This window comes from Neomonachus schauinslandi, chromosome 1, assembly GCF_002201575.2.
Source record: "Neomonachus schauinslandi chromosome 1, ASM220157v2, whole genome shotgun sequence".
Classification (NCBI taxonomy): domain Eukaryota; kingdom Metazoa; phylum Chordata; class Mammalia; order Carnivora; family Phocidae; genus Neomonachus; species Neomonachus schauinslandi.
The window spans coordinates 41,371,804-41,508,554 of NC_058403.1; the positions used below are offsets into that span (position 1 = coordinate 41,371,804).

A 136,751-nucleotide genomic window follows, 5' to 3' on the forward strand; every position below is an offset into this window, starting at 1 on the left:
ATATTAAATATTTCAAACTTTGAGGGTCATGCGGTCTCTTTCCCAACTATACAACCCTGACATAGTGCAAAAGCAGCCATAGACAGTATATAAACAAATGAGCATGGCCATGTTCCAATGAGATTTTGTTATGGACACTAAAATTCGATGTGTTATGATATATTGTCTTTTTGATTTTTTTTTGTAATTATTTAAAAATATAAAACACAATCATAGCTTGAGGGCCATATAAAAATAGGTAGTGAGCCAGATTTGGCCTGCAGACTGTGACTCCTCATCTAAACATTCCCTTCCATTTCTTCAGTCTTACATTCAGGGGAGCATAATCTAAGAATCAGACCATCTAATCTGTTGTGTGTACTTAGAACATCCTCTTTCCATTAGGATCTTTCTCTTCTGATTTTCACCTCCATATATCCATCAGTTTCTTTTTCTCATGAAAAAGAACATGTAATCTCATGTTACATCATGAACAGAAAGTTAAAGCTGCTTCAACTTTAAGCTTCCCTCTGGTTCTGTTTTTGTTCTTCATCTTGTTTATTTATTCTTTAGTCTACTCTAGTGACTGATTTCTTACCTTTTTTCTTTTTTAAGGATTCCAGTTATATAGAACTAGATGAAGTTTTCCAATGGAGCTTTTTTATGCCTTTGTATTTGTTTATGCTATTCCCACTTGTCTTACGAGAGAGAATATCTGCTTATCTTTAAAGCAGAGTATCTATATATCTCTAAAGATGGATTTTTGTTATATAGTCTCATTCTTCATGAAGTCTTTTCCACCTCCTGCTACCCTTAGCCATTACCACCACCATCAGTAGATTTGACTATTTCCTCTGCTTTGGCCTATACTTACTTATACCTACTTGTATCACTACTTAAATTACTCCTTCATTCATGTATCTCTTCCACCTTTCCAGACCAGAAATTCCCAAAGAGTAGTTTTACTCATTTTGGTGTCCCAGTTCAGCCATGCCTTAGGTGTAATAGGCAACCTTCTTCCAACATTTCTGCCATGGCTTCCACTCTTCAGCTTATTTCTGGCTTGTCTCTGTTTTTCTTCCCTTCCCTTCTCCTTCTCCTTCTTCTTTTGAGATATATGTGCTGCTTTTCTAACTGCAGGGTCTAAATCCACACCCTCAGTGTCTTTCATCTAGAATGTGATAGCTTCCTATTCAGAGTACTTTCCTTACCTTCACCTTTGCTTCTTTCAATCAACTTCTCTTCTTTATGGCTATCAAAGTGATTGCATTAGTTGGATATAGGTTCAGTTGTCCTAACAGAGACCTAAAATAACAGTGGCTTAACAAAATAAAATTTTATTTCTCATAATAGTGCACACTAAAGTAGTGTAGGCGAAGCATAACAGCCCCATGGTGGTAGAGATTCAAGTTCCTTCTCCTATTTTTTTTTTGCCATTTATAGTGTTCTCCCTTGCCTATCTAGTCCAAGGTGGCTCACTACTGTGCATTTCAGGTGGAAGGAAGAAGTAAAGGGGAAGGGAGGCCATTTTATTTTCTTTTAAGGGCATGAACTAGAAGCTGCTGTATTAGTTCAACTTAGTGACATTGACTAGAACGGGTGGTATTCTGGAGCTGGCTCCTACTTGCTCTCTTGGCTCATATCAGCTATCTAGAGCCAGTTAGGTACATCTCTTCCCAATGGTGTTTTCAGGTACCTCACACTAGTTTGAAATTAGCCATAGTGGGAGTAATTATACCATGGAAAATGGCAAACACTGCATATCAAAGCACCCCCAAAGTGGTTAAACATTTAATGCCACAACACAAGCTCATTATCTAGAGTGTGCTCTAATAGCCATCCCTAGCTGCCACAGAGACTGGGGATTGTAGTCTTTATCCTAAATAGGTATGTGCTCAGCTAAAGAATCCAGGATTTTCTGACTATCCAGTGTGTTTCCTAATAGTTTCTAAGAAATGATTGTTATTTGGGTGGCAGAATTTTTCTTTGTGTAAATTGATCCCTAGCTTTGTTGGATATTAACATATCTTCACTATGTGATAGTTATTTGTATATGTTTCCACTTTTCTGCTCTACGTAAGATTTCTGTAAGATCAGAAGATGGATCTTATTATTGTGATCTAGGACATTGCACAGTGCTTAGCATACAATAGATTCTCAATAAATAGTTATTGATTATATATTTTCACTTTATCTTGGGCTTTCTAGAGATTGTCTTAACACATATACTTTACTGAAATCCTCAGGATTGGGGACCATTTGTCTTTGTACCCCTGGTTCTTGTATGATGCCTGATCTTTCTATAATAGGCCCCAATAAATGGCTACTAGCATGAATGGATGGATAAATATATGGAAGATGGATGTAAGGACAGTAGCTTCAGCTGTCCTGGCAGTCTGGTGTTATAATATTGAGCCACTATATACTTTGTGCAAAGTATTAAGGATACAAAGTAGATCCCAGATACTGGGAAGGGACAGGCTATTGTGAGGACCAGCAAGAAGACAGAATATTATGATAGAGCATGTAGGTGATACTGGCAGTAGAAAGAAATCATCAGAAAGGATTTATAGGGAAGTTGTATCCAGAACATTTAGTCTTCAATCTTGAAACATGAGTAGGACCCAGAGGAAAGGCTAGAGAAGTCAGAGAGGAAAGGCGTTTAATGTCTTGACCTAGATTTGAATCCTTGCTTTGCCTACCATGTAACCTTGAACAAATTACCTAATCTGAATTGGTTTCCTGGGAATGTTGCCATCATTTTATCTGTGCTTACATTGCTCTCCTGCTTGGAATGTTCTTCTCCCTTCTTTATTATAATTATGTAGTTTTTAATCCTTCATTTTTCTTTCATGGCCTTTCTGAAGCCTTTGTATACCATAACTTCTGCCTCCCTTCTCTTTACTGTTTTCCTCTTGAATGCCCTTGGTCTTGGTTTGGGCTGCTGTACCAGTATCTTAATTTAAACAAGTTCTGGAGGCTGGAAGTGTGAAGTCAGGGTGCCAGTATAGTTGGGTTCTTGATGAGGGCCCTCTTCCTGATTTACAGACAACCATCTTCTTGCTGTGTCCTCATGTGGTGCAGAGAGACAGAAAACAAGCTCTCTGTGTCTTCTTATAAGTGTACTAACCCTCATGACCTCACCCAAAGCTAATTACCTCCCAAAGGCTTCACCTCCAAACACCATCTCATTGGAGATTAGGGTTTCAACATACGAGTTTTGCAGGGGGAGGGACACAGGACACAGGACACAGGACACAGGCACAGGCATGCAATCCTCACGCTATCCTCTCCAGACTTTTTTTCATAGAAATATCAGTTCTTGTGTTATTTCCATCAATAGTATCTGTCTATATTGAACTATATGTTATTTGAGGACAGCAACCCTATCTTATTCATCTTTATATCCTAATGCCTAATGAAGTCCTGTACTGAGTAGGTGTCTGTACGTGTTAGTTTCCTTATCCCTACTCCAGCATTGTTGATTTATTTTCACTGATAATTTCCTGGGAGTACCTCTCAAATCATGCTCAAAGATGGCTGCTTATTTTCACTAAGGAAACCAGTTTTGGTCTGGACTAGATCCATATTTTTAAATGTCTAGTATAATCCTGTTTTGGGAGTATCATTCTGCTTATATTGCTTCTAAACTTTTTTCTCCTAGATAATGAAGGTCTTGTAATGTCTCTTTGAACTCTCTAGGGAGCTGTTTAAACTGCACTAAAGTACTTGCTGCCAGGGAGTAGTACCTTGCAAGTCTGTTTCCCAGTCACTCCTAAGCCTAGCAGCAAATGCCTTTCAAACTTACCTCTGTAGTAGCAAATGTTTTGCTGAATGTGGAAATGATAAGACCATCTACACCAGTGTTACTCAGTAGAGCTTTCTGCAATGATAGGAATGTTCTGTATGGGCTAGTAGTAGGATGGGCCACTAGCCAATATGGCTTTGAGCACTTTAAATGTAGATAGTACAGCTGAAGAACTGAAATTTAATTTAATTTTAACTGATTTTAATTTAAAAAGCCTCATGTAGTTTGGGGCCATTGTATTGCCCATGCAGGTGTAAACAAAGTCCATTGGAGTACTGTTTGTTGTGGATTCTGGTGATGAAGAGAGAATGAGACAAACGTGAAGTTTTAACTCTTCTTCATTGCCATCGAGTCACTAGGTTCTGTTAGTCTTTCATGAGTTCTCTCTTTCCATTCTTTCTTCTTTATTTTCATATCTGTCTGAAAAGCAGCCATCACTCTCATTTCTAGCCAGTTCTAGAGACTTTGCAAAGATGTGTCTTAATAAAGCACTACTTTAGTCACTTAATTATATTACTGGTCTACTGAAATACCTTCCGTGGCTCCCAGTTCTCTCTCCAGAACTCTCTTCAGTCTGCATTCACAATCTTAAGGGTTTGCTCCAATTATGACATTCAACTTGTTTGTACTTTCTTGCCTTTGCTATTCTGTTATTTAGATCACTCTTACCTAGCTTTTAGGCCTAAAGTCTCAACTCCCAATTCAAGTCTTTCTTGAACCTTAGTTATCTTTTTAATCTTATTGTTATTACCATTCCTTGGCAGTTATGTACACCCTCTACCTTCTTTGTGTTGTCATATCCTTAAGTACAGAAAATTTCAATTTTAAATTTATGAGAACATCCAAAACATGTTCCTGTAGAAATAATGAAATCTACTCTATATTTGCAAGCTGACTTGAGAAGTTTCTTTATTCCAATTATAGCTTTAATTCAGTAATTAAAAAAGCACAGTCTACTCCTCATAGCTTCTCCCATTTTTTGGTTCTTCTCAACTATTCTCTAAATACTCAGTTTTTCTTTATAACTTCACAGAGGTTGTAATGGTCCCTGGGGATGGCTGTGGTGTTGAAGGGTTAAAATTTTTATTATTTGTAACTTGGCGAGTCAATAGCCTTAAAGGCAAGAGTTCATTCATTTATTCATTCTACAGATATTTATTAAGTACCTGTTATGGGGTAGACATTATTCTAGGAGCTGGGGTTATGTCAATATAAAACAAATAAACAAAAAACAGAAATTTTTATCTGCATGGAGCATAAATTCTAGCTGGATATTTTATAATATCTACCCTTCCCCCAAACCAGTATACTTAGATATAAAGCTTTGTGTGTAAGCAAGTAATAAACATTCCATTTAGTACTAAATTGTGATGAAAAACACTTTATGTCATTTAAGTTGTGAAGTTAGATTAATGTTACTAATTTAAAGCCTAACGTTTTTTTTTTTTTTTTTGTATCATTTGAAACAGAGTATCCTGAAGATGTAGCTCCTACTGTTGGCTTTTCCAAAATTGACCTTAGACAAGGAAAGTTTGAAGTCACCATCTTTGACTTGGGAGGTGGAAAAAGAATTCGGGGAATCTGGAAGAACTACTATGCTGAGTCCTATGGGGTGATATTTGTTGTGGATTCCAGTGATGAAGAGAGAATGGAAGAGACAAAAGAGACAATGTCGGAAGTGCTAAGACATCCTAGGATATCGGGAAAGCCTATACTGGTGTAAGTAACGTTGGTGTCATGGTGAACGCAGAAGCAGTGGCATTAGCCAATAAAGAAATTTACCTAAGTTACAAAATAAGCTAAATAAGCGAATATGCTAAAATTGTCACATCCTAGTATAATAAAACGTGATTAACTGGGGATTGTTAATATAGTGAGGCCTTGTTATGTTCTCCATAGGGATTAAGGATTGAGGCTGTATTATGAAGAAGAGTTATACTCAGATCTTCTGGGTATTCAAATACAAACTCTTTGTTTTATTTGATAATTTACTTTTTATAAGATTCTACATTTTGAAATGGCCTATTAACAAGGTTCTAGAATGTTTTTCAGTTTTTTCCCTCTTTTAATAACTTACGTTTTGCATTTGTCTTGTTTTTCTTGAAGAGTATTCTTATTTGGAAGTTATTTAAAAGGTTTATTCTTCTAATGCCACAGTGATTTCTAAATTTTTATTTCTGTATTTCCAAATTGAATGTGTGATCTGTGTTGTTATCAACTTAGTCATGTGTTCACATCATTTTGTTGGGCTGCCTAAACATTTTTTAAAAAGTGACAAAGGACTTTTACACCACCTGCCCTCACAGCCTTTCTGCATGTAAACACCAGATGGTGCTATAACTATAAGACATAGAAAAGTGAAAGTCCTTTAAATTGCTCTTAAAATCATAGTGAGCTAAATGTGTGCTCTTGCCTTCTTGTCCCTTTTTCCTCATGCTTGTTTCATTACTGAGGATTAAAAAAAAAAAACAACCAGCTTATCATGTGGTTAAATGAGAAATTGTAAGCAGAGTTTCTCAGTGGTCCTCAGTAGTAAAGGAACATTTCTAAATGAGGCAGTTTGGAAGCTCTGATTACAGAACGTAAGACTTTATGGTATCATTTATTAGTACGGGTTATATGGCTTGATTTTTTATTTATTTAACCAATTAGTGAAGTTATTTTATTTGTGTAATCAATTCTCATCTTTACTGAATCTGAAGGAAAGTTTAATAGACATATGTACAAAGAATGAACTATGTTGAACCCCATAGGCTAAGATAGTTTCTAAACATTTAAGCAAAGAACCAGTGACTTCTAAAGTAAAAAGTGTCAATGAGATGACTGATGCTCATGTGTAAAATAATTGTGTGTTCATTTTTTAACCTAATAGTCGTTTATTTAATTTATTCTTTCATTCATTCATTCATGTGTTAATTCAGCAAATATTTATTGTGCATCCACTATGTCCTAGGCATTGTTCTGGATGGGGATACATTTGGAAACAAAAACAATATAAATCCATATATGACCTCAGAAGCGTACATTCTAGGGGGTGACATACACAACTGTAATAATTAAGTTATATTGTACATTAAGTGATAAGTATATTGAAAAATACAGGTAAAATATCTGGGGTCCTATGGTGGTGGTATAACAGGGATATGTTACTCCTATAATTAGGATAATCATAGTAGGTTTTATTGAGGAGATGACACTTGAGGGGAGAGAGGTAGTCATGCAGATGTATGTGGAAAAATCACGATGCAGGAGCGTGCAGTTCCTAAGTGACTACAGTTAGCACTGAGTAATGAAATACGGTCAGCAAGAGACCTGCTGTCCGTTCTCTCACCTCTCTCACCTAGTAGATTTTTGGAATAGAGGGGGAACAAAACTCTGGAAAAAGCACCAACTAGGGGGTTGCTTCACCATTATAATTTCATAGTCACTGAGATCTCACAAAGACATGAGAATTAATAATGGATACTATAATTTGCTTGTGAAGTATAGGATGGCTTGCCATTTGACCAGTTTTTCCCAAGGAATTTTACAACCAAAGGATTTTTTTTAATAAAGGTAAACTGCTTTTTGAAATGAGTGTGCTTCAAAAATACACAAAATGTACATATTCTTAATAAATTTAGTACATGTAGGGAAGAGTGAGTTAAAAAATGTTGATCGACCACGCAATGCCAATCACTGCTAACATTTTGATGAATTTCCTATGCATCTTTTTGCAAAATTTGTAATGTATACAGTTGTGTATAATACATAAAATTTTGTATGCCATCTTTTCTTATTTAAAAAATACACATAATTTATTTATTTGTTTTTAAGTAAACTCTCATGACCCTGAGATCAAGAGTCATATGCTCTTCTGACTGAGCCAGCCAGGGGCCCCTGTACCCCCACTTCTTTTTTATATGTTTCTAAATCCCTCTTAAATACCTATACAAAACCCGTATTTGGAAATTCTCCTGTTTACCTTTTTCTTTCTGACTGACCAGTAATTTCTCTTATTGATGTTACTGTCTTAATATCCTTTGAGTCTCTACTTCTCTGTAATCCCCTCTATAATCCCTCTGCACTTCTCACTTGTGTTTCTGAGAGCAACAGTCTCCTAAGCAGTCTCCCTATAGTCTTGCCCATCCTCCAAGCTCCCTCTACATTGCTAGCAGGAGTCTTTTTCTTAATTTGATGTTTTTCCAAATTACAAAATTTGATGTTTTACCAAAAAACTTGATGTTTTACAAAAACGGTACATGTTTTCACAAGTGAAACAATGCTAGTATATATAAAGAATATGAGAGCTCTTTAAAACACACTTTTGATCATTTTACAGTTCATCTGCTTAGTCATTCAGGTTGCCTTCACTGCTCCATGCAGATAAATTCTGTTTAACTGATACAACCCTAGTCCGTAATAGGTATGACATTGAATACTCCACTAGGTAATAAGTGGGAAGGGCCTCTGGCAGAACCCTGCTAAGCTCAGTGCTAGGACCTGGTGGGTTGTGGAGACAGAGGGGGAGGGTATGTGAATTAGGCAGGCTACAGTGCTCCTTGTTGCACTCAGCTGCTTCCTTCCAGCCCACAAATATCTGGACCTATCATGGGCAGAATTCAATGACAGCCTCTAATTTCTTCTGTTCATCTGTGTCTGAGCCTAAATTAGCTGATTTAGGACCCAAAGAACCTCTCAGAACTCACTGCAATACCTAGATAACTTCCTCTTCCCAGCCTCTAATGATGAAAAACAGCAAACAATATAAAACTTCTGAGAAGATTCAGCCATTCAACAGAAATAAACCTGAAAAATTAGAATATTGTCTATAATCACAGAATTACAAATTGGTGGAGCTGGGATTCATTCATGCTATGGGAAGCAAAGTTAGGTGACCACAGTAGCAGGTCCTGGGGCAGTCTCTGGCTCTGCCTGACTTGCTCTTACACACCAGCCTGACGGCATGTGTCATTGCAAATGAAGCCTCAGCCAAATTTCACTTCATGTCAGACTTGAGGGCTCTCTTGAAAGGTCAGAATCATAGAACATTACTAGTCTTCTGTGTTTTATTAGCTCAGAAAGTCTGTTTTACCATTCTATATAGCATTTACTACTTAATGAGCATTACTACTTAAATATTTTGATTAAAATCTCTAAAATAGTGGTGAAAAGTTGAAAAACCATGGGTTTAAAGAGAAGATGGAGAGTCTGGAACCTGGATTCTAAGAGCTGATGTCAATTTGTTTATTACCCTGACAAGTCACTCTACTTCTTTGGACTTAGTGGTTAAATGCCTCTTCTATATTAAAAGTAGCTGTAAAATATTGTAATTCTGTTTTTGTATTCAGCTATATATAATCATGAGAACCATACTATAGGGTATTCTAAGAACCCATTTCAGTAAAAAAGTAAAAGTGATTAAAGAGAGTTAAAATAGATGCTATTCAAAGTTCCTGCTCTGTAATCATGTTAACCTGTTTATTTACCTAGAAAGTGTTCCTTTTACTCTCTTAGCTACAATAGAGATTAACCTATACTCTGATTAAGGTATGAATTATATTATCTGCCCTTATGTAACCCCTCCATACTCTTGCTTTAACAATTTATAACCTAATTTTTAAAAAACTAAAATTACTCTGGACAGATACTTTTCCAATAGAAAAAGTAAACAACTTTTGCAGTTGTATCAATAGCACTGGAATCAACATAATCCCCAATTTCTTTTTTAGTTGAAATATAGTTAACATATAATATTAGTTTCAGGTGTACAACATAGTGATTCAACAATTATATATACATTACAAAATGCTCACCATGGTAGGTGTAGTTACCATCTGTCACTGTATAGTTACTACAATATTATTGACTCCATTACTATGCTGTACTTTTCTTTCCCATGACTTATTTTATAGCTGGAATTTTTAACCTCTTAATCCCCTGTACCTCTTTCACAATCCTCCCACCCCCTTTCCAGCAGTAAGCCCAAATTTCAAGCTCAACACCCACCATTTTTCATAAATAATATAAGGCACTATTTGTTGATTACTTCTGGAAAAGATTGAGCTGAAGCTTTCCTTTTTTATGGTTGAATCTCCTAATACTTAAAACTGGGATAACTCTGGAGATCCAAGGCTAAAATTTCCTCCCAGGATAATAACAATTCTCCTTGTGTTAGCACATTTGTACTCTTGGAATGATGCCACTTTCTCATTACATACTGTTTCTCTGTGGAGTTATATGATCTAACTTTGGGCCAAACATTGCGAATTAGATGATTTGCAACAAAAGTAATATAGAGGAGTTACACTCAGGGAAGAAAACATAATATCTCTGATATGATCTTACTAGGTGTTATGAACATTTCAATAAAAAAGAATTTTTTGACCCAGAGGTCTTTGCACCTATGATGGCCTCCCAGGACCCTCTGAAATCACAGACACAATCCTGAGTGCATGTGCATTTTTCCTTGGGAGCAGATCCTAACTCTCATCAAATTCCTAAAGGGTTTCATGACCAAAAAGGTTAAAAACCATGGCAGTGAGTTTCCATATTAGGAGAAACAATAACCAGGGTTTTATTATTACTTTTCCAATAGATTTTTGTCTCCAACCTTTTTATGCCTACTTGAGTCACCTTTTTTCTAGACAGTATTATAGGAAAACGTTAGTTTGCAAATTTCTTTGAGTCATATTCTTTACTATAAGTGCTTAGAAGTTAACTAAGTTTACGAATTATCCTAATACAGTCATTAGAATTTGAGGAAAATGCACTTATACCAAGTAAGACCTTTAAAAAATAAATAGGAGAACCTGGGCCCTTTTTAGATTGTTAGAAACTCGTAAGTATGCAGTTATGGACTCCCTATGTCATTTAATTCCTTCGTCCTTAGATATAGTGGTATGTCCTTTAACTTACTATTTTTACCATCTGAAAACCCTACTCACTGTATGCATAGGGCACATTGGCTTAAGATTTCTCTTGGCAGTGGAACCTTACCAAGCTGTCATCTTCATCAACCTTATTTAGTTATGTTGTTGATTCACCTCAGAACTAGTCTTTTGTCTCTACTGGCATCAACTTCACTCTTAGCAGCTGTATTTCATAGTGAAGCTTCTCAGCTAGTTGACCTCCTAGGTAATTTATGCATAAGGAACCTTCAGAAGTTGCCATCCTTCCCTTCCCCACCCAAACACACTTTATATAAAAACAATACAACAGAGAGAAACCTGTTGGTAGCGTTATTAGCAAGATGTTTTCTGGGGACCATCTGCATATCAGCATCAGCCCAGACCTTTTAAATTTTTGAGGGTGGGGCCAGGAAATGCTTCTGGCTTTTTTCCACAGGTTCTCCATTCTGATGCATAGCAAAAGTTGAGAACGACTGGCATAGGGGAAAGCATGGGCTTTGGAGTCAAGACAGGCCTTGGGCAGTTTACTTGCTCTTTCTGAGCTTCCATGTCTGCACTTGTAAATAAGGATTTTAGTATCTGTGTTGTCATGTGAATTTCAAATGATGCATTTAAAGCAGCTAGTGCAGTGCTTTATTAGTGTTCTGTAAATGTAAAGATGGATATGAGTAGGTATTGTTGATGATACGCTGTGCCTGGATGGAGATGGTTTAGGAGAGCAAGTTTTAAAGTGTCTCATCATATGAATTCAGGCTATGTGAAGCTTTTGACTACAGAAAATGACATAATTTAGTAGGTGAGAATATGAGCCCAAGTGCTCATAGTAATTTTACCAGTAGATTTCCTAATATTATACCTCTAATGCTTAGTAATTTTTTCTCTTTAAGGTAGTGATTTTAACGAAAAAAAAAATTACTGTTAGTGCCTATTGAGTGTGTAAATAAAATATATACAAAATGTTCAACTAATTAAGAATCCTGTTGTTTTTGTTGCTTAGGTTAGGGTTATTTTTTTTTTTTTTAAGATGTTATTTATTTGAAGTAGAGAAGGAGAGTGAGCATGAGCAGGGGGAGGGACAGAGGGAGAAACAGACTCATTGCTGAGCAGAGAGCCTGACACGGGGCTCAATCGCAGGACCCTGAGATCATGCCCTGAGCTGAAGGCAGACCCTTTAACCGACTGAGCCACCCAGGCACCCCTCTTTTTTTTTTTTAAGATTTGATTTTTAGGGGTGCCTGGGTGGCTCAGTCATTAAGCGTCTGCCTTCGGCTCAGGTCATGATCCCAGGGTCCTGGGATCGAGCCCCGCATCGGGCTCCCTGCTCGGCGGGAAGCCTGCTTCTCCCTCTTCCATTCCCCCCTGCTTGTGTTCCCTCTCTCGCTGTCTCTCTCTCTGTGTCAAAATAAATAAATAAAATCTTTAAAAAAAAAAAAAGATTTGATTTTTAAGTAATCTCTACACCCAACATAAGGCTTGAACTCACAACCCCAAGATTAAGAGTCGCATGCTCCGTAGACTGAGCCAGCCAACTGGGTGCCCCAGAGTGATTCTAGTTGGTTTTAAAATATAACAATGAAAATTTTATGTGATACATGTGATGTACTGCTTTGCTAGAATCTTTCTGTGCTTAAGTCTTGCTTTAAAAGCACTATGTGCAGATATAAATACTAATAGAAAATTACTATTTTACAAATCCATCTGGACATAATTATGCTAGTGAGTAGTAAATAATACTTAAATTTTCTCAGTTTCCATGATAAACAGTTTAGGAACAATTATAAACAAGTGTCAGTAAGGTACTAGATTAAAGGTTATAGTGCAACTTGAGAAGAAACAGAAGAAATCACCACCTGATTAGGTGGAGAGTTTATCATTGGTTTTAAATTTATCTTTTTTATAAAGTTCTTTAAACATTTGGAGCTGATATGTGAAACATCTTTTTCTCTAGTAATACTTGAGAATTGACAGAGTAGAAAACTCTTCATTTCTTTATATTTTATAATTTAAAATTTATTTTATAGTGTTAGGACGTATGTATATGTATATTCCAGTTCTCCCTTAATCCCATTGTGCTTTCAGTTAATAATTTTGCCTCAGTTCTTTAGGAAGTAGAAACTACCACGAAAGAATTCTCTCATTTAGGACCACCAAATTTGCTCAGCTCTCTCTATCTGCTTTTATTCCTGAATGTTGCCTTCTCTCTGATTACTTGGAAAAAGTGCTTCAGCTCCTGTCCAAGGCCAGGTTCTCCATTTGTACTACAGATTCCACCCCTTTCTAGTTTTGCATATAATCCCTTCCCTTTCTTATATCAAGAGTTTGGCTCTCTGGATCATTCCCATTAGCAGGATGTGCTCTTGTGTTTCTTAACTTTAAGTATTATGGAATCCTTTGACTCTGCATTCCTCTTCAGCAGTTAATTCTTTTTTATAATCCTCTATTCACACAGCTGGAAGGAATAGAAGAATAGTCTATAGTGGCTGCTGTACTTCTTCATATCGCATTCTTTCTTCAGCATTTCCACTTGTGCTTCTGTCCCTACAGTTCCTTGAAACTGCTCATGTTGGAGTCAACAAATTATCTCCACATTGCCAAATCCACTGGCAGTGTGCTGTTCTTATTTACCTCAAGTTGACTTTTTCCTCAACTTTGTTCTTTTAACACTACATTGTAGCACACTTTTTTGGTTTTCCTTCTGCTTCATTGATGGTTTCTTCTCAATCTCCTTTATTAACTCTTCTACCCCAGGTTCTTTTCTGGGCATCTGGTTTTTTTACATCCACAAACTTTTCAGGTGATTTCATTCTAAATACTTACCTTAAATCCTGTTTACTCAAATGACCCAAATCTATACTTCTAGCCCTTCCCTCTTCCAAGAGCTCCTGGTGATATAGCTAATATCTAGGAAACTTCTACTTAGGCATTTTATAGTAATCTCAGCTTCTGTTGGCCAAAAGAGAATTCTAGATTTCCTTTTCACCCCCAATTCTGAAACCCTTATCTCTGTCTTTTCCCTGATGACATCATCGTCCAATCAGTATCCTGTAGATTCTAGCTCTTAAATCTATCACAAGTTAGTCTAATTTTTTTTTTTCATCACTATGTATATAGTAAATAGTAGTTAAGAACTGGTTTTGGAATCTGACTGCCTTGGTTCAAATTCTGATTCTCACAGTTTCTGTGACCTGGGGCAGGTTACTTAACCTTGCTGTACCTCAGTGTTTTGTTGGTAAAAATATAAAATTATTAGAACAATGGTGAGACCTAGTACATGGTAGACAGAATGGTTTTTCTCAAATATAAATTATATAACATTATTTTCAGGCCAAAATAGTCTTGAGGGCTTTGCATTGATTACATTTGCTGTAAACTTCAGACTTACATGGCTTACAAAGCCTTAAAGCTAGCCCCTGCTGACCTTTCTTTTTTTTTTTTTTAAGATTTTATTTATTTATTCATGAGAGACAGAGAGAGAGACAGAGGCAGAGGGAGAAGCAGGCTCCCCGCGGAGCAGGGAGCCCGATGCGGGACTCGATCCCAGGACCCTGGGATCATGACCTGAGCCGAAGGCAGACGCTTAACCGACTGAGCCACCCAGGCATCCCCCTGCTGACCTTTCTTAACTTTATTTCTTACCTCATTACTTTTTTCCTACTATGATACAGGTGTATTGCTTGTTTTTCTTTAAACAGAGTAAGTTATATCATCCTCGGAGTCTTTGTAACTCTTTGTTTTCTATGCCTGGGGTATACCCTCCCTTGTCCTCATCATTCATATCTTCATTTAATATTACTTTTCAGAGAGGCCTTCACTGACCACCCAACCAAAAGAAGCCACTCCAATCATCTGTGTCTCAACACCTTATTTTAAGTTTCTGCCAAGAACTTAACATTACCTAATATTTATATTTGTATGTTACCTGCTTTCTCCACTAAAATGTGAATTCCAAATCTCTATACCTATGTGAGTTCACACTGTATCCCTAGCCCATAGTGTAGTGCTCAGCTTCGTGGTAAAGCGATGGAGAAACTTTCAAGAATGCAATTGCCTTTATTTTTTATTTTATTTGTCAAACTTCCTGATCTGTAATACAGTGTCCTGAATGGAGCCAAGTTCAGGAAAATAGTGCCTTACTTTCTTAGGCCTTAAACTAGATTCAGCTCCCAGTTACCAGCTAGACTCTTCATCGAGTACATAGTTGGATTTTTCCAGGATATGTTGACCACTGAGTTAACTGACCTATCTGAGCATAAAAGATTTGATTTTGCTTTAATATAGCACTCCTTGAGGGCACCTGGGTGGCTCAGTCGTTAAGTGCCTGCCTTCAGCTCAGGTCATGATCCCGGGGTCCTGGGATGGAGCCCCGCATCGGGCTCCCTGCTCGTCGGGAAGCCTACTTCTCCCTCCCCCACTCCCCCTGCTTGTGTTCCCTCTCTCGCTGTGTCTCTCTGTGTCAAATAAATAAATAAAATCTTTAAAAATATATATATATAGCACTCTTTGAGTTCTTGTTATATACACTTTTTAACTACTGAAATGCTCTCAAATGAGCCGAAAGGATTGTTTAAGCAGTTGTCACTTACTAACACTCATCTTGTTAAGGCATTGAAAGTTAACAAAAATATATAATAGAACTTGATACCTGAACAGAAATGTAAAATCACTGATCTCATTTCCAGTAGTTAACCTGTGAGTTTAAAGTTAACTAACTATACTGTTTTTAGTTTAATAAGTGAAGACTTGTTTTGTCTGTGACTTTAGAAGTTTCTGTTGTTCTAGTAGGTAAAAGCTAAAGAGGAAAATCATGACTTAATAGTGATGAAAGGTATGTGAGTGGATCTATAAAATGAAAAAAGACGCTGAAACATGGGCCATCTTCATTCTAAAACTGGAAAAAACGTCTCCAGTACCTTCTTTATTTTGAGCTACAGCATGGACAACACCAACAACACAGTACTTTACAAGGATTTCTTTTTTTGTATTTTACAGCTAGTCCAAATTTCTCCTTAGTAGTGTTAACATATTCTTTTGTACTGTTCACTATCATTTCAATATTGTTGATGCTTTCTCCTTGTTCCTCTACTAAAAGAGATATCTGAATGAAAAGGTCCCTTAAATCCTTTATTTGGTTCTCCAAATTAACAAGTTCCTTGTGTCTCTGTTCTATCTCTGAGAGTTGTGCTTTAGTGATAGTGATTTCTGTAAGTAAGCTTTCATTAAAAACTTCCCATTTTCCTTGATAAAGCATATCATTTACTTCTTCTTCAGGCATTTCTTTCCCAGCAACTTCAAGCTGACGGAAAATAAATGTCTTGCACTTCTCTTGCTTTGCTGCTATTGTGTCATTGTAGGTAAACATAGTTTGCTGAAATTGGCGGAACATCGCAGCATGCTGAGATTTAAGTATCCTTGTCACCACTGATGATGGACCATTTTCAGCCTCTGACTTTCTGACTTCTTTTACTAAATCATCCAAACCTCTATTAATGTGTTCTGCTTGGATTTTTATCTCCTTTGTAATGTTAGACTCTCTCTTAAGTAGACTAAACCTTCTCATTGAAGCCACCAAACTTCTCTGTTGTTGCCCAAATTTTTGAACATCATCTGTCACATTGTTAATACTCTCCTGTAGTTTTTGGATCTCCTGTAGGTGTCTCTCAGCTACAGGCTCTTTTTCATAAATAACAGCTTGCTGCAAAAACACCCCTTGTTCTTCTGCTTCTGTAGTCGACACATGCCTGTCTCTAGAAAGTTCGATTTCCTTTGTTCGTTGCTTTAATTCTTGAAGTCGGTCTTTCATCTTCCCTTTCCTCTTAAGAAGCAAAAATGATTGTGTTGAACAAATAAAAGTTTGGCATTTTCTCTCAGTAGCAACTGGTTTCACAGAGCTATGTGTGTCTTATAGGAAAAATCCTCCTAGTTTTCTGAAACGAGGTTGAAAAATTAGAAAAATCATTAAGAATTTCCTCATAAACATAAACTGAACAGGAAAAGTAATATAAAATAATTTATAAGTTACTGTGAATCTTGTGGGCCTATTATGAGTCCTGTTCAGTTGAGTGAAGTAGCTGAGAGAGCAGTGATAAAGATACAGTTACCCCCCAGATAAATACTTCAGTGTCATGATACTGTCACATAATAGATTTTTGTGCATATGGAGGATATATCTTAAAATGGAAGATTTGGCCATATCTTCAAGTTTTAGAAGTAAAAGGGCACTCTGAAAATGCCCTTACTACTAAAGATACTGTTCCCAGTTAATTTGACCTATGTCATGTTAAACTCATTTTGCTAAATATGCATAATTCAGTTAAAATCAGGATAGTGACAGGGCAGATTCCATTTGAGCAGTTGAAATAATATAGATAATACTGAATTTATTTTAAAAATTCTGAGGCTTCTAGATGGATTAACACATTATTTGACATAGTTTTGTGTTTTTTTATCCATTACATACATATGAAAACATATTCCTGGTTTGATTATGCTGGTTTCTCATTCTTAACATTCCTTTGCAAAGATATCCAGACCTAGAATAAAATTTATATCCATTCATATTAAGTGCTACTTTTTTCAAACATGAGGATATATGAAGTCTTGTTTGGGGGTGCTGATAATATTGACATCATATCATGTGTTGGTCATTATCCACAGGATTAAATTTGGTGTACATAATTTATAAATAGTGATTTGAGTAAGTGGGAAAGCAAACTGGTGCAGCCACTTTGGAAAACAGTATGGAGGTTCCTCAAAAAGTTAAAAGTAGAGCTACCCTACGACCCAGCAATTGCACTACTAGGTATTTACCCAAAGAACACAAAAGTACTATTTCAAAGGGATAGATGGACCGCAGTGTTTATAGCAGCAGTGTCTACTTCCAAATTATGGAAACAGCCCAAGTGTCCATGGACTGATGAATGGATAAGGAAGAGGTGGTATGTATATACAATGGAATGTTACTCAGCTATAAAAAAGAATGAAATCTTGCCATTTGCAATGACATGGATGGAGGTAGAGTGTATTATAGAGTGTATTATACTAAGCAAAATAAATTGGACAGAGAAAGACAAGTACCGTATGATTTCACTCATGTGGAATTTAAGAAACAAAACAAATGAGTAAAGGGGGGAAAAAGAGAGAGAGAGAGAGAGAGGGAGAGGCAAACCAAGCAACGGACTCTTAACTATAGAGAAGAAACTGATGGTGACTAGAGGGGAGGTGGGTGGGGGATGGGTTAAATAGGTGGTGGGGATGAAGGAGTGCACTTGCTGTGAGAACTGGATGTTGTATGGAAGTGTTGAATCACTATATTGTACACCTGAAACTAACTTAACTGCATGTTAACTAACAGGAATTTAAATGAAAACTTAAAAAATATATTGAAAAAGGCAATCTATGTTCATAAAATATTTTCACAGTACATCTTGATTTTAGAAAAGCACTTAACGATACCTTTCATGATATTTTTGCAGGTAAGAAGGTGTTGGGGAGTTACAAATAGTGCATTGAACCACACATAATATCAGTATAAGCCAGAGAAAAATCAACCAGTATTACTAATGTTATGTTGTTATGCTATGGGATTTAGTGTTTGATATGCTTATGCAAATATTTTGTTGGTGATTTGGATGTTGTCACAGAAGGCATACTTATCAAATACATTGATGGCACAGAATTTGGAGAGATCTTCAGAATGTTGAGGTATTACAGGTAGTTGTTTAGAAAACACCTTTACATCTATAAAATGGAAGATCCTGTGTTCATAGCAGTGCTTATGAAAATTATTGGAGATTTCTATCAGAATAATCATGCTTTCTATCAGAATAATCATGCTTTCATGAATAATAGTGTCATGTCTAGACTGACTAAGCAAATGACTCTAGGCTAGATGACTCTAGGCTAGTCAAAGCAAATGGAAGAAGGACTGTGTTAAATTGTGATGTTTTGAGATAAAAATTCATAAATTGGGAATTTCTCAACTGTCATGGAAGGATGAGATTGGAAGACCATAGTACAGAGAGAATCACTGAAAGGAATGGAAATACTTGTCCTGCAAAAGAGATGTAGGCGATATCTACAACTGTTTTCTGAAATGTGTAGGTCTGTATATATAAGCGGGATTAGACTTATTTGGCATTAATCCAAAAGATTAATCCCTATAAGTTAACTAATCAATTTCTGCATTTTTCTTATGGGGAAATTGAAAATCAGAAAAGTTAAATGTCTTACCCAGAGCTTGTTAGTGGTAGTACCGGTTAAATAATGCCAGATTTCCTGACTGCTACCAGTGCTTTTCCCAGTGTAAGATATATAACATAAATTTCCTGGAATATATGTATTACCTAAAGCTGGGATCATCTATATGCTCTTTTGTATTCGGTATTTTATTAAATATCTTATGATTATGGGGCGCCTGGGTGGCTCAGTCGTTAAGTGTCTGCCTTCAGCTTGGGTCATGATCCCAGGGTCCTGGAATCGAGTCCCACGTCGGGCTTCCTGCTCCATGCGGAGCCTGCTTTTCCCTCTCCCTCTGCATCTCTGTCCCCCTGTTTCTCATGAATAAATAAATAAATAAATAAAAATTTAAAAAATCTTTTGATTATGTTGGTATCGATATTTAAAAACACTCAAAAACATTGGGAAGTGACTGTAGAAACTTTTTCTTAGGTGGCAACTTTGTAAAAGCAGAATTACCAACCGTAATTTACTATATACCTCTGATAAAAACTAACCATCTTTCCAGTGTAGAGGGAGGTTGATGCCAAAGTCAGTTAGCTTAATGATTTATCTTGAATAGCTCCCTACGCTTTGTTTGGCTTAGTATTATATATTACTTCCTTATCTATATGCTCTCTCTGGCATTACCTTATTGATGCTGAAAATAAATTCCTCCCCAAAGTGTTTAAGATGTCATGTTGTTTTTGATATAGCCATAAACTTTTTCCTTTTTTTAAATTGGCTTTTTAAATGATTTTTATTTTACTCAAATTAACCCATATAGGCAGTTTAAGAAGTCAAATCACTTCAAGGTTTGTAAAGATAAAACTGCGGATATCTGCCTGCCCCAACACACCTCATTTCCAGTTCCCCATTCCCAAACGCAGTAATTTTCAACTCCTTAGCTGTATGTTGCTCTTAAACTCTGTTTCTAAGTAATTTGCCTATGTAGGTGTTTCTGCTTTTTCAGTTTTAAATATTATATTGAAGCTCTGCTATGAAAGACGTGGATTTAACTTTCTCTTAAACCCTGAGCCTTCCCTCAATTTTTCCCTCTCAATATAGTTATATCATAATTTTTGGTTAGTCACTATTCTGTGTTTATATTATTATAACTACACATTTTCCTAGTTCAAATATTATGTATGCCAGAGTCACATAAGGGGTACTGTGGTCATGTTTCCTTTCTCAGATAATTTTTTTCATTATTTCTAGGCCTTTTCAGTGGATAGAGCTAGGAAATGTGTATTTTCACTTTAAGAAATCTTTTCATTGAAATATTTGCACATATACAGAAAATGCCCCAAATAAAAATGTATGGTTTGATGATTTTTCACACGTCCATCTAACCACCACACAGATCAAGAACATGTAACTTTTAAAATTTCTCTTTTTTTTTTAAAGATTTTATTTATTCATAAGAGATAGAAATAGAGAGAGAGAGAGAGGCAGAAGGAGAAGCAGGCTCCCGCCAAGCAGAGAGCCCAATGTGGGGCTCGATACCAGGATCCTGGGTTCATGACCTGAGCCGAAGGCAGAAGCTCAACCATCTGAGCCACCCAGGCGCCCTAAAATTTCTCTTGAAGATACTAATTACCTAAGTTTTTCAATTGCCTCATTTTGTGCATGTGCATTACTAATTCAATCTAAAACTCTTCAATTGAACTGAAAGTATCCTCTCAATATATTTAAATATAGTAGGTATTCTTTTTCTTTTATTTCCTTTTATTATTATCTTTTGAGGCTTCTTTCCTGGAACCCTCTAATATGACCTGATTTACCACACAGCAGTTGTGTTTAGATATTTTTCTCCTCTCTTGTGTATTATCTCTTCCTGATTTCTAGTTCCTCATCTCTTTTCTTGGTTTATCCCCTTGATTTTGGGGCATACCCATAGTTTTTTTTTTTTTTTTTTTTCCAGAACATAAATGTAGTGATAACTTGTATTTCTGAAGGTGTTTTTATTCTATCCTTAACACCTGAATGATATATTTTCTGCAGATATAATTCTTATTTGGAAATTATAGTCCCATAGAATTTTGAAAACCTTGCTGCATTTTTATCTAACATCCTTTGTTGCCCTTAAGAAATCTGCTATCAAATTCCTGGTATTTTATATAGGGTCTTTTATTTTCTTTCTTCCTTTCATGAAAGCCTTGGCCTTTTCTTTTTATTCCTGGTGTTCAGAAATTTCATAATAACATGACCTGGGGTACATCTTTTTGCATTAATTTGCTGGAAATTTAGTGGCTCTTTTCAAGCTAGAAATTCATGTATTTAGGATTTTGGGGGGAGGGTCCTAATTTTTTAAAAACATCATCTCTTCCATTTTCTTTGTATTCTTTTCTTTGGAATTCCTCTTATATGGATGTTGACTTTCTTAGCTATTCCTCTTTCTTAGTGTCTGAAAGGTAAAGTGACTTGCCAGAGGCCACACTACTAAAAAGTAGCAGAGCCTACAGTCAGATATAAGCTTACCTGATTGCAGATCTGTTCTTTTTTCCCCATTCTATAGTGAATAGAGGTAGATTATCCTAGTGAAATCTACTACAAATGAAGTTGATCTGTATCAAATATTGTGTTATTTGTATAAATACTATTAAATTAGTATAAATTACTATAAATACTAAAAAATGTTCTTGCAGGAAGTAATATAGCATATTGGTGCTAAAATAATTATGTTGTTTGCAGCTTTATTATAACCTTTAATATAATTAGACCAAATTAAGCACTTTACAGTTAGAAGAGGAAAAAGAATTGGTTCTGATCTCATACACCTATGTTACAGAAAGACTCTAAGAAATTTTGAATCCTATCCTTGGTACCATGTAGAGATGAGGATTCTTATATTTTGTTTTGGCTTGTAGTAATAGGCTGAAATAAGATAGATAGAAGTGAGCTATACATCATTTCTATATATGTACACTGATTTCTGTTTTCTACTAACCTGTTAGTATTAATTCTTACAGCTACAGTGTCTATACTATGCAAGACATAGCTATGCTGTTTTTGCACTTAAAAAAAAAAACAAAACTGACTTGTGTTCTTGATAATATGTGGGAAAAAAAGCAGTGACAGTATTAGAGGCTCAGATGAGAAATGGAAGGGGGAACCAAAACAAAACCAATTCTGATTTTTTTTATTCATGATAATTAAGTCCTATTTAATGCTTCTATATGGCTAAGTAGCTTTTGGTAATGTTTAAATTTCACAGTTCTCAACTACAATGTCCCCAACTTTGTCCTTGGTTGCATGGTTTAGAAGAAATCCTGAAAACAACCTCCTCTAACATTTTTATGGCTGGATAGATCTTTTTTTTTTTAACTAGAAATAAATGATCAATGCCATCAAAAGCCTTTTTCTCAAGCATCATAGTTTGAAAAAATTGTTAAGGAATAGGACATTTCAAATTGATATTGTAACACAGTGTGCCTTTGCAAAGTGCTTTTGGGAAGGTAAATTTTACTGTCACTGATTTTGGAAACCAACATATTTGACTCTCGCCCTTGTAAAGGTTGTCTTTCTTACTTCAAATATAATGATGCAGTTTTAAATTTTGTCTTTTTTTCTTAAGATTATATCAAACACTTCTGTATGTTTGTATAAGAGGGAGGAATATCTGTATATCTTGACTGAAAGTCATAGGTGATTATCTTTACAGAGTTAACTAATTCAGAATGTTCCTTAAATCCTTGTTAGTCTCTCCAAAAACTGACTTGATGTAGGTACTCAGGTGCACTTACATGTTATATATAAATTGCATTTTCTAGTAGTTGCATGCTCGTAACTACATGCGTAACTATTTCCAATTTAACCGCTTAATCTTATAGCTTCATAAAATAGAATATTAGGCAAAGTGAGATATCTAAGCATATTAGAATTTGAAAGTTGAAGAGACAGAGTTCCTGAAGCCATAAAGTATAATAGCTTAGCTGCATGAAATTGATGAGACCACCATTGTATGTAATCTTTTCTGTACCTTAAATTTTTTTTTCTTAGTGTTGGAAAAGTTCTATCCACATATGAATCATCTTTCAGCCTTTTTAGCTTACTGTATTGCTATACAGTTTTGAATTATACTATTAATAACTGACTTATCTTTGAGCTTAAACATGGTATTTGCAAAAAGAAAGAAGACTAATTTATAAATACGGTAATCAACTTTGACAATTTGTTCTAGGAAATAGAAAAGTAAACCTTGTATGACTCAAAAGTTTCTCCACCCTATTACAAACAGGGAACATCCCAGAAACAGAAATATGAATAAAAATTACCTAATGCTTTAAGAAATATGCCCTGGGATAGATACTGACAGATTTATAGTTTTGTTTTTTTTTTTTAAGTAAGATACTTCTTTCTATAGTTCCTGTTAAGTACAATCTTTTAATAAATGTAACCAGTTTTTATACAACATAAAATGGAGTATTCTTTTGCTTTTATGACTGAAGACAACTTGCAATATTTTCCTAGTTCAAGGTGAAAGCAGCTGTTACTGAAAAATTCACCTCCTTGGCTACTTAAATATGGAAAACTATATATATATATATATATATATAGTTATATATATATATATAGGCAAATTGCATATATTCTCTCAAAGCTTAAATTATCTGATACTTTTTGTAATGCAGTCTTTCAGTGCTTTTTTCATTCTACTTATTTGTTGTAAATAAGTTGTTTAATTAACTTGCTTAATGTAACAAGACCATTTTTGTTTAAATATTTAAGAACTGTATAATTTTGAACTCTCACTTATCTGATTAAGCTGTATGTACATGAAATGATTTTTATATTAAATTTAAAACTACATAGCCATGGAGATAATATGTTGTAGGTATATCATAGCCAACTTTCAGGTCCACCTTTAGTACATTTTTAAAAGTCATTATTATTTTGATTGAAAATGAGTTACTTATTAAGTTCTAACATTGTAGGAATTATAAAGTAACTTTGAAGAAATACCAAAAAATAAAATAAGTTTTGGTTAAGCTTCTTTATATTGGTTAATTTTTGAAAGTATTAGACCTCCCTATATTATATGTTGCATTTAAATAATGCTGACTTGGGGTGCCTGGGTGGCTCAGTCATTAAGCGTCTGCCTCTGGCTCAGGTCATGATCCCAGGGTCCTGGGATCGAGCCCCACATCGGGCCCCGCACTGGGCTCCCTGCTCAGCGGGAAGCCTTCTTCTCCCTCTCCCACTCCCCGTGCTTGTATACCCTCTCTTGCTGTGTCTCTCTCTGTCAAATAAATAAAATCTTTAAAAATAAATAAATAATGCTGACTTAATTTTTTAAGTATCAAATCAAATATATTTATATTGAATTTTATAATTTAAGTACTTTTAATATACTGAAACATTAAAACTAAGTATTTTGATATTTTTATTGTAGTCCTTTTATAACAAAATTATTTTCTAATTTCTTCCTGTTTAAAAGATTTTCAGAAACAACAATGAAGAAATCAAGACCTTATAGAAAATTACCTTAACTTTAAAAAAAAATTATACATGTGTGTCAAATTTAGGCATAAGCTTCTTTTCACAGTTAAATGTAAAAGTGTTCTCTAAAGCAAGCACAGTATGACTAATTTATAGTCTGTCTACAAAAGAAAGAATTTTAAGTTTATTTTTAGAGGATCTGACTTTCACCTGTTTCCAAAATAAGAAGTTATATTTTAAAGAAATTAAAAGAAAAAAGTTGATTTTTATTACAGTGGCTTATTTCTAAGAGCTCTAAACCCAAATCTTATTCAGTATATTAGCAGTGTAAATCTGCTATATTTATATAGCCTGGTCCAAATCTGAGCGAACCAGTATAACTTTATTTATTGAGTTACTTTTAAATGTGACACATTTCAGTTTATGGGTGCCTTGCATTGAAAGGTAGAAAAAAAAAAAGAGTACTGTATTTACCTTTGTCTTGTTCTTTTTGTTGCTTTCCACCTTCGGTGTTGGAGTCCTGCCCTTAAGAGAAAAACAGTATCATCTGTAACATTTCAATCAAATTATTTAAGCCTGTGTCTTACGGTTCACAGGCTAATTTCTGTATGGGTTTCATATAGTTAATGTAATTGAAAGTCGAATAATGAAGTCAAATAAGTTAGACATAAAGTTGTCCTTTTGCTGTTAGTATCAAATGAGAAGAACAAATTGCTTACTTCACACCTGGAGAATCCGGTTTTGCCTGTTAGCCGCCCATTCTTTAGATTAAAGGAAGATCATTTTCATTGGAGCTTGCTGGTAACAGGAAGTCCTTGTTAAACTGCCTACATCGAGTATTTGGCACAGTCTCTGTAATTCCAGTTCTGTATTATATATAAAATACATTACTCACAAAAAAGGTGATTTGTATTTAAACAGAGGTTACTTTGTTTTCTTTAGGTATCAAAACTTGCTAAATACACAGAATTTAGAATAAATAGGAATGGAAACAAGCTTGGTGTAAAGGCTTTTTAGTCCATTTACTTTAAAATGAATTCTCTTTTATTTTAGGAAGTCCCAAAGGCTTACCTCGTGAAATCATCGAATTTCAGAACTACAACAGCCAGAAAAGAGCTTGTATTTGAACCTTACACCCTTTTCTTTTTTACTTATATCTGTCTGCTATTTTCATTTTAAAATAAGTTACTTAACATAGTTTCAGTGTAGAAAAACTAAAGTTGTGGAGCAATCTGTGATACTGTTTATAATATCAGTATAACAATTCAAAATTAATTTTTACCAGAGTGAAATATTTATAAGAAGTATTAGAAATGAAATTTCTCTCAAACTACTAAATATCCTTACCTTTCCTTTTTTGCTGCCTGAGTTGTTATGATTTGAGGGTAAGAGGAGGGACATTACTATAATATCTATCAAAATAACATTTGCATTTATTCTTTGATTTAGTAGTCCTAGTTCCTGGAATCTGTTCCCAAAATAAGAAATAACTCCTTCACACACTTACTCTTCACAGCACTCTTTGTGAAAACAAATCACTGGAAACAACCCAAAAGTCCTTCAGTGTACGCTTGACTGAATAAATAAAACATCCATATAATGATCATTTTGCTTATTAATAAAGAATATAGTAATAAAAAAGATTTCTTTATACTGCTCCAGGGTAATTTTAGGATTTACTATTTTTTAAAAAAGCGTGGTGGTGCACAAGAGTGTATATAGTATACTAACTAGCTCTAGAGGAAGAAATGGAGGGTAGAGATAAACACACACAAATACCCTTCCCCATCACCAGTTAATAGCAATGAATTTCCATAGTCCCCAATTGTGTGCTTTAAAATACCATTTCCCCCATAAACATGTTTGTATTTTCAAAAAGGAACAGTGGGAGGATGAACTAAAAACTAATGAAAATAGTTACCTATAGGAGAATGGAAGGAATAGAGAAGAAAAGGGACAGAGATGGAAAATAGTTCTGATTGTACCTTGTTTTTATAGTTTTGAATTTGGAACCATATAAATGTTTTAAAAATTAAATCTTAAAAGAATAAAACTACCTCTAAAAGGCAAAAGAAGCCTGAAACAAATGAACCCGGGTACATATCTAGGTGGTGGGATAGCCACACAGAGAAGGATTATTCCAAGTAATTTAAAAACTGAGTATTTTGACCCGTGCATCTTTTGTGGGATGTATATTAGAGACAAAAATATTCACAAAGAGATCTTTTGACCTGCATTTAGTAGGATTTTTAGTAATAATATTGGTATTATTATGTTGAAACTCATATATGTTGTAGGATAAAGAAATACTTAATATATTAGGAACTGTAGTTTTCAAGCATAAGAAAAAAAGATACAAATTAAGCTAAGTAAAATGTAAGTAATATTTGATTTAAAATGGAAAAATCAATACGAGCTCATGATTTTTTTTTTCTTTCTTACAAAACGACATTTTTCCTAGCTTTATTCACTGAGAGGGTCTAGAAGCAATGGCATTAACAGCAATAAATGCCCATAGTCCCCAGGTTGTGATCTTTAAAGTACCATTTCCTTCCTTACTGAAAGGAATCAGGGCTCCTTAGAGAAATTGATGATTCCAGGTCTGGGACATTGTTTTTTTGTTCTTGCTGTTGTTTTTTTTTTAAATGAGAAATCAAAGAAGCTGTCAAAGCCTATTTGAGTTGTACCAAAAGAACACAGGAGCTAGTTCAACGGGGATTCCCACTGACCAAAAATGGGTAACTTTGAGCCTCAAAAATAACAATGACTATAATAAATTGAAACACAACAAACACATTTTTAAAATCCATGAGTTCATAATGATATCACCCCACAAACCAAAGAAAGCAATTTGGAGGTTGATAGGGCACCAATTCATTCTTATGAAAACTAAGAAATGAAGGCAAAAATCAAACATTTATGTTGACTTTCATCTGAATTTTATTTAAGTAAGTTACCAAGTAGTTGATGAAAGCTTACTTTTTTTTTTAAAGCAAAATCCATCTAGTAAATTCAGAAATTCAGAGTAAATTCTAGTTCTAATTCATAGAACTAGAAAAATCATGATTTTATAAGCTCTTATAAAATAATGAAATTAAGCAAAGGTCATTAATGGCTGTTAAAATCATTCAATGAGGGCGCCTGGGTGGCTCAGTTGGTTAAGTGACTGCCTTCAGCTCAGGTCATGATCCCAGGATCCTGGGATCGAGTCCCGCATCGGGCTCCCTGCTCTGCGGGGAGCCTGCTTCTCCCTCTCCCACTCCCCCTGCTTGTGTTCCCTCTCTCGCTGTGTCTCTCTCTGTCAAATAAATAAATAAAATCTTAAAAAAAAAAAATCATTCAATGAAAGAAAGGTTAGTGGGGAACTTTATTTTGGATGAATGAAGCTGACTCCAGCCAAATCCACTGATCCATTTTAAAATCACTAAATGGGGGCGGCTGGGTGGCTCAGTTGGTTGGGCGACTGCCTTCGGCTCAGGTCATGATCCTGGAGTCCGGGGATCGAGTCCCGCATCGGGCTCCCTGCTCGGCAGGGAGTCTGCTTCGTCCTCTGACCCTCCCCCCTCTCATGTGCTCTCTCTCATTCTCTCTCTCTCAAATAAATAAATAAAATCTTTAAAAAAAAATAAAAATAAAATCACTAAATGTTCTATAACTAGATATTCTATGCCTTCTCAGTATCAGTGCCATCTGTGAAATACGCTTGTCAAGATTTCAACTTGAAACTCATCCCGCCTGTACAATCTAACTGCAGATGTCACATCTACAGATGTGCATCTAACTATAGGTATAGGAAATACTGGGTATGCATGTTAAAATGACCTTATAAGGAAGATAGTCGAATCCTAAACACAGGAAATTCTATAAAATTCTATAGAAATTCTATAGAAATGGGACTTATTTTGTTTTCAAATAAATATCACTGAAGGAAACGAGGTGGTGGTGGTGGTATTGCAGGGGTGTAAGTGTTGGGACTAGGGACAGTAGCAAAAAGATTTAAATGAATACATTGTAATGTGTATCTTGTTTGGATCTGAATTTGGACATAACAAAAAAGATTGAGGAATGTTAGTTTTTTTAGGTGTGATAGTGGTCTTATGGTAATTTTTTTTTAGTTTTTTAATTTTTGGCTGAAGTAACATAACTGGGCAGGGAAAGTAGAGGATATGTAGATGAGCAAGAATGACATAATGTTGATAATTTTTAAAGGTAGGTGATAAGGTTTCATTAGATTTATTATTCCACATATTTAATAAATAATATATATTTGCCTCTGAAATGTCTGGCAAACCCTGGCCAAGACAGTGTTTTATTAAACTTTTGATCTCTGCCATCTGATAGGCAAACAGTAACTTGTAGTAATTTTTGTAGTAATTCCTATTTTTTATTTTTTATTTTTTTAAAAGATTTTATTTATTTATTTGACAGAGAGAGATAACGAGAGCAGGAACACAAGCAGGGGGAGTGGAAGAGGGAGAAGCGGGCTTCCTGCCGAGCAGGGAGCCTGATGCGGGGCTCGATCCCAGGACCCTGGGATCATGACCTGAGCCGAAGGCAGACGCTTAACGACTGAGCCACCCAGGCGCCCCAATTCCTATTTTTTTAATAACTTATTTTGTTTTTTCATTTTGTTTTTCCCCAGTTTGTTTCTAAATGATCAGCATGGTTTTTATGCCCAATGCTATGCCAAGTAAATTAAAAGTGACCCTGCCTTTCCAGTAAGTTGCACATTTATGTGGACACATTCACACACTGAAAATACAGATGAGCTCAAATATTACAGGCTCAGTATGACCATCTGGGTGTTTAAAACATGATACAGTTTGTATTTTTTTTTTAAAGATTTTATTTATTTATTTGAGAGAGAGCATGAGAGACAGAGAGCATGAGAGGGAAGAGGGCAGAGGGGGAAGCAGACCCCCCGCCGAGCAGGGAGCCCGATGTGGGACTCGATCCCCGGACTCCAGGATCATGACCTGAGCCGAAGGCAGTTGCCTAACCAACTGAGCCACCCAGGCGCCCGATATAGTTTGTATTTTAAGAAGATAAGGACATAATGTGAAAGTTGGAATTGATGGCTGAGGGCAGTGGAAGTCCGTTTCTTTTTTTCTTTGTAACATTTTTTGTTGTTGGCCTATTGCCCTATTGCTTGTTTTCTTGACTCTTCTGTTCAGTTGATTTTTGCTTTTTATAGGCCAATTCTCACAAACTTATTTTAGCAGTAATAAATCAAGAAAAAATGATAAAATAGATACTACAGTTCTTTTTTAAAAAAAGATCTTATTTATTTGAGAGAGAGAGCATGAGCGGGGAAAGGGGCAGAGGAAGAGGGAGAAGCAGACTCTCCGCTGAGTAGGGAGCCTGACTCAGGGCTCAATCCCAGGAATCCCGGATCATGACCTGAGCTGAAGACAGACACTTAACTGACTGAGCCATCCAGGCACCCCAATAGTACAATACTCTTTTGAACTAGTGTGTTCTGTAATCAGTATGCTTAATTAAATCTTTGGAATAAGAACATGATCAAAATATTTTTGAGTGGCTTTATGATTATGTATTTGCTATAAAACTACTTCATTTATATCTCTCTAGGTTGGCAAATAAACAAGACAAGGAAGGGGCTTTAGGAGAAGCTGATGTGATCGAATGCCTGTCTCTGGAAAAATTGGTCAATGAGCACAAGTGCCTATGTCAAATAGTAGGTTTTTGGTGTTTTTTTGCCCTATGAGATATGTTCAGCATCACTTAGTTTTTATAGAGGTGATAGGCAATTAAGTGGTAGACACCTAACAAAATAATTTATTAGTGTCTAAATAATTTTTTTTACCCAAGAATTCACATTCTCACTCTTCTATTGATATTATTTAATACTGTAACATATGTTTTCTGGTTAGTTGTTACTTCCATAAACTTTCATGATTTCAAAGGCTTTAGATTTGCTTTCGTTTAAGATATTGCTGTTAGGACCTGTAAGTTATACAAACATGTCATACTATAAATTTTGTAGAATGGTAAAGTATACATACAAAATTTAGTGATAGGGGAGGTTATAATGAGTTTTGAAAAATTGTATCAGGAGAGTTATCCTACAATCTTAAGAAAGGTGGACAAACAATTTAGTAGTTCATTCTGGTTTCAGAAGATAACCATTAGGCTGTCAATCTTAAAAGATGTTTACTGCTATAAATTCCCTGGTATATAAGGAGTTAAAACTTTCTGCTGTTTTTAATAACTAGGGGTATTTTTCTTCTGGCAATATAATTTTGTCTTCCATTGGGTTTGTTTAAAATTATACTTGGCACTGTCGACTTATGTCATAATGTGTCTCATAGCTTACAGATATAATCCATAAAATATTTCGACTTATATGTACTAATGTTAGTTTAGTGATCATTGCAAAGTTGTCTTTTGTAAGTTAAATAAGCAGATGCTTCATATCTCATATCATATAATGAGTTAGTTTTGATTTGCCAGTAATTATACTTAATGGTTTATGTACAGATCTTTGTGGAGAACTTTTAATTTTAATCTTTAAGTCAAATAAATTGCTGTTTTCAGGAACCTTGTTCAGCAGTCTTGGGATATGGAAAGAAAATTGACAAGTCCATTAAAAAAGGCCTTTATTGGCTGCTACATATCATTGCAAAAGACTTTGATGCCTTAAATGAACGCATCCAAAGGGACACAACAGAACAGCGTGCTCTTGAAGAACAAGAGAAACGAGAAAGGGCTGAACGAGTGAGAAAATTACGAGAAGAGAGGCAAGTAGATATATTTGTACCACAGCACTTGCAAAGTCAAGAACACCACAGCTTTATGAATAACTTTATAGTTTTGTCTATTCAGTTTCCTCTTGCTGTATGAAGACGGTAGGTAAGGTTTTTATTTCTCTGGATTTTTCTATATACAAGTTTGGGTGATAGGGTTCTAATTTTCCTAGTGGTGTTATAACAATTAAATTTATTCCTTAGTTATTTATTATTTCCCAGAATTTGAAGATTTTTATCTCGTCTTATGGGTAACATTGGGATAGTGGTTCTCAATCCATGGGGTGATTTTGCTTCTCAGGACATTTGGCAATGTTTAGAGATATTTTTACTTGTCACATGGGGGTAGCTGGAGAGCTACTGGCATCTAGTGGGTAGAGGCCAGGGATGCTGCTCAATATCTTGTGATACACAGGACTGTCTCCCACACAAAGAATTATTGGGCTCAATATTTCAATAGATTGAGAACCCCTTCTTTTTAGTCTAAGCAAAGATAGAAGGTAAGCTGTTAGTGGATCTGTCAAGTGATGCAAACTCTGATCTTTGTCAGAAAGTAGATTAAATTTCAGTATCTCAGTGTTTTAAAATATGTTTTTAAATTTATTTTAAAAATATGGTGTTTGAAAGCAAACATTTAAATGGAATTTAGCAAACTGAATTAAAAAAAGGGATTATAAAAATTCTACCACAGAATCATAATAATCTTAATGTGCAAGAAAGTACACAGATTTGATTAGAAGTTGAGTTTAGTACTTAATACCATGATTCAGCTTTCTTTCTCCACTGAATTGTTATGTGGTAGGGGAGGGGAGAAATGAAAAGATTTATTTATTTATATAATATATATAAAAATATATATATGTGTGTGTGTATATATATATATATATATATATATTTTTTTTTTTTTTTAGAGGTGGGGGTAAGGAGGGGCAGAGGGCAGGGGGAGAGAGAATCTTAAGCACACTCCACACCCAGCAAAGAACCCAATGTGGGGCTGGATCTCACAACCCTGAGATTATGACCTGAGCTGAAATCAAGAGTCAGACACTTAACTGACTGGGCTACCCAGGCCCCTAAAATGAAAAGATTTTTAAGTGAGTTCCTGTAAGATACAAAGTTGTCTTCTGTGTATCTAAGTAATATTGGCCTCCAATGTGCTTTTAACATAGTTGTAGTTTGGTAGGCAAGAACCCACTAATTACCCTTGGTGATGCCTTTGTGAGATGCTTCCTTACACTGTTGAGGAAATCCTCTGATTACTGGTATCTTTCATTTAATTCAGAGATAGGACTTAAAGAAATATTTCTAGAGATAACTCTCCATCCCCCAGTGCTCAGTAATATGAGCAGATTATTCATCTAGGTCTTTCTTGATACCAGTGTGAGATTTTAGTAAATGTGAGTCTTTGGTTTTCTCTATCCTAGTGTATCATATTTCCATGTTATAAAGCTCAGTACAACCAGTAATTCATGGGAGTATACCTTTTATTTTCTGAAGACTCTTTTGCTTTTCTTCCACTAAGAAAGCAAACAAAAATAACGAGAAAAATTGAGTTGGATAAAAGAAGTCTAATGTTAGTCATTTTTTTTTTTCAAGTTTTTACCTTTTCCATAAAGATATTCTAGATCATGTTATGGCAGGCTTTTCTATTATCCATTCCCCTTTCCTCCTTTCTCCTAGCCATGTCACTTGTGGTCTGAGCCCTCTCCTGTTGAGCAAAGAGACTCTGTAATTAAAAGTGAATTGACATTTAGAGACAAGTTATTAAAAAAAGAAAAAAAAACTAATTAAATCCAATTGAGTAGGTTCAGATATTTTTGAAAAACAGTAAAACATGGTGTTGTTGATAACCTGAAAATATTATGTCAGTACTAGATTACCTGAAATTGCTTAGTGATAAATGAATAACATTAAGAGCAATTACTGTCTTGTAGGTATGTTCATTGACACAGTGTTTTTACATACAGAGTGCTTTGTCTACACAACCCTATGAGGTAGATATTTTTATCCCCATTTATGGGAAAGCTGAAGCTTAAATATCCAGGCAGAAGTCCAAGGTCACAGAGGTAATAAATCTAACTCTTGGCTTCCTGTGTTCAGAATGAATGGATATATCTTTCCATAATAGAACATAATAAATGTCATAGTAATGAGCATTCATATTACCATACTTACAGCGTAGTTGCAGATCTACAATACTTTTTTGTCTTCGGCTACTTGTTTTAAAAAGTAACTTATTATTCTTCATGCCTGGGGCAATGTAAGCTATAAATAACAGTGATAGTAAGTGTTTCAGTAGTAACTAATGTGGAAATATTTATTTAATCTGAATGATATTGGGCAACTTAGTTTTATAATTTCTCTACTTTTACACAGCAATGATTGTTATCCAGCTCATTTGTGACATACAGCTTGACACAGCCCTGAAGAAGGGTGCTAACTAGAGGACTTACTTATTTGTTAACTTCAATGAGGAGGACGGCATTTGTTTGGGAGGGTAATTAAGAAATTGATGAATATAAACCTTTGGGACATAGAAAATTAATTAACAAGCACCACTGACATTAAGAAGTCAGTCATAGGGAATGCTATTTTTGTTAGCATTTCTTTTTTTTATTTTTTTATTTTTTTAAAGATTTTATTTATTTTTTGACAGAGAGAAACAGCAAGAGAGGGAACACAAGCATGGGGAGTGGGAGAGGGCGAAGCAGACCTCCTACTGAGCAAGGAGCCCGATGTGGGGCTCGATCCCAGGACCCTGGGCCTGAAGCCGAAGGCAGACACTTAATGACTGAGCCACCCAGGCGCCCCTCTTTTTTTTTAATTCAAATGATCAACTATGGAATATTACTCAGCCATAAAACATAATGAGAGCTTGCATTTGCAACAGCATGAATGGACCTAGAGGGTGTTACGCTAAGTGAAATAAGTCAGACTGAGAAAGACAAATACCATATGATTTCAGTTATATGTGTAATTTAAAAAAGAACAAATGAAAAACAAAGCAGAAACAGACCCATAAGCATGAGAACAAACTGATGGTTGCAGGGGGAAGGAGAGGTGGACAGGCAAAATGGGTGAAGGGAAGTGGGAGGAATATACTTCCAGTTATGGAATGAATAAGTCATGGGATGAAAAGTATAGCCCAGAGAATATTGTGATAGTGTTGTATGGTGACAGTGGCTACACTCGTGAGCATAGCATAATGTATAGACTTGTCAGATCACTATGTTGTACTCCTGAAACTAATGTAATATTGTGTTTCAACTATACTTCAAATAAAAAGTTCAAATGATTAATCTTTACATGGGGCTTAGAGGCCTATTATCTGCATTAGGATTTCTGAAAGTCTCTGCATAATTCAAAGCCATGTTCAGATGTTTAACTTACTTACTTTAATAGCCTTGAACCTATTACAAGTGTTCTTAAACATGGGTCAGCATATTTTCTCATAAGGAATTCCAAATTTTTCTCTCAAACAATAGAGAACAAGGAGAACGAACGCAGGCGGAACTGAATGGAACCAGCAGCCTAGCTGAGTTGGACCCTGAACCAATTATTGTTAATCCTTTCCAGCCAATAGCATCTGTCATCCTTGAGGTATGGATGGTGGCAAATGTAATTTTTATAACTTAAGTTATAAAGTTGGAAGTTGAGAAAGGAGGTAGGAAGAAGTGTTCACCAGAGATTATTTATAAAAGAAATTAAATGGGAGAAATGGATTAAAGGCTTGCTGCTTTTTCTTCTTCTTAATGTTTGCTTTTTGATCTAATATAAAAAGGAAAGCTGACTTCTGAATTAACTGAGAATGAAAATGAAGATTGAATGTAGCAACTGTCATAGTTACTATCCTGATAAATCTTTTTTTGTCATATGATAGTAATGTATTTACTCATATGATAGTATTTCATATGATAGTAATGTATTTACTCTTACATTGTCTTTCTCCCTGTGTTGCTGTTACTATCCCTTTAAAGTAATATTAAATGCTTATGATGCATTTTAGAGTATGTAAATGATTTCCTAATTATTTTCCCAGGATACTTCAGAATGTTTGAAACTATAGTAAGTTCTTCTATATATGAATATAATTTATTTTAATTTTAATTGTCAGAAGTTTTACCAAAATTAATTTTTAGACTTTAATCACGAAGAAGTTAAGGGACTATGTGTGTGTGTGTGTGTCTGTATATCTCTATCTTCGTTTTCATTTTCTACTGGTGTCCAGAGTTCTCACTGGCCTTTGCTTTAATTACCCTCAGCAGCCATGCCTCCTTAGAGGCAGAGCTTCCTAAATCTCCATTCACTTAGAGCTTAATGTGGCAGCTGGCTTGGTGGCCCCATCTGTATATTCTCCATTCCTCTTCCCCTGTCACTGCCTCCTTCCACACAGGTGCTCATCTGGAAAGGTGGATGATTGTTTCTTCCTTGGGGCTGCTGCTGAGGAGGGAGGCAGCTCCACAGGTAAGAAGATGATTGGATAGTTTTGGTATTGCTTTATTTTGCAGAGTAATTGGTAATATGAGATAGTTTGTCTTAAGTTGCTTAGATAACAGAAGGTTAATTGTATTTAATCTTTTTATTAACCCTACTACATTTACCTTAAGTATATGCTTTTCTAAGTATATTAAAGCTGTCTTAATAACTTGAGCTATTGATTTATCTCTATCCTATTAAATACTGTGGTTGCCAAGTTTTGTTGTATGTTCTTTAAAAAATGCTGATAGGAAGGAAATCAGGTTTGACTTTTCACTTTGAAACATGCATTTTCTCTATATTTGTAATAAAGCTCATCTTGTAAATGATGACTGATTATTTTATAGTACCATGGTCATAAGTTACTTAGAAGGCCTTAGTGCTTCTACCAACATTGTATTTTTCATGATATAAAGATATGAACAATAATGGTGTATAGCATAGTATATCTCATATTCAAAGTCCCTGAACTAATTAGTGGCATACAGAAAGTATAGTTATTGTGCTTTTAAACTATGTTAATTTTAAGAATATGATACATAAAGAAATGAAATAAATGAAAACAAATTACCTAAAGTCCCTTTTACCAAGCAAATTTTCCTTTCTTCACATAAAACTTCTCTTTTAAAATGTTTGCATTTTAGAGAAACACCCTACATTCCTTTGATTTTACCACAGTTAAAAAAAATGATGAGGTATTGTTTCCAGAATAGACAGACCAATCAATGGAACAGATAGTAACAAACTTAATTATGCATGAGGATTTAGTATAAGATGAAGGTGACATTTCTTTTTTTTTTTTTTTAAAGATTTATTTATTTATTTGACAGAGAGAGGGAACATAAGCAGGGGGAGTGGGAGAGGGAGAAGCAGGCTTCCCGCAGAGCAGGGAGCCCGATGTGGGGCTCGATCCCAGAACCCTGGGATCATGATCTGAGCCGAAGGCAGACGCTTAACGACTGAGCCACCCAGGCGCCCCGGATAAAGGTGATATTTCAAATCTGAGAGAAAAAGGAGTTAGAATAATGGACAATTATTTGGAAAAAAGTAAAATTAATGAACAGTGTCTACCAGATTCAACTCTAGAAGACTTAATGTGTAAAAAAAGAAGACTTAAAAGTACTAGTACATAATATAGTTGAACATTTGTATATACTTGGAGGAGAACTTTCAAAGCAGGACAGTCAAGCCACAAATCATGAAGTGAAAAACAGATGAATCTTACTATATTCAATTTTTAAACATCTGTTTTACAAAGTTAAAGGCAAAGAACAAACCCTAATGAAAAATATTTGAGACACATAAAAAAAGAACCCTTAAAAATTCCTATGAAAATAATGAGAATCTAATAGAAAAAAAAGGTTTTGAGTTACCATGGATAGTTCCCTAAAGAAAAAAATAAAAGTGGTAATAAGGTTACTTAATAGTTCATCTTCACTAGCAATAAAAAAATTAAATTGAATTAAACTAACACTGAGGTAAAAATATGTATTTATTAATTTGGCAGACATGTAAAAGACTGACGATGATATACAGGCATTGAAAAAGATATGGGGAAATGTCACTCTCCTAACCCTTTGCCTGGAGTGTAAATTGACTTTAGCTTTTCTGAAGAGTGGTGTGTAGTTAACTGTTGATCCAGTAGTTCTAGGAATTTATTCTAAAAATCTAATTCAATAGTTGTATTTCTTAGAATGAAAAATTGAAAATAATTTGTCTCTTCATTAGGAGTTGGTAAATTAAGTTATGCTATAACCATTCAAAATGATAATATAATTGATGAAAGTAGTAATGGCTAATGCTTATAGCATTATATAACACACATAGCTAACACTTTACTATGGGTCAGGTACTCTTCTAAGCACTTCATATATTCATTGACAAGGAAAGAAATATATTCTTAAGGAAAAACTTTAATTCTTTTTTGTTTAAAAAACAAAGGCATAAATATGTATATAAAGAAAGACATTCAATCACATTTATGTATGTTTTTGGGTGGTGTTATGTCTGTATGTGTGCGGGTAGGAAAAGAAAGACACCTCTTAGTGATTATGTGCCACACAGATCATTTCTTGATTGTGGAATTACTGGTAATATTTGTTTTCTTTCTTTGTACTATCTGTGTTTTCTGAAAGTTTACCAAACAGTATGCTTTAGTGATATATTCAACAAATAATTTTTTAATAGAAATATCACAGTGCCCTGAAGTTACAGAATGCTTTTGGATTATTTGATTTCTTCCTTAAAACTATCTTAGACAACTATTATATTAAAAATAATATATTTCATTTTTGTTAGAATGAAAGAAAACTTGAAAAAGAGAAAAAGAGACAAAATATGGAGAAAGACAGTGATGGCGGCCCCCTGAAACATAAATTGGAGGATGAGCAAATAGAGACACAGAGCCAGATCAGTGACAGTAGCCAAAAAAACAATGAGCTTGGAATAGTAGAAAATTATAAGGAGGCATTAACACAGCAGTTGGAGAATGAAGATGATACAGACCAGCGATCATCAGAATCAGGTGATAAATCTAGTTATTAAAAAAAATATATTTATACATATATATATATATGTATACATATATATATAGACACAAAACTTAACAGTACGTGTCTCATTTGTCATGATTATTTTCACAAAAAATGTACTGTAATATTTTTTGTCTCCAAATGCAGTATTTCGTCATGGTTTTCTCATGGTTTTGAATTTCTCATTAGTGAATTTGCTAACTTTTGTTTTTATTCATGATGCCTTAAAATATAGTCCTTTGTAATTTAAATGAATTTCAGCAGAAAGTTCTGTTTTCAATTTTATTTCATAAATTTGGAATATAGCATAGTCCCAGGAATCCTTAGACTGTGTTTAACCTTTAAGGCTTTTTTATGGGGTTTTGTTTTAAACTTCATAATACTACAGTAAGCATCATTTCTTTTATTGACTTGCTATTTCTACAGAATGCAGACATGCTCAGTTGAACATTTTTAAAGTCAATAGCCATTTTCCTCTTATTTTAATATCATATAAAATCTTCAATTCATAATTGCTTTTCTTTCTTTAAGTGGCTGTGTGATTTAACAGGAAGTTCATGTCTTTGGTGTCATAGAATCAGACAACTTCGGATAGAATCTAGATATTTATTACATTACATTGTATTGTTTTTCAGTCTTAGTTTCCTCATCTCTAAAATGGAGATAAGCATCATTTTTTTTCCCACAGGGCTTTAAGGTTACTTACAATAAAAATAACCCTGCAGTGTTCCTAGTGCAGGGCCTGACACATGACCCAATAATCATTACTTCCTTGTAACTTCTAGTTAGCAGTATGGTTTCATTATATATAAGAATTTTTGTACAGTATCAGGAAGGTTATGAAAATAAGAATGTAATCCCTGAGGTTTAGATTAGCTAACATGGATATTTTGCTGTATAAAAAAACTAGATTTGAAAGTTATAAGTTGGGAAGGTAGGGCAGCATATTCATACCCATGTAGTTCTGTTAACAGAGTTAAACAGAACATGGATTTAAAGTGGCTTCTCAATATATTGAAAGAACTTTTGAACATTAATACTCTTTGTTAAAGAGCAAAAGATTTGTCAGATTGTTTGAAAATATGTTTGGAGAATGAAGATGAAGATCTAAGATAGTCAGTCATATAAATATAATAATAATTAACATATCTTATACCACAGAACATGGTTTCAGATATATTATTTAATGCAGGATTATGTTATTTAACATAACAATCCTAGGGTATATTATTCCCATTATTTTGAATAGGAAATCAGGGACTTGGAGAGATTCAGTTACTTGGTTAAGATCATATATCTCATCGGTGGCTGGGCTGAGAGCCCCCTTCATATCATCTGCCCGTTATCCTGTGTTCTTTTATGACCCTGAGCTATTCCCATCCTGAAATACCATACTGTTCTGGACTTTCTCTTTCTTTTCTCTCAGCTGTAAAGCTTAGGTTTTAATTGTAAAATGTCTTTGTTTTTATCTGGAGTAAAATGTCTCAAATGACACAAGTAATTTATTTAGAAAGATAATGTGTTTCTAAACATGTTTATATTTCTCATTGCTTTGCAGATTTCGTAGATGTTGGCTATTTCTCATATAACATAATTCCCATTTTATAAAATGTATTACATATATGTAAATTAAGTAGCTGGGATTGTCAATTAAAATATTTCAGTAACTTTGGTGTTTGGTTATTTAACTATTATGCTATACTGGTTTTCATTGTTAAAGTTTACATGTTAATGACATAGATGTCCTTAAATTGTTTATAAGTACTTAAGTGAGAATCTGTAGTTATTTTTTTTTAGAAAGAACAAAAATTAATTCTGCAGTCTCTAATAATGTGATTTTGGTTACATGTGTTTCTATTAGGCATACATTGTCCAGGGTTATTTCAGTGGGTAATGTGTTTAGATTTGATTGGGGTCTTTTTTCACATTTCAAAGAATTATTTTTGGACTGTTTATACCTAGAATCCATTCTATAAATTCTACTGAGACAAATCAACATCTCTCCCCTTTCCCTCGGCCATTCTGAGTTTCATGAAAATCCCTGCAATTAGGCCATTATATTTACTTAATATGACATTCGGAAAAAATGTTAATTACTTTTGGAAAGGTGAACTTTTTTTTGTATTCTGAATAACCTGTCATAAAAGTTAAAATACAGGCTTTTTGCTGTTTGTATCATATTCACTAATTATTTATTCAATAAGCAATCATTTAAAAAATTTACTCTTAGTAAAGGCAGATTCACATTTCATTACTGGTAACAATTTCCGAAGTTGAAGATGTAGTTTTATGGTAACGATCATATGAATATCTAGTTCCATTCTTTTTTATTATAGAAGTTTACATTTTCCCAGAGGCATATGGTTCCATGTTTATATTCTTTTAGATAACAGTAAAAAGAAAACTAAGAAACTAAGAATAAAAAGGAGTCACCGTGTAGAACCTGTTAATACAGATGACTCTGCTCCTAAGAGTCCAACACCACCCCCACCTCCTCCTCCTGGTGAGTAAATTGATATTGATACTGAATTTAGAAATACTGCTTTAAACAGTAAGGAAAAAGAAATTTTGTAATTTTATTCCATATGTTTATTATTTTGTGAATTTATGGAAAGGCAGTTTTCTCTACTTTGTTCAAAATTTATCATTATGTATTTCCTTTTTTTAATAAAAAAAAATGTTTTCTAAAAGTAAAAACTAGTCTGTAAAATTAATAAGAACACTTTACCCAAGCACTTCCTAGAATGGATTCAAGTCCTACTTGAAATATCAGTACCCAGATTGCTAAAAGGAATTTAAATGTAATGAATGGATGGCTAATGTAAGTTTTTAAAAAGTTGGATCTTTCATCCTGAAATTTACCATTTGAAAGCAAGATGTGTGAATTTTTCCAATATATTTCCAACATACATACTGACCTTCTAAGTTGTCATGAGGATTAAAAGGAATATTGCATGTAAAACACTGGGATGTGCTAATCACTCAGTAATTGTGAGAAATTTCTCAGCACTAGGCACAGTACCTCACATACCATAGGTGCTCAATAAATATCTAAATGTATATGTTTATAGTGTCCTTTTAGCCTTGTTAGAAGGCTTTAGGTGGTAACATTTTCCTTTGAGGATTATTTTAAGACTCATTTCTAGTATATAATTTATTAGTAAACATTTATTTTAGCCTTTGCTAGGGGTTGGAATAGTAGCCTAAGGTAATTTTTGATGGTGGTAAATGAAAATGCTTATATTTTTTACTAAAGATAAGTAAAAACTTAAAGCAGATGTTACCAGCCTATAATTACATTTTTAAATAAAAACTATTTCAAATGGCTTTGTGGCTATTCAGTACTGTGTCATTCAATATACATATATGACTTGACATCAAATATATACATTCTTGTCAAGGGAGGGATCCTCTCAACAGGCCTAAAGAGACATTGTTTAACAGTGTTTTAAAATGTTTTTCTTTTTCCTTAGTTGGCTGGGGAACCCCCAAAGTCACTAGACTTCCAAAACTTGAGCCTCTTGGTGAAACACGTCATAATGGTAATGCAAAAGGATCAGTTTTCAAATATACATATTACATCCACTTTTCTTTACCTCATTACTTCAACCAACTTTTATGTTTGGAAGCCTTTCGAATCCACAACCATCCTTTTTCATTATACTTCACTCTTTTCATTTATTTTTTTTTTATTCTTTAGTGCCTTTTGCCTCCATATAATTTGTTTACCTTGGACTACAGATGTAAAAATAATCATAGTTCATGTTTATCCATTATATATTTACGTAAATTGTTATGAAGAGTGAACAGGTATAAAGCAATTTAAATTAAATATGAGACATTACAATTATGCTTAGTGTTAAAAATAGCATTGTCCTATATGTGCTCAGTATACTCGGTGAAAATGCCACATAATTGTTCTTTGTTTCTAATAAGACCCAGCTGCTGAATATTAAAGTCAAGTAAAGATCAACACAGTTTATAAAATCAGAGACTAAATCAGCAAACCAAATAAAGTTCAGCTAAATAGAAAGTTACTAAAGGCTTACTGACTCAAGAAAACAGTTTTCTTTGGACGAAATTAACATAAGGTGTAGTCCAGCCAATATATGACATTAGAACTCCACAGCTGGAAAACTAGAGAAAGGACAGTTGTGTATAAAGAACTGCCTGATACAAAAGGCGGAAGTTCTGATTTCAGACCATCAGCCCAGGCTCTTTCAATAAAATGTTTCTAGGGTGCCTGGGTGGCTCAGTCGTTAAGCGTCTGCCTTCGGCTCAGGTCATGATCCCAGGGTCCTGGGATCGAGTCCCGCATCGGGCTCCCTGCTCTGCGGGAAGCCTGCTTCTCCCTCTCCCACTCCCCCTGCTTGTGTTCCTGCTCTCACTATGTTTCTCTCTGTCAAAAAAATAAATAAAATCTTAAAAAAAAAAAATAAAATGTTTCTAGAAGGCAAGAGGGTAATTATGTATATTGTAGCTCAATGAAGTTCTCCATCAAGAATATCCAATTCCCTTTTTGATGGCTCTGTTTACCTAATTTAGAACTTGGATTCCTAAGGAGACCCATTTACCACCAGGAAAGAAAGTCAGAAGTTTAACGTTTACAAAAGCATTATCATGTAACTTGAAATTATGTCAAACTTTATAAAATATTTTTATTCAAAAAGTACATTAATATAAATGACTCATTTGTTTTTCAGAAGAATGTAATGCAATACATCTTTCATAATCATTAGTGAAAATTAAAGGATTTTTTTCATTTCTAAATAGAGAAGAGTTTGTTCTTAGACCATATGGGAATTACAGTGAAGTAACATCTCTGGTTGACTGCCTTTACATCAGGATGTTTTTATTGACTGTAATATGTTAGTTTGTGTTTAATGATACTCAAATTGTGTATGTTAGAATACATTATCAGTTTAAATATTTACTGTGTTGTTAAAAAATTAGCAAAGTTAATATACATGTGTATGTATGTATATATTTATGCACACATATATAGAAAAATACTCATTTCTCATAGGACAGACATTTTTTCTCTTGCTGAATTTTAGGCATCCAAAAAGCAAAGTTTTTATATTTGACACCACCTAAAACATTGGTGATACCAAGATGAATAAGACATAAATTCTGCCTTTCTGCAGATCCTGGTCTAATAGAAAAGAGAATATTTGAGTTTACTGTAGTGTATGTGACAATTCACAATATACAGTAATAAGTTCTGTGGTGTGGAATTGGAGTACTGTGCACAAACTGCATGGATAGTTAGTGAAAGTGGTGTTACAACTGGGTCTTCGAAGAAGGAGAAGTCAGTAAGCAAAAGAAACAGACTATTCAAAGGTAGAGGAGTGGGAAAGGGTGTTGCTTATTTGGAAAATAAAGTTCCTTGTGATTGAGGCTTAGGTTCATGTAGGTAGGGTGGATAAGAAGGAGGACATTTGAAGTTATCGAGTTTTGAGACTGGAATTATGGCTTAGGGTCAGATTGTGAAGGGCCTCATATATATACATTAAGATGTCTGGACTTGCTGTAATTTTCCAAGAGACACTATACATTTTTGAGCAGGGAAGTAATGTTACTAGATGTGTTGGTTAGGAAAATAATTTTTGTCACAGTGAAAAGTACAGACTTGCTGGTGGCCACACTTGAGGTAAGGATCCCATCTAAGAGGCTGTTCTAGTAGTCACAGTGAGAAGTGAGGAATGGAAATTGGAATGGAGAGTAAAAAATGTATGCTGGAAATATCTTAGTGACTATAAAAAGTAATATTTGATGAATGAATGTATGGGCCGAGGGGAAGAGGAATAGAGGATTATTTACTCAAGTAGCTGGAAGGTTGGTGCTATCTCTGAGATTGAAAATACTTGAGGAAGGAAACCTGCTTTGGAGGTGTCTGTAGGCTTATCTATTTGGAAATGTCTCTTGGCCAATACAAGTAAGATTCAAGAGCTCAGGAGAAAAGAAGGGATTCAAGTGAATGGAGGGTGTGCAGATCTTTTTTTTTTTTAGTCGCCATCTCATGATAGGAATTCTTTGCCCATAATAAATGTGCTGTAATTTTACTGAATTAATGCAGGAGGGGATGATAGTTTCTTGTTTCTGAAGGAAATTTTGTAGAACGAGGAGAAAAGTAATGGTAGTATTCAGGGGGAACACAGTTAAGGACAGGTGGAAAAAGGTCGAAAATAGGTTGAGAAGGTCATTTTGTTTTGTTTGTGCTCACTTTCCTCTTTGTTTTTAAATTAGAACTTCTGAGAAAGAATTGTGATAAATTAGTTAAGTTCAAGACCACCATATCCCAATATTTTAGTCAGTTTTCAGTATTAATCAATAAATGTAGCTTCCCAGAGCAGAGAAGAAAACACTATAACTTCACAAGTTTTAAAATATTTTTATCATTTTCTTCCCATAAATTTTAAGTCTAAATATACCTAACCTGGGTTAAAAAAAAAAAAAAGTACAATCAACTCTTTTCATTAATGCGGAAGAAAGCAGGTATAATTAAAATTTTGAATAAAAAACCTTAAGTTTGTTTTTAGAGTTTATCATGAGATCTTCATCGGAGATGCTGATAGCTGCCAATTTTATAATTGCATCCTCCTCTTTTCTCTAATTTTGTACATACTGCTTTGCATTTGGTGAATGGCAAGTAAACAACAGATACATTATGAACTAGAGTAGTAATTAAAAGTTAACTGCAAGTGGCTTGGCACTTAAAATTTACTGGGATGAAAAACAATTTTTTATAGTCACACTGGGAATTTTTAAGGCAGATTCTTTCTTGTTCTTTGATAATTGACATTTGCTTTGATAGCAATTTGATTTTACTTTTCTAATACTATCTGTAATGCTTGCTCAGTTTAAGAGGTAAGGCATGCATTGAGAAAAGAGATGTAAAAAGAATACCTTTACTATATAAACACTCTCAACCCATACTTCATTAACATGTTATGTGTTATACATTATGAGAAATATATCAAGGATTCTGTTAGCTAGAAATACCAAATGCACTAAAGAATATTTCTAATCTTAAAATGTGAATGAAGATTAAAATTTTGTATGCAGTTTTTACTACACTTCAATTTGATTTTTGAAAAGTTTGAAACTCTTTATAAAAATGTGTGTTAGCAATTAAGTTGGTTTATTATCAGTTAGTGCCCAATTATCAGTTGGGTACTAACATCGGCTTATATGCCCCACAGTTAAGACAATACGAAACCTACTTTGTATAGAATGATTTTATTTTCTGGCAAAGAAATAATACAAAATCTTTACTGCAAAAATAAAATAATTTCCTGGGAGGGAAAAAGATAATTCTTGCTATGTGTATCTGATTTCTCTTTTTAGGAAGATACTTTTAAATTCTAGAAGTATAACACATTAGGAAGTATATTCATTCTGGTTTAATTTTGAGTTCTGTTATGTATTAAAATTCTCATTAATTCTGAATTTAAGAAATTAGAGAAGTCATACTTAAAATTTGTCAAAAATAATTGTTTTAATTTAAATTATAACAATAATATAGCAATAATATTAACTGTATATTCTGTGTTCCTGGCATATTGTTAAGCACTTCAAGTACTTTATGTCATTTTAATTCTCCTAAAAACCTTGTAAGATGGGCAGAGATACCCCATTTTGTGCAGGAGGAACTTATACTCCAAGGTCACATAGCTACTAAGTAGCAGTATCAGGATTTGAACTTAGGTCTGTCCAGCTTTGAAATCTGTACTTTTAATTCATTATGTTACACTGTTACATCAAGATTTATTGCAGCTATTACTAGTTGCTTGGAATTTATAGTTGTTTGTAAAACCATTTTCTCCTAATACCTCTCTATATTTACAGTGGTTTTCTTGTAGACAGCCTATAGTTGGATCATATTTTTTGATCCACTCTGACAATCTCTATCTTTTAATTGTTGCAGTTGTACCATTCACATTCAAAATGATTTTTGGTATGGTTGAATTAATATCTACCATATCCATTACTGTTTTCTATTTGTTGCCCTCATTCTTTTTTTTTTTTTTTTAATATTTATTTGAGAGAGAGAGAGAGAGAGAGAGCACAAGCAGGGGGAGGGGCAGGGGAAGAGGGAGAAGCAGGCTCCCCACAGAGCAGGTAGCCTGATGTAGGGCTCCATCCCAGGACCCCCGGATCATGACCTGAGCAAAAGGCAGATCCTTAAGGGACTGAGCCACCCAGGCGCCCTTGTTGCCCACATTCTGTGTTCCTATTTTTGTCTTCCACTCTTTTTCTGCCTTTTGTGTATGTATGCGTTTTTTTTTTTTAAGATTTGTTTATTTTAGAGAGGGAGAAAAAAAGAAAGGGAACGGGGTGGGGGGAGGGGCAGAGGGAGAGAGAAAATCTCAAGCAGACTCCCTGCTGATGGCAGAGCCTGTTCCAGGGCTCCATCCCACAACCCTGAGATCATGACCTGAGCCGAAACCAAGAGTCGGGGACACTTAACCGACTGTGCCATCCGGGTGCCCCTGCCTTTTGTGGGTTTAATTGAGAATTTTATATGATTCCATTTTCTCTCCTTTCTTAGCATATCAGTTATCCTAATTTTTTTTTTTTTTTTTTTACTTTTTTTAGTGGCTGCCCTAGAGTTTGCAGTATACATTTTCATTAATCCAAGTCCACTTTCAAACAACAGTATAAATTTAATGGGTAGTGCAAGTACCTAAAATAATGAAATAATCCTAATTCCTTTCTCTGTGTTCTTTGTCATTACTGTCATTCATTTGACTCATATATAAGCATGTATAAATGTATATATGTATATATACATATTCATGAGATATATACCTTCATATATGTAATCAAACACATTGTTGCTATTAGTATTTTTGAACGAACTTATCTTTTTGATCAATTAAGAAGAAAAATATGTTTTCATTTGACTTATTTCTTCTTTGATACTTTTTCTTTCTTTATGTAGATCTGAGTTTCTGACCTATATTATTTTCCTTCTCTCTAAAGAACTTCTTTTAACATTCCTTGCAAGGCAAGTCTGCTCGCAATAAATTCCCTCAATTTTTGTTTGTTTGAAAAAAGTCTTTATTTTTCCTTTACTTTTGAAGGACAATTTTGCAGGGTACAGAATTCTAGGTTGGTGTTTTTGTTTGTCTGTTTGTTTTTTCTTCTCTGAGCACTTTAAATATTTCACTTTACTTTCTCCTTGTTTGCATGGTGTCTGAGGAAAAGTTGGATGTAATTCTTATCTTTGAGCCTCTGTTGGAAAGGTGTTTTTTTCCCCTCTGGTTTCTTTCAGGATTTTTCCTTTTCTTTGATTTCCTGTAGTTTGAAAATGATGTGCCTAGATAGAATTTGGCATTTATCCTGCTCAGTGTTCTCTGGATTCCTTGATCTGTGCTTTGATGTTTGACATTAATTTGGGGGAAATTCTTAGTCATTATCGCTTCAAATATTGTTTCTGTTCTTTTTTCTCTCTCTTCTTCTGGTATTCACATTACAAATAAGGTATGCTTTTGTACTTGTCCCAAAGCCCTTGGATATTCTTTTCTGTTTTTTTTTTCCCCCAGTCTTTGTTCTCTTTGCTTTTCAGTTCCTGAGGATTTTATTGATCTGTTCTCAAGCTCAGAGGTTCTTTCCTCAGTCGTGTCCAGTCTACTAGTAAGCCCATCAAAGACATTCTTCATTTCTGTAGCAGTGTTTTTTTTTATCTCTAGCATTTTTTTTTTTTTTGGTTCTTTCTTAGGATTTCCATCTCTCTGCTTACATTGCCATCTGTTCTTACATGCTGTCTACTTTATCCACTAAAGCTCTTAGCTTATTAATCATAGTTGTTTTAAATTCCTGGCCTGATAATTCCGACATTCTTGCCATATCTTCTGATGCTTGATCTGTCTCTTTGGATCTTGGGTTTTTTGCCCTTTTTGGAATGCCTTGTTTTTGTTTTGTTTTATAGTCTGACATGGTGTACCAGGTGAAAGGAACTGCTGTAAATTGGCCATTAGTAATATGGTGGTGATGGGTGATGGAAGGAGAAGTGTTCCATATTTCTCTGATTAGATCTCAGTCTTTTACTGAGTCTCTGCCTCTGGACTCTGAACTTCACAAGGGTTTCTTAGTTTTTTTTCGTCCCCGTTAGGTGGACAAAATGGATAGTGCCAGCTGGAATTGGCGATTTCCTTCCCCCAGTTAGGGTTTGATGATACCATGGTAGGTTAGGCTCTAGTTAATTAGTTTCCCCTGAGGGCAGGCCTTGTTCCCCAGAACAGAGTGCTCTGGGGTATTTCAAAATGGTTTCTTTTTTTCCTCCCCTGCCAGAAGTGGGAGGGGGATTTTTCTTCAATATTTATTGTGGGAATTTGTTCACATTCCTGGAGATAAATTTCACAATATCACAGGGATTCTCTTATGACTTAGTCTCCTTGGAATTTTTAACTCTCCGATTTGTTCCTACTAAGCCTCCAGCAGTTCATGAAAGTTCAGGTTTTCCTACCAGGCAGTTTTCCTTCCTTTGGCAGTTTCCGTTTATGAATATATGCTCTGGTAAATTGAAACTCCCTATATTTGCCTGTGTCCAGTATTGGGGCAGTGGTGTGTCTTGTGACCTCCCCTCTTATGGAAATGAGATGAGTTGTTGATTTTGTAGTCTGTTCAGCTTTTTACTTCTTGTTAGGGTGGAGTGGTGACCTCCAATCTCCTTAAATGTGTTATGACTTTGTTAAATTATTATTTGTTAAGTAGGACCTCTGGATGCTAGATGGTAAGTCGTGGTTCAAAAAAAAACACAGTAGAAATTGAAATAGGAAAAGTTTATTACTCACAGGTCCTGGAGGAAGTATATGTCCTACCTTGAGGGTTCCACAGGGGGAGATCAAGGCAGGGTGCAGGCAGAGAGAGCTGTAGAAACTGGGCCATATGCTAAGGCCAGACTGGTGAATTCAAAACAAAAAGAATGTAGTTTTGTAAGCTCCACCAGGGTCTTATCTGACAGAAGACCGTGGCAGGTGAGGGAGACTATTGATCACAAAGGGCATTGGGTAAGTTATATCAGGAACTTAGATTTACTTGTGACTTTGCAGGCTGTTTTCTAGGGCATGTGCTTATTTGCATGAAGGGCTAGTTAGCTCAACTCTCAAGATATGTGAAACTGGAACAGGCCTCTAATACATTTTCAATATATTTATTTCAAGTGATCCTAAAAATCTGTGCTTCTAGAATAATTTTAAGGTAATAGGCTAGAAAATAATTACTTACTGAAGGTTTACATATGTTATTAAATTTAAGCCAATTTATAATAATTAAGGGACAGGAACTTATTATGAAATGTAAAATAAGACTTTCTTTGTTTCATATATGCCTTAAATCACTGAATTATAGTGAAGCATCATTGTAAATGATTACTACTTACCAGAAAACTAAGATAATTAATTAATTATTTTCTCAAAATACCTACAAGTAATAACCATTGGATGAGAACATGGATGGTACAAATACTGACTTATCAGGGCCTTGGCAACAGGATCCATAGATTTTTGAATATTTGTTATTTGTTTTATTCTAATGTGAACATGTAATTGAAAATAAAAATAATATATATATTAGATACAGCTTTTTATTAAATCAAGTAGAAATTAATTTATAATCTAGAGTTAGGAATTTATCCTAGTGGTTATGTTTTGAATTTATTCAAGTTTTCTTGGATTTTGATTTTTTTGTCTATTTTCTTCATCCATTATTTTACCCATCAAGTGAGAGTACCTTTCTTTTTTAAAGATGTTGGTTGGAAAATAATGAATTGTATCAAAAATTCTGATTTACCATGACTTTTTTTTGGTGTTCCTTCTTTATGTAGATTTCTACGGAAAGCCACTGCCTCCCCTGGCTGTGCGACAGAGACCTAACAGTGACTCTCATGATGCGGTTTCGTAACCGAGTCACGTGCGTGCACTCTTTTAATGCAGGCAAGATCAACTAGAGGACCTTTTCTCAGAGAGGAAAAACCCTAAACATTGATGACTGGGGCAAGATAACTATAGCAATTTCAGTAAGGAGATGAATAGCCAAAGACCTGACTGATCTGACAATTATCCATGTTATTAACTTTAAAAAAAAAAAAAAAAAAAAGGAAGCAAAATGACCAGTAGATGGGATGAGCATTTGAATCAAGTTAGCAGGAGTTACTGTTGACTCTGGATTTTACAGTTCCACTCATGGGCATATTCCTCAAGGAAAACCTCTTCAGAAAAAGAGTCAATGGACTCTGCACACTTTCTTTACTATTTGTTTAATAGTCTTTGTTACTGTATCTTACACATTTTTTGTAAGATACACGTGCATGGAAGGGGAACTCTTGGAAATTAATAACCTAAGTTTTTAACTTTTTATATTTTTCTAAAACTTATAAGAATTTTAATTACTATGATATTGACTGCACTTTTCTATAGATGCTTTGTTTAAATTGTGTCTGGAAATGGAGTTGACAAACATGAACTATACAAACAGGACAAATTTATATGGTTTCAGGTATGTTTTATGATAGTATTGTTCTTGAAGTGTACATCCTAATTGTACCTAATTTTAAAATAATACCTTTTTAAAATAGATTCTTAGATCTTTATTCTTCCAAATTATGTTATCTGAAAACACTACCCAAGGAGGGTTCATTTTGTTGTTGTTTGCTTTCTTTTGGTGATGATCACAATAAATGAAAGAGGCTTGAAATACTTTCTTGATCTAAATGCTTTTTAAATTAATAAAAATGCTATGTGAGATATTATTAAAATTTTCAATGAACACCTCTTTTATGGGATAGACCTTTTCAGATCAAGGTGCTTGTTGTCACTCCCTCATTCTCTCAGAAGCTGAAGTGACTCTTTTGGGTTATTCTAATTCTTTTGTGTCTTGAAAATAAAGGCAAAAAGACTGAAAAAGCCACAGTGGGTACAGAGACTTGGTTTTATAACCAGGAAATGCTTGGGTACTAAATCAATAAGAATAAAAATGTTGGTTTAACATTACTTTTATAAAGAAAGACTTCCTTTCTCAATTTAAAATAACAGCACTTCCCTTGCACTGAAGAATGGCATCCATATGGATTCTCTATTTAGGTAAACTCTTAGAAATATATTTTGAGTATTAGATTCATAATGTTGCATTTAATTGAAAGTATATATATTTATAGCAAGGTGAAATGCTATAAACAACATGAATCCTTATTACCTTGATAAAATTGGTAAGTTTGGTAACTTGTACTGACAACAAACATATACTTGTATCTGATAATAACAAGATTAAGTATGTCTAAGGCAGTTTAATATGATTATTTTACTTTGGAGCATCACATTTAGTCACATTTTTTAAGTCCCTGGACTTTCATTAATTGGGTCACTTATTACTGTAGTCAGTATCATAATGCAGTCTTTTGAAGTTTTGTGCATAGGACACCAGGCACACTGAGTAAAAAGCATTCTACTTCAGATATAAAATTCATAACAGCCTAAATTTGATAGGTGGCTGAAATATAAGGAAAAGCAACACAAGGAGACAGAATGTAAATTTTGAACTGGATTGTAGAGAAAAACTTATTTGTACATCTTTTTGGTTCCTGTTTGTAACATTTACATTTATTCATTTTTTTATACACTAAACTTATACTTTTGTCATCCTTTTAATTTTCATCTAGTTTGAGAATAAATAAAAGTTTAAAAATTTTGTTTCCTGTAAGTAATTACTGTAGTGTATAATAATACTGAGTTCATTTATTAAAAATGAATAAAAATTTTGAAATTAAATATATGATAAAGTGAAATAAATGTTTTATATATCTCTCAAAAAATTGATTTGTATTCTTAAAGCATCCTAAAGATATTTTAAAAGAAGTTTTGTAAATCCAGGTTGCTTTTAACAAGTAAATGCCTATTTTGTTATATGCTGCATTTTTATTCTTAATTTTCACGAATTATGACATTTTCACACAATAAAAATAATTTATATCAGTATGCGGTTTTGCTTTTCATTTGATAAATTTAAATGATTTCTTTTTGGTAAGAAAATAGAAAAGGAATTTTCAAATATGACTGTTGGAAGAAATCTTAAGTTGATAGATAAAAATAATGACTTTTTATTTTACATGAAACCTTTTTTCTCTGCACAAGTTTTCATATATGTGGAAAAGAATATTGTCATTTTAAAGGCAGCTAAAAATATCATATCACCTTATGATCCTAGATGATCCAACGTCTATCTTTTGTTACATTAAAATTACTGACCCAAAGATATATTTTTACTTATTTAAAAGATAATTCTATATGCCTCTAACACAAAAGGCATATATGACATACATACAATATTCCTTGCAACACTAGAAATGTTATAAAATGTTAATAATGAATTTTTTAGAGTTACTGGTTGTGTGTTTTCCTCAATTTTTCAAACTAGTTTTTAAAATTTTATTTATTTACTTTTTAAAGATTTTATTTATTTGACACAGAGAGAGAGAGAGCACAAGCAAGGGGAACAGCAGGCAAAGGGAGAAACAGGCTCCCCGCTAAGCAGGGAGCCGGATGCGGGGCTTGATCCCAGGACCCTCGGATCATGACCTGAGCCAAAGGCAGAGGCTTAACCAACTGAGCTACCCAGGTGCCCCCAAATTTTGCTTATTTTATAATGGGAGAGTCAAACATATAATTTGGTAAAAATTAAGTGCCATGCTTTCTGCAAGCTTAAAATTAAATGGTCTTTTAAGTGTCCAATGAAGGACTTAACATGTAAAACTTATTTTTTTTTAAAGATTTTATTTATTTGAAAGAGAAAGAGCGTGCACATGAGCAGGGTTGGGGGGCAGAGGAAGGGTGAGAAGGAGTAAATAGACTCCTGCTGAGTGCGGAACCCTTCACTGGTCTGGATCCCAGGCGTCATGAGATTATGACCTGAGCCAAAACCAATAGACACTCAACCGACTGAGCCACCTAGGCGCCCCTGTAAAATGTATTTTGAATAGCCCAGAAACATTTATCTGTAGAAGATGCCATTTTATTTGCAGCTGATCTCTAAGTATTCTTTTACTGTGATAATATTTTATTTTATTTGATACTCGGTTCTATATGGTATGCTATTCATGTTATGCAGTTTCTCCCATTCTGCACTGAAGAAATATAATACTTTTTGGTGTCAAAAGCTTATCAAAAGTGAAACTGCTTATACAAATAAAGCTGTAGCTTATGAACTTTATTACCCTTTGTTTAATACTTAAGTTTTTCTCTTAAGTGGAGTAGACTTTGCAACTGAGATTCTGCTAATACTATTTAATTTATCAAGAAATATATTCCAGCTGATCCAAAGAACAAATTCATATATTCGAAGACCTACATTAAAGTATGATTATAGGGCCACCTGGGTGGCTCAGTCAGTTAAAGCATCTGCCTTCGGCTCAGGTCATGATCTCAGAGTCCTGGGATCAAGCCTTGCATCAGGACTCCGCTCAGTCAATGGTGAGTCTGCTTCCCCTCTGTGATCTCTCTTGCTTTCTCTCTCTCAAATAAATAAATAAATTCTTAAAAAAAGTATGATTATAAATTATCAAAATAACACTAATCCATTAGCTTTGTGGAAACAATAATGGAAACCTGTTTTTGGGGGGAAAGAAATAAGAAATCAGAAATGCATTACCTTTAATGAAGGGGATCAGCTTATAATTGAAGGAAAAATAGGAAGAAAATTATTTGCTTGTTTAGAGCCTGAGCTGTAAATTCTTTCTGTGTGCTAATGAGTAAACAGAATTTATGACCTAGGTAAATGAGTCAGTGATCTCCAGATTTTTATAATACATCTTTTCCAGTAAATGTTTAAGTTATTGTATTAGTTTGGTAGATCTGCCATAACATACTACCAAAGACTGGGTGGATCAAACAACAGAAATTAATTTTCTCACAGTTCTGAAGTCTGTAAGTCCAAGATCAATCTGGAACCTTGTTGGCAGGATTGGTTTTTTCTGTCACCCCTCTCCTTGCCTTATAAATGGCCTGCTTCTCCATGTTTCCTCACATGGTCTTTCCACTGTGTGTGTTTATCCCCAGTGTCTCAGGGTTTAAATTTCCTCATTTTATAAGGATACTAGTCAGATTAGATTAGGGCCCACCCTAAAGGCCTCTTTTTAATTTAATCACCTCTGGAAAGACTTTCTAAATACAGCCACATTCTCATGTATTAGGGCTTCAGCATGTGAAGTTTGAGGGGATAAGTTTCAGCCCGTAAGTTACATATATTTTCTATTGCACTTTGTATATATACCTCCCCCCAAATTTTTTTTAAAAGATTTGATAAAATTAAATAAAAATACAAGTTATATTTACTTCCCAGTCCCAGTGGATTGTCTGATAGAGTTTGTACACACCACTTTGGAGGCCTAAAATAATAAAATGAGAACCTCAGCTAATTAGCTATTCTGAAATGATAGTTCAAGTTTGCCTGTAACTAAGCTTTGTTCTCTTGCTTTGATGGTGGATTTCTCTGTTGTGTTTTTCTGCCATTCATTTTAAGGAACTAATAGTCTCTTGACGTTGGATTGTTTTACTACAAAGTCCGTCTTTACCTTTTTGACACATAAACCTCCACATGAATGTGAAGGGTTTTGAGAAATGTTTTATGTAAATATGAAAATTCATAAAATGCACAGAAGTCTATAAAGTATACTCATCCTGAAACACTTCTTATATCTAATGGCTTCAGAATAAAATTGCTTAGGTATGTAAAAATTCTTTTCCTTTGTACATATTAAGCTGCTTTATTCTTTAATATAACAGTAATAATAAAATATAATTTCTGGTATTTGTGTCAGCTCAATTTCTTATATCTGCAGTGGTTTAAAACAAGTCTGGTAACAGTTTCTATTTTTAAAATAAAGCATGGAACTTTGTTTATTCTTCAGTAGGTATTTGGTATAAGGTAGGGGAAATCCACTAACATTCTCATGATACATTAATATTGATTCTAGATAGGTTAATGGGTTCAATATTAATGATCAAACTGTAAGAAAAAAAAGGGAGAAAGAAACAGAAATAATTGCTTGCATCTGTGGGAAGAAATTTCCAAGCCGAAAGCAATGGAATCAATTACAAAATCAAAGAACTGATTGCATAAAATTTTTAAATATTTTTACATTTAAAGGGTTATAAGAAAAAATGGGAAAGTACTTGAAAATGTGATATGGTTAACATCTCTAATATAAATGTAAATAAAAATAGCACTAAGACATAGATAAGTGGACATGAGGTGGTAATTTACAAAAGAACATAATTAGTACGATTTGAAACCTATTCAAACTAAGAACATGAAAAAATTATAAGGTTATCAGACATGCAAAGAACGATGAACAAGCATGTTTATCAACAGTAAGAAGGTAAGTTAGTATAGTGACCTCCATACCTTGGAACACTATGCAAATTTTAGAAATGATGTATATGAAGAATTTTTAATAAGAAAATGCTTATAATAATAGGATACATTATATGTACTATTTGATCAAACTTGAAAATGCTTAAAATTAGAGGAATACATCAAAATGTCAATATTGATGATTTCTAGTGGCATTATGTTCAATTTTCATTCTCATAGGCTTTTGTTTTTACATTTTCTTCAGTAAGCATTAGCTTATTTAAAATCATAAAGTAGAAACATGCTAAAAAAAGGCAAAAATAATATAATAGAACCAATATGACCTCTTTCCAAGCATTACACATCCCCTTTCCCTAATAGAAATATAGTGTATATGATTTCTACTATCTCCTTAAAAGTCTTTTAAATGTCTATTTTGCAATTATACTACCATATTAATTAAATAAATACAACATAATGAGCACAGAAAAAAATGTATAAAATCTCTTATGTACAGAGGCTGAAAGATAGACTAATGACTTTTCTCTAAACAACTAACAAACTGCATGCATTTAATCACTTCACTCCTTAATACTTTATTTTCCACCAAAGCTAAATTCATTTTTAGATTACTGGGGAACTTGTTTAAGTAAATATATTAAGCTTCAAATCACATTAGTGGCGATATTTTTCTTTTTACATGATTCTAAGATTTGTACCTATGGTATATGCCTATATTGATATTTTGAACATCAAAGGTCTCAAAATGATGCTCATTAAATATCGGGGACCATGTGAAGTACTGATTTCCTGATGAATTGCTGATTGCTGTTACAAGGGAGCAACTAAAAAGTAACACTAAAAGAGCAAATAAACTGCCGTTCATATCAGAATGGGTGTAGAACTTTCCTCAGAACATGTAACACTGCCCCTAGTAAAGGGTGGGAGGCTAGTGCGTAGGGTCATTCTGGTCTTCAGGTATTTGGTATCAGAAAGTGATGATAATTTTGAAGATCATGATAGTGAAAATAAGACAGCAGCAGCTAACATTTGGGCGTTTACTGTTTCCTACCTTTGGTGCTAAGTGCTATACTGTGTATTTCAATTAATCATTTAACTCTCTCAGTTAAAAGAGAGAGATTATCCCCATTGTTCATCTCTAGGAAATAACATGCCTAATTTCTTCATCATATCCATCCCTTTTACCCTTTGTTCTAAATATCTGAGCTAAAGGGAACTTATCAAATTTGGTAGATTCAGTAATTAGCTTAGCCTCTGAGAACATTTTACAATGATCATCATACGAAACCTAATAGTGGCAAAGTTACAATTCTTTTTACTGAACAACCAGCACGCAGCAACCACTATTCAAGGCAAGACTTCACTTGAAGCTCCAGCCACTCAAGCTCCGCCCAAGGGTCTAGCTACGCCCTCAGGAGTAAGCACCGCCTCCACCAGGGGCCGGCGGAAGTAACTTTGCGCGCGCGTGCCTCTCGCGGGACCTACACCTCTTTGGCGAGATTTGGACGACAAGGGCAAAGCAGTATCTCGCGGGAAGTTGAACCGGAAAAGCGAGGGGTAGCAGAGAATGCGGGTAAACCTCGGATATGAAGCTGTGCTTTTGATTTCCTGGAGGTTTTAGATGCTTGGTGGCGTAGACCTTTTGTTTGGCATCTCGCGGAGGGATCATGTTGACCCGGGTGAGGGCTGGCACTCGACTGGGAGCCTCTGACTGAATCAGACACTTTAACGGGCCGAGGTGGCGAGGGAGGGGGTCGGGATGGGGGAACTTCGGGAGCTGTTGGTTTCTTTGGCTTCACAGTCCAAAGTCCTAGAGTAATGCTGAATGCTCGAACGCCTTCTCGTGAGCGTTCTCTGTCGGTTTCTCCCAAGACTCACCTGCGCCCCCCGTAACTTGTCTGTAATCCAAACTGCAGACCTGAATACCTGTTCCCTTAAGCTTTGAGCCGAATACAAGCTCCACAGGGCCTGAGACTGTCCGCTGCTCCATTGCGGGAGCTTAGAACAATGTTACATAGTAATACCTCGTTAAACTTTGGATGAGTAAATGAAATAGAATTGCAAGGAAGTTTCCACAGGAAACGAGTGACTTTTTTTTTGAAATAACCTTTTTAGAATAACTTTACATTTACAAAAAAAGTTGCAAAGATAATACTAACTTCCATAGGCTTTTCACTCAGTTTCCCCAAATGTTAACACCTAGAGTGGCTTATTTAATTTTGTTCCTTTGACGCAGCTTCTGTTAAGTCCACTTTTTTTTTTTTAACGCCACAAATCCTTTAACCTTTGCTTTACATTTGAGCAATAATTATTTGAAGAAACTCTCTTTTTTCATAAATACAATTTTGTTACATTTGAGGTAATGCTCCCTTGCAAGAACTAGTAATAATCGTAAAACATGTTAAGAAAAAACCCTGCTTATTTGAAGTTTAATAAATTTGTAGTGTCAGATTGTGTCAACAGCGTTTTCTTGTCATCATAGCTGAAAGCAAAATCAGAGAGGAAGCTTGCAAAACAGATTTGCAAAGTTGTATTGGATCATTTTGAAAAACAGTATTCCAAAGAACTTGGAGATACCTGGAATACAGTAAGGTTAGTATAACTCATCTCTTGATGCTTTATGATAGAACACGAAATAAACCCTTTTTGGGGGAGGGGTGCTGTGAGTTTAAAAGATAAAGGAATCTAAATCTGGCTACCCTTTTCCTACAGAGGCTACAGAAGAGAAGAACTGTGAAGAAATAGATGGAAAATCATAGGAAAATGAAAAGGGGAGAAAGAAATCTTTGTAGTAATAGTAAGGAAAAAATTGTTAGGGCCTTGCCTTGAGCAATTGTTTTGATCTTTGAAACAGGAATGCCCACCAGTTTGACAAAATTAATTATACTGTAACAGAAAAATCTTAAAATTTTTGAGGGTATTTGACTAGTTTCTGAAATTCAGAAGATAATAAATCTTTAAAGCTGGCACAGCTCTGTCTTAGCTAGAGTCACTTTATTTGGTTATCATATTTCTTCCCTGTGTTTTTGGCAGACTATGTTTTGAACACGTGTACACACACACAAATTCTTTGAATGTATTATTGAAAATAAATGTTTCATGCATAGAAGTAAGTGAGATAAGTTTGATTTGTATGTTTAGTGATTTTTGCCTTTGGTCAGAATGTTATTCCATGGGTTCTCTACATTGAGTTCTTTTTTTCAATTTTTGTTTAAATTCTAGTTAGTTAACATATAGTGTAATATTGGTTTCAGGAGTATAATTTAGTGATTCATCGCCTACATATAACACCCAGTTCTCAGCACAGATGCCCATCACCATCTAGCCCATCTCCCACCAACCGCCCCTCCAGCAACCCTCAGTTTGTTCTCTATAGTTAAGAGTCTCTTATGGTTTGCTTCCCTCTCTCTCTCTCTCTCTCTTTTTTTTTTTCCCTTCCCCTGTGTTCATCTGTTTTGTTTCCTAAATTCCACGTACGAGTGAAATCATACTTATTTGTACGTAATCATACGTATTTGTCTGTCTCTGGCTGAACTATTTTGCTTAGCATAATACATTCTGGCTATGTCCACGTCATTGCAAATGGCAAGATTTCATTCTTTTTGATGGCTGAGTAATATTCCTGTGTGTGTGTGTGTGTGTACACATCTTTATCCATTCATCAATCGATGGACATTTGGCCTCTTTCCATTATTTGGCTGTTGTTGATACTGCTGCTATAAACATGGGGTGTATGTGTCCCTTCGAATCAGTATGTTTGTATCCTTTGGGTAAATTCCTAATAGTGTAATTGCTGGATCATAGGGTAGTTCTATTTTTAACTTTTTGAGGAACCTCCACACTGCTTTCCAGAGTATGGCCGCACCAGTTTGCATTCCCACCAACAGTGCAAAAGGGTTCCCCTTTCTCTGCCTCCTCACCAACAACTGTTGTTTCCTGACTTGTTAATTTTAGCCATTCTAACTGGTGGAAGATGGTATCTCATTGTGGTTTTGATTTATATTTCCCTGATGATGAGTGATGTTCAGCATCTTTTCATGTGCCTGTTGGCCATCTGTATGTCTTCTTTGGAAAAATGACTATTCATGTCTTCTGCCCATTCCTTAACCGAATTAATTGTTTTTTTGGGTGTGGAGTTTTATAAGTTCTTTATATATTTTGGATACTAACCCTTTATCATTTACATCATTTGCAAATATCTTCTCCCATTCTATAGGCTGCCTTTTAGTTTCATTGATTATTTCCTTGGCTGTGCAGAAGTTTTTTGTCTTGATTAAGTCCTCATAGTTCATTTTTTCTTTTGTTTCCCTTGCCTACATTGAGTTCTTACATAGTACATTCCATTCCCCGTAGAATACAGAGAGCAAGACAGTCCCCATATCCAGTTTGCCTGCAGTCTGGTGTTCCTGGGGGATAGGCGGCTGGTTAAAACTGTATAAACTATTAATTCCATAAATATCCTGATAGAAATAGGCAGGAGAACCTTGTCTTATTTAACAAAGCCTGAGGGTGCCAGCAAAGACCTGAGGAGAAGCCAGGCCTTGGTGACTTAACAGGAGTTACCTTAGCAAAAAGAACCAGGTAACTTAGGCTGAAAGAAGAGGGTCCTTCTGAAGCTAGGGTGCAAAAGCCCAATACTGTTTGCTCAGTAAAAAAAGGTTATGTAGCTGTAGACAATGGAATTCAGTCACATTGTTGTCTTATTAAATCTCCTCTTAGACCAACTCAATAACACGTTCTCATTTACAAAGGACAGCTTTAAGCACTTTTTTAAAAACAGATTAAGTATTGGCTGATAATAAAGTCTGAGGTGGTTCTGAGATAATTTTAGGACAAATAACACTGTCTTAGAAACTTGTAAATACGGTAATATGAAAAAGTAGTTTATGGTTGTGGTTTCTATTTCAAAACTAGATTTTAAAATGGATGTCTTCTGTCACAGAGAAGAAAGAAGGATGATAGTGAAGTGTAATAAATTCATTATGTTTTTGTATGTAAAGTTACTCATGTAGAATAGCCAAACAACCACACACCTACCCGTGCTTATTATGTGCCAGATCGTATTGGCCTTATGTGATCCTCAGAACAAAGCTCTGAGGTCTGTTTCCCATTTTTCATGTGATGAAACTATAGAGTTGGGCGCCTGGGTGGCTCACTCGTTAAGCGTCTGCCTTTGGCTCAGGTCATGATCCCAGGGTCCTGGGATCGAGCCCCGCGTCGGGCTCCCTGCTCAGCGGGAGGCCTGCTTCTCCTTCTCCCACTCCTCCTGCTTGTGTTCCCTCTCTCACTGTGTCTCTCTCTGTCAAATAAATAAATAAAATCTTAAAAAAAAAAAACAAAAAACTATAGAGTTTAAGTAATTTCCCAAGTTTACTTAGCTAGTAAGTGTCGGAGCAGGGATTTGTGTCTAGGCTTTCTGGTTCAAGAATTTCCACTGCTGGGGTGCCTGGGTGGCTCAGTCGGTTAAGCGTCTGCCTTCAGCTCAGGTCATGATCCCAGGGTCCTGGGATCGAGCCCCGCATCAGGCTCCCTGCTCAGTGGGAAGCCTGCTTCTCCCTCTCCTGCTCCCCCTGCTTGTGTTCCCTCTCTCGCTGTGTCTCTCTCTGTCAAATAAATAAATAAAATCTTTAAAAAAAAAAAAAAAAAGAATTTCCACTGCTAACCCCTAATCTCACACCTGTGGTGTAATTAGACATTCATGGATAACTTTAAAAAAAAAAAAAAGAGGTTTTAAAAGGTATATTGTCTTCAGATTTTATAGTAGTCTGGCTACCCATACCCTGTAATGAGTTATTTTTCTATTTAATGTGCTCAGACAGATTTGTAAATTATTGTTTGACCCTAAACAAAATGAGCAGTGAACCTCAAATCCATTTAATTAGCTGTGCCTTCCGCTTCATCTACCTTTTTGTTGGGTTTTCATGGTAATTTAAGTTTTGCATAAATGTGCTAAATTTGCCATGGGCAAAATAAAGGCTGAGATTAGAAAGTAGTCTGAGCATGGAAGATGGCATGGGGAAGTAAGAACATATATATATATATATATTTAACTTTTATTTGGAAGACATAATGTCATGCTTGTGGAGTCTGTTTACTTCCAGGGAAAGGTGAGTGCATTGTTGTCTTCTACCTAGAAAGGGATTTACTTATTTTTAGTTTCCTGTCTTATCTAAGAGATTTAGATAGTGGGGAAGATTTAGTATTTATTTAAATTTTATTGTTTTGTAATAACCTTTTTTAAAAGTTACCCTCTGAGCAGACCTTTAAAGTTGTTTACAGTGGATTCAGGTTTTGCACTGCTCATTACCTACATTATCTTTCAGGTAAGCCCATTCATGGCATGACTTTGAACTTCCCTCACTATGCTGCCATCTCAAGCTGTGCAGTCCCCTCTAAGCTTTGTTACATTCTTCTCAGTATTTTCTGGTAACTTCACTTAGTTTGGTACTAGGCATCTCAGAAGCATGCTATTTTTCCCTTCTAAACCTGTGTTATCATTTGCCACTTGCATGTTTTTTCTCACTTGTTAAAGATATCACCATCAGTATGTTTCCTCTTTTCTCCTCCACACCTTCAAGGTAAAGAATGAAACTTAATAAAAAATAAGTCTGACATTTACCCTCAGCTCCTGGGAGGTTATCTCTCAGCCCTTGGAATGTCCTGCCTAAGAGTGACTTTGTTTACCTGGGGCATTGGGCCACACTGGAAAGTCTTAACAGTGTGATTTGTGGTCAGGGCTGTGGGTCATGGTATTAGCTTGGCTTCCCACCTCTGACCTCTAAAGGAGCTGGAGAATTAAGATTAGCCAGTTGATCATGTTTGTGTGACGGGGCCCTAATAAAATCTAGATGCCAAGCTTTTGTTGAGCCTTCCTACTCGTCAGTATTCCTATGCATATGGTCACACATTGTTGCAGGGAAAAGTTGTCCTTGCCCATGATTCCACTGGGCAGGACACCTGGAAGCTTCATGCTTTGAATTTTCCTGTGCTCTGCACCATGTACCTCTTACCTTGACTGACCTTGACAGTTTGGGGGCTCCAAAACTATGGACTGCCATACACCACTACTCTGCCTCCATCAAAATCTAAATGCCCACCAAATGCTTTTCCTTCTTCCTGAGAAATTTCTTAATTTGGATTTCATTTGTATCCCCTTTATTAGTGTTTCTCAGAGTCCATAGTCTCTCATGGTTCGTCTCCCCCTCCGATTCCCCCCCTTCATTTTTCCCTATTATTACTGTTTTTAACCAACTCTCCCATCAAGCTGTCCCATATACCCTTGACAAAATTAGTTCTGCCTTTGTGTTTTCATTGCATTTTGTTGATAACAGCTACTGTAATTCTTTCACGATTGTGTTGTCATAATTTATTGTTATTTTTTCTGACAAGGGAGGGTCTTGAAGAACCAATACCCTAAGACTTGAGCAAGTCATCTACTTATTCACAAGTTAGTGTTTATAAACCAGGCACTGTTCTAACCACTGGGGATACAAAGATGGATTATATATATTCTGCCCTCAAATATATATGAGGGGAGGATTAATTGGAAATCTTTATATGAACTTTGGAAATTTTGTGTGCACTTTGTAGAAAGCAAAGCAAACAAAAGAGCCTCAGTTAAGTCTGGCCTGTCTGTGAATATTTTTTTATTTAGACACTCTTCTCCAGAGTTCACATAGTTGACTATGAGGGGAAAAAATAAAGCAGATTGCATTAGCAGAATCTGTGAATGGGATGGAGTGGGGTGGTTGGAGAAAGCAGAAATGAACTAGTATCTCTATTTCAGTTTTGTCCCTTATGTTAGCTTTACACAAATATTCAACCTTAATTTGTGCAAATCCCTGTGAATTAGTAACTTTTAGCCCCTTTAAAAGTCAGAAGTTAAAAAGTACCAGTTTTAATGGCCAATCCAGGCCTGTGATTGAATGAAAATAATGTCAAATAACGTTGTCCAAATAATACATTAATACAATTTTTTCAAGGGATATGTGTGCACAGGCAAGTTACAGCAATCAACTTCCAGATTTTCAGATTTTCAGTTTTCAGGTCTTCTCTTTCACAAAACTACTCTGATCCTTATGTGCCTAAGGGAGTACTTATTCTCCTTTCCCAACCTGCTTTTCTGTTGTCTTTCTCCCACTTTACAAAAAAAAGGACACACTTTCACCATCCTGACTCTTCCACATTGCATTTCTCCAGGGTGACAACACCTCTACCTGTCAGAGACTACTGGAATGTCATTTTAAGGGTTGAGAAAGTAAATGACTAATGACTAACAAATTCTTTGACAGTTCAGGTGGTTTCCAAGTTTTGCTTTTAACAAAAAGTAAAGGAGCTCCAGTTGAGTTGTCAACTAACAGGTCATTTAAAATATTTTTGAAGATAGATCATTAAGTGATTTGGAATATAACTCAGAAAGAAATAGAAGTCAAAAAGAGAGACATTGCCGTAACAAAATATATTTAATTCTTACCCACTTATTTAAGTGAAGGTTTTTCTCAGCCCTTGTAAGAATACAAAACAGGAATATAGTTGATTTGGACCCTGACTCGGTACAGCCCTAGGTAATATTCATCTCTGGATATATGGGGACCAGGGTCAGGGGCAAGCTCATTTCATTGAGATCCATTTCCTGACACTTTTCCTTTTTATGTTTAATAATTATGAAATCTATGGTAAATATTTTGATCAACTTTATACTAATAATTTTACTGATAACTGAATCCAGAAGTTACCATTTTAACACTTAGAGATTTAGGCTATAGTGAAAACAAATTTAGTATGTATATGTGTGTGTGTGTGTGTTTATGGCAGAGAAGTACGATAGGGTAATAAAAGATTTCAAACACAAAAATGTGTTAAGATAAAGTTATATGGGGAAATAGAATGTGAACAGAAAAAGGAACTGTAAAATTTTCACCTGTTCAGGAAGAGACAGTTTTTAAATGGATAATGATGGGTTTCAAAATCACTCTGGTATTTAGGTTCCACTGGATACATTTTAAAAAGTGGTATAATTTATATTTTAAAATGTCAATTTTTATAGTATGCTGGAAATTACGTTCTTAATCTGTGGTTAAGATTTTGATGTCAACTTAAAACGTGCCAGAGGGTACATAGTTTTTTTCAAAATGGTCAGTGGAGGTACTAGCAAACATCTTCAGGTCACTTGTGGGTCCCAATTCTGCTGGTTGCTGATGTACTTGAAACTTCTGTCATTGAAGACCAGTAAGTGGAACAGCTTCAGACCCTTCATGAATCTTCAGAGGAGTCCTGGAGTGTAGGTGCCTGGTGAGTGTCTTCTTAAGCCCTCTAATGTACGCTCCCAGTATTGTCTGCTGGGCTACTTGTCCATCCAGTCAGAGCTTTGGACTTGAGTAGCCATTGGCCTGCCAGCCCCAGGGGCATCATCCTGCCAGTGCACTGGAGTGTTAGTGTGTGTGTGTCTGTGTGCGCATGTGCTAAGGAGAGGGGAAATCACTGGTAGTTGGGTGGGGCAGGATGGGTGGGGTGCTGAGACCTACATTAATAGACAGTTTTGCTTTCTCAGGGGTAGGAAGCACCAGCCTGAGCAATCTGAGCAGTCCCTTCATCAAGTGGTCCCATTGCAGGTGCTCAGGGCAGCGTGTATCAGGCTATTCCCACTGTTAGGAGCAGTGGGAGGCCAGGGCACTGACACTAGGCGAGGGTTGGAGTGAAAATTCTCTGCCTCTCCCCTGTGGTATGCCGCTAGTGCTACAGTACCAAGGGCTCACACTTCGTTAGACTTTAAAGTCAGCCAGGTTTGGGGGCACCTGGGTGACTCAGTTGTTAAGCGTCTGCCTTCGGCTCAGGTCATGGTCCCGGGGTCCTGGGATCGAGCCCCGCATCGGGCTCCCTGCTCAGCGGGAAGCCTGCTTCTCCCTCTCCCACTCCCCCTGCTTGTGTTCCCTCTCTCGCTGTGTCTCTCTCTGTCAAATAAGTAAATAAAATCTTTAAAAAAAAAAAAAAATCAGCCAGATTTTGAATCAGGTATTTCTGCTTAATAGTGATAGAACCTTGGGTGAGTTGCCAGATTTCTGAAAGCTTCAGTTACCTAACTTCTAAAATGGGGGTAATAGCTGTCTTTCACAGTAGTGATTGTTAAATGAGCTAAGCAGGCAAAATGCATATTGTAAACATATGATCAGTAATTTTTATTATTAATATCAGGGTGAGGTGGAGCAGGTGGATTGGCTTGTAGGTAGAAAGGTTTCCCTGAGGAGATAAAGCCTAAACCGGCCCCTCAGCAGAGAGTAGGGGAGTCAGCCAGGCCATTGTAGGTCAGAAGAAAGGTCATTTTGGGCAGAGGGAGCAGTTTATCCTGAGACTGGTAAAGGCTAAAGAAAACTTGTTCCAGGAAGTTCAAGGACTTCAGTAAGGCTGCATATAGGTTAGGAGGAGTCAGAAAATTTGTTTAAGCAAGTTCTTATTTTATCTAGTTGTTAAAGAATGAGAATAATTTCTGAAGATTGCTGACTCACTCTGCCATAAGTATATGTTTTGTTTTGTTTTTTTTCCCAAGATGTATTTATTTGAGAGAGTGTGAGTGCGGGGGGGCAGTTGGAGAGGGAGAGAGAAGCTTTAGCAAACTCCTTGCTGACCTCCCCATGTGGGGCTTGATCTTAAAACCCTGAGATCATGACCTGAACTGAAACCAACAGTCAGATGCTTAACCGACTGTGCCACCCAGGGGCCCCAATAAGTATATGTTTTTAAATGCAATGAGGTTCTCTCCCCTAGAGTCCTTTAGTGAACTTTATCATATTATATTTGACCCATATAATCTGCCATGAGTCGCACCAGACTACTTTTAATTACCCAAATGCACTGTCCTTCTTCATACGTTTGTGCCTGGGCTATTGCCTTTGTCCTTGAATTTCCCCTCTCATTTTGTCCTATGGTATTCCTCCTCATCCTTCAAGATTTAACATATTGTATAATACACAAAAATACTGTTCCTAAACTAACATACAATAAGGTTAAAAGGAAATATGCAAGATTAATAACCTTTACTAAGGGATCTGAAAGAAAATGTGACTAAATGGAGAAACGATGTAGTCAGGGTTGGAAAGACTAAATACAATAAGGATGTTAATTCTCCCCAGATTTACTGCATTTAACATAATTCTAGTCAAGGTTTCTGCTATCTACACAAATATTTTATAAATTATTTTTTAACTGACCCAACTGATTCTAAAGTTCATCTGAAAGAATAAACATTCTAAAATAGCTTTGGAAATTCTGAAGGAAAAAAAAAGAAAAGAGATTTCCTCTGTCAGATATTAACCAATTGAAAGTGTCCTACTTTTGTTAGCTAAAGAAACAAGCCACTCCAATCTGTATTAATTAAATTATGTTTCTGACTATTATTTCTCTGTTAAATGAGTCAAAACCCTGGGTAGATTTTCATCCAGTTTGGAAGGGTAAGATTAGGATAGACTGAAATAAAAGTTATAGCAGTGACATTTGCAGATCTCCCCTTTGGGTCTGTTTTAATGCAGTGGTTCCCAAAGTGTGGTCCTGAGGATTAGCAGCATCATTATCACTGGAGAACTTGCTAGAAATGCTAATGCTCAGGCCGTGCTTCTGACCTACTGTATCAGAAAATCTTGGGGTAGGGCTTAGCAGTCTTTTATAGACACTTGATGCCTGCTAAAGTTTGCAGAGTACAAAGAGGTTGTCATCCTCCAAAATTCCTGAAACAGACACACTGGGCTCCTCTGATGGTGGACCATCATAGTAAGAGGCAGTGAAGGAGAAAGCAGTTTCACATATTAGCCCCCAGTTGAAATTCACCTGGCACAGTTCCAGTCGCAGGTGTTACATTTCAATCCAGCCATTTCTCACCTAGGCAACTCCAGGGTGAGTAGCAGCTGGGATTTATTTAATTGACCATGGTTAATGAGGCTCCCAAATAACTCAGCTAGAAAGGTGAGCTTGTAAATAAATTAATATTTCCTGCTATATCATCTGTCAGTTGATGTGAGCTTCTGACTGTTAAGAGATCTAACTGTTGGACTGAATAAAAAATTAGGAAAGAGAATCTTCTGGTGAAGGCGGGAGGGTGGGGGGTGGGCGGTGCTGTCAATCCATAAGTGATTTTTAAACCATCCTTGGTTTTGTATCATCTGAACTACTGATCGCCTCATTAACTCTGTTACTGTAGGGTTCACTATAGTTTTCCATACTTTTATTTCATGAGAGGAAGACTTTAACACTCACTCCTTTAAATACCCTTTAATGATAGTACTTTTCCCTCCAATATTAATAGTCTCAGGTTTTAAATTTTGTCTTTTGAAAAACACTTGTGCAAAGTGATAGGCTGACATCTCTTTTGATGTATTCAGAGGTATATAAAGACAGGCCATGTGTTTTTGGCAAGCTGTTCTGCAGGAAGGGACTAGGCTGAATGGCAGGTGAGGCATTCCTCTCTGGTGCAGAATTTAAGGGGCCCCTAAAACTCAATAATCAAATAATACTTTAATGGGCACAATTCATACAAAAGAAAGAAAACCCATGATGAATAAAATACTGAAGTTTTAAATAAAGGCAGGGTCGTAACAGTGGTAGGTTGAGCCATATTGGAGCCTATGGCAAAAGGGCAAAGTCAGTGATACTAATCCTGACTCTGAAAAAAATCACAGGTAAGTGTGAAACTAGGACCCCATTCACTTGATTAGTAATATAAAATTGTGTTTGTATATATAATATTAATATTCTTTTGTTTTTCTTTTTCTATTTCTAGGGATATACTAATATCTCCATCATGCTGGCAATATGCTATCCTTCTTAATAGATTCAATTATTCCTTTGAACTGGAAAAAGATTTACATTTAAAGGGCTATCACACACTCTTTCAAGGATCTTTACCCTACTATCCTAAATCAATGAAGTGTTACCTTAGCAGAACTCCAGATAGAATGCCTTCAGAAAGACACCAAATTGGAATTCTAAAAAAATACTATCTCCTGAATGCTGCCTCTCTTCTCCCAGTATTGGCTCTGGAATTAAGGGATGGGGAGAAGGTTCTGGATCTGTGTTCTGCTCCTGGAGGCAAATCAATAGCTCTGCTGCAGTGTGCTTATCCAGGTAGTGTGCTTTTCTTTCAGCAATTGACAGCTTTTAAATATCCATATATTACAAAATACTTTTAAAGTATATGAGAAGAAGTGTAAGATTGAGTTTGCGGACTTTGAAAATCTGAAAAACCAGGACAGTATGTCGAATGGAAGTTTTAGCTAAGAAATCAGTGTAATTTTTTTTTTTCAGCTACATACTAGCAGATAATTTTGAACAAAACTACCACATTTTGTAAAACTAAATCTGTCAGGTAATATGAATCCTGATAAGCCAATAACAAAGATTTTTTATTTTATCATTGACTTTTATACTTGAGAGTCTTGTATTGACATCTCATTATACTTCTGGGCAACAAAATACACACATTTAAAGTCATTTTTTGTATCATTAGACCATAAGTTATAAGGCAGTTCTGTCCAATAGATATATAATGTGAAGTGCATATAAAATTTAAAATTTTTAAGTACTCATTAAAAAAAGCAGGAACAGTTGAGATTAATTTTAGTAATACATTGTAACCCAGTATATCCAAAATATTATTTCAACATGTAATCAAAAGTTATTAAAGAGATATTTTGCATTCTTATTTTCTTACAAAGTCTTCAAAATGGGCATGTATTGTACAGCACATTTCAGTTTGGACTAGCTACCTTTTAAGTGCTCATAGCCACATGTGGCAAATGGGTATGATATTAGACAATGCAATTCCTTTTTTTTTTTTTTAATTTTATGTAGTTGACAGAGAAAGAGAGAGAGAGCACAAGCAGGGGGAGCAGCAGGCAAAGGGAGAAACAGGCTCTCCACTGAGCAGGGAGCCCAGTGTGGGGCTTGATTCCAGGATCCTGGGATCATGACCTGAGCCGAAGGCAGATGCTTAACCAACTGAGCCACCCAGGCTCCCCTAGATAATGCAATTCTAAAAGACTTTTTAAAAAGTTTTTTGGAAGTAACTTATCATTACCATTATTAGTATAAAAATGATGAAATTTATGTAAATGTACATTTTTATAAATATTTGTTAAAAGTAATGAGTCAACCAACATCATAAATTATTTTCCTAATTAGATAGTAAGACTTTTTAAAAAATTATTTCAGATTTCTGTGGGTAAATATTACTTATAGCTTGGTAAGACAGGGTTCAGCATCAGTTCTGTCTAGTTTTTATTTGATGGTTTTTATAAATGGAGATGCTGTTGTTTATTTTAGATAAGATGATGGATATGGTAGGAGTTGTGTTATAATTGTGCCTTCATATCACTTCTAATATATGGACAATATCATTATTCCAATTTTTACATTGAGGGGGCATATAATCCCTCAGATAATCATAATTATAATCATAATCATAATTATGGCATTAGTGATAGTCACACTGTGTTCCTTAGATAATTACTCCAAGGAGTAATTAACAGAACTGAAAATAGGCAGAATTGAGTTTTTTCCAAGTTAGTTGCACCAAAATAAATAAATGAATGAAACTAGTAGCCCAATTTCTTTCCATAGACCAAAGGCTGCCTTACACAGATGTAAAGCCTCAATGACTTTTTCATATATTTTTTAAATTCACTCTCTTTCCTGCTTAGATGAAGAAATACCAAGATTTGGTTTATTTTTGACGATTTAAACATGAAGTTAATTCTTTTTCAATGTAGTAAGTCTTAGTATATATATGAAACTTGGGTTGTGATCTCTTATATTACATATTTTAAAAAATTTAACCAGTCTAAGACAGTTTCAAATAAAATCTACATCTAGGCCAAACAACAATATAACATAAAGCTGTATTTTAATGAAGTTATTTTAAAATGCTGAATTAAGAATCTTGACTAAAGCTGTAATTTAATGAAAAGCTGACCTGATTTTCAGTTTTAACAGTTTAAATATTCTTTATTATAATGCCATGTTTCAAATCAACTCAGCCACATTAGTGAGCATGTACTACGTGTGCAAGGCTTTGGATGGTAGGTGTGGAACTGTGAAAGATGCAGAAATAACTAAGATTTTGGTTCCTTGTAGAATGACAAAGTAGGTCTCCTAGCCAACCCTCCTGCTGAAAACAACTAAAAAATGTAGGATATAATATTAAAAACAGAATCTTTAAATGCATTGGTGATCTCCAAATATTCAGTAACCAAAATCTAAGAGATAATGGGAACCTAGATCAGTTGAGCATCAAAGCTAGCTTTTCACTTGTGAGCATTTGCTTAACCTGAAAAACTTGCATGTTGATTTTCATTGCTTCATGAAAATGTGGGAATAAAAGACAAAGCCAGAGCTTGCCCAAGAGATAATCTACTAGGAGGTTAACATACAGAAAGCTGAGATTCCAAAATGGTATACCCTCCATGTAAGGTAAACTAAGAAGAAATTGTCCTATCCCAAGGAACTGAAAGGAAAACTGTCTATTTTCAACTTTGATGATGGAGGAGGAATGGAAATACCCTCTGAAATTGTGTGAGCACAGCTAAGCCAGTGTAGACCATTATAGTGAAGTTGCAGAACATTGAAAATAAAGAGAAGATCTTAATAGCAGCCAGAGAGGACAGATAGTTTACCTCCAAAAGACAATAGAATGAGGATTGACCTTTGAGGGTAACAATGGAAACTAGCATTCAGAGGAATGATGTTTTCAGTGTCCTAAGAAAAGATGACTATAAATCCAGAAGTAGATTCACCAAGATATCCCTGAAGAATGAAAGTGAAATGGACGTGTTTTTTTTTAGACAAAAAGAGAGAATATAGGTTTGTCACCAATGATTCTGAAAGATGTGTTTCAGGAAAAAGGAAAGCCATTGTAGATGGATGATAAAAGATAACAAGAAGAAATGAAGAACAAAGAAGATGGGAAATATATGGGTAAATCTAAAAGTCATTGACTATAGAAGACAATGATGATAATGTTTTGTGCAGTTAAAAAATGTAAGCCCAAATATACAGTAACAGCATCTAGTTTGGGAGGGAGAATTAAAAGATTCTTGTATCTTTTAGGGAAAATGGTAAGGTTGACTAACCTTATATTTTTTTTACATATGCATGTTAAAAATTTTAAGTTTACATATGCATGTTAAAAATAATAGAAATGGAATATAAAATATTTAAACCAGAAAAAGGAAGAAGTGGAATGAAAAATAATTAAGACACGGGTCTTTCCTTCGAGTCTCTTAGTGTCTGATGGGGACAAGGTGTGACTTTGGGGAGCTTTCTTGGCCCTAGTTTATGCTCCACCACATATGTCTTTGGCTTCACCTTTACTCCCATTCCTTAAAGGCTTGAGACCCTTGAATTGTTTCCAGATTGGAGAAACCCTAGAAAAGATTCATGCTGTTCCTGCAGTTATCTGCTGCTGATGTTACTACTGCCGCAAATTGAGGAGCCTCCAGATAGCTTCCAGCTTACAAGCAAAAATCACCACACTTGAATGGTTGCTGTTACTGGCCTTGGGACTCTGGCTTGCCTGTAGGGGCCAGATAGCACAAACCTGAACTGAGTGGAAGTTATCAACTCTTGGAATGGACTTTAACCAATGAGAGGCAGGAGACAGGAAGATGACAGCAGATTACTTGTTCTTCCTCCTTACTCCACTAAAGCCCATAGTTTCTTCCAAGGCTTAGCAATTTCAGACTGTGGACATATCCTGAGAGACTGCCAGTGCTGTAGCCACCTTGATTACAAACCCTTTTATATTTGTGCTCCATCTTTGTATGATTTACTTCCTTTTTTCTTTCACTCTAGTTTCCCTGTGGTTGCATCTCCTCCATAACATTAACTTTTGCCTTAGGTCATTTTCTAGTGATTTCAGGTTTTTAGATAACTGTCCGTAAGCTGCATTAGCAAATCCTCTAAAAGCCCCTGAAGTAAACACATAAACTAAATTAAAAAAGAGTATACTACCTGTGTAAATGTAGCTTTAAAGTGATTTCTTATTCCTTTAACCCCCTAACAAAATTGATGCCATCTCCTAAGTGCCTTCCATATAGAAATTGTGGTGCGCTGGTAGTAGAAAGGGTAAGCAGTGCACATGAACATCTCTCTTGTGGTAAAATGTGGTTAAGTACTATAGAAGTGGTTCGAAGTATGTATGAGAAGTGGACAAGTCCGTCAGATTTGGTGGAGCACGGAGTATGTTGGTAAAACAGTGGGAGGTTAAAATTGAAAGGTTGTCTTGAGGTCTCATTATCACAGACCTTGAAATAAATCAATAGTTTGAACTTTACTGTATGATAGGAAATCACTAAATGTTTTTAATCATGGATTGACAATCAGAGAAAACAACTATGTATAGATATATATATAGAGAGAGAGAGATATGTAGATGTATATATATTTATACATATATATTTGAGCAAAGGGTTTACAAAAATATTTCCCCCTCTACATTACAATTTCACCTTCATGTAGTTCTCTAGCTTTGTTTCCCTGGTAACCTGACAGATTGTCACTACGTTTCCAGGCAACATTACTCATGATAAAAAAGACCCTGATGGGTAAAAATGCATGTGCACTGGGAGAAAGATGAAATAAGCCCCAGAGACCCACTAGGGATGCCCTGATTGGGTCTTCCTGAGTGCATTGATTCTTGTTACTGGGCAGTCCTCTTGTAACTTGGGCATCCCTCATGGAGATCCTGAAAGCTGTGCCTATGAAGTTGTTAGAAGAGATGTTGTCTTCTGTGGGACATGAAGCTTTTAAGCCAGGACAACTCCTACACCTGCCCAATGTGAATGTGGAAGATCCACAAGAGTGGCCAATCGTTAAGTGCTTGTATACTAGGTTGAACATAGAGTGCCAGTTGTGGAAAATCACTAAAATATGTGGGGGAGAAGACAGGGAGAATTTTTTTTTAAAGATTTTATTTATTTATTTATTTGAGAAAGTAAAACAGAGTGAGCAAGGTGAGGAGCAGAGGGAGAAGCAGGTTCCCTGCTGAGCAGGGAGCCCGACGCGGGGGCTCCATCCCCGGACTCTGGGATCATGACCTGAGCCGATGGCAGCCGCTTAACTGACTGAGCCACCCAGGCGCCCCAGGAAGAATTTTTAATAAGGTCTGTTTGTACAGATTTCTCTTGGCCCTGACTCCCCATCTCTGGTGATAAGAATATTTCTTTCCTTCTGGTGTAGGGAGAGTATTTTTCATACGGGATTTCATCTCCTTTTAGGAAAAAAAAAGGAAGGTAAAAATGCCCTTCCTGCATCTGCTATTATTCAAGTGCCTTTTACTCAAAATAATGTCAACATGCCAAAGTGGCATATTTTGGAGAGGCATGTTCTGAATCCTTTTACTAGGTACAATCCCCATTTTACACATAAGGAAACGGAGACTTTTTTTTTATGAAGTCATGAACATTTTTTATTAACATATAGTGTATTATTAGTTTCAGAGGTGGAGTTCAGTGATTGATTAGTTGTATATAACACCCAGTATTCATTATATCACGTGCCCTCCTTGTTACTACCTTGTTACCCCATCCCCCCACCCCCCTCCCCTCCAGCAACCCTCAATTTGGGAAACAGACTCTTGAGAGCTAAGTAACTTCCCAGTTATGGGAATTATGACATTTCATACTTTGAGCGATGTCTTACTAATACCATGAGGTATTGGTTGTATAGCATATCTTTAGGAATCCATAATTAAATTTGAATGAATAAATGGTCAGAGCTTCTGACAGGCTATGTAGGCAAGACTGTTGTGAATGTTTTGTGTGTGTGTGTGTGTGTATTGCTGTTTTTAAAACCTAAGATCATTATATTTACCTCTGTGCCCTATTTCTGCATAATTATGATGAATTGATTTCTTTCTGAAATTTATTTGATCAAAAGTGGAAATTTAACAATTCCATTGCATTCATTTTAAAACTTTTTAATCCTTTATGTTTAGGTTATCTTCACTGTAATGAACATGATAGTCTGAGATTGAGGTGGCTGAGGCAGACATTAGAATCTTTCATCCCACAGCCTTTGGTAAACGTAATTAAAGTGTCTGAATTGGATGGCAGAGAAATGGGAGATGCCCAGCCTGAAATGTTTGACAAGGTATAGTTATTGCATTGTGACAAACTGATGGGTTCCCAGTGATACCACTGTTATGTTGCTTTGTTGTTGTCTTCCATCTGCTTCCAGACATAGCCTGATACAATTTCTCAGTACTCTGGGAAATTTTGATAAAGTGAACAGGAAGCAGTTTTCATTTGATGGTCAGCATGGTTCAAAGGAAGCGGTAGTAACATTGGGATTGGGGATGATTGAATTTTTTTTTTAAGATATTATGTATTTATTTGACAGAGGGAATGACCGCAAGAGAGGGAACACAAGCAGGGGGAGTGGGAGAGGGAGAAGCAGGCTTCCCGCGGAGCAGGGAGCCTGATGCAGGGCTGGATCCCAGGACCCTGGGACCATGACCTGAGCCGAAGGCAGACGCTCAACGACTGAGCCACTCAGGCGCCCCATTGAATGTTTTTTATTTCCAGGTGCTTCAGAGATACTCAGGAAAAGATCAGATGTTACTTGGGTCAATGAACAAACATGTACACTATATAATTGCTTTAATTCAGTAACATTTCATATCAGAGTATGACAGTTGAAGAAAAAGAACATTTCAGCAAACCAAAATTGAAATATTAGTTCTCAAAAATAAATGCTGAGAATCCAGAAATATAGAATGTCTGTTTAAAACAAGTAACTTTTGTAAAAGCTTTTGCTATAGTCATCAAGAATATGAAATATGAGTAGACATTAGTAGACTTTTAGTCCTCCTGTTCCCTCTCTCTGCCAAAAACCGAACACTGAAAGTGCACAGGAAATTTTCCTGTAAAGTATTAGTGAAGAAATGTCATGAAGAATTTACCATAGTATATTTTTGGTTTTAAAAGAAATGTCTTTACTTACTAGCTACTTATTGTCATGTTTTACATAGATTCTCCATGTATTTTGCATCTGAGACTATATTTTCAGTGCATGTTTGCATTATATATCCTTTTTTTCTCTAGGTGTTAGTTGATGCTCCGTGTTCAAATGATCGAAGTTGGTTGTTCTCTTCTGATTCTCAGAAGGCAGCCTGTAGGATAAGCCAAAGGAGGAATTTGCCTGTTCTGCAGGTAGAACTCTTAAGGTGAGGGCTCTTAATAGAAAAGTTATTCTGGTTTCTAATGTAATTTAAATAGGCATGACAAATCATGACACAGGATTCCCCAAATGGAGGGTTTTCTGTGTAGGTGTTGATAATTATTCCTCCAAAGGCTGTATCCAGAAAATTCTTAACCTCTTTCCTTTCAGCTCTCATGCTGTAAGACCCCACTGCCCCCTCCCCCACCCCCTCAATGAAATGTAGTATTGCTGTGCATTGTCTTTTAAAGGATACATATGATTTTACTGTGGTTTAAAGTTGTTTGCCTCTCAGGACCGTCTCAAACCTAGTGTTCAGCACCCTATTCTTTCACCAGAACCTGAACAGTCCCCCATAATAGTAGCTTTGGACCAAGATGTATGTTTTTGGTAATGGATACATTGTTTTGGATGGGTCAGCCTCCTAGGAAACTGTAGTTCATTGTTAGCACTTACCTCCCCTTGAAGAATTCTCCAGAAGCATGTGACCACCAAGAAATACTTGGTTTTCTTATGAACAGAGGCATTTTGGGACATTCTGTCCTGGCTTCAAAAGAGATTTCTACTTATACTCTACTCCCAAGTAATTCCTGTTGTTCAATGCAGAACAAAAATTCTCTGGAATATTTTAAAATATAACTTAATGATGTATTATCACTTGTTACCTCTTACATGTGGAATGATAATGATTAACATTTTTTATGCACTTCTGACAACGTGGTTTACTTCCAATTTCTGATTGATACACAACAATGAATACATGCCATTACCTAAGTAGTACAACCAACTAATATGTAGTCTTGTTCTTGTACCAGATTATGAAATCAGCTCATATGGCTGTTCTAGGTAGTACCTACCAGAGGGTTCTTCTAAACGTCACTCATCTGGCAGTTAAACTATTTATATGCTTCCAGTGTCAGCCTTTCATCTACTAAACCCTAAGATATTTTGAGAATTTTATACCACCTTTCCCCTTCTACCTTTTGGATTATTAGCTTTGGCATGTTGCATAGATCCTGCTATAAGACTTCTTTCTCACCTAAATTTTCTCGATCTGGCTTCTTAGTTAATTATTCCAGCTACTCTGGGCCTTGCCATTGTTAACCTTACACCTTGTAACAGACAATAAGTTTTATGATGGGTTATTAGCTTTGTGACCTCTATTTTTTTTTTTAAACTGTGATTAGATAACCAGGCTTTCTGAGAATATCATTTTTCTTTCTCTCTCATGAAAAATCCTCCCTTCACTTCTTTTTCTTCCTGTTCATTACCAAGCTTTCTGTGTTTTATATTCTGTTGTTTTTCCTCCCATTTTGTCTCAGTTCATTGTAATCTATTTTCTTTTCCCTTTATTCTTCCAAATTTATGCTTGTTAAGGTTACTAAAGATCTATTAAATTGGCAAATATTTTTCAGTTTTAATTTTACTTGATCTCTTGATAGCATTTTAAAAATCTATTTTATTATATAACTATTACAAGGGAACATTTTCATTGTAAAAAGCTCAAATAATAAAAATGAAGCAAAAGGCCCTCTTGGCCATGGACCCAACCAAATACCAGCTTTCTTTACTGAGTTATCTGTTGGACTTGTTTAGTGGACTTGTGTGGACTTACCAAATCAAAAAAATTTCCAAACTTTTTCTCTAGCGATTTTTACAATTATGTGTGCATAGACAAATTCATTTAAAAATAATTGCTATCACTGTGTATATATTGTTCTGAAACTTGCTTTTTTTGTACTTAATTTTTCTTAGTTTTTTCCTTATAGATTTACTTTGTTCTCTTCAACTTTTGTGAAATATTAAATAGAATCAATCTATCATATTCTATTTAATCCTCTATTTTTTGAATATTTATATTATTTCCTTTTTTTTTTTTTTTTACTTTTACAAACCATCCTTTAATTTGTCTCATTGGACATGATACTAACATTTTTCTTGATTAAATATCAAGAAGTGGAATTGAGGATCAAACATTTTAGATACATTGTTTTCTAAAATAGCTATACCAGTTTATACTTTCTATTGCATTTGACTTTATTGACTGCATGTTTCCTCTTTTTTTTTTTTTTAAGATTTATTTATTTGTGGGGGGGGGCAGAGGGAGAGAGAGGGTCTTAAGCAGACTTCATGCTGAGCACAGAGTCGCACACAGGGCTCGATCTCACAACCCTGAGATCACGACTTGAGCTGAAACCAAGAGTCGGAGACTTAACCAACTGTGCCACTCAGGCGCCCCTGCTTGTTCTCTCTCATAGTATTCTCTTCCCTTGATTTTTGTGATCATATGCTTTCCTGGTTTTCTTCCTACTTATTTTCTTAATTTACCCTTAACCAGCTCATCCCATAATTTCTGGGTTTCCTTAGGCTGCTCATGTTGGCTCTCTTCTCTGTTTATCTGATGGCTTCAACTGATACAAGACACTACCTCCCAAGTATGTATCTAAGCTCAGATCTTTCTCCCTAGCCTCAGACCTATATATTCAGTTATCTATGACATATCTCCATTTGGAAGCCCCTTGGACACATAAAACTCAGTTTGTCAAGAGAAGAACTCATAATTTCAAATGCTATTCTGTCCCCCTCAAAATCAACACAACAAAAAATCAAATAGAAACCCCACTAATCTACCTCTTTTTTTCTCTCTTTTGTATCTCAGTAATTTCCATACCATCATACATTTGCCTAAGTCAGAAATCCATCTCCAATCCCCCTTTCTCTTGTACTCAGTCAATTGCTAAGATGTTTCAGTTGTACCTGTTCCGTATTTTTCAGGTTCATCCAGTTCTATCCATCCTGAATAGCCTAACCTGAGCCACCAGCATCTGTCATCTGAATCCTTGTAACTGGCTCCTAACTGCCCTGCATGTCTCCAGGTGTGAGCTTCACTTCGCTCTTCACAGTAAAGCAAATCTGATCTGAAATGTAAATCTGATTATGTCATTCTCCTTTTTAAAATTCTTCAGTGGTTCCCATTACCATTAAGATTTCAAATTCCTTAGTATGATATTCAAGCCGTCTTTGGATATGGTTCCTTCTTACTTCATTTGCCTCATTATCTCAGGACTTCTCTTGCTTTGTGTTCCACTGGAGCAGTTCTTCAAACTCACCTTACAATGTCATTTCTGAGGCCAGGACATTTCCTGTTCCTTTTGATTGAGGGTTCTTCTTATTCATTCTCCCCTTTCTGTTGGCTAACTCTGGATTCTTTAGAAATTAGCTCTGACTAGGGAGTGTAGCGTAAGGCTTCAATAAGAAGAGGTCAGGGATTGATATTCCCTTCATGTCCTTACTTTCATTTAAAAATATATTGTCGGGCGCCTGGGTGGCTCAGATGGTTAAGCGTCTGCCTTCGGCTCAGGTCATGATCCCAGGGTCCTGGGATCGAGTCCCACATCGGGCTCCCGGCTCAGCGGGGAGCCTGCTTCTCCCTCTGACCCTCTCCCCTCTCATGCTGTTTCTCTCTCGTTCGCTCTCTAAAAAATAAATTAAAAAATCTTAAAAAAAAAAATAAATAAAATAAAAATATATTGTCAGTTTCTTTGCTTAACATTTGCCTAGTACTTATCTCTCTCTTCAACAAGACTGTTATAAGCCCCATGGGAACAGGGATAGTCTTACTGTTTTTACTGCTAATACATAATTTGGTGTCTGGTATGTAGAAGGAGGTCAGCAAATAATTGTTTTAAAACACTAAATTAGAAGGGCTGAGTATTTAGAATTTAAATCTGTAATTAAATTTATAGCAAAGTTACTCTCATTGAATGCTGGGCTAGATCACCAGACAGCTGTTTTCTTCTCAAGCCGAGCCAGGCCCACACAGAAGCAACCATGTCTAAGGGACTGGCAGTTGGCATTGATCTTGGCACCACCTACTCTTGCGTGGGTGTCTTCCAGCACGGGAAAGTGGAAATAATTGCCAATGATCAGGGAAACTGAACCACCCCAAGTTATGTCGCCTTCACTGACACCGAATGATTGGTCGGTGATGCTGCAAAGAATCAAGTTGCGATGAACCCCACCAACACAGTTTTTGATGCCAAATGCCTGATTGGACGTAGATTTGATGATGCTGTTGTCCAGTCTGATATGAAGCATTGGCCTTTTATGGTGGTGAATGATGCTGGCAGGCCCAAGGTCCAAGTAGAATACAAGGGAGAGACAAAAAGTTTCTATCCAGAGGAGGTGTCCTCTATGGTTTTGATGAAGATGAAGGAAATTGCAGAGGCCTACCTTGGGAAGACTGTTAGCAATGCAGTTGTCACGGTACCTGCATACTTCAATGACTCTCAGCGTCAGGCTACCAAAGATGCTGGAACTATTGCTGGTCTCAATGTACTTCGAATCATCAACGAGCCAACTGCTGCTGCTATTGCTTATGGCTTAGACAAGAAGGTTGGTGCTGAAAGGAATGTGCTGATCTTTGACTTAGGAGGTGGCACTTTTGATGTGTCAATCCTTACTATTGAAGATGGGATCTTTGAGGTTAAATCCACAGCTGGAGACACCCACTTAGGTGGAGAAGACTTCGACAACAGGATGGTCAACCATTTTATTGCAGAGTTCAAGCGCAAACATAAGAAGGACATCAGTGAAAACAAGAGGGCAGTTCGTCGCTCCGTACTGCTTGTGAATGTGCTAAGCGTGTACTTTCTTCCAGCACACAGGCCAGTATTGAGATTGATTCTCTATATGAAGGAATCGACTTCTATACCTCTATTACTCGTGCCTGGTTTGAAGAATTAAATGCTGATCTGTTCTGTGGCACCCTGGACCCTGTAGAGAAAGCCCTTCGGGATGCCAAGCTAGACAAATCTCAGATCCATGATAATGTCCTGGTGGGTGGTTCTACCCGTATCCCCAAGATTCAGAAACTTCTACAGGATTTCTTCAATGGGAAAGAACTGAATAAGAGCATCAACCCTGATGAGGCTGTTGCTTACGGTGCAGCTGTCCAGGCAGCCACCCTTTCTGGAGACAAATATGAAAATGTTCAAGATTTGCTGCTCTTGGATGTCACTCCACTTTCTCTTGGCACTGAAACTGCTGGAGGAGTCATGACTGTTCTCATCAAGCATAATACTACCATTCCTACCAAACAGACACAAACCTTCACTACCTACTCTGACAACCAGCCTGGTGTGCTTATTCAGGTGTATGAAGGTGAGTGTGTCATGACCAAGGATAACAACCTACTTGGCAAGTTCGAACTCACAGACATATCTCTTGCCCCTCTTGGCGTTCCTCAGATTGAAGTCACTTTTGATATTGATGCTAATGGTATCCTCAATGTCTCTGCTGTGGATAAGAGCACAAGAAAAGAGAACAAGATTACCATCACTAATGACAAGGGCCTCTTGAGCAAGGAAGACATTGAGCGCATGGTCCAGGAAGCAGAGAAGTACAAAGCTGAAGATGAGAAACAGTGGGACAAGCTGTCTTCCAAGAATTCACTTGAGTGTTATGCATTCAACGGTTGAAGCAACTGTTGAAGATGAAAAACTTCAGGGCAAGATCAATGATGAGGACAATCAGAAGATTCTTGACAAGTGCAATGAAATCATCAATTGGCTTGATAAGAACCAGACTGCAGAGAAGGAAGAATTTGAACACCAGCAGAAAGAGCTGGAGAAAGTCTGCAATCCTATCATTACCAAACTGTACCAGAGTGCAGGGGGCATGCCAGGAGGAATGCCTGGAGGCTTCCCTGGTGGTGGAGCTGCTCCCTCTGGTGGTGCCTCCTCTGGACCCACCATCGAAGAGGTTGATTAAGTCAACTTGAGAATAGGTCCAGCATTGTTCCACACCAAATATTCAAAGGACCCAAATTTGTAGCAAATCCCATGGCAGTTTTAATGTTGAGCTGCTATAGTAAATAAACTGGGCATTCTTGGGCTCCTGGGTGGCTCAGTCGTTAAGCGTCTGCCTTCAGCTTGGGTCATGGTCCCAGGGTCCTGGGATCGAGCCCCACATCAGGCTCCCTGCTCAGCGGGAAGCCTGCTTCTCCCTCTTGCTCTGCCCCTGCTTGTGTTCCCTCTCTCACGTTCTCTCTCTGTGTCAAATAAATAAAATAAAATCTTTAAAGAAAATAAAAATAAAAAAAATAATAAACTGGGCTTTCTTGATACTTGAATATGGAATACGTGCACAGGGAAAGGAAATAAGCATTGCATTTATAAACACTGTATTGTTAAGTGGAAAATGCAATGTCTTAAATAAAACTGTATTTAATTGGCACCAAAAAAAATTATAGCAAAGTTAATCTGCCAAAGATGATATGATCACTGTTGTGCTGTGTAGTAATTAGACATAAACATAAAGCATTTCTGTAATTTATTTTGATTTGTATTGCTTTTATATAACCAAAGCGTGGTTTTAGTTTCAGTTTAGTGTTTTTCCTCCAATTGATACATTTCTCTTAACTTCATTTAGCATTTCAATCATTGTCGTAAAGGTCACACATTTATATAAACCTCACATAGGCACCTACTTATGCCCTAACAACTATGGCTCTTCCTTAGTGGCCACTTCACTCTCCCATCATCTTATTTTCCAAAAGGAATGGCTTTAGCATTACATCATTTTAGTAGCATATTAACAAGGCGCAAAACTGACATCTCACTCACTACAGGTGTAGATTTTTATGTAATGAGACGGGGAAGACCATCACCCCAGCCATCTCCTATTCTTTTCCTTGAGCAGCTACTCTCCATTTCCTGTCTCTGATGCTTGGTCTGTGTGAGAGATTTGGGAGCCACCTAAATAAAGTAGTTGAAACTTTGGGTCCCTTGGTTGTGTGGTTATGATGATAATGGGGAAAGAGTAGGAAACCCAAGCAATAGGCACAGAGAATAGTTCTAATTCCCTGACATCTACAAGTCTGGGAGTTGAAAAGATGAAGGAAAAAATGATAATGCCAGCCACAATTTCTCTTTTACCTCCTGTCCTTGACCCTAGAAAATGAAATATATAGTAATAGTAATTGTCTCATCAGGGATAGCTCTATCACTCTCTGTGCCACATACAAAGAAATTTCTTACTTTCTTTGGAATCTTTCTCACCTAGTTATTATCTTACCTTCCTTTAACAAAAGGTAATCCTTTTATTCCACAATAAGAAATGAAAGGTTTCAAATGCAAACATAGGCAAGAAAGTAAATATATTGATGTGTGAGTTTTACTCAAAAGTATAAAGGATTGATAGTAGATCCTTATTTTCATTTGCAAAGAGCAATTAGAAAGCAAGAAAGCAAATATTGCCTAGCTTGATATTGTGGACAGAAGATGGCACTCAGAAGGGAGAAAAGGAGTGGAATGGATAATTGAGAGGCAAATGAGGAAAACTTTTTGTACTGTTTTGTAGTATTTGCATTTGTCAGCTGACAGATACGGTATTCAAAGATACTTTATGCCCTCTGTGGCTGTATATTCATTTACCTCACCAGAAATTTTTCATATTTATATTAATTAGGCAGTCTGCATAGTGTTCACAGTTTTAGCTTTTGAAAACACAGTACTGTACAACCAAATATTACTCTTAACACGTTTTTATGAATGTGATACTTAAAATTGATACTTTATTATTATTATTAAAGATTTTATTTATTTATTTAAGAGAAAGAGAATGCACACAGAGCAGGGGAAGGGCAGAGGGAAAAGAGAAGCAGACTCCCTACTGAGCAAGGAACCTGATGTGGGGCTCAATCCCTGGACCCTGAGATCATGACCTGAGCCAAAGGCAGACGCTTAACCGATTGAGCCACCCAGGCATCTCAATACTTTAACATAATAGAAGTTTCTTGATGTTACATATTTTTAAAAAAGAGTAATGTTAGTAGATATGTAAGTCTTTTAAAATTATTTTAAAAATTATTGTATGTTTATAATCATGAAAAGAGTAATCTAACCTGATTTTTCTTTTTACCATGGAAAGCTTATTGGAAGACACAATGATGACAGGAGAGAGATTCCAAAGCATATGAGTTCATTGTACACTTATTGAGGACTCTTTGATTTATCCATACAGAAGTGGAAAAATTAGAATCTTCTGTTTAACTTATAAAACATGAAGATAAAATTATATACAACTCTCTCACATATCTTCCCAAAAACCATTTCAGAAGATAAGAATGTGGGACAACATTATAAGGAATAATTGAACATAAGCCAGTTCTATTAATGGAGTACCATTTGAAAGTATACCTTTACTTTATTTCTCAAAATAATTTCTGAGACCAGTCATTTCTGTTACATACTATGTATGTACATACTACATAATCAGATTCTCTGCTTCATTTTAATTTAAATGTATTAGGAAAAACAGAGTGGGAAAATATGTTGAAAATAACACACATGTAGTCTCTTTAGAAAGTGGCCATGGTGTTTGTGCAAAAGAAGTTTACATGATTTTTAGGTGGGAAAGGACGAACTGAAGAGTATGATTTATAACAAAAATATTGGTATGTTATTGCAGTAATGTATCATGTCATCCATTTCCTCAGAGAAAATCAATCACATTTAAAATACTGACCCCTTCTGGTTTTCTTTTCTCACTAGTTGACAAGTAAAATCCAATTTGTGAACCCATTGAAAAAGGAAGCTTAGATGATTCAGTTACATTTTGAAAATTTGTATAAATCATCCAGATAACTATCCTTAAAAGGTGGTACTCTGACAGCAAGAACTGTGTTTTAAAAGAAACATTAAAAAAAAAAAAAAATCCCCAACAACTCCTCTGTCATGCTCTTGAGCTGAGATAAGGGATACCTAGTGATTATGGAGCGTGAGTCTTCATCATTCATCATCATAGTGACCAAAATATTGATGTGTTCATGTTGGAAAAATAATATTTGGACATAACAGTTCTATTAGAATGGAAGATTTCACCACTGTTTTGGCTATGTATATAATTTCTTTTTAAAGGTCAATTAATTCACTTAGCTTTGCATACTATCATTATATGCTTAGTCATATGTTTGGAATCCAGAAAACAAAAGCAAACCACTATTAATACTACTACTCTTGCTGCTACTACTACTAATACTTTTCTTCCTCCTCTTTCTTCTTTTTTTCTTTAAGTTAAATGGCAGGAGTCAGAGGTTCTCAGATTAAAAATTTGTAATTTGGGCAAAGTCACACACTTCTTTTTAATGAGAGTGTGCAGATCCAAATATTCCACATTAAATGAAATTGTAAAAGGTTGAGGAGACATCCATAGTTTGTAGCTATTGTATTTTCAACATTAAAAGTATCTCAAGTATAGATTGAGAGTATGAAATAAAATCTTGAAAATGAGATTTTATCAGCATTTATGAATTTATCCAACATTTATTAAGTATTTTGCGTCAGAACTTTGCTAGGCACTGCAGATACTAAAATATATACGAAATGCTTTTTGTTCTCAGGGCAATTGTCATAACGTGGGGCAAGAACGTGTGGTAACAGAATAGAATACAGAGGTAGCAAGAGTGGGGACGCTAGGCTTTGGTCAGGTTAAGGATGGGGTGTGGGTTTACAAGTTATATTTTAACAAAATAAGCAACAGATAAATATTTAAGCTAAAGATATTTATTCTAATAATTTTTCCTAACATGGAAATAATGTAGTCTCATATAGCATTTGAAATATAAAAAGAAATATAAAGAAGAAAATAAGCCATCCGTTGAAAGAAATTTATATTGACTTACTTCCTTTGATTGCATATAGTAATTACAATAATAGAAATCATAGTGATATATAATTTGATATCTTTTTCTATTTAATTTATTATGAACATGTTAATAAGTAGTATTTGAAAATATACTTTTGAAATGGCTACATCATATTAAATCACTCCATTCATTCACATGTATTCTTCAGGTAGCTAGGAGTATCAAAGACTTTCTACTGATAGGATCTCATTAATGCAAGAAATAGGTACAAAAACCTCCTAGTGGAGATTAAAATATCAGCCTTTTCAATGATCCAGGCAAGAGTTTGATAATTCTTTGGGGAAGGAGTTAGCAGCTGGCCTGTGATCCATTTCTCTCTTGATTTCTAGGGAGGCAGTCCCATGGAAAGAAAGAAGGCGGGTGACCCAGTTAAACATGATGATAACTGACCTCCTTGGTAAATAGACTAATGAATTTTGTTGAGAGGAGAACTCTTACTTATGGCATGCTTTGAGCAGAATATCCCTGGTTAGGATTGCCATGGTAAACACAACCTAGAATCTAGATTTATGAGGCCCAGCTTCCTGGAGAGTGTCATACAAGTATTCAACTCCCTAAGATATATTGGAGATGCTCCCCATTGTGTGAGGTGACCTGTGAAATTTGCTTAGAGAACTCATCTATTATCTGAGCTAGAAAACATTCTGAGCTATAAGCAAGACTGAGATAGCCACATTGGATGTCCCTGCCTCTTTTATGCCGCTTGATTGCTTGTATATTTGAAATTATTAGTAAAGCTTGATAATGGCTAAGATATCTGGCTCATGAGAATCTGATTTGACAATCCAGTCCTTTGTGTTAGCTCACCCCTAAACCCCACCCAGGGGCCTCTGATGAAACCTTATTCCAGTCCCACATCTAAATCTTGAAATTTAATCAGCTAATCCAGACAGCTCTAGACAGTAAGTAAGAGCCCTCCCCCTTTATATCCTGTGCATGGAAACATGATTAAAAAAGTGAATGGGTAGGACCTGTTGTGCCAGAGCTCAGGCAGTTCCAGGAGAATAGAGAGTTTGTGATGTTCCACGAATAGTGATTTTTCCATTTTGGTTCCACTCATTAGTAAAAATAATAACAATGGATGCTGTTCATTGACTACATTAGCTACTTCTCTCCTTGTTTGCAGAGGCTCAAGTAAATAGGTGGAGAGGGTCTTGAATTGTTTACTCCAGCAACATGCCTATCCCTGCCTTGTAGGTGGAGGAGGAAGAATCTCCTCCTCCTTCATAGAAACAGGATGCAAGGATAGTGACATCTCCCCCCCCAACTGTATTCTTTCTGTTTATTGTATTCTCAGTATTTATTGAGTGCCTTTTATATTCTGAGCACCAGTGGTGAAACAGGGCAGATTGAAATTTTGTTTGACGTGGCTGCCATTATTTTGTAAGTAAGTAACCGTCCATCATTACTGATGTAGGAGTTTCATGACTTCTGTCAACATCCCTGAAACTGGCATGCTACCTTTTTAGCTTACAAGCAAGATAAATATCTTCACAGTTTTTGACTTTGTGGTACAATATCTTCTCCATATTGTGGCTTGGTAGCTTACCTTTTACTCTTTTTAGTGTTCTGGTTTTTTTGTTTTTGTTTTTATAAAGAAAGGTTATTGCTTTTTAAATATATCTATATCTTCCCTTAGGATGAATGCTTCTTTGTGTCCTGTTTAAGAAATATTTCCATAACTTAGATAATCTCTTGTGTTATTTTCTGGAAGCTTCATTTTTTAACTTTTACATTTAGGTCTATAATACACCTCAGCTAATTTTTGTTTAGTAGTGTAAGGTAGGAATCTATTTTCTTTTCTTCCTTCCCGTTTTCCTTCCTTTTTTTAGCCTTGCACATGAATACCTAATTGTCCCAACAGCTTTTATTTTATTTTTTTAAAGATGTATTTATTTATTTTTAGAAAGAGAGAGAAAGCACATGGGAATGGGGGAAGAGGCAGAGGGAGAGAGAGAATCTCTAGTAGACTCCCAGCTGAGCACGGAGACCCACATAGGGCTCCATCTCACGACCCTGAGATCATGACCTGAGCCGAAATCAAGAGTCACACGCTTAACCAACTGAACCACCCAGGTGCCCCCCAACAGCATTTATTGAAAAGTCTGTCCATTTACCAGTACTCTGTAGTGCTACTTCTGTCATAAATCAGATGTCCACATTAACATCAGTCTGATTTCTGTTTATTCAATTGCTTTGTTTACAGATCCTCCAACTAGTGCTACACTAACTTACCATAGCATTAATGTCATAATATGTAGGTGCAAATATTCCCTTTTGTTTGTTTGTTTCATTTTGTTTTGTTAAGAGTATGTTGGCTATTTTCGATTCCTTTGCATCTTTACATTTTAGAATCAGCTTTTCAAGTTTCATAAAAAACTTGTAGGGATTTTGATTGGAATTACATTAAACCTATCAGTTTAGAGAGTTTTGACATTTTCCTGCTATTTCACAATATTGATAAATTTGTTAAGTTTAAAATTTATAGATTCTTTTGGCTTTTTAACAAAACCCCTCATAATTCTGTGATATGTAGAAATATATAGGTAATTTTTTCTGGATTCTGTTTGATATTTTGCCTAGGATTTTTTCCTGTGTGTTCATGAGTGAAACTGGCCTGTAATTTTTCATTTTTGAAATAGTCTTATTAGAGTTTGTAATTAAGGTTATGCTGGCTTCATAAAATGAACTGAGGAGTGGGTTCTCATTTATGTTCTCTGGAACAGTGTATGGAAAATTGCCATTATTTTTTTCCCTTGACTATTTGACAGAAACTGCAGTTGAAGCCATAATGGACCTGGAGTTCTTTGGGGAAATTTTTGACCGTTGATTTAGTTGTTTCTTTAACAGTTACAGGACTCTTTTTTAAAAGATTTTATTTATTTATTTGACACAGAGAGAGAGAGCGCGCATGCACAAGCAGGGGGAGTGGCAGGCAGAGGCAGAGGGAGAAGCAGGAAGCAGGTTCCCCACTGATAAAGCTGAGCCACCCAGGCACCCCACAGTTACAGGACTCTTAACAGTTCTCTCTCTCTCTCTTTTTTTTTTGAACCAGTTTAAGAGGGTTTTGTTTTTTGAGTAATTTTCCCATTTTATCCAAGTCTACAAACTTACTGACATAAAGTTGTATATAGTATCTCCTTATTATCTTTTTAGCGTCTGCAGGATTTATAATGATATCCTCTGTTTTATTTTTGTTAATCAGTCTTGCCTGAGGCTTGTCAAATTTTTATGACTTTTCAGGATCCAGTATTTAACTTTGTTCATCTTTTTTATTGTAAGTTTGCTTCCTGTTTCCAAACATATGGAGATTTTTTTGGTTATCTTATTAGTCTTTAATTTTTATGTGGTCAGAGAACATATGCTATATCAGCCTGTTGTTTACTTCTAAAGAATTATTTAGGATAGTGGTTTTTAAACTTTGCTCTGTAAAGACATAGGGATTTTGTAGGATTGTTATAGGAGCCATCTTGAGGGAAGGGAGAGGGATGACCAGGAGAGCCTTTTAGTTCATCACAGCAGATCCAGCTAGGGGTGTGATATCTTCATCTCATTAAACCTGTGGGATGTCATTTGAAGAAAATTTCTTGTTACTTAAAAAAAAAAAATAATAAGTTTGAAAAAACTTTAAAAAATCATTTAAATCAGTAACAAGCAATCTCTTTTCATTCATAAGCACATTTGCCACGGGCAAAATTAAGTAATTCTGGTGGTTTTCTTGAAAGCTTTTTAGTTCTTTTTCTTTATGAGTGAAGAGACAATATTTGATAGTAGATTAAAGACCCTGTGAAAAGGCAGGCCTAATGTAATCTGTTGTCACTCTTCCTAACTTAAGCAACACAAATCTGTATTTCTTATATTCAGTCTTAGCAGAGAGCTTTTAATCCCTAAGCCATCCTCCTATACCATTCTTAATGAGGTATTAACTGTTGATGGGAAAGTATACTAAACATAAGATTTCCAAGTAGAATTGGAAACAAATATGTTAAAACTTGTCATTTATAATCTATTTCAGGAGTAGCTAACATCATTTATCACTCTGCTCTACCATATATAAAAATACCATATAAAAAATATTCCTTCTTCAAGGTAAAAACTTACTGCCAGTGGAGAGAAGATAATTATCAGCATTGTTTTTGTTTCTTAGGCTGACAAAGGAATAGCTGCTGGGTATGGCATCTCTGAAAATAGCACGGTCCGTCATGTTTCTTTATCTTGAGTTTACAGAACTTCTTTGATAATAAACAGTTTGATATCTAGAAATTTGATTACTTACTGTGAGCATAGTGAAGGGTACCCTCAAGGCTTGTAAAATAATACTTTTAAAACCGATGATAGCACTGGGTAACTATCAACTTAGAAATATCTGTGTTTTAGATTCTTATGGTACCTGAAATTTAATTTTGAATATGCATTTATTTGATAGATTGTACATGAGCTTCAACTTTTCACCTTCATGTTTTCTTTGGTCATAGTACATAATAGTGGTATTTGCTTTCTTGCCCAGACTGCTGTTTACCAGCAGAAATAGTAAACTGATAAAAACAGAGTGAAGTGATAAAGAACAGGCCATGGAAAAATGAAAGAAATAGGAACTGTTGAAAAGGAGCAAAAGTAGAAAAATTTGAAATGAATACTAGAAGCCAACATTGTAACATGGAAAAAAAATATGGAATGGTAAGGAAAAATAAATCAAACAGAAACCCCTGCAATACTTAGTGGAAAAAAAAGACAAAATGTAGAGGAATTAAACATTTAGGATTGGGGGTGGGGGGACAAAAAAGGAACAATTTAGACACATAAGCTTTGTGAACTCATAACAATTGGCTAAAGTTGTCATTTTATTATTTGTTAAATAATTTTGTAGTAATTAAAATATTTCTATTGGTACATCAAATTAGGTTAATTTTTTTTTTTTTTTTAAGACTGGATTTATTTTCTTTCTTTTAAATCAGATTGCCTGCCTTCCACACTAACTTTCTCTTTTAGATTTCCCTTATGTTACCAGAAAAACAGTGTCAGGAAAACCTTCATTTTTAAATATGTCTTAATGGCATTTTTGGTGCCTAAAAGGGTTCTGGTACCAATTCCAATGTGGTGGTGGGGGTGGTTCCCCCACCATCACCAAGTAGTTCTCTGTGATACCAGTTGGGTGTCCTACAGTTTAACTCAGTTCTTGACAATCTCTACCCGGAGTATCAAGAGTTCAGTCCTGCAAGACTGCTGTCACCACACTTCAGAAGCCAATTAAAAGTCCATGTTTGTCACCTGCTTCTAACCAATGGGCTATAAATCAGAGGTTCCCATGACTCACTAGTAGGTTTTGATTTGCTAGAGCATCTCACAGAACTCAGAGAAACATTTACTTGCATTTACCAATTCTATTAAAGAATATGATAAAGGATACAGATGAATATCCAGATGGAAAAGATGCGAGGTATATGGGAAAGGGCATAGAGCCTCCATGCACTCTGTGGGCATGTTACTCTCTCCCAGCTTCTCCACGTGTTCACCAACCCACAAGCTCTCTGACCTATCCTTCTGGGTTTTTATGGAGGCTTTATTATATAGGCATGCCTGATTAAATTGTTGGCTATTGGCAGTTGTTAAATCTTCAGCCCCTCATGCCTCCCTAGAGGTTTGGAGGGTGAGACTGAAAGTTCTAACCTGGTCACATGTTGGTTCCTCTGGAAACCAGTGCCCACCCATAGTTGGTGTTCAAAAGTTCACCTCATTTGTGCAACAAAAGATACCTTTGTTACTCTCATCTCTTAGGAAATTTCAAAGCTTTTGGAGCCCTGTGCCAGAAAAAGGAATGAAGACCATATATATATATATATATATATATATAATTATAAATCACAAGATCACAGTACCACATATCTCAGTTTTAAAGTGGTGACCATGGTTTTCCCTATGGAAAGTCAAGTTCCCTGCTAAAAGTTACCAAACTATTCCACTCAATCAGAATTGAGACCACAATTGCTATGTAGTAACCTTCATTAACAGATTATTTTACTTTCTTTTAGGAGTTTATCCACAACCCGTTTAGCAAGGGAAAAAATCTTCTTTCTCGTATTTATAAATTACTTGTTGGCAAAAACTTTATTATTTTTTTTTTCCAAATAAAGCCTCTGGCCGCTAACATTTCCATCTGTTCTATAACGTGCGAGTTGTAGGTTGCTTGAGCTGTTCGCTATTCAGGATTTTTTTTTTTTTAAATTTTATTTATTTATTTTAGAGAGAGAAAGCATGAATGGGGGGGAGGAGGAGAGGGAGAGAGAGAATCTCAGGTGGACTACCCACTGAGCAGGGAGCCCAGTGCGAGGCTTGGTCCCATGACCCTGAGATCATGACCTGAGCCGAAACCAAGAGTCGGGTGCTTAACCGACTGAACCACCCCACTATTCAGAATTTTTGAGTGTTAGTTGCAATGAAATATGTTCCTTTTGTTTTACACTGAGAAGTTCTCTGCTTGACCTACCTTTTAATTAAGGTAGCATTCATTCATTCACTATTTAATAAATATATTTTGAGAACATACTTTCCAGTTGTGCTATATATAAACAAGGCAAAATGAATGTAATATAAACCATGTTTTCAAGGAGCTGAAAATTTGTTGTTTGGGAAAAACAAGAGGAAGGAATTCCATGGGAAGTCAGTGAAAGTTTTAGAGATTATATGAACTTTGAAGTAAGTCTAGAAGGATGAATGACAGTTTGATCAAAAAGAAACTGGAAAATAATTATGTAAGCATTGGAACTTGCTAAACATCTAGAAAGATGAAGCAAAGAATGAATTTTAACTCCTTGACTTGAGAATTAATTACACACATTGTCTCATTCTATAAGGAGCAGAGGTATTACAGACTGACAGGGTTTGGTCAGAGAAGAATCTAAGTGATGTAAGGGATCTTACAGGAATTAGATCTTGCTGAATCATGGGAGCTGGTTAAACAATCTGTAGAAGTTCTATATAATTGTGCCCCTACTTCTGGTGTGGGACCTGAAGTTAGCCAGGGCTAGTAGCCAGCACACAAAGTGGGGGAGAACAGACAGACTATAACCCAGAAGGACAGAGGAACCATGTCTTTCTATCACCAGAACCTTTATAGGTCTCCTGTCACCTCTGAGCATCTGATTTTAATGATGTGGGTGGTCTGCAGAATAGCTGGTGCATTTCGTTATGGAGCTGCATAGGAATGTGGCCTAGAATTCAGAGAAGCTGAAGGAAGATCCTATGATTGCTGGAGGAGCTTACCCCCACCTCATCTACAAGTTGAGCCACTGGATCTGTAACGACATGTGTGTGTACTAGGCCATATGTGCGTTTTAGGGAATTTTGACAGTTACAAAGGCATGTGTAACCCACAACCCTATCAAAATAGAGAACATTTCTATCACCCCAGACAGATTCCTGGTGCTTCCTTAGAATCCATTTGCTTCTCTCACCAAAGGCAACCACTGTTCTGACTTCTCTTACTAATAGATTAGCTTTGCCTATTCTCAAACTATGAAAATGTAATCAGACAACATGTATTCTTTTTTATCTGGAATTTTTCTCTCAGCATAACATTTTTGAAATTTATTCATATTGTGTATATCAGAGGTTTGTTCCATTTTATTGAGTGAGAAACATCTTTATTTTGGGACTAAATCCCACTATCTGGATAAGAACATTTACTCAGAAGTGCTTGAGCAAGGCTTGAGGCCACAGTCTTATCTGTAACAGCTACCTATTCAGGGATACCTTTTTATCACTGCTTTACTTTGGAGCACAGAATCTCTTGACTTTTTCAACCCTAACAAGGCCCAAATTATTGAATTCTTTGTCAATTTAGAATATAATCTACAGGCAGAGCGCCTTCCTTAGCTGAGCTGTATTCCTTCCATCTCTTCTTCCAAATCCTAGGATCTTTTCTGAGCCTTCTCTCATTAATATGCACTAACATTTTGAGATTTTTTTTCTAGTCATCTTAGAGTTATATAAGCTTAGTTTAGCATGTGGTCCATCTTCCAAGATATCATAAACAATGAATTTATTAAATGTTATCCCATGGCATAATAAGGGTTATTGGCTGTATTAATCTGGGTTCTGCGGAGAAACATAGGATGTATGTATATATACAGAAAGGGATTTTTTAAAGGAATTGGCTCACACAGTTACAGAGGCTGGCAAATTCAAACTCTGTAGGATGAGTCAGCACACTGGAGATCCAGAGAAGATTTGATGTTGTGGTTCAAGTCTGAATAATCCTAGCTGGTAGAATTCCTGTTCAAAGGAGGTCAATCTTCTGTTCTATTCAGGCCTTCAAATGTGACTGGCTGGATGAGATCCGATCACATTATGGAGTGCATTCTGCTTTGCTCAAAGTTCACTGATTTAAATTTAATTTTATCCAAAAATACCACCACAGAAACATCCATAATACTGTTTAACCAAATATCTAGGCACAATGGCCCAGTCAAGTTGACACATAAAATTAATAGTCACTGGCTTTCTAGCCAGTAGTTATTTGTTTGAATATTCTCTCTATTGCCTGCTTACTAAGCCAGTTCTACATTTTAGATGCTGCTAATGCAGGTCCACATTTGGTTCCAAATTCAGTGTAAGTGAAGATAATTTTTCCTCTAATATAACAGAAAGAAATAGACTCAAAGTAATAGTGACTTAAATAAGTAAAAGCCTGACTAGGTTTCTCAGGGTTCTGGCAATCATTTGATTGCCAGACTCCACAATCATCAGGGATCCAGGCCCCAACTTTCTTCCACTTCGTGGTCTAGGATGGCTTATTTCAGCTCTTGCGGCCTAATCTGCATTGCAACTAGTAGGAAGGAACAAAAGAACATACCTCACATTACTTCTGCTCACATCTCATGGGTTAGACTTAGTCATAAGACTATCTTTAGTAAAAGGCAGTTTTGGAAATTAGCCTTAGCTATACCCAATTAAAAACCGCATTACTACAGAAGGAAGGGAAAACTGGTATTGAGGAACAGTTAGAAGTGTTTGTCACAAATTGGAAATCCCTTGGAGGGATTTCATTGGAGGTTGCAAAGAAGATTTACAAGAAAATCCTTTAGCAAGAAGACCAATTTGAAAAATTTTACAACAGTCAAGAATTAGATGACAAAGGCCCTAATGAAGTAAATGATAGGGAAATAGGGACATGTGGTTAGATTTGCAAGATAATTTCAATGGAGAATTAATAGAACTTGGTGATTGATTGGCTCTGGAGTGGGAAGGAAAAAGTGTCAAGGATAACACCTTGATTAACAGCATGAGCTATAGAGCTCTACTGTCTGGATTTGATTCTTGCTTTGGATATTTACTGAGTGGCCTTGTAGCAGTTGCTTAACTCTCTTGCCTTGGTTTTCTCATCTGCAAAGTGGGAATAATAACTAATGTCTAAAAACTTAATTGAAAGATTGAATGAGATAACATGTAAAACACCCAACTTTGGGAAAAAAAATAAACCAAGGAGGGGCACCTGGCTGGTTCAGTCGGTAGAGCATATGACTCTTGATCTCAGAGTTGTAGGTTTGAGCTCCACGTTGGGTGGAGAGATTACTTAAAAATAAAATCTTAAAAAAAATAACCTAAGGACAAAATTCTCGGGAAGACTGATATTTAATGGATAGAAAGAAGAGGAAAGGTGGTTAAGGAGGTTAAAAGGGAACTTCAGAGAAGGAGGTGTGAGCAAAGGAAGAGTCGTGTCCAGGAAGCTGCAGTGGGAGAACGTTTCTTGAGGTTGAGGATGAATGACAGAATCAAATAATATAGTTAGATGAAGGCTGAAAATGAACATTTTAAGCTGGTTTTGTACTCATTTTATCAACAAGCTTCTGAGGAAAACGTATTTTTTATTTAAAGTTATGGAAACAAAATTTGGTTAAACGAATTGCCAGATGATTTGGAATTTGGAATAATTACTGAATTACCCCAAATTATTTGGAATTTTAATGGAGGTTCTCACTTAGAGGTTCTAACAGTCGAGTGTAGTTTGTTAAAATTCTTCAAAACTAGATGTCATTCTGTGATGAAGAGGTTCAAATTATGTCTCAACATGAGGTATTTGCTTTGATTTACCTCATCATAAATTCTGTGCTGTATCACCTGAAAAGGTGAAGGTTTTATGTTCTATAAAAGGAGCAGGTAGCCAAGATTCTCAGGTCATAGGGTCAGACCTATTAATTCTTAGTTTCTTTATGTTAAAAATGCCTGGAAGTATATAGTTACCCCTTACCTTCAGTGAGTATTTGGGACAGTTGGGATGATAAAATGTGGCATCCTCTGTTTTATTGCCCTAGATTCCATACTTATTTTAGCAGTGGTAACATTTGCTTCAGGGTATGTAGCAGTGGTAAAGCTTGCAGTCCTTTTCCTGGTATTAGGTTAGGGTGGCAGTCTTTGTGCTGCATTATTTAGCTGTGTAACTTTGAGTAAGTCACTGAGTCTTTGTGACCCTCCATTTGATAAATTGGGTCAGACTATTTACCCAGTGCACCTCATAAGGTTTTTTTTTGTTTTTTTTTTAAAGATTTTATTTATTTGAGAGAGAGAGCACGAACACAAGCCAGGGGGAGGCAGAGGGAGAGGGAGAAGCAGGCTCCCCACTGAGCAGGGAGCCCGATGTGGGGCTCGATCCTAGGACCCCGGGGTCATGACCTGAGCCGAAGGCAGCCGCTCAACCAGCTGAGCCACCCAGGCGCCCCCTCATAAGGTTTTATTAAGACTCCATGTGTGAGGTGCTCTTTAAGTACAAAATAAACATAAGGTAACATGACTAATCAGACTGATTGCTTGTCCTTCACTTGGCTAATATAGGGAATCATATAGGAATCACATCTCATTTGATTCCTGGACCAAATCCATATTCCTGTTGATACAGGAATCTTCTTTTTTATTCGAAAGAAAAAGGAAAAATTTCTTCCTGGAGGAACATGTGCTGTGTGTGCAATGTCCTCTGGAAGCATTTAACCTTTTCAGTTTGGGATTTAGTTTGTCATTTGAGTAGTAAGATACAGAGACTGCCAGTAGTTTTCATACATCTTTCATATTAATTATATAAATGTTTTTCTTTTCTATGTAAGTTGAAAGTAACCTTATAAAGTAGCCTTATATAGAACCTCTGAAATGCTAATTGAATATTAAATGGTTACAAGGGACCAATTGCAGGATTGATGCTCCTATGCCCCTTTAAAATTTTTAAAGTTACTACAGTCTTACTTGGTTTTTTTAAAAAAAAAAGTTTAATACTAGCGTTTCTAAGATGAAGGCAACAAGATTGAGAATATTGTGGCAATAAAGGAATCTTTAAGTCTATTTCACTTGATTGCTTCCCCATATTTACATCTGAAGAAAAGGTAGCTATTGCCTTAATGCTTTAATGTTGATAGAAGGGACTTGAGGAAAGATGAAGAATAAATACATTAATCATTAATAATGTTTAGCTGTAATCTTAATTTTTCAAAAGTACAGACATCTGTGATTGCTTTACTTCTACACCAGAAATTGTTGTAGGAGGGATGATGACTGTAACTTCAAACATGTTACAAGGAAGACATAAAAAGATGTTGTTTATCTCCTGATAGTAAATCATGGGGAATTAAAGGGGAAAAGAATCACTTTCTGTTTTGGTCAAAAGATGGCACTATTGCTGTACTGATTGTTTTCTTCTGCAGTTTGCTTCAGTCTTTTTAAATGCAGAAAACAGTTAAATTTAGTGATCTAATTAACACTGACCCAACAGAATGCCAGATTTCTAATCAAGGAACAGAAGAATAGCCCAGGAAAATGGAATTTATATTTTAAAAATGTCTTAGGTTGTTTTAGTAGCTATTTAAATAACATTTTCTGAGATTCAGAGATTTTACCTTAGGAACAACAGGACACCCTGCATCATGTTTTCAATTTTGGTTAAGTTTGAAATACCTTTACTTTGGAACCTTGATAGCTGCCAGGGTTCCAAGATGTTTTAGTTTGTTTTTTGTTTTGGGGTCTTTTTTTCTTTTTCTTTTTTTAGTTTTTTAAGGTCATTGAACTTGTTTTCATGAAGGTAGTAATACTTTTTTCTTCAAAGTATTAAGGTCAGGTAATCATTTTTTTTTCCCCTCAACCATTATACTTTACTTCTTGAGAGTTGGAAAACTATGTGGACCAAGCTGGAAATGTAAAGGTGGTCTCCCTTCTTGTGCTGGGAATGCCAGCATCTTCTCATCGTATTTCTAAGCCAGTACCTTAAATGGCTCTTAGGGCTTAATTCTGTGTTTTTCTTTGAGCAGATCTTTCAGGGGTGGAGGAATTCAAGGAAAAGCACTGAACAAAATGACAAAATAAACTCCTGAAAAAAAGGGCTTTCTTATTGATTGTACAAAGTGTTCTTTAAAAAATACAAAATAAATAAACAAAATATACATACAAATCAAAACACTTTTTGGGGGGAAGGAGGAATCCTTGGTGTATTGAGAGAACACAAAACAATCCAGTTTTTTTGCTTACTCTGTATTAGAATAGGAAAACACTGACGGACTCCTGCATATAGATTGCAGATTTACCTATCTGGTGCTTTTTAAAGTTAAGATTTAAATGGTTTACTTTTAAAAGTAATTAAATTTAGCTCTCATCAGTTAACTGTATGGCTAGTTTACCATGTAGATAATAAGACAGACTATATTTTATGTAGCTTTGCATTGTAACTCATTTGCATCTAAAATACCATCCAAAATCTTACTCAAAATGTTTGAGGCCAGATATGTTTCAGAATTCTGATTTGTTTGGATTTTAAAAAGTAATCTAGTAGATATTTGGTAGAAGACGTTACTCACTTCCCCCAGTAGGGTCCAAGGCAGCACCCTGTCATCAAACATTAATATGTTTTCAACAAAACCTCTGAATAGTTATATCACATGGGCTAAGTCTTGACCATAAATAGCCTCACATGAGTTTAGGTCAGATTTTGAGGCCAAATGAGTCTGCCATAAACTTAAGAAAAAAAACTGTAGGTTGCAGAGCTTTTGGATTTCACAAAGGAATATAAGAGGTGGTAGAGAGGCGCCTGGGTGGCTCAGTCGTTAAGCGTCTGCCTTCGGCTCAGGTCATGATCCGAGGGTCCTGGGATCGAGCCCCACATTGGGCTCCCTGCTCCGCGGGAAGCCTGCTTCTCCCTCTCCCACTCCCCCTGCTTGTGTTCCCTCTCTCGCTGTGTCTCTCTCTGTCAAATAAATAAAATCTTTAAAAAAAAAAAAAAAAGGTAGTAGACCTCTCGTTCAGATCTCAGTTAGGTCAGTAGACCTATCATTCAGAGCTACTCTGAATTGCCAGAAATCAATTAAGGTTTTCTGTTTGTAAACAGGAAAATTTAATTTAACATTTTATTCTATTTAATGGTTTCTTTTTTTAAGAATATGTTTTATTTTGTTTTTAGCTGCTTCATTAAGAGGTGGTTCAAGCACAAAATGCATCTGATCCTATTCCATAATACGCTGAAAGACAACCAAAGATTTGGAAAAATTTGTATAGCCAATATCTGCCATAAAGCAACAGGCTATCTAGCATAAGTTCTGTGGCAAAGAAAGTCATCATTCTTTTTCTGTTAGGAATACTTGAGGTAAAAGCATTTCCCATTTTATTTTATGCTGTACTATTAATCAACACCAGCTTTATTTCAAACTACAGCAGTGTTGTGAGATAGAATCTTATTTCAGATTTAAAGTAGGGTTAAGCCTGATCACGACTTAGGTAGGGGGTTTCTGAGGAGAATGTATGTTTCAGTTAATGATAGAGGGATTGTATTATGTGGCAAATTGCTTCCTTTTGAAGTACTTCCCCTGGTTCTGCATTATAGTTAGGCATTGTGTATTCAATAATGTATAAAACAAGATAATGTCTACTAGTTTCTATTTCAATTTAAAGTATTAGGTTAGCCTTCCACCTAATCTGATCAAAATAATACTTTTGCTCCATCTATTGTAGTTAGTCATGACATCTTTTTCTGCCTGCTGCTGGCAAGTATGATTAGAAAGCTCTGCTGACCATCTCTCTAGCATCTGTTATAATTCAGTGGTAAATAATGCCATTAATACAGCTTGGTTTGTTGTAATTTCATGTAGTGTAGTTAGTGATATGGCATAGGTGAAAAATATCCTATTATTCAGGTTCTTGTTAAACGATGAAATTTGTAGTCATTGAGAAGCCAAGGGGCCACAGCTCATTTGGAGAAAGTTAGCAGAGGATACCATTATGCCAAAATGGATGTTGCCTAGTTGTTTAGTTTTCTTTCCTATTATTTAAAAAAAAAAAAAAAAGGAAAAAAAAAAAAAGTTTGCATGGTACAGAAATTTACGTAAGTGTAGAGAGAACCTTTTTTGCCTTCTACCAGACCTCAGATCCAACATGTCTTATTTTTCTTCTCTAATCCTGACTTATATTTTTATATGGTCATGACCACAACTTTGCCACTTTACTTGTATTATTCAAGTTTCTCTGACTTCTAAATGTTTTTTTTCCCCTTTCCAGAATTTTAAGTTTCTTACTGGGCTTGTTAGACCTACTAAGCAATATCTTTCTTCTATTCTGATTGTAATTATTTCTGTCCTGAAGCATCACACCCTTCTCACACCCTCCTGTCTAACTATTCTAAATATATATATATATAGTCTTTTTATGATGTGGATGAAATAATAATTACTTGGTTCTTACGGGATGTTTCAAAGTATGCTGAATTATGGAAGCAGATGATTTATTCTAGACACCACTGTAGTAGGCAAAGTAGTGCATGTTTACGTACTTATATTTTAGAAAGTGTTAATTATCACTTAGTATATTGTAAAACACTAAATTATCTTTTAATTTATTGGAATGCCAATACCAGAAGTATTGGTTTTTAAATCATTGACCAATCTATAGAGTTGTTAAATACTCTGTAGCCTTAACTAAAATTAAGTACCTATTGCCACTTATGTATCAAAAGTGAAGAAACCCTTACATGTATTGATAAATGCTAATTATAAAGATATCTTTATACTTTCTAATAATTCTCAGCTGTTTGAAGCCTGGGAGTGAGTTTTCTTCACATGCCTGTTTTCCTTGATCTGTGAATACAAAATTACAGTATTTTTGAAATCTATAACTACTATAAGCAAAAGGACAAAAAATGGTGTTTAAACAACAATCATCAGCAGCAAAACAACAACCATTCGACAGAAATCCCTAACATTTTGCACTAGGGTGTTGAGATTAACCCAGTTTGTAAAAAAGCCTTTGTGTTGCCACACACAATTTTCTTGTTTAGAAATTAATGTGACCAGTTAAGTTATACCAATCTAATTTTAGAAACATAAATTATGAATGTTGGAATGAAAACAAACCAGGAGAATTAGCCAACATTGTAGAAATTAATTTAAATTTCCATCAAGCCAGGAACATATTGTTTGTAAATGATAAGGCTTCTGTGTACTTTTGTATAACTGTAATAAGAAAGAATCATACTTATTTGATTAGGTATTGGCTTTGCTAATTGTGGAAGTAGGAGCAAAATAAGTCCTTTTAGCGGAGGTTTAAAAAAACTGTATTCAAACTGTGTACATCCCCTCCTTAGTAATCTAAGTTTTTTAAAGGAAATCTTAAACCCATTGCTATAGTCAGAAAATAATCCAAAATGAGTGTAGTTGTAACTTACACAATTTCAGCAAAATCTTCTGATGCCTTAGTATGTTAGCTGTATAGAAAACAAAAAAGCCATCAGCAGGTGTGTATTAAGTGGCTTAAAGTAGCACAGGTTTATTATCTTACACTTCTGGAGGTTCTAAGTTCAAAATCAAGGTCCTGCAGAGCTGCAATTCCTTCCAGATGCTCTAGGTGGGTGCTATAGACTGAATGTTTGTATCCTCCCAAAATTTATATGTTAAAATCCTAATCGCAAAGGCGATGGTTTTAGGTGGTAGGGCTTAGGGGGTGATTAGGTTATGAGGGTGGAGCCCTCCTGAATGGGATTAGTGCCCTTATGAAAGAGACCCCAGAGACCTCTCCGACTCCTTCTGCCCTGTGGGGACACAAGGGCCATCAGTGAACCAGGAAGCAGGTCCTCACCAGACACCAAACCTGCTGGTACCTTGATCTTGGACTTTCCAGCCTTCAGAACTGTGAGAAATAAATGTTTATTGTTTAAGCCACCCAATCTATGGTATTTTTGTTATAGCAGCCCAGAGGGACTAAGATGGAGAATTGCCTTACCTTCACCGGTTTCCAGAAGCAGCTCACATTCCTTGGCTTTAGTATTTGGCCAGCAATCGTGTCACTCCTGCCTTAGCTTCAGTCATCACCTCTTTCTCTGACTCTCCTGCCTCCCTTTTCGATTTGTAAGGATCTTTGGGATTACATTGGGCATACTCAGACAATCCAATTTAGTGTTCCTATCTCAAGTTCCTTAATTTAATCACATCTTCAGATACCCTTCTGTCATGTAATGTGACATGTTAAAAGTACTGGGGATCAGGATATGGCCAATTTGGGGGGCCATTCTTCTTCCTACCACAGGCTATTCACAAATGTGAACCTATGAATGGTTCACATATCTGGTGTCTAGATAGGAGCCTTTTTTTGTTTTTGTGGGGGAATATTTAGAGGACAGTGAAAAGTAAGATACATATAAAAATTTTTTTAGAGACTGCCAACAAACACTAAAGGTTAAGTCGGCCTTCAGTGGTAGGCACTTCCCCAAATATTTTTTACAATAAATGAATGCATGAGAAGGCTAGAAATTCTGAATACCATAAAATTTTAGTTATCTGGAACCTCAGGGAATAAGTTTTCTAGAGAGTTAATCCCTTAAGAGTAAAAAAAAAACAAAAACAAAAATTAACTGACATCTGTGGGAACATTTTTCATATTTATCCTACTGCCAGAGCCCCCCTTTAATTTGTGTTACCACAGAAATACATCATATGGGTAAAAATTGAAAATAAAAACACTTTTACTTAAAAGAGATTTACTTCTACCGCTCCCCACTCTTTCCCTAGTCCTGTTCCTCATAGGCAACCACTTCTAATGACTTCTGTTCTTTACCTATTCTGCATGTTGCTCCCAGACTTCCAACTAGTATGTTTATCTTTCATTTTTTAATTTATCAACTTTAGACATTGACTGCTGACTTCTTGCCAGGGTTTCTCTCACCTGTGCCACCCTTACCTCCTCACCCCACTCTGCACCCTGAGTTCTTACCCTGTTCTCAGTTTCTCACTCATTCAGTTCGGAAAGAGCACTACACGCTTAGATTTACACTTCTTATTCTGTTAGTAGTGGAATGGGTCTCTGAACACACTTCCAGCTTTATTCTTTTTTGAAATAATGAGGCCACTGTCTCTTGGTTTCTCTTTTTGTGATCTAAGAATATTTGCAGTCCCACCCTGTCTTCCATTTCTCCCTCCCCACTTCCGGGGGCTTACAACTGCACCTTTACTGTCCAGTCCACAGTATTCTCTCTGAGATGTACAGATCTGTTCTGAAGCATTACTAAGATCAGTCTATGGAACGATTCTGAACATTGAAGACCAATAATCAGTATATATTTAATTCTGTAAATATTGTTCACGGCAGATACCTTAGAATTGCATTTCCTTTTCTTTTGGTTCAGTGTTATGATAGAGTGCTGAAAGGAAAATGTTCCTACAGTCAAATTTGATGGGAAAAGCTCTCTCTCTCCTCTTTTTCTCCCTTCCCCCAACCCCAGCCCAGTTACATATACCAAATCTTCAAGATTTTCTCACTTTTCAGTCATTTCATCTATTCTATCCCTTCTCACTTCCTTCTAAAGATCTCCCTCTCATTCTCATCTGGACTAGTTACCCTCTGGGGCTTCTGAGTAATTATCATTCTGAGATTTCACTCCCTCCACTGCTTTCCTATGTTACATTTACTACATTCAGTATCACGTTTCTCCCCTTTCTTGATTTACCTCCTCATTTTGCTAGAGGTAACATTTCTGAGTCATCAGATATCTGAACGTTTCTGTATTTCTCCTATATATTTATTTGACAGTTTGGCAGTAAATAGCATCCACTTTAAATTGCTTTTTTCCAGGATTTCAAGTGAGCTATGCCATTGATGCCAGTCTGTTTCCTGGAGCCTTATTGGTGACCCATTTTTCTTTCTGAAGGCTTTTAGCATCTTTTGTTCTTGAAGTTGTAAAGTTTAATAATCATCTAAGTATGGATGTTATTCATTCATTATAAGATTGAAGTGCTTACAGTGTTAATATAAGACCTTCTACACCCCCTCCTCTTAACTCTCTGATCTCATCCCATTCTGCCACCCCCTTGCTCACCTTGCTCCAGCCACACTGGCTCCTCTTTCCTTGAACATGCCTCAGGGTCGTTGCATTGGCCATTCCTTTTGGTGGAATGCTCTTCCCTCAGATATCTGCATGGCCGCTTCCTTACCTCCTCAGGTCTTTGTTCAAATGCCGCTTCCTGAAATGTCATCCTTTTCTAACTACCCCATGTAAAATTGTAATCCGCCTCCCTGCCCCCACCATCTAAGCTCTTCTAATCCTGTTACTGTGATTTAATTTTCTTCATAAACCTATTACTAAGTAAAAAATATATATATATGCAAACTGTGATGTTGTAAAGATATATTTGGTCTTTGTTACTGCATCCAGGCCAGAGCTCCTTAAACCCTTGTAATTTCTTAAACGATAAGAGAGATAGGACCATCTTTTGTTAAAATATTTGCTTTTTGTTAATATGAAAGGAGCCACGTTTGTTATTTCTCGGCCACACCTTAGTATATTTTAATGAGGTGGCTTTTGGAAAGCCTCTAAGGATGTCAGGGGAACCAACCTTGTGATTACAGTGTTGGAGCTTTCAGCACCCCTCCCCTGTGCCTCCCCCTTCAGAGAGATTGAGTTAAATTACCAATGGCTAATGTTTTAATCAGTTATGCCTACTTAATGAAGCCTCCATAAAAAACCCTAACTGAAGGGATTTGGAGGGCTTCCAGGTTGGTGAGGAGGTGCTGGGAGGGTGGCATGCCTGGAAAGGGCACAGCAGGTCTGCACCCCTTTTCCCATACTTTGTTTTATGCATTCCATCTGGCTATTCCTGAATTGTATCTTTTTATAATAAATCAGTAATCTAATAAGTAAATTCTTTTCCTGAGTTCTCAGAGCCATTCTAGCAAATTGTTGAACCCAAGGACGGGGGTTGTGGGAACCCTTAATTTATGGCAGGTCAGTCAGAAGTACCAGAGGCGTAGATTTCCAATTGGCATCTGAAGGGCAGCCTTGTAGGACTTAGCCCTTAACCTGTGGGATCTGACACTAACTCCAGGTGAATAGTGTCAGAATTGAGTTAAATTGTTGGACATGCAGTCAGTGTTTTCAGAGAATTGGAGGGAGGATTGTCTGGTGAGGAAAAAATACAGAAACATACATATGTGTGTGTGTGTATTTATGTGTGTATATGTGTGTGTTTACATACACATACGTTGTCCTTTGATGTGTATATACTTAGTATTAGCTTTCTAGGACTACCATAAATTACCACAGACTGAGTGGCTTAAATCACAGAAGTTTATTTTCTCACAGTTCTGGAGGTTAGAAGTCTGAGACCAAGGTCCCCAGGGTTGTTTTCTTCAGGCCTCTCTGGTTGGCTGGTAGATATCTATTATTTCCCTGTGTCTTCATGTGGTCTTCCCTCTGTAACTCTGGGTCCAAATTTCCTTTTCTTATAAAGACACCAGTTATATTAGAGTAGGGCCTACCTCATTTTAACTTAATTACCTCTTTAAAGATCCTATTTTCCAAATACCATTAGATTCTGGAATACTGGGGGTTAGGACTTCAGCAAATGAGTTTGTGGGAGAGGGGGACACAATTTAGCTCATGACAAACTTACTGTCAATATTATTATTATTTTTTATATTCTGTCTCCCCCAGCCAGAATGTTAGCTTCATGAAGGCAAGGAGTTTGTTGTTGTTGTTCTATTTTAGTATATGCCTAACATTTAGAACAATGCCCAGCAACATAATAGATGCTCAATAAATAATAAATAGTGTTCTAGCCTCTTCATGAGTTCTTTCATCTTGAACACTCCTTTTATCCCTGGAAAATTCTCTTATTATTTCACTGATTTAGTGTCCCCCCACTTCCAGTTCTCTATATTACCTTTCCAGTATTCCTGTTAATTGAAATTTGGACCTACTTGACTGATCTTACTTGTCTCATTTTTAGTCAGTATGTTGTTCTACTTTTTTGGATGATTTCTTCAACCTTAACTTCTAAACTTCTACAGAATATTATTTATTTTGTTAAACATATATTTAACTCCTATGAGCCCTTTTTTTGGTCCTGTTTCATGGCATTCTGTTATTGTTTTATGGGTGCTATATCTTTGCTGATCTTTTTGCATTTAATTATGTCTCTTGTTTTCTGAATTTTCTGTTTTCTTCCTAGGCCATTTTTTTGTTTATTTTGTTCTTACTCTTACACATTGCTTAAGCATTTCTCGCCCAAAATTATCTGGTAATCCTTGGTTGTACATTTTTATTTAATGGGACAATAAAAAATAGGTTTATTTTAGGGGTGGGATTTTTTGCCTAGTGATGTCACTTTATGATGAGCTGGTAATTACTCTGGAGGCTCCCTTCAAGGTAGAATGTGGAGGTCATTGGTTTTGGGGGGCAAATACTGACAGTGGCTGACCTAGGTCTCCCCAAATAATTTATTCAACTTTCTTAGATAAAAACCTTCCAAACTTTTTACCTGGCTGCCTGACTTGCCATATATGGGAGTATGGAATCCATGGTTTCTTATATATGCTCTGAATTAATATCCTTGTTTTCACTTTTTACTCCCATCACATTATATCTGGCATTTCCAGTTCCCAAACTTCTCTGTATTTCCCCAAATTATGCCCTCTGTGGCTGTTGTCCTCACCATGGGAGGCTCTCTCCACTCTCTTGATCTGCTGCTACTCCTCTGTCTGAATATCATCTTTCAGAAATGTGTTGAAATCTGTTATTAGTTAATAATTCTATCCTATTTACTTTATTGTTTTCAGTTTTAGTACTTGAAAATATATGTATGTATTTTTCACCTTATGTTTCAGGGTGTCTAAGGATGTTTGAGGAAAGAAAACTTTGTTATCAGTTTGTTGTCTTGAATTAGGATTCTTTAATCCTTTAATAATTGGATTTAGGGAATAGAATTTGAACTTACTTTGATGATGTGTATCTTCATTATAAATCTCCGTTATTGGCATATAGTCTAGGTTGTTAAAATACAGATGTGAGACATGGGGCTCTCTGTATACTTAAATCCGGTAGAGGTTTTAGAACATGGATTCTTAACAACAACAACAACAGAAAAAACCTCGAGTAGTAATTGCTCAGGGGTTATCACCACAGCAGCAGGACTAAAACTTCTCTATTTTCTCTCTCATTGATTACCTTATCTCCCACTCCACTATTATTATCAAGGCTTTCTTCTATCATGAACTTCTATTTATCTTAAAACATCCTGGTTCCCTGTTCACGCTCCCATGTTGTTTCAGATGAAGTGCTGGGACCCCATCTTTTCTGAAGCTAACTCCTCCATTAGCTGTCTGAAGCCCTAGGTCTGTTCTTCTGCTGGATCTGCATTTATACATATGTTCAAGTCTTCCCCTAAAAAAAACAAAAAACCAAGCCAAAACAGACAAAAAACACCTTTCTTTCCATCTTTTCCCAAAGCTGCACTTTCATCGGGTGAAGCCTTTGTTATTTCCTTTCTGAGTTTTGTCTCCCTTTAAATAAAGGTATTCTCTTAGTGTCTGTCTTTAGTCCACTTATTTTCTTGCTCTTTTCTGGGGAAATCCTATTTACTCCCATGACTTGAGCTGTCACTGAACCTTAACTCCTTTCCTGAAGTTCAGATGTTTTTTTCCCACCAACTCAGTACCACTCAGTATATTCAAAGACAAACCCATTAATCATGTTCTACCCCCATCCTCCTGTCCTTAAAAAACAAAACAAAGAACCAGCCAAACATATTCTCTGTTTTTCCCATGTTGATTGATCTGATTATCATTTTTTGAGTCATCCAGGGACACATTAGAAAGAAATAGTTGTAAGGCTAGAAAACATCCAGAGTTATTGCAGCCTAAGTCACAGTAAGTTAGTTTCAAGTATAAGTTTCCTTGCCCTCTGCCCTCATAGTTTCCTTTTCCTGCATCTAACCAAACTTCTCCATTTTCCTGATTACACACAGGTCTGCAATTAAGGCCTTACGCCCTGGAGGGTTACTTGTGTACTCTACATGCACACTTTCCAAGGCAGAAAATCAAGATGTCATCAGTGAAATTTTAAACTCCTACACAAACATCATGCCTGTGGACATTAAGGAAATGGCAAGGACTTGCTCCCAAGACTTCACATTTGCTCCCACTGGCCAGGAATGTGGACTTTTGGTAATTCCAGATAAGGGCAAAGCCTGGGGCCCAATGTATGTAGCCAAATTGAAGAAATCATGGACTATGTGAAATTGGTGATACACATTTTGTAAGCCACGTCAGTGTATTATTATATTTATTTTCCTGGGCTCTCTAGGTGTTAACATTTAAATAATTATGGAGTCATTTTCCTTGGGTCTGTTTGGAATCCTATTTTACTTAATACTTGGCATCTCAGAATCTAGGCTTGAGAATTTTCCAGGTGTATTTTTTTCCTAGAAATATATCTATAGCACTGGTTTCAGGTATTGCAGATGGTGTTTGTTCTGTATAATAAATCTGCTGTCTTTTAGTTGGCATTTTGTAGTTAAATTAATCAGAATATATGGTTTTATGCATAATATGTTTAGGAATGCATTCTATCCATGATGTTGGTGTTTTGAACCTTTAAAAATGCACATGTGGCTGGCCCTTTTATAATTTTTTTCCTTATCAAATATACATATTCTTTCAGAGTCCCACCCCCCACCTTTTTCCATAAGAACTGATTAGTATTCTGAGACTAACTTCTTAAGCGGCACTATTTCTAGTTCTAGAAAATAGGTTTCTTATTTGCCACATTGTTTTCCACTAAGGACTATCTTCTGTTTACTGCAAAGGTCAGTGACTCTATTGACACTAGCTTTATTTCTCCACTTTTTTTTGTATTCACAAATACAAACTGAAAGGGTAAATTATGTTGAAATGCTGTTAGAACAGCAGATTCACATGCACAGTTTGACTTTCGACATTCGGCTTGCGAATAAGGGAGTCTATCCAGCAGGCTATAAAACAAGTACTTGAAACAAAACCAGAATGATTAATAACTGCAATAACAACTATATTTGGAGAGTTTTGTTACATAATTGCAGTTATAATGAGCACTACAGAATCTGATTATCTTACAGTTGCAATCTGGAGGAGCTTCTTATTTCACTCCGTTATGAAATGTTATATGAGAGTATGATGTCATGTATTAATGCACAAGAGGGAGATGCCTAATGAGAGTGGATTATACTATTACCAAAACCCAATACCATTTACTATGTGGCTCTCCCTGTTTACATATATCCTGGGAATATTGGGTACATTACTGTATATGTACTTAGGGTTTTAGCTTCAGGTTTGGATCATGTAAAGTTTTCTCTAGAAATTGCTTCACTTAGAGTCCAAAGGTACTTTTCCAACTATTAAGAAGAATTATGCAGCATACTTCAAAAGATAATAATCTATTTGGAAATTAACTTTAAGAAAAATAAACTGACTATAGAAGTAAGAAATTCTGCTGAAGCTGAATCCTTTTGCATTTGTTTACTATATTCTGCATATTTAAACCAGAGACTCTTTTCTCCCGAACTGTTTTTTTTTTTTTTTTTTTCAACAAGCATATATAACCAGTTTCTTACAGCTGGGAAAGAAAAAACTGGATCTCTTGGACTCAATGAAATATACCGGATTAATACAGAAAATTAAAGATAATGGAAAATATATTTATTTAAGTTTTTATTTGTTGGTTTGTTTCTTTCAATTTACAACCTTGTCTTCGGGGCGCCTGGGTGGTTCAGTTGGTTGGGCGTCTGCCTTCGGCTCTGGTCATGATCCCAGGGTCCTGGGATTGAGCCCCACATCAGGCTCCCTGCTCGGCGGGGAGTCTGCTTCTCCTTCTCCCTCTGATCCTTCTCCTGGCTTGTGCTCTCTCTCTCTGTCTGAAATAAATAAATAAAATCTTTAAAAAAATAAAAAAATAAAACCTTGTCTTCATAGGGCACCTGGGTAATAACCCAGATGGTTAAGCGACTGCCTTCAGCTCAGGTCATGATCCCAGGGTCCTGGGATCGAGCCCCACATCGGGCCCCCTGCTCAGTGGGAGCCTGCTTCTCCCTCTCCTCCCCGCTCTGCTCTCTTCTCCCTATCTCTTTCTCTGTCTCTCAAATAAATAAATAAAATCTTGAAAAAAAAAAAACAACTTGTCTTTAGATACTGTAGGTTAAAAAGTGCATTTATTCTGTGTAGGTTAATCACAAAGTAAATTTTCACTGTGTCCTTGTTGAATGTCATTATTTTTCCAACATGCTGCCATGAAGCCTAATCTGAATACTCAGTGTGCCATTGGATTTGACCTTCCTATGATTACTGAAAAATGCAAATATAGCTTACTTTATTATTAACATTTATTATAATGAAACAGCTCGCCTTTATGGAGCATTAAATATTTGATTAAGTTCTTTATATATATGTTATCTTTTCTGATCTTTAAAACAACTTGAGTATTATGACCACCTTTTGTGAATGAGAAAGCCTAGCTCAGTGCTGTTTGTAGCTTGCCAAGGCTACACTGGTAGGTAAAGAGTGGGGCCAAAGGCCAGGCCCTTCTCACTATACTATGCTGTCTCACAAGATAGAGATTATAGGAACCCCCAAGATTACCAGCTGGCCCTCCCTTATTCTCCATCACTCAGGTTCTCACTTATATGCAATTCTTTAGTCACAGAGCATCAAAGGGTTAATCAATATTTGAGGGGAAAAACTGCAGTATTTTAGGGTGTGTTCTGAACTACTCCTTGTGATTGCAATACTCAGAGATCTCCCATGGAGGTGCTCTGTGCCTCTCTTTTCTTTGCAGATGCTAAACTGAAGAACAGAAATTTGGAGCAGCCTTGCAATGTCAATTGAAAAGCAAGGAGTAATTGATACTACTTTCTGTGGCATTGAGTTACTTTCAAAATAGCTTTATAAAAATTTAGTTTGCTTACCAACACATTAACTTCTCTCTGCCTTCAGCACACTGAATAGCCACTAGTTTCAGAAATAGACTATGAATAAATGTAATGCATTTAAGTGGTTTATACTGAATTTTTAAAGCATTTGATATTATCTGTGAGTTGAAATCAAGGTGGCCTACAGAACTTCATCCTATTATATGTATCCATATAGCCTCATATGCAAGATTGCATGTTACTCCCTTAGAAGTATTGTGAAAAATATCCTTTTATACAATGTGAGTAGGTGTAAAATAATAGGTACCAGAACACTTGCTACATGACTAAATAAAGTAATCACAAATCTAATAGGCCCTCATCCAAGAAGGCTTTATACATGGAAGATAAGCATCAGATGATCTGCATAGGCTGATGCAACTCGTCTGGAATACAAAGAGAAAATTGGAACCAATAGCAATAGTTTTATTAGATGCAAAGAAGTCCTTTGATGCAGTTGAATGGGACAACTTGTATTATGTGTTAGGTATATTTGACTTTGGGGACAAATATAACATATAGCACAACCCATTTATATGGTTCAAATCAATGGTTTACAATCTCCCTTTCCTTGCCTTATTGCTGCACTGGGGAGTAAGTAAGGATGGTACCCATTACTGGTGTTACTTTTGAGGCTGACATTGGAGTTATAATATCATCCAGATCCCATGGGTATCTGAAGGATATTCAGATGAAGGTTCACAAATTAACTAATGTCTGCTGATAACCTACTACTTGTGCTGAAAGCCCTAACCAGCATCTGTCCTGAAAACATTAAAAGTAATGTCAGTATTTGGAATGGCTTCAGGCTGCAAAGTCAATGGGAGAGAATCAGAAATACTATCTTAACAGAATAGTTTCTATTAATATTACTTATTGTGTGACATTTAAAATAAAATGAAAATTTAACAAGAATTGATTTGGGATTCTTATTAGGGAATGATTAAACAATAGAATAAAAAAACAAAACAAAAAATTGACCTGTAATTCAATGCTCAGATTTCTAAAAAAATAGGTTTCACTAAATCTAAGGAGGAAGAAAGCCTGGTAAAGCATATACCTCTTTGAAATTTAATTAGCGCAATCAAATATTAACTCCTACCTTTCTGTAACTTTTCACAAATGAAGAAAGTAATTTCCTTAGTCATGTGAGATCATATAGTCATGTTGAAACTGGGTGAAAGCATATGCTACCTTAGAAAAAGGACTTTTTGCCTCACTGGAAGCTATTTGATGGCATGTGTCATGACTCAATTAAGCTTGCTATGGCTTGTCAAAAGGGATTTTCTGCTGCATATTGCTATGGAAGAGCCTATTACACACAAATAACTGTACAACCTAGCAGAATCAACAGAGACTAAAAAAACATATAGCCTATTGAAAAATAAGAAGCAGGACCCAGTTTCTTCCTAGTTCTTAAAAACAAACAAAAGTACAATTGCAGGTATTAACAAGAATGGACAAAGTTAAGAGGGATTGGCACTGGTGATAGAAAAGGGGACTGAGCTTATTCCAGCTTATAATGACTAAGTTATAGAGAGAAAGATTATTCATCTACTCATCCAAACAAGGTATTAACAACCTTTCCAAAACAGTAAACCTTTTTCTCCTGGCATTACATTAATCACTGGGGTGAGGGATGGAGAAATGAGAAGACCAAGGAACCAGTGCTGACTCATGAACTGTTGTTAGTAGGGATGGATTAGTGTGGGCTTGTAGTTCATAACTGTAACTTTTAAGAAAAAGGAAAAGGGGGGGCGCCTGGGTGGCTCAGTCGTTGCACGTCTGCCTTCAGTTCAGGTCATGATCCCAGGGTTCTGGGATCGAGCCCCGCATCGGGCTCTCTGCTCCGCGGGAAGCCTGCTTCTCCCACTCTCCCTGCTTGTGTTCCCTCTCTCGCTGTATCTCTCTCTGTCAAATAAATAAAAAAATCTTTAAAAAAAAAAATTTAAAAAAAAGAAAAAGGAAAAGGGGACATGGTGGTGGCAATTAGCTCTAATGCTACGGGAAATTGTTCTATATGATACAGCCATGAATAGCCAACTAGCTATACCACATTTCTACAAATAGATATCCTTCTTGACTTGATTATAAAAAAAAAAAACTTTAAGTCCTAAATTATTAACAAATGTGTTTAATAAACAGAGCAGACATACACAACCTGTGTTCTTCAGTTAAAAAAAGATTGCTTTTGTCATATATTCTGCCACAGATAATCTCTATTAAATATTCTATATGAAGCTATAGCTGTGCCCATAGACACATTATTTTCAACTACATACTTAGCCTGACCATTCGGAGTTAACAGGTTCCTTTCTCACCCCACAGTATTGAGTTGGCTGAAGCAAGTTGACGGAGTTTCACAAGAGGTGATTATGAACCAGGAGAATGGTTCAGAAGCGGTTTAAGTGGGATCTGGAATATCACTCTGGGGTAGGGTCTAGATTGAGTCAGTCAAGCATGCTTGCAAGCAAAGGACACTACAGTAGGCCTAAAGGATTGTAGGATACACTGCCAGGAAGCACATTAGTTTATGTGTTCATCTATCTGGTCACACCCTCTGCATTCACTGAGGGCTTTAGTGTCTAGCTCATATTTTCTCCATTGGAACTCCTGGCAAAGGCTGGATTCAACACCTTTATGGAAAGCCCATCCAATATCCTACCTTCTGATTCTTTTACTGCCTCTCTCTCAATGGCTTTTGTCTTCATTGTCTTCGGTATCTTACATTCTTGGGCATTTCCTAGAACTTGGCGTTAGCTAGAGGCACACTTTCCAATGGAGCTTTCTACATGATGGCAATGTTTTAGCTGCCCTGTGCAATATGGACAATGTGGTGGCCATGCATGGCTACTGAGCACTTGATATGTGGCTAGTGTGACAGAGGAACATAATTTATATTTTAATTTAAATATAAGTAGCCACCTGTGGCTATTGGCTACCATATTGGACAGCATAGATCTAGAATTTCTCTACTTAGGAAACTTTAATCTCAGTATCTTCTATCCTTTCAGCTTTCTTACTCTCTCATTCTCATTAAAACTGCAGTCCAATCTCCTTGACACCTGTAGTTTTTAAACCTTTTTCCCTCTGAGACTGTCCATTCCTCTCATGGTCTCCTTTCCTTATCTATCCTAAATCCTATGGTTGATGCCTTAAAACTTTTTTCTGACAGTGCTTTTATCTCCTCATACTTTTGGATTCTATGGCATCTGACATTTAAAATTGCAACTCTGGATCAGCCCAGTAGTTCCTGCATCTACCTCTGTCATATCTAGATGGCTGAGCATTGTTTGGAAAAAAGAAAACCATATAGCAGTGCAGACTGATGTCACTATATGTTCATACACCTGTGCAGATTGATTTCACTACAGATTCATGTTCCCCTGCCTCCCCTAAGACTTTTACACCGCTCAGTAACTTTGGCCATTCTTTGGCCAGCTTCCTTCTCCATTCCCATTAGTGACTTTTCCGAACTTCCACAATTTTCTGCAACTGTACTATATAAACACTCTCCTCTTTTCTCTCAGAAGATGCTCCTGCCTCCTAGTTCCTTGAGAAAATTATGGCCATCAGAGTGAATGTCCTTAGTCTTTCCTCATGCATACTCCTCATTTTATTTAGAAGTACCACCATCCATCTGGCTTTATAAGCTAGAAACCTGGGAGCTATGTTCAATTTTTCTCTTTCCTTTTTTTCACTCTCACCTCCAGATAATAACCAAGTCTTACCTTTTTAAATTGTTCTCTCTTAATACCATTGGTGTTGCCTTAGTTAAGGCCACCTGACTATTGAATTTTCTTTCCAATTCATCTTCCTACCTCCTGCCTCACACTTCACAATCCACACTCTCTATTGCTGCTAAAGTTCTGTTCCTACAATAAAATCCCATCCCATTACCCTGCTTAACATTCTTCAAAGATCCTTAAAAAAAGGAGGGGAGTGTGCCTGGATGGTGCAGTCAGTTAAGCTTCCGACTCTGGTTTCAGCTCAAGTCGTGATCTCAGGGTCGTGAGATTGAGCCCCAAGTCGGGCTCTGCGCTCAGCGCGGAGTCTGCTTCGGATTCTCTCTCTCTCTCCCTCTGCCCCTCCTGCTCATGCTCTCTCTCTCTTTCTCAAATAAATATATAAATCTTTAAAAAAAAAATTCTTAAATGACTCCCTATTGCCTACAGGATGAAATCTGAGCCCTTAGTATTTCATGCTAGGTCCTCTTGTTTTGAGATCTGTATCTCTCTCTTTCATTCTCACTCTCTTTAACACACACACACACACAGACACACACACACACAATTACATCCTTGTTAACTTCATCAAAATTTGAATATTCATGTTAAGGAAACCCAATACCATAATGTATGAAGTGTCCCAGCTCATTGTTTGGGATTTCCTTTAAATAACGTGCCAGTGTCTCCACTCTATAATTAGCTAGAGTTCTACTAGAGAACCTGATATGTTGTTTTTTTTTTTTTCAAAGTGATCTAGATTTTTAAGAATATAGTCTTCTTGTTCTTGTACTCTTATCTGAAAACAATAAAGGCATATCTTAGGCTGCAATACTTGATTTTTCCATAGTGAATTGAAAGAATAGTCAAATCATTTTCAAAAGCTTGTGCATTGGACTGAGATGTAAATTAAATAGAGAATCCACTATATTATGAACATGCTTAGGCATGCATACAGTGTGGGAAAATTTTAAAATGAAATAGGCTCAATAAGAAGGTTGGAGTGCCAATGGATAAATCCATAATTGTCTTCTAGAGGATACTTCAAACCTACAAGGAATATCCAAGGGCAGAACAGCAGATGAGAATGTCTTAAAATAGAAAAAGAAATTGTACTTCAGCACATCAAGGACAGTCAAAAAATAGATTATTAAAGTGGGACTTGCCGAAACTATAGAAAAATCTTATTCTCTATAAACTTACCAGTTACTCCAGAGTTGTTTTTTTTTTTTTTTAATATGATTTGGAACTACTTCTGCCTTTAACTTTATCTGTAACATTAAATAGGTCTCTAACTTTCTAAATCTTGGTTGCCTAATTTTTAAAGTAAGATAGATTATCTCTAAGGGAAGTGAATATGTTTTGAGCCATTACAATATTGCAGGCATTGTTCTAAGTATTTACATACTTGTTATTTGGTCCAGTTTCTTCTCTTTTTATAAAGTTCTCTGACCTGAAACTGAGATTGAGTTAAAGAGTAATATTGTGTACTAAAGTCAAGAGCAAAAATAGACGGTAGTGAACCAAAATAGTCTAAGAGGAGTTGATAAATAGAAGAGTGAGACCTGAGTAGGCAAAGCATCGACAAGGGAGAAGCAGATGGGAGAGTCTGGTTGAAGAGGACAACTGCCCATGTTAGTTCATATTCTTGGCAGTTACATTCATTTTGCTAAACTGGCATTTCTGTAAAGCCAAGATGCCAGAAAGCCTGGTTGTTTCTATTTCTTTTTCATAGAAAACCAAAGCATGATGTTTTTCACTCTAATGTATCTCAAATTTTCGTAATATGAGAGCCCCCTTTTTAAAGAGCAAAAATATTTTCTGAGGCTCCAGTGTTTTCTTATTTATTTTAAAGTTGAACAGTATATAGGGGCGCCTGCATGGCTCAGTTGGTTAAGCGTCTGCCTTCAGCTCAGGTCATGATCCCACGGTCTTAGGATCGAGCCCCACATTGGGCTCCCTGCTCAGCACGGTGGGGGGAGGTGTCTGCTTCTCCATCTCCCTCTGCCCCTACCCCACTTGTGCTCTCTCTCAAATAAATAAATAAAACCTTTAAAAAAACAACAGTGTATAAAATTCTGTATACATATTGTTTTACACAACTCTAAAATCCACAAACCCTATAAAGATTTTAAAAATTGAAAAATAGAGTTGAAACAAATAGCATTAATTAACATCGCAGATGACACTGTTCTGTTGAAACTGTATCACCACTTGAGATCTGAGCGTGGTATTAACTGTTAAGGTGTAGGGCTTTGGAGTTCAGCCAATCTTGGCTATCAATTAATTTCTCAATTCTTCCACCAATTTTCTCTATTTGTGCTAAAGAAAAACACATCATTTTTGTCTGTTCTATGATGCCGTTTTGTCTCCAACTTTTCATGAATAGAGAATTTATATATTAAAAACACCTTTAGGATTCTTAAGTTATGTCACAAATATTAACACAGTACTGCTTAATTTTAATTTGATGATAACAGAAGTACCTTAAGCACTAGAATCTTATTGTGACCATTCAGATAATGCAGAGTATGCCTACGTTCTATTTCTTTCTTTTAAAGATTTTATGTTTAAGTAATCTCTAAACCCAAAGTGGGACTCAAACTCACAACCCCAATATCAAGAGTCACATGCTCAGGCGCCTGGGTGGCTCAGTTGGTTAAGCGAGTGCCTTCGGCTCAGGTCATGATCCTGGAGTCCCTGGATCGAGTCCCGCATCGGGCTCCCTGCTAGGCAGGGAGTCTACTTCTCCCTCTCCCACTCCCTGTTTGTGTTCCCTCTCTCGCTGTGTCTTTCTCTGTCAAATAAATAAGTAAAATCTTTAAAAAAAAAAAAAAAAAGAGTCACATGCTCTACTGCCTGAGTGAGCCAGGTGCCCCAAGGTAGGTTTCTTTCTGAGGACTCTTTTCTAGGCTTGCAGGTGGCTACTTTTTTTTTTTTTAAGATTTTTTATTTGTTTATTTGAGAGAGAGAGAAAGACAAAGACAGTGAGAGAGAAGGAGAGGGAGAAGCAGGCTCCCCAACGCGTAGGGCTCAATCCCAGGACCCTGGGATCATGACCTGAGTCAAAGGCTGAGCCACCCAGGAGCCCCAGGTAGCTACTTTCTCACCGTGTGTTCATGTGTCCTCTTTGTGGGAGAACCATTCTACTTTTTAAAGATTTATTTTGGAGAGAGAGAGAACATGCGGGAGGAGGGGCAAAGGGAGAGAGGGAATCTCCAGCAGACTACCAGATGAGCTCAGAGCCCCACAGAGGGCTTGATCTCATGACCCTGAGATCATAACCTGAGCTGAAATCAAGAATCAGACCCTTAACCGACTGACCACCCAGGTGCCCCTGTATTTTTTTTTTTTTTTTTTAAATTTAGAATAGCTTCAGTGAACTTTGGTCTGAGAAATACTTCTCTGGTCTTTATTACACTTCTGAATAGGAAAACATGGAGTTTCCTCTGACAAGTATGTCTCAGAGGGTTTACCAGGAGAAAGAGAAGCATGTAGAAATCATAATTTGAGTAAAAGTATAGAATATCTCTGGTACACAGTTCATCCCTACAAATATTTCCAGGCCAGGGACATTTTTCCTTGCTTATGGCAAGGGTGGTCATATAATTTGTCATCCATCCAGTGCTCATCATGATAAGTATACTCTTTAATCCCCATCATCTATTTACCCCACCTCCCCTCTGGTAACCATCAGTTTGTTCTCTATAGTTGAGAGTCTGTTTCTTGGTTTGCCTCTCTCTCTCTCTTTTTTTTCCCTTTGTTCATTTGTTTCTTAAATTCCACATATGAGTGAAATCATGTGGTATTTGTCTTTCTCTGACTTATTTTGCTTAGCTCCATCCATGTCTTCGCAGAGGGCATGATTTCATTCTTTTTTTAGAGCTAAATATTACTCCATTGTGTATATATATATACATATATATATCACATATACATTGTTTTTAAAAAAATATAATACTATTGCACACTTAATTGACTACAGTAGAGTGTATGCACTGGGAAACCAAAACATTCATTTGACTCTTTTATTGTGCTATTCTTTTTTATTTCAGTGGTCTGGAACCAAACCCACAATATCTCCCAGATATGCTTGTATTTATTTTTGAACTTGAGATATACCCCCCTCCCCTATATATATATAATTTTTATTTTATTTTATTTTTATTTATTTGAGAAAGAGAGAGAGAGCAGGAGGGCTGGACAGAGGGAGAGGGAGAGGAGAGTCTCCAACAAACTCCCCACTGAGCAAAGAGCCTGACATGGGGCTTGATCTCAGGACCCTGAGACTATGACCTGAGCCAAAATCAAGAGTCAGATACTCAACTGACTGAGCCACCCAGGCACCCCATATGTCTGTATAATTTTTTTAAAAACTGCCTGTGACTCACTTGGTTGATTTAATGACCCATGAATGGTTTGTGATCTGTGGTTTGAAAAGACTGTTAACCAGCCATTCCGACTATGTCAAGTTAAGTAAAAAGGTACATAACAGTACTATATTAATTCACTTCTACATGCCTTCAAGGAACTTCAATAGACTATTTTGTTCTTGGTTTAAAAGTTAATTTCACAACACTTTTAAAAAATCTTATATAAGACATAATATACTATGGTATTCAAAATCTTCCCATGTAAGGACCCTAATTATGAACTTTTCTTAGATTTCAATGAATGTTTTCAGATTAGGAAGACAGTGTAAATCAGGTTATTTCCCATTTTGCCTTGGTGCTGAGAAACAGAGCTGAGTTCTGCGATCAATTGCAGCAAATATCTGTCTCCCTTCACCTACCTCATTTTCTACATGGCTTTTCTTCTCCTTTTCAGATAAAATGGTCCTGTTGTGGAATGTGTTAACCTCTTTGTATCTTATCTTTCCTTATCAATAAAATTAGAATAACAATAATAATTTCTATTTTATAGGTTTTTGTGAGAGCTGAATGAGATAATACTTGCAAGTACTTTGAGTGTTGCTTAGCTTGTAGTAAGAGGACAGACAATACATGAAGTTATTACTGGTATCATCTAAAGTTTCAAAGCAAACATACAATTAGTTATTTATTATTTATTTCCCAATCTTACAGAGCCAGCAAACTCCCATAAATATAAAATCTTATCTGAGGTGAGCATATAAATGTGTCTCTGCATCTTATCCCATAAATATCCCTTTATCAAGTGAATTAATAGATGAATGTTTTCTCTTGGAATCTCAAGGCTGGGTAGTCCCCCACCCTCCTCCTTACTCACTCCTTTGTGATATGTATGTACAAGGTTGTCTTCCCACTAGTATGCAAGAAACTTGAGGGTCAGGGTCTGTCTTATCAGTCTTTGAATTCCCCCAGCACTTTATTCAGTGCTTTGCTACAGTAGGTATTTCATAAATGTTTAATGAAATAAATTAATCTAACTGGTTCTTTTCAATGTCAATAAAGTAAGGAAATTCTCAGTACGACGTAAAAAGCCACACAGAGTTTGATGAAAGCACAGAGAGTTTGGTATTCAGAATGTTAGCTGAGGCAGTAAGGCCAATTTAGAATGCCCAGTTTTCCTATCAGTGGTGGTTAAGAACATGGGCTTTTTGGTAAGTCTGGATATAAAATCTTGTCTCTGTTGCTTCCTAGTTATTCAAATGTAGGCAGATTATATGCCTCTTTAAACTTCAGATCCCTTTAAGCTACTACGGTAAAGATAATGAAAAGATCATATTTAAAGTACTAAGCACGTGTCTGATATATAGGAAGCTGACGTATTAGGTTTTCTTCTGCTGTGTCACAAATTACCCCAAACTTACCAGTTTAAAATTTATTACTTTATAGTTTTCATGGGTCAGTAGTCCAGGACATTTTAACTGGGCCCTCTGTTTATGATTTCAAAAAGGCTAAAATCAAGATGTAAGCCAAGTATGCCCTCATCTAGAGATGAGACTAGGGAGAGATCTGTTTCCAAGCTCTCTCAATTTGTGGGTCCAATTTTGATACTAACTGTTGGCTATAATCACTCTCAGCAACTAGAAGCCACTGGCAGGTCCTTGTCACATGGCCCTCTCATAGGCCTGCTCACTCTACAAATCTCTTAATCCTCTCAGTTTCTTCCTTCAGAAAAGGCTCTCAGTCACTTTGAGTACTCACGTGATTAGATCAGGCCCACCTAGGGTAATCCCCCTTTTAATGAACTCATAGTCAACTGATCACCAACTCAGACTTGGGAGTGATAGTTCATCATATTCATAGGTCTGGCTCACATGCAGGAGGAGGGGATTATACAAGGGTGAGGGTTATGGGGGTTGGGAATCTTAGGGGCCATCTTAGCATTCTGCATAACACAAGATGTAATTTCAGATTCCCTCTGAACGAGCATTTAAGTTTTGGGAAACAGTAAAGAGAGAGAGAATCACATTTCAGTTCACCATTCCACATTCAGTGAGTTTGTGCACTGTAGTAAGTATGAGAAACTTGTGGTTGATGTTCTCTTGCTGCATGCCTCTGTTACTAATAAGCATCTTGCCATTCTGAGTATGATTACACTACTTATGTATACAAATTAATTATATAGCATGGCCCTTAATTATTTAATCGGGGTAAATGGAAGAAACAACATTTTTTTAAGATTGGAAGATAAACTGGTAGATCTCCCACAAAGCACTTTCCTAAGAAAATTTTAAAGGTAATTTTGATTATATACTATTTGTACTTAATACCCTGTTTCTATAAAACAACAACAACAGCAAAACTCTACTGTATTTTTCTTATTGTTATTATCATCTTGGACCCCTTAAGATAACAGATAAGACAAAAATGATTGAAAGGGTGTAGAGTTAGGAAGGTATGGGTTCTCTTTGATATCCCTCCTGTATCAAGTGGTTTAAATGGAAAATTTGTTGTAGTTTTCAGTTGTGTGAATTATATTCGGTGTTGTAGAGAGTACAAAGAAATACGAAGTTACCTTTATTGTCAACAAATTTTCAATGTTGCTGCAAAGGTAAGACACAAATATGAAGAACTAAGTCATGGTAGAAGGCAGTATATAATTATAAGCCAATGAACAGTGATTGTTAAATGATAGAGTCATAATTATAGGCTGGAGATGTTGAGGATAGCTAAGGGGAGTAGGGGACCACAGCTAAACCTATAGAGATGGGAAGGATGTCACCAGATGAGGAGAATAGAAGAGGACATTTCAGGAGGGTGGAGTGGCATGAACAGAAATGCAGATGCACATACAGTGAAAGATATTCATGGAGTGGCAGTCTGGCTGGAGTCCAGAGCTCAACTAAATGAATAGGAAGAGATAAAGTTGAAAATGTAATTCTTCTTTGGAACTTCAAGTGGGAATCCAAAGACTTTGGACTTAACTAAATAGGCAATGGCAGTCCATTGAACCTTTTTCAGCAGTGGAATGTTGCACAGAGTAAATATCAAATAAGCATTGGTAGAAAGAATGAATGAATACATAATAATATTTTAAGAAGAGTAATAGTTTGGGGAAGGTTGAATTAGAGGAAATAGGATGTTGGTCTGGTCTGTATTATGTTAAGGATCTGAGACATGGCCTGTGCAGTCATAGGATCTGAGTTAGGTCATATCCTAGCAATGAGATTTCAAAGGGAGGGATAGATGGGAAGGAAGAATTAATAGGGTTTGAGGACTAATTTAATATGGGGGGGAGGAAGAGAGAGAGGAACTGAAAATGACTCTGGATTTCTAACCTGGATAATTAAAAAAAAAATGATGGTAGCACTTTACAGTTTTCCTACATGTAAAATGAGGAAAATAAACAGTATTCACCTCATAGTAAGACCATTTCTATTATTATTGTTATATACCTAAAATATCTAACACATTGCTTGAGTGATTGTTGGTTTCCAATAAATAGTTGTTATTGTAATATTGATGTCATCATTAATATTCTTTAATTCACAATCCCCGAATCCAAAAAGCTCTGAAAATTTTTTTAAAATTTTTTGATAATATGTTTGGTAACCTGACCTGAAGTCTTTTTTTTTTTAAGCGATAGTCTTTCTTTAATTCCCCTGTGCAAATGGAAGCCCCTGAGCTGGTCCCCACCCCTGCAACCCACAACCTGGGCCCCCCCCAGATGCAAGGCCCCCTCAACTTGGTGGGAAGAAGAGAGGAGCACCCCCTCCCCAGGTTGGCTGACCTGAAGTCTTTTGATAGCAAAACCTTACCTGAACTGACTGAGAAGTTATTTCTATCTTTATTTACCGTGTAAATAATGGTACTTTTGCTCCCTAAATATTAATGATACTCCTGGGAGTGTTAAAAAAAACCAACAACATGTAGTATATGTAACATGTTACTCTTCTAACATTTGAAAATACCTAATTTCAAGTTCCATTTAGCTCAGGGGTGTTAGATACAGGATAGTGAACCTGTATTACTGTTGATGGGAAATGAAAAACAGAGCTACTTTGAGGGGACAAATAATTGATTTAGATATGTTGGGCTTGAGGTGGTTTTTCCCATCCAAGTGAAACTATTTTTCAGGCAATTGGAGGTAAATGATTGAAATTTCAGGCAAATGAGTGAGAGCAATATAGAAGTGAATTTTTAAGCCATGAGTAGGATGGGATCTTCTAGAAAGATTTGAGGAGGGAGGAAAAAAGCAATGAGGGATTATGGAAACCTGGGGTATGCACACCATGCATGTAATGAAAAGCCCTGGCTAAGCTATCAGAGTGCAGATGCTTAGTCAGGATGGAAGCTGAGTCAGTAGGAATAGTTAGAAATGGAAAAGAGGCAGGATAGCTCCAGAGTTGACAAGGACAGAACTAATTTTAGGAAGGAGCAGTTGATCCCTAGAGTCACGTGTGACAGAGAGGTCAGGGGAAAGGAGCACAATAACAACAGATTAGAGTTGGTAATTTTGAGGGTTCAAAGGTGGTGAGCATGTATGTTGAACTGCTAGCAGGGAGGTGAGCACAGAAGCCTCAAGGATTTAAGTGGGGAATGGCAGTAGCCTAGCTGGATCTTTTTACTTCTTTTTTATTCTTAATTATACTCATTCTTGCATATTCCAGGAACAGAAAATTGAAAGAATCGTAGAATTTCAGAGCTAAATGGGATCATGTATTCTATCCCTCTTGCTTTGCAATTAAGGATGCTGATACGCCCAGAGTAGTTAAGGTTCTGATAATGATGAGTTAGTGGCAGAGCTAAGACTAGAACATGAGTACTGAGAGTCCCCAATTTAGTGCTATTTCTGCTATGCCTTAGATGTCCAAGCAGGAGACTCAACTAGCGGTGCTATCTGAATGATGCCTGTAGATATCCTACAGTCCCCTTTATTTATTTATTTTTTTAATTTAATTTTTTTTTTTAAAGATTTTATTTGCGAGAGAGAGAATGAGAGACAGAGAGCATGAGAGGGAGGAGGGTCAGAGGGAGAAGCAGACTCTCCACTGAGCAGGGAGCCTGATGCGGGACTCGATCCCAGGACTCCAGGATCATGACCTGAGCCGAAGGCAGTCGCTTAACCAACTGAGCCACCCAGGCGCCCTACAGTCCCCTTTAGTACAGAAGCGGGATACTCCTCCACCAACCAGTTCAAGGATAAAAAGGCTATATACAGGCGACATATATCTTGTCTATATGTGTTCATATATATATGTATATGTGTGTGGTGGTTTTTATTACAAAGCATTTTTCTTCACACTAATTTGCCTCTCATACGATTGGTATTTTATAGGAAATTGAAAATCTTACACATTCATATATTTTAACTTTCAGTGAGCCCAAAGAACCGTTCCTTTGTATCAGTATCCATGACAGAAGATCAGTCACTCTGTCCATAAACTCTTTCAATATGAGTTTCATTTTTCTTCGGCTTAATCTTTATAACTTGCGGAATCCCAACGGCTTTGAGAGGAGCACCACAGGATAGTGAGCTTCTTAAAGGCAGAGACTTTATCATACTTATCCTTTATCTGTGGCATCCTAGAACAATGTCTGGAACACAGTATATAGTCAATGAACTTGTTGAATGAAAGAATGGGCAAAGAAATGAGTAAAGGAAGGAATGCGCGAATGATCAGTAAACCTCATCCAGAAACTGTGGTGAGAAAACATATTTGGTTCAATCTCCTGACCTAGCTTGTGCCTGTTTTTCTGATTCAATTCCAATAGAAATAGTCCTCAGCACATTTGTAAATACAATAGCAGTGTCAATCAAAGCATTAAATCTGAAGTGTCCCTCAGAATTATTGTTAACAGATTTACTTCTTTGGGTGCCAGTAACCCTGAACAAAAATTGGGGAATTGAGGAGATCGTGGTGGTGGTGGTGGAATGCATTGATCCTGCTCCTCTAACATTCTGGTTATACATTTCTTTGCTACTCAGTCTCCATTTGGGCTTCTCGTTTCTTTTGAAATGCAGCCTGGAGAGCAAAAGGATATATACCAGGAAGTCCAGCCTTATTTGGAAGATCTCTGTCAAAAATGGCTTATCCATACTTAGCATTTTTCCAAATGGTGCACAAATATGCCTTATTTAATTTAACTTAATTTAATTCATTAATTAATTAATTTATTTATTTTAAAGATTTATTTATTTGACAGAGAGAGATACAGCGAGAGAGGGAACACAAGCAGGGGGAGCGGGAGAGGGAGAAGCAGGCTCCCCGCGGAGCAGGGAGCCCGATGCAGGGCTCGATCCCAGGAGCCTGGGATCATGACCTGAGCTGAAGGCAGACGCTTAACGACTGAGCCACCCAGGCGCCCCCAAATATGCCTTATTTTAAAAAACGTGCCGAGTACTAATCATATATTTCACACTGTAGTATAAGAATAGTTTTTTTTCTTCTCTCAGTGTGATGTGTTTTTAACCTCTAACATTTAATGTCACAAATTTCTAACACTGAGATTAAAATTCCTCAGAGGCCTGATTCCCAAGTATCTCACGATAAGCCCATTATCACTAAGGAGATGCCCATGCTTTGCCCAAGGACCCACGCATCACGTTGGCAGGCTGCCTCCCTGGTGAGTCACCTTGGAACAAAAGCTTGTCAACAATGGAGCACTCATTTTCTCCTTAAAACCTTTTATTTGCTCCCCACTTCTCTCCCCGCACCTAGGTCATCCTGTATTTTAAAGCAATGATCATAAAGTACTTAGCTATTTTGTCAGGATTTCTAGATAAATTAGCTTAAGCAGCTACGTATCTCCCTGGCTTCTCTGCCAACCTACCCTGAGATCATTTGGGCTTAATTCCTATCTTTAACAAGACCAAGACGACAGTCTTTGCATATCCATGTGCAAAGTATTTACATATGCAGAAATCAACTTGGCAAACCACAGCTAAGAGTATGGGGAATAAACATTGTCTCCATTCTTTCTTTCCCTCGTCAAAGTGAGAATTTAATTCTTGAATATGATAAGAGCTGAAAATTGGCAAAGGGGAGAGGACAACGGCGATGTGACATCTGTCAAAAGCTCATATTGGTCAAGGAGGCCTCTCTGCCTATACCCTGTGTACCCTTGGACTCTTGTGAGCTTGACAGGTGTTTCCCTTCTTTCCCTTTCCTTCCCCTGACCTGGCTTCCATGGGCCTGACAGAGGCAGAGGCAAATATTCCACAGCTCATACCACCTGATTTAAAATGCACCGTGGGTAGAAATTAAAATTAAAATGAGTTCTTTTTTAAGCAAAAATGTCACCATTCTCTTGCAAAGATGAGAATGTGAGTAATGACTCAAGAGAAAAGATTGGTGTTAGATTATGAGGTTGTGCTTAGTGGGCTTATGATTTATGTATAGGAATACATAATTTTTAAATAAAGAGCAAGATGAGGTTGAAATTGTATTTCTTTGGCAAGCTAACATTAGCTTCTTTTACTTTTAAGCCATTGGCATACATTTTGTATGTCATGTACACTTGTCCAATATCATACAGCAAGGACATGGGTGTTCATGCTCAAAACTAGGGCAGGCACTCATCTACTAGACCACTGTAGGAAGTCTCCAAAGAATTCCATGGAATGAGAGCTATCTCTCTATTTCATGATGTATCTAGGCTCTTCATTTTGTTCTTAGAAGTGTGATTTCTGTAGCTATCTGCTCTGTCTCTCCCTCTTTGTCTATTAATGCTACAAAGAGTGGTCTTTACCTCGGGCAAGTGGAAATTGATATAAGGACCACTAGCTTTTAGAAATTCTTTGGAAATACATATTCAGTTCTCCCTATTTCTCTCCCCAGGATGGCATGCTATTTTAGCAATCAAGCTATTTGTATGTCAAAACTAAGAATTATAAATAACCTGGTCTGTCTTCACTAAGTAATAATCATGAGTATGATTACATGGAATTGTCCTCTGTGAGCTCTTGAACTCCTGGAGGCCATGCCATCACCACCATCATCATCATGACAGTTACTCTCTAAGGTGGCTCTTACGGATCTTTGCCTCCTGGAATTCACACTCTTTTGCACTCTTCAGTGTTGAATAAGGATGACCCGTGCAACCAATAAGATATTGTGGAAATGATTATGTGTAATTTCTGAGCGTAGGCCATAAAAAAACACTGCTTCAGCCTTTCTCTCTTGGATCATTTGCTTTGAGGGAAGCCTGGTGTCATGGTATGAGGACATCAAAGCAATCCTCTGGAGAAGACCACATGGCAAGGAAGTGACACCTCCTGCCAATCACCCTGTGAATAAACTGTCTTGGAAGTACATCCTCCAGCCCTAGCCAGAACTGCAGCCCAGGCCAACATTCTGTCTATACTTTCATGAGAGAGCCTAAGCCACAACCATCCAGTTAAGCTGCTTCCAAACTCCTGACCCATAAGAACTATGAGATGAAAAGTTTTTTTTGTTGTTTTAAGCTACTAAGCATTGAGGTAATTTGTTACACAGCAGTAGATAGCTAATGTAATCATCACTGCACTTCTTGAATGCCTTCTGTATACAAGCAAGTATATGATTTCAGTCTTGTCCTAATCCTCTGAGTTTGTAGTCATATCCTCATTATACAAATGCGCAAATGGAGGCCAGAAATGGTTACATCACACATCTAGTGAATAGATGAGCTAGAATTTGAAGACAGACTTTATTTTTAACCAGTGTTCAGTGTTCTGTTCTGAGTAGTATCTTTAGACTATAAGGCTATTGCTGGCAGTGTCTGAACATGACCTGGGGAACTTGGTACCATAGACCACTTTCAGTAATGATATTCCTTTTAAGGCACAAGGTTATCTTCTAAGATACATGCATGGGTTCTGTAGAGTCACAATCTTTATCTCATGCTAAGTTCTTAATCAACTAGCTAGTCAGCTAGCTGGTTCCCAGTGGAATTAAACACAAGAGAAGGAAGTTTGGATAGTGTAGGGGTTCAGGGATAATGACATTGAGAGAAGGGAGAGATACACAGAAATCATGATTTTAAAATGTGGTAAATAATCTGTCATTTCACAAATTATCCACCAAGTCTGGCCTTCAAAGAAAGGTATACTTCTTCAAAAGTAAGTGACTAGTAGCTTCCCTTGTTTTCCTGGGTTCACTGCTCTAGTATTTTATCTTAAAAATGATTATGCCTAATAGTGGAGGGAAGAACATAAGAAATAAACAAGAATATAAGAAATCCCTGACCTGAACTTTATTCACATCTACTCCCCTTATTATATTACATTTCCTCTCTACCAGTCTGAAATAGAGTTAAATGTAGTTAAAGTAATTCTCCCAGTGGAACCCAAGCAAAGTAATGTGAATTATATATTCTGATTGTTTCAAATGTTTATATGAAATTAAGACACAAAGCTTATGTCTGTGAAACAGGTGCAAGCTTGAAATCTAACTGATGAGTGCTTAAAGATGACAGTCTAATTTCCGCAAATATATAAACCACCTCATATGGCCATTTTTGTGCTCAGTACTCCTATTGTCCTTTGTGTTTTAAATTCTTTTGCTGACTTATTTCCTGTGTCAGTTTTCCACAGTCAGCATCCTTTAAAATTGGCTTAGAATTTTGCTACAGAAAATGCAGAAAAATCCCTTGCTGTGTATGGCATATACCCCACATAAAATACACCATATCTCATTTTCTTTTTGAACAGTACTTCTTATAAACATGAAATTACAATGGAGTTGGGGAAACTATCTAGAAATGAACAAATGGCTGAGATGGGTGTATGGTAAACTCTTTTCTATGGGCACCAACATTATATAAGACCCTGAATCTAACTCCAGAAATACAAGGACATAAGTATAGAAAAGAGGAGATTGGATATCCATACAAATAGCCAAATGGGAGATGGATTCAGCAGGAAACTTACTGAACCTATGGGGTGTTGTGGCAGCCAATAAAGCTAATGGGCATTAACAGAAGAATGCAATTTAGAATGAGGAAGGTGATAACCATACTCTGCTCAGACATTTGTTGGGATATTGCATTATATTTTGAATATCATATTGTTAAAGGAATAGAAACAAGTGAAGCTTTATTCAGAGAAGAAAATTTTAAACATTGGATTATTTCATATCTATGTCATATGAGAAGCATATTCAAATATTTAATGATCTCTGTGGATTCAAGGTTCGTAGTTTTATTTATTTTAATATTTTTTAGGTTTTTTATTTAAATGCCAATTAACATACAGTGTAATATTAGTTTCAGGTTAGAATTTAGTGATTCAAACACTTCCATGCAATACACAGTGCTCATCACAACAAGTGTACTCGTAATCCCCATGTCCTATTTAACCCATCTCCCTCACCTCCCTTCTGGTAACTATCAGTTTGTTCTTTATAGTTAAGAGTCTGTTTCTTGGTTTGCCTCTCTCTTTTTTCTTTTGCTCATTTGTTTCATTTCTTAAATTCCACATATGAGTGAAATCATATGGTATTTTTCTCTCTCTGACTTATTTCGCTTAGCATAATACTCTCTAGCTCCATCCATGTTGTTGCAAATGACAAGATTTCATTCTTTTTTGTGGCTAATATTCCACTGTGTATATACGTATGTGTGTGTGAGTGTGTGTGTGTGTGTATAACACATCTTCTTTACCCCCATTTACCTGGGATCTTTCCATAATGATGCTATAAATATCGGGATGCCTGTATCCCTTTGAATTAGTATTTTTGTATTCTTTGGGTAAATACCTAGTCGTGCAATTGCTGGATCATAGGGCAGTTCTATTTTTAACTTTTTGAGGAACTTCTGTATTGTTTTCCAGAGTGGCTGCCCCAGTTTGCATTCCCACCAACAGTGCAAGACAGTTCCCCTTCCTCCACATCCTTGCGAACAACTGTTGTTTCCTTTGTTCTTAATTTTAGCCATTCTGATAGGTGTGAGGTGATATCTCATTGTAGTTTTGATTCGTATTTCCCTGATGATCAGTAATGAGCATCTTTTCATGTGTCCATTTGCCATCTGTATGCCTTCTTTGGAAAAATGTCTATTCATATCTTCTGCCCATTTTTTAATTGTGTTATTTGGTTTGGAGGTGTTGAGTTTTATAAGTTCTTTATAGATTTTGGATACTTACTCTTTATCAGATATGTCATTTGCAAATATCTTCTCCCATTCTGTCAGTTGCCTTTTAGTTTTGCTTATTGTTTCCTTCACTGTGCAAAGCTTCTTATTTTGATGGAGTCCCAATAGTTTATTTTTGGTTTTGTTTCCCTTGCCTCAGACGATGTATCTAGTAAGAAGTTGCTATGGCTGATGTCAGAGAAGTTACCGCCTGTGTTCTCTTCTAGGATTTTCATGGTTTCTTATCTCACGTTTAGATCTTCCATCCATTTTGAATTTATTTCTGTGTATGGTGTAAGAAAGTGGGCCAGTTTCATTCCTTTGCATGTGGCTGTCCAGTTTTCCCAACACCATTTGTTGAAGAGACTTTTTCCCATTGTATATTCTTTCCTGCTTCATCGAAGATTAATTGACCATACTGTTGTGGGTTTATTTCTGGGTTCCATTGATCTATGTGTCTGTATTTGTGCCAGTACCATACTGTTTTGATCACTACGGTTTTGTAATATAACTTGAAGTCTGGAATCGTGATGCCTCCAGCTTTGCTTTTCTTTTTCAAGGTTGCTTTGGCTATTCATGGTCTTTTGTGGTTCCATACAAATTTTAGGATTGTTTGTTCTAGCTCTGTGGAAAATGCTGTCAGTATTTTAAGAGGATTTTCACTAAATGTGTAGACTGCTTTTGGTAGTACAGACATCTTAACAACATTTGTTCTTCCAACCCATGAGCATGGAATATCTTTCCATTTCTGTGTCATCTTCAATTTCTTTTATCAGTGTTTTACAGCTTTTGGAGTACAGATCTTTTTCCTTTTTGGTTAGGTTTATTTCTAGGTATGTTATTGTTTTTGGTGCAATTAGAAATGGATTGATTCCTTAGTTTCATTTTCTGCTGCTTCATTATTGGTGTATAGAAATGCATCATATTTCTGTACATTGACTTTGTATCCTGTGACTTTACTGAATTTATCAGTTCTAGAAGATTTTTGGTGGAATCTTTTGGGTTTTCTATATATAATATCACGTCATCTGCAAATAATGAAAGTTTTATTTTTTTCTTGCCAATTTGGCTGCCTTTTATTTCTTTTTGCCATCTGATTGCTGTGGCTGGGACTTCTAGTACTATGTTAAATGACAGTGGTGAGAGTGGACATCCCTATCTTGTTCCTGACTGTAGAGGAAAAGCTCTCCATTTTTCCTCATTTGAGATGATATTAGCTGTGTGTTTTTCATATATGGCCTTTATGATGTTGAGGTATGTTCCACAAGGTTCAGATTTTTAGTTAATTTTTCAAATTATGGACCAGAACCTATGCATAGAAGAAAATAGGCTGAATCAAAAGAATTAAGGAGATAATTAGCTGCTTCAGGAGGTATGTACTTGTGATTATTGAAGGTGCTCAAATGTAAAAAAGTACTTGAGAGAAAAGTACTTTTTTCCCTTCGCTGTACACAGATGTATCATCTTTTAATATAGAATTGCCTCGTGTACTACTGTTTAGCCCAATCAATGTTCAGGATTTAGATCAATCAGATTAGCAAATCCTCACTGCTTAGGAAGGGGGTTTGCTTAGTGGTGGTCAGAGCAACAAAAGCATGGAGGAGGGCTGGGTTGCTGTTATTTATACCACTACACACACACACACACACACTCTCTCTCTCTCTCTCTCTCTCTCTCTCTCTCACACACGCGCTACATTGGTATATTTATCTTCCCTAGGAGAGAACTAGAAAAGTATACGGCAATAAATAGTGGGAACTTTAAAGATGCTCATGTCATTTGATCTAATAATTTCAATTCTAGAGTATGAAAGATAAAAATGGATATTGTGAGAAAACTTTATATACAGAAATGTTCATCACAACATTATAATAGTAAAAAAGAAAAAAAGTGGGAGACCCTTTCAATTTAGGAAATATTTACTAAACACCTGCTCTGTTATAGATATTTTATAGGTGCTTGGGATAGATCAGTGAGCAAAATAGTTTCCTGCTCTCAAGGAGTTTATGGTCCAGCAGGTAAAAGTAAATATAAATACAATAAATAAATATTTATATAATACTATTTATATAGTGATAGAAGAGAATGAGTGCTATAGGGCAACATAAAGTAGAGACAATAGTGGGCGTTGGGCTTGGTGACTGCAGAATGACCAGGGTGGGTCTCAGGGAGAAGGCAGTATGACCAAAGACTTGGCAATGGTGGTAGCTAAGCAGATATCTGGAGGGAAATAGCAGTATGTAAACTAATAGGAATGATTCAGTAGAAAGTAAAAATCTGATGAAATAGGATTTCTTTTATTAACATAGGAAATGCTAACAATATAATATTCAGTGAAACAAGCAGGGTATAAGCTGTATATTCAGTATTATAGTTTTAATTATGCACATATGTGTATATACTCATTTATTCCATAAATATTTATTGAGTACCTATTTATTTTATAAACATTTATATAGCACTTATTATCTTCCAGGTGCTATTCAAAGCATTTCCAAATATTAATGTCACTAAATCTTCATAACTTTATTATGAAGTAGGACTATTTCAGGAATGGAAAAGGTTCTAATTAATTACCTAAGGCCACATTGTTAGTAAGAGCAGACCACAGTTTTGCTCTGAGTCTGTTTTCTTTTTTTTTTTTTTAATGTTTTATTTATTTATTCATGAGAGTCAGAGAGAGAGAGAGAGGCAGAGGCAGAGGGAGAAGCAGGCTCCCCGCCTAGCAGGGAGCCCGATGCGGGACTCGATCCCAGGACTCCAGGATCGTGACCTGAGCCGAAGGCAGACGCTCAACCATCTGAGCCACCCAGGCGCCCTGAGTCTGTTTTCTTAATCTGCATGATTCCGCCTCCTCTTTGCTGGGCACTGTTTGCATGCTGGGGAGGAAGTAAAACATACATGTATGCCTAGAAAAAAGTTTTGGAAAATACATACCAGATGTTAATATTGATTTTTCTCTGTGGGTGGAATTGTAGATAATAGTCATTATTTTGCATACATTTGTGCATTTTTCAAATTTTCTATGATAAAGACATTTAAAGTTATAACTAGAATATTACATATGTTTTAATAGTATGGTGCATTTTACAGTGCTTATAATGCTTATAGGAATAAAAGCATAAACAGTTAAAGCTTTAAGGAAGAGCTGAAACAAGATGTTGGTCTCCCTTATTTTAGTTCAGTTTTTTTTCCTTTAGCTGTGTTTCTTTTACATTGTATATTCAACATAATATGATAGAAAGATGACTCTCCTGGAAGCTAGCCTCCAGTCCTGCTTCTGACTCTCCTAAGCTCTGCACCTTCAAACAAGTTGCTTCGCCATATGGGCTTCAGTTTACTCTTTTGTAAAACTGGAGAATTGGACTGTTTGGTATCTGGTTCCTTTCATTTCTGACTTTCCAGGATTCTATGGCAGCTTTACATTCTTATCTTAACCAAAAGGCCAATTATCCTGAAGTAGACCCTGGAATTCCAGTTGATTAGCTTGCAAAATAAGTTAAGTGGTGTGTGGACAAAAACCTTTGAAGTCTGTATTATTAATTCATTTTCTTAATGTAGCCAAGCTATCAAAGTATTGTTTTACAGATCAAAAAAGTAGGCAAATATTAACAAATTCATAACATTTGACTTAATACGTGGAAAAACAGTAATAACCAACCACTTTATTGATTAAATTTGAACTTACTGTCACATGCCTAGCGATACTTGAGGTTTGGATAATTAGAAAATTCTGCAATATAGACTGACCAGCTTTGGAGTCTGAAGTTTGCCTGGTGAGGAGAGAATCAGAGTAAGAGGTATCAGAAGAATCAAATGGTCTAATGACATCAGGATAAGATAGCCCGAAACATCTATGTATCTACCTGGAGATTCAAAATCTGTTGCCTATAACCTCCATATGCCACCTCCACACAGCCTTTCCGATGAGACTAGAACTTGTGCAAATCTGTTCGAGTGTTGAAGGCTCTCTTTTTTGGCACATTGTCAAAGTTAGGCTCTGTCCAGACTGAAAGACCTGGACCTTTATTTCTCTGCTTCCTGGCAGGACCCAAACTTCTCTCTCTAGAGGATTGGCTTCTTGAGTTACTTTGCATATCTGTATCATCCAGGTTACAGTTGAACAGCCTAAAGCCTTTTTCATTTTACTAATTTCCTGGTTTTTGAAAGAGGGTAGCAATTCACTGTTAACCTGCAATTATCAATGACACAGTTTGCCCCTTTGGTCCTTCTGGGCTAGGAGATGCAACTTTTCTTCAAAATCCCAGGCTGAAAATAAATTAAAGTTACCTCTAAAGCCACCAGAGCACCCAGGCACCTCTGCAAAACTGTTACTAGCAACTTTGCTGTCCAAGAAAAGAAGCACCAAATGTACCCGCAAATCAGCTTCATAAGTCACAAATGGGAGTTATTAACAATGTGCACCATCTGGCAGCTTCCTCTCTTTGACTAATTTGTCTTGCTAACTAGGCTCAGTTATGGTCTATGCTGCTGAGGAAGTGCATGGGCTGTCAACATGTATATATAACAAACTTGAAGACTGTACAACCTTAAAGTCATTACTTTGAAAGTTTTTTTGTTCTTTAAGTTTTCATTGCCCAGCGCTAGATATAGCTTTGCTTTTGCGTATATATCCTCAGTTTTCACATATCCTACGTTGACAGGGAACTTTTATTTTATTTTTAAGGTTTTGTTTTTATTTATTTGACAGAGAGAGACACAGCAAGAGAGAGAACACAAGCAGGGGGAGTGGGAGAAGGAGAAGCAGGCTCCCCGCTGAGCAGGGAGCCCGATGCGGGGCTCGATCCCAGGAGCCTGGGATCATGACCTGAGCCGAAGGCAGACGCTTAACAACTGAGCCACCTAGGCGCCACTGACAGGGAACTTTTAGAGAATTTTTCTTTTAAGCAATATGGAGAAATTATCTATGGAGTACTGAAATAATAAACAGTGAAAAGTTACAGAAGCCCCCAAAATCCAACAAAATTATTATATCAGTTATTGTCTGTCTTAGAGTTTCAAGCTCCTCATCTGATATAAATTCTGTAGACTCTCTCAGGTGGTCTATACATCTAACATTATTCTATGGCATTTCTATTCTGAAAATAGCTATCATTAATCTTCTCTTTCTTTCTGCTCAAGATCCTCTTTATTTTAACTAGGAGAGGGCAAATTATGTCATGCCCTGGTATACAGTTGCTGTGGAATTAGTTAAATACAGTTTCACTAACTTCCCTATCATAGCTAGACCTTGCACTTTTTATGAGAGATTATCTTACCTACTAACAGATTGTCAGATCCTTTTAAGTTATAAGGGACAGAAACCCGACTCGGACTAGCCTAAGCAAAACAGTGGACTTTATTGATTCACCAACTGGTAGAAAAGAAAAGGAAATGGCACCAGGTATAACTAGATCCAGCATTTAAGTGATATTTCCAGGATCTCTTTCTCTCTCCTACTCAGCTGTTTCTCTCTGTGTGTGTTAGTCTCAATCCCTCCTATTGTTTCCCAGCTTTCTTTTGCTGGCACCGTCAGGCCCGTAGGATACCAACTAAGCATCTTCAAAGATAGGAGAGCCAACACTTTCCCCCACAGTGTCCATATTGCAATTGCAGGAAGAGACTCTGCTGGGCTTTGTTAAGTCACTTACCCACCAGTGAACGAATCATGGCGACCAGAATGATATTGTGAATTCATTGTGAATGGAGGCCAGAAGGGGAAGGCTCCCATGACCAATCCTTGGTTATTCTTTTGGCAGGGGATGGGGGACTGGGTTGTATTTGTCAACAGAAAAGCAGGAAGAGATCCTTGCATATTAAGCAGACAAACACAGTATTACCATAGTGTACTACAGTATCTAAGAATAAAGTCATTTTCAGTATTTTATATATTTATATATATATATATATATATATATATATATAACTTTTCATTATGGTAGCCAAACATTCTGGATTTTCTGGAACAATCCTGATTTCAGATATTCTATCCCACTGAGTCACCATGTGTCCAAAGTTTTGAATTGGAAAATTGCATCATTCTGCTCTAAGACATGCAGTGATTGGCTCTGAGGGCAGAACATTTTTATAGCTTTTATTTGACAATCTACATATTTTTTTAAAAAGCTTTAATTATAATGTACTGGAGTATAAATCCAAGGGGAATGTAATCAACAATAGGTTGTAAAGAATGTAGCAAAATACTTTTATAAAAGAAAACGATAATTTGAGGTTTTCGGTAAGCCTTCAAACCTTGCCAGCAAATATCCTTTGCCATATTGAACTTGTGTAACTCTCAACGCTGACATTTAAGCTACTGTTTGCTTGGCACTTTTCATAAGCTCATTAATTATGCTTTGAAATTTTACTTTACAAAATATTACTTTTTAAAGAGAGAGCTCATTATTTTCCATTGGAAGTGCTTCCTTGCCAAGTGCTACCATTTCGTGGGAGGTGGGCAGACTTTAAGTGGCAGCACAAGGCTCCATTATGCTTTTCTGTTCACATTGGCCCCAATCCACTGTCCTTGCCCCTCTCTGCCCAAATAAACATTTCTCCCCACCAGGCATACATTTTCAAACCTTGGCCCTTGAAGCTGCTATTGGGAGTCTACAAATTAATCTGTTCTGCCTTCACTAACAGATGCCACACTGGTGCCAGGCACGTAGTCCGAACTGCAGGGATTTGTAACATTAAGAGTAGTGCAAAAACTACAAGCATTCGAAAGGCACTCATTTTATTTAATTCACCAAACCTTGGCGTTTTGTTGAAAAAGGGCAGTATAAACCCCTTTCTCATTACCCCTCTCAAGTGATTCTCCTTTATTGAAATACGGTGCTCTTTTTCTTTCCTTCCTTCCTTCCTTCCTTCCTTCTTTCTTTCTTTCTTTCTTTCTTTCTTTCTTTCTTTCTTTCTTTCTTTCTTTCTTTCTTTCTT

General features: G+C 36.2%; 3 protein-coding genes and 1 pseudogene across 6 annotated transcripts in view; 3 read left to right on the plus strand and 1 right to left on the minus strand.

Moving 5' to 3' along the window:
• ARL13B (ADP ribosylation factor like GTPase 13B) overlaps nucleotides 1-50,289 on the plus strand; it is a 65,728-nt gene extending 15,439 nt beyond the window's left edge. Inside the window, exons 3-10 of one of the 2 annotated variants that reach the window (XM_021687945.2) lie at nucleotides 5,257-5,506; nucleotides 29,926-30,031; nucleotides 30,892-31,094; nucleotides 34,586-34,700; nucleotides 37,875-38,100; nucleotides 40,494-40,610; nucleotides 41,581-41,649; nucleotides 49,941-50,289. In XM_021687945.2, the coding sequence (XP_021543620.1) occupies nucleotides 5,257-5,506; nucleotides 29,926-30,031; nucleotides 30,892-31,094; nucleotides 34,586-34,700; nucleotides 37,875-38,100; nucleotides 40,494-40,610; nucleotides 41,581-41,649; nucleotides 49,941-50,017 (1,163 nt within the window). In that variant the 3' untranslated portion in view covers nucleotides 50,018-50,289. The remainder of the gene's footprint in view (nucleotides 1-5,256; nucleotides 5,507-29,925; nucleotides 30,032-30,891; nucleotides 31,095-34,585; nucleotides 34,701-37,874; nucleotides 38,101-40,493; nucleotides 40,611-41,580; nucleotides 41,650-49,940) is intronic. The other variant, XM_044913894.1, reaches the window with a different exon arrangement.
• On the minus strand, nucleotides 15,517-25,042 carry STX19 (syntaxin 19). Its single transcript, XM_021687944.1, has 2 exons — nucleotides 24,808-25,042; nucleotides 15,517-16,601 (listed from the first exon to the last, which is right to left on the minus strand). Exon 2 carries the CDS (start codon nucleotides 16,475-16,477, stop codon nucleotides 15,593-15,595), a length of 885 nt encoding a protein of 294 aa, XP_021543619.1. The 5' UTR covers nucleotides 16,478-16,601; nucleotides 24,808-25,042; the 3' UTR covers nucleotides 15,517-15,592.
• Nucleotides 50,290-56,989: 6,700 nt separating the features above from the next.
• Nucleotides 56,990-109,348, plus strand: NSUN3 (NOP2/Sun RNA methyltransferase 3). 2 transcript variants are annotated; one of them, XM_044919581.1, is made up of 6 exons: nucleotides 56,990-57,053; nucleotides 57,963-58,072; nucleotides 68,247-68,590; nucleotides 74,457-74,611; nucleotides 75,565-75,686; nucleotides 107,636-109,348. In XM_044919581.1, the coding sequence occupies exons 1-6, from the start codon at nucleotides 57,048-57,050 to the stop codon at nucleotides 107,904-107,906; spliced, it is 1,008 nt and encodes a 335-aa protein (XP_044775516.1). In that variant the 5' UTR covers nucleotides 56,990-57,047; the 3' UTR covers nucleotides 107,907-109,348. The 2 variants fall into 2 exon arrangements, with proteins under 2 accessions (XP_044775516.1, XP_021543637.1); XM_021687962.1 differs by having other exon boundaries at nucleotides 57,023-57,159.
• LOC110578453 lies at nucleotides 79,492-81,451 on the plus strand (annotated as a pseudogene). Its single transcript, XR_002480178.1, has one exon. The product of XR_002480178.1 is annotated as a heat shock cognate 71 kDa protein-like (transcript).
• Nucleotides 109,349-136,751: the final 27,403 nt, after the last annotated feature.

What these genes read in the sequence shown, in the direction of transcription:
- STX19 (XM_021687944.1), bottom strand. Translation starts at nt 16,477, where the DNA reads ATGAAAGACCGACTTCAAGAATTAAAGCAACGAACAAAGGAAATCGAA.
- NSUN3 (XM_021687962.1), top strand. An exon ending in GCTGCAGTGTGCTTATCCAG is followed by an intron (nt 68,591 to 74,456) that starts GTAGTGTGCTTT and finishes CTTTATGTTTAG; the next exon opens with GTTATCTTCACTGTAATGAA. An exon ending in CTGCAGGTAGAACTCTTAAG is followed by an intron (nt 75,687 to 107,635) that starts GTGAGGGCTCTT and finishes GATTACACACAG; the next exon opens with GTCTGCAATTAAGGCCTTAC.